Source organism: Spermophilus citellus, assembly GCF_964194105.1.
Source record: "Spermophilus citellus genome assembly, chromosome: 11".
NCBI classification, from domain to species: Eukaryota; Metazoa; Chordata; class Mammalia; order Rodentia; family Sciuridae; genus Spermophilus; species Spermophilus citellus.
In genome coordinates, this window is record NC_138192.1 from 108,703,396 (window position 1) to 108,815,638 (window position 112,243).

The 112,243-nt window shown below is 40.1% G+C and overlaps 4 protein-coding genes across 6 annotated transcripts; all 4 read right to left on the reverse strand.

Annotated features, from left to right (window-relative positions):
- Positions 1 to 9,964: 9,964 nt before the first annotated feature.
- LOC308630864 (gamma-crystallin E-like) lies at positions 9,965 to 12,425 on the reverse strand (the record flags this gene model as incomplete). Its single annotated transcript, XM_081261661.1, is given in 4 exon segments — positions 9,965 to 10,237; positions 11,955 to 12,197; positions 12,298 to 12,368; positions 12,371 to 12,425. Coding segments are annotated over 4 exon segments (642 nt in total).
- A 5,996-nt stretch (positions 12,426 to 18,421) lies between these two features.
- LOC308630863 (gamma-crystallin D-like) lies at positions 18,422 to 20,138 on the reverse strand (the record flags this gene model as incomplete). The annotated part of the gene is given in 4 exon segments (XM_081261660.1): positions 18,422 to 18,694; positions 19,668 to 19,910; positions 20,011 to 20,081; positions 20,084 to 20,138. Coding segments are annotated over 4 exon segments (642 nt in total).
- A 6,761-nt stretch (positions 20,139 to 26,899) lies between these two features.
- LOC308630934 (gamma-crystallin C-like) lies at positions 26,900 to 28,551 on the reverse strand (the record flags this gene model as incomplete). Its single annotated transcript, XM_081261742.1, is given in 4 exon segments — positions 26,900 to 27,172; positions 28,192 to 28,392; positions 28,397 to 28,435; positions 28,543 to 28,551. Coding segments are annotated over 4 exon segments (522 nt in total).
- A 6,424-nt stretch (positions 28,552 to 34,975) lies between these two features.
- LOC308630862 (uncharacterized protein) lies at positions 34,976 to 81,030 on the reverse strand (the record flags this gene model as incomplete). 3 transcript variants are annotated; one of them, XM_081261657.1, is made up of 12 exons in its annotated part: positions 34,976 to 35,125; positions 36,475 to 36,717; positions 40,190 to 40,342; positions 49,025 to 49,227; positions 51,827 to 52,069; positions 57,575 to 57,696; positions 57,998 to 58,085; positions 73,456 to 73,527; positions 73,915 to 74,002; positions 75,188 to 75,270; positions 77,048 to 77,129; positions 78,977 to 79,017. In XM_081261657.1, the coding sequence occupies 12 exons, from the start codon at positions 79,015 to 79,017 to the stop codon at positions 35,104 to 35,106; spliced, it is 1,440 nt and encodes a 479-aa protein (XP_081117783.1). In that variant the 3' UTR covers positions 34,976 to 35,103. The 3 variants fall into 3 exon arrangements, with proteins under 3 accessions (XP_081117783.1, XP_081117784.1, XP_081117785.1); XM_081261658.1 differs by lacking the exons at positions 77,048 to 77,129; positions 78,977 to 79,017 and adding an exon at positions 80,888 to 81,030; XM_081261659.1 differs by lacking the exon at positions 77,048 to 77,129 and having other exon boundaries at positions 78,977 to 79,055.
- Positions 81,031 to 112,243: the final 31,213 nt, after the last annotated feature.

The window sequence follows — 112,243 nt, forward strand, 5'->3', positions numbered from 1 at the left end:
ACAGTGCCAACCAGCCAGAAATAGATATATGGAAATGGATGCTTAAAGAATTTTAGTATGTCCTGTGCAGTAAAACCTCAGGGGAGAATCATCTAAACACTGTAGGTTAGGCTTTATCTCTAAAGCGATCACAATGTGTATTGCACTACATGGGGGGGGGGGCACGGGGAGATTTTTTGTTGCTTGAGTTAATAGATGTATTACCATCAATAGCTCCAGTGAGGAAAGGGATAGGGAAGAAGCCCCTTCTCTCTAGCTCATGATAGTTTAAAGCTCCCTGTAGGGCAGCAGTTACAATCAATCCTCATCAGCCCTGGACAAGCTGAGCTAGAACAATTTAAGTTGTTTCAGCTTTCATCATTAGGAGCATCATCAAGTGGGCTCTTGTGTCCCCTTTGTCCCCCTCAACCTCACCTCACCTCACCTCCCCTTTCCTTCCTTCCTTCCTTCCTTCCTTCCTTCCTTCCTTCCTTCCTTCCTTCCTTCCTTCCTTCCTTCCTTCCTTCCTTCCTTCCTGTTTTCTAAGCATTTCCTTACTTTCTGGCACCATAAGGCTCCCCAGACCCATAGTGTATTTTCTCTGCTCCAGTCCTGGGATGAACCATTCTAGGAATCTTGTTTTCCTTTTATCAAAACAAACAAATAGGGCTGGGGATGTGGCTCAAGCGGTAGCGCGCTCGCCTGGCATGCGTGCGGCCCGGGTTCGATCCTCAGCACCACGTACAAACAAAGATGTTGTGTCAGCCGAGAACTAAAAAATAAATATTAAAAAAAAAAAAATTCTCTCTCTCTCTCTCTCCTCTCTCACTCTCTCTTTAAAAAAAAAAAAAAAAAAAAAAACAAACAAATAACCTAATCAATAAATGGGCCAAGGACCTGAACAGACACTTCTCAGAAGATAATATACAATCAATCAATAAATATATGAAAAAATGCTCATCCTCTCTAGCAATTAGAGAAATGCAAATCAAAATTATTCTAAGATTTCATCTCATTCCAGTCAGAATGGCAGCTATTATGCAAGCAAACAACAATAAGTGTTGGCAAGGATATAGGGAAAAGGGTACACTCACACATTGCTGGTAGGACTGAAGATTGGTGCAGCCAATATGGAAAGCAGTATGGAGGTTTTTTGGAAAATTGGGAATGGAACTACCATTTGTCCTAGCTATCCCACTCTGGTTTATACCCAAAGGACTTAAAAACAGCATACTACAGGGACACAGCCACATCAATGTTTATAGCATCACAATTCACAATAGCAAAACTGTGGAGCCAACCTAGATGCCCTTCAATAGATGAATGAATAAAAAAATGTGGCATATATGTACACAATGGAATATTACTCAGCAATAAAAGAGAATAAAATCGGGGCTGGGGATGTGGCTCGAGTGGTAGCGCATGCACCTGGTATGTGTGGGGTGCTGGGTTTGATCCTCAGCACCACATAAAAATAAAATAAAAAGATATTGTGTCCACCGAAAACTAAAAAATAAATATTAAAAAAAAAGAGAGAATAAAATCATGGCATTTGCAGGTAAATGGATGGGGTTAGAGAAGATAATGCTAAGTGAAGTTAGCCAATCCCAAAAAACCAAATGCCAAATGTTTTCTCTGATATAAGGAGGCTGACTCATAGTGGGCTAGGGAGGGGGAACATGGGAGGAATAGATGAACTCTAGATAGGGGAGAGAGGTGGGAAAGGAAGGGAGGGGGCATGGGGTTAGCAATGATGGTGGAATATGATGGACATTATTATCCAAAGTACATGTATGAAGACGCGAATTGGTGTGAATATACTTTGAATACACTCAGAGATATGAAAAATTGTGCTGTGTATGTGTAATAAGAATTGCAAAATGTTCCGCTGCCATATATAAATAAAAATTAATTTAAAAAATTTAAAAAATAAAATTGGAGACCAAGATCTAGGAATGTTCTTATTGCCTTGAATATCAGTGTTTTTAGACTTTCTCAGCAGATTGAACTACAAAATATGTGTATGTCTAACTCACATAAACACATATTAATATCTATCTGTCAATCAAGCCATGAGTTTGCATTGAAACCTTAGATTCTAGTCCAACACTCCAGTGTTCATTTTAACCTTCCCTTTTCCTTATTTATATCTTCCTACTCATTAACTATAATGCATTTACTTATTTGTACATGCATGTATAGCAATTCAAGATTGGTAACGCACACCCTTGTGAGAAATATTTTCACTAACTGGAAAGCAGCATGTATGTGAGGTTCTTTTAGTCTTTAACTATTAAAAGGGGATAGTTCTTAGACCCTCACAATCCTGATGTTTTCTTTAGAAAATAGAACATTCTAGGAATAATCTCTTTACAATGCATTGCCTAGACTGAGCAATTTATTTGATGAGTTTGAAGAACAGTATTTATTTATTTATTGTATTCCAGGCACTGTAGGCCTATAAATACACTTTTATTGGCATTAGTTGTAGTTAAAATGCTTTATACCTAAGACACTCTTCATTAATATTTGGACTTCATGATAACTTACAAAAATCCACAAATACAAACACTGTAGCTCAGAGAGGTTAAATGGCTTCCCAACATATCACAATGAGTTCATGGTAGTTGGAATCTCAGTTTGATTTCCAGAATTAGGTCTCTTGTTCACAAGCTATTGAGAATATAGGAGCAATACCTCCAGCAAGAAACCAGCTGGATGGGTCTGGTGAACTGTAGTTGTGACTACTAACTTATTTTAAAGGTTCTGGCAGTCATTTGTTGAATTTGTTGTTGTTACTTCTTCTTTTTAAATGCAGTATGATGTACCATGAATCCTTGAATGGAGGTTTATAATGGAAGATGAGGGAGGAATAGAAAAAGTTTAAGTGGAGCTTGATTAACAAGAAGAAAAGTACTATACAACAAGATTATTGCAAGGGAAAAAGGGAACCATGGAACGTGAAAACCATGGAGAACAATCTGAAATGTGGAGAATGGTGGGTTTCTATGGAGATCGATGCTGAGACTTAGCTAAGGGACTAATGTAATTTCACTGATGAAAAAGATGATGAATTCTGAAAGGGTTTATCTTGTTTTCCAATCCAGGACCGGAGAGTGTAAGGCAGGTGGCTACAAAATCAGAATGAAAAGGAGAGGGTAAAGCTGGAATCTGGTGGATCCGTGAAGGGCTTTGGGATCTGGTTTTTTTGGCAGGGGTCTGTGCTTGTAGGAGGGGCTTCCAGGAATGTGTAACAAAGTCCAAAGGGTGTGAGAACACCAACTAGATTTGTTAGCCATATCAATAGTTTATATGTCCTAGTAGAAGCCGGAAAGAGAAGGGCTCAGGCAGGAAGACAAACATCTCGGAGCAGCCTAGAGATGCCTTGCTTGGTGTTTTTTTTTCTTTTTTTTTTTCTTTTTTTTTATTTTTTTTATTTTTTTTTTTTACATTTTTTTTATTGGTTGTTCACAACATTACAAAGCTCTTGACATATTATATTTCATACATTAGATTGACATGGGTTATGAACTCCCAATTTTACCCCAAATGCAGATTGCAGAATCACGTCAGTTACACATCCACAATTTTACATAATGCCTATGGCTTTCAAATGTAAGGAGGGCAGCAGAGGAACAACATTGCCATTATCTCTGAATATAATTAGATTTATTTAAGATGTTTTAAGATGAGTGGTATGATTGCATCCTTATATATCTATAGATATTGAGAGAGGGATAGAGGATCAGAAGCCAGTCAACAAGATTTAGAATAGATATCTTTTCTTTTTTCCTTTTCTAAAGGAGATTAATCAAGAGTTGCATGAAAAAGTATTCATATACAATGATAAGGAAAAAAAATACAGTGCATATCGAAAAGTTGTTTAAGAGAAATCATAAATAAATAAGGATTGGGTTTGAAGGTAAAATGGAGGAAATATTTGGACAAGGATGTGAGATCTACTTTACTCATGAACTCAAAGTTCCATAAACCAGATGCAGATCAGTGGGACATTGAGATCTAGGGATGAGGGGAGTGGGGGGCAGCACTGAGCTCTATTAAAATATGCAGTAGACATGACGAATTACCCATTTAAAAGGCCTCCACCTCCTCTGGGGAACTCAAGGTCGATGGTCTTGCCACTCATGAAATGCTTATGAGATGTCAAAAATCTATGCTGGACATTGAACCCAGGGCAGGCCTCACACATGCAAACAACACTTCTTTTTTAAATAAGATTGATATTTGCTTAATGAACTCTGGCCAGATTATAAATTTACTCTGCACACACTGCATAGCAAAGTATATTCAAAGGTACAAAATGATTGAAAAAAGTCTTTAAACCACACCTTCCTTCTGGTGAGCACTGGGTAGAGATCTGATCAAACTAAATAAAAGCTTTGTCTAAGTGGAAGAAAAACCAGCTATTTTAAAGAGTTGGTACTTCAGGAATTTTTATCTGTTTAATCTCTATGCAAAAGGGACTTCCAACTTTTTACTAGGGAGAAGAAGAAGGGAAGGAGAAGGGAAAGATAAAAGGGAAGAAAACACAGGGAAAAAATAAAAGAGCCATAAATCAATAATAAAGAAAGGGGTAAGAAATGGGGCACAAAGAGAAAGAGATGCATGCCACATGAATGAAAAACTGACAGTGACTTTAAGTCTAGCTGGGTTCTAAAGATTTTTCGTGTTCTAAGAATCCTGTTCTTAAGCTAAATAAATGTCTTGTTGGTCCTCAGGTGGTTCAACTGGCCTTACCAGTGAAAAGCCCTCCTTGGGATAGGTTGTGGCCCCTTTGTCACTAGGCCTCTTCCTGGCTCTCTGCTGGGCCATCTACTGTGCCTATCTCTGCCACCAGGAGGGCACCTGCAAGTGGACAGCTGCCTCTGCCTGTGTCTGGTAGTTAGGTCAATTTGTAAGGAAGTAGGGACTCCCATCTTGACCCTGCTTTCTACCCAAGCTTTATCTTTCTTAAGTGTTAGGAATATCTGGATACCTAAGGAGAGTTGGTAGAGTTTAAATCAAAAGAGAGAAGTTATTTGTAAGTTGTGTAATTGATTCAGAATTAATGCATAAGTGGGGCCCAAGTATTGACACTTAAAATAGCTTCATAGTGACTGTACAGCTAAACTTGAGAGATCCATATATTATTTATTTGGGGGGGGGGTTGGTGGTGGGGGGACACTATCACTCTAGGATATACTTGTACTCTTTAGCTGTGGGATCTCAAACTTGTGTGTATATAAGGACCAGCTGAGAAGCTCATTAAAATGCAGCAGATCTGAGGTGCATCCCAAGATTCTGCCTTTTTAGTGAGCTCAGGGCATGCCCTGTACTGTTGGGTGGCTGCCCTCACTTAATCTAGGGAGTTCATTATGCACCTGGTTCCTATTGCTGGGCTTATTAGAACTTCAAAGTCTCAATCTCTCTTTTAACCAAATATGAGTACATGGACATTATGGTATTTTTCTTTAGTTCTTAAATTTTCCTTAATGAGTCAGTAGGTAGTACTTTCTAATACAATGGAGGGGGGGAATAAAAAGTGATACAAAACAATTTTATTCCACTTCTGTGATTATACTACATTGTTCCTGCTGACTTCAATGATCCCAGACTTATCTAAATAATTAGTTAACAGTCATTATCATTTTCAAAAATTATTTTTAGAAGTTAACTTACTTTAAAGTTAACTTTTAAGTTAACTTACTTTTTTTTCTTTTTATTTATTTATTTATTTATTTAGGCTTTGTTACAGCAGGTAGCCTTCCTGACCCATTCATTCTTTTTATTTTTTTATTTTTTTAATATTTATTTTTTGGTTGTAACTGTACACAATATCTTTATTTTATTTATTTATTTTTATGTGGTGCTGAGGATCAAACCCAGGGCCTCCCATGTGCTAGGCGAGCACTCTACTGCTGAGCCACAACCCCAGCCCCGTCCCCCATTTATTCTTCTTTGCCTTGCCCTTATAGCTGGGTTGCCCCAGGGCCTTCTCATACAGGTACACACATACCACCCTGGGTACCTTATCCAAATTTATGACTTTAAATCCCATCTCCTCATTAATAATTTGCAAACATTTATACCCAGTCCACACACTTCTCCCTCCTTTTCTCCCTCCCTCCCTCCCTCCCTCCCTCCCTCCCTCCCTTCCTTCCTTCCTCCCTTTCTTACTTTCTACTTGGGATTGAATCAAGAGGCGCTTTGCCACTAAGCTACATTCCTTGTCCGTTTATTTTTTGAGACAGAGTCTCACTAAATTGCCAGGACTCAAACTTGCAATCCTCCTGCCTCAGCCTCTTGAGTCACTGGGACACAGAGCCTGGCCCACACCTCTTACTTGAACTCCAGTCTAATGTAATTAGTTGCCTGGTTAACAACTTCTCTCGGATGATCTTCTTATCCCAAATAGGACACTTTCCTCCCCAACTCTTCCTTCCCCTGCAGCCCTTCCTATTTGGGTTGAATGCAGTTCCATCCTTTTAATTAGTTGCTTGGACCAAATCTCTTTTGTGCCCCATTTAACCCATCAGGAGTTTCTGTTGGTTTTACTTTCAGTATATATTAGAAGTCTGACCACTTTGCACCTTTACCAGTGCCAATACCCTGCCTCAAGCCACCCTCTCCTCTTGCCTGAATGACAGCAGCAATTTGCCAGCTGGCCACTATTTTCTTCCTCACCTCTTCCTCTCTTAAAATAAAAGTTTCTTTAAATAAACTTAGCAGACAATAGAACTAAAATAACCCATATTATAAAACATTGTTGTGTTAGTCAGCTTTTCATCACTGTGGCCAAAATATCTGACAATAACTACTTAAAGGAGGAAAAGTTTATTTTGGGCTTAAGGTTTCAGAGGATTCAGTCCCTGGCTGGTCAGCTCCATTACTCTGGGTCTGAGGTGAGGCAGAACATCATGGCAGAAGAGAATGGCAACTGGGAAGCAAAAAGACAGGAAGGGGACAAGACAATATGTAGTCCCCAGTCATGCCCCACTTGCCTCCAATTACATCTAGGAGTCCATTGAGCTGTCAATGAATTAACCCAGCAAATGGATTAATCCACTGATTCGATCAGAGCAGTAATCACTGCTTAAAAGCCCCACCTCTGAACCTTGCTGGGGATCATGTTTCAACACATGAGCATTTGGGGGGACACTTTATATGTAAACAACAACAACCGTATACAATATTCCAATTTTTCTTTTTAGAGGAAAAATTGTTTTACAAAAGCTGGAAGGTCTGGATATAGGTAACTAAGTTAAGAAGTCATTAAAATAGTTCAGATGGAGGGAAATGAGAGGAGCAGAAGGAAAATGGAAGCATTTTAAATAGCTTTCGTTAATTCTTGTACAACAACCTCTTCAGATTCAGAGTCCACATGCCCCACATGCTGCAGCTTTGGGAGGAGAATATGGTGGCCTTGCTTGGAGTGGAAGGAGCAGGGCCAATGTTTTATACTGATGCTTCTCTTGAATGTTTTTCTGCTTCTATGAATTTGAAATGGTTTTGCTTGTTCCATCATTTTCCTGGTCTCCTTTGCTTTGGAGCTCAGGTTCCAGACACCCATTGTTAGCCCTCTAATGACATCATTCTGTCTCAGTTTAAGCTGATCAGTAATGCCACTTCCCTTCCAGATTTTGGCACCAGAAGAGGAATTCCTGGAGAGGGGTTCCTCAACTCAGGACACCTGAGGTCCTTGATATAGATGGTGGGAAAAAATTTCAGCACATGTCAGTCAGAGACTGAGATTTATTTAGAAAAGCAGATACACATTCAAGGGAGAATATGGGCCATCTTAAGAGGAGAATGCACTTTTGGAATCCCCACCTTTTTAAAAAAAAAAAAAAAAAAAGAAACTTGGTGATGCGTGGGCATGGGAAGGTATGTGGGGATGGCATCAGTCTGATTTATGGTAGTCTGGTTGTTCTTGGGTTCTTTAAGCTGACATGGTCTCCATTATTTGATGAACAGATAATACTGGAAATCCCCCTAAATCATAGATTTTTAAAAATATTATACCTCAATTTGCCTAATATTTTTATTGTACAGGCTAGTTAGCAGTGCACAAGGTAATTATCATAAGTGAGTAAACTTATGGCAACTCTAAGATTTACAGATTTCCTCGTGTCAGGCCTGGAACCGAGACTGGCTTGGAGAATGACAGGCGTGGAAAGACACGAAGAAATTTAAATTAAAAGTATATCTCCTTGTGCTTCTTTTTGTCTCCTTTGTAACTTTTTTGTTGTTGTTGTTTGTTTGTTTTACTTCTATCCTGCATCGATGTTGCCTCAATTGCCTGACTACTTTCTCTCTAACCTTTCTACTCTGGTTCCCTCATGTCTCTGCCAACTTGAATTTACTCAGTGTTTCCCTGGTATGTGTCATGCCTTCTTTCTATGGTTCTACAGGACAAAATCAGTTCACAACATTTCTATTACCCAAATCTTCAAAACCTAATAGTAATAATAGCAGACACTTGATGAGAAGTGCATATGGTCATTATGTCATTTTAAGTGTATATGGTCATTATGTCATTTTAAGCCCATACCTTACAAAGTAGACCCTTCATTCCTACTGCTTTGATCTGCCCAGATCCCCACAGGACCTCTTTAGCAGCTCTCAGTGCTCAGACTGGCTTCTGTAGGCTTTGCTGCTGAAACTTGCCCTGCAATCCTCCTTTTCCATGACAGAAGAGGCTGATGTGGGATTCAAGTATCTGGAACCTTTGCGATTCTGTCCCAGGGCTCTCCCAAGATCAGGCCCAGCCAGCTTCTTCCCAAAGTTTGTCTTGCTTCCCAATTCCCTCATCTTTTCCCCTGGAAGCACTTCCCTAGTAATAAATCACCTCCCCCTGAGTCACTGGTTCATGATCTGTGTCTGGGGAAACCCCACTTGAGATTCTTGTTTGTAATACAAGGTACAGTTCAGAGTCAAGCCCTACCACTCAGATTTCAATCACATTTCAGAGTTCCAATCCCTTAATGGTATTGCCTGTCATGTCAGCGTAATGACTGTTTCAATTTCTTTTTCTAGAAAATGTTAGACATTTTACCAATCAATTTTGGAGCCGCATCCTTGATACTTATTCGCAGTGATCTGCATGGTTTTGGGAACATTCAAAGTTGATCCTAGCTGTGGTTGCACTTGGAGCACTTCAGAAGACTGCCTAGTGTCTTGGGTTCCTGAACTCATGCTCCCACCACTCTTTAGACCCACGTGCTGCTAGTCTGTTACTGGGATAATTATTGTACAAATTCTATAGGATCTTCAGCTCTCCCATTATGAGCTCTCAGGTGTGTCATTCTGATCATTGTTGTTTCCCAATGAAAAGTGCAGTATGTAAATGGGGATGTGCATGTTTTTGGATGTAATTCTGTATTACAAACATGTGATTTAGAACTGTGGTTCTCAAATGTCATCTGCATAATAATTACCTGGGATGGGGGTCTAGAAATTTGAACTTTAACAAGCATGGGTGTTGGGGGGAAGATTCTGATGCAGATGATCTTTAACCCACTATTGATACTTTGTGAAAAACACTAATATACAATCCAAATAATAATAAGCAAGGTTATAAATCCTTATTGTACAGTAATTACTTTGTGGCATCATTGTAAGAGAATTACTATTAGTAGCTCTTTTCATCTACCTTTAAGCCTCATGAGGTGAAAAGTATATTACCCCCACATTTTTACAAACTAGGAAACTGAGGCACAGAAATGCTAAATTACTTGCCCTACACCGGTAGCTAGTAAGTGGGACCCAGGCACCCTGGCTCCAGAGGCTGTGCTCTTAATGCTACTCTATACCACCTTTTATTTATTTATTTATTTTGAGAAGAAAATCCCCATTATTCCTGGTTACATTTTTGTTGAGCCTTTCCAAGGAGGCTGAAAGGAACAGAGGGGTCCATTATTGCATGAAACACTCAGGAAATACTTTATTAACTTCCAGATGGAGAAAAAGGAAGAGTAAAAACATTTCAATAGAAATCTATAACCCTCCGCAAAGAGCCCACTCGGGCACTCAGGGCGCCCCAGTCGAGGTAGCGCCTGTACTCCCCCGGCCTCAGCAGGTACTGTCGCCCCCGGTAGTTGGGCAGCTCATAGAGGACCCAGTAGCCCTCTAGCACGTGGAAAGAGTGGATGTCACTGAAGTGGAAGCGGTCCTGAAGAGAGGAGCAGTCCTCGGTGATCTCTACCATCTGGCCCCTGTAGTCCTCTCGCTCATAGATCCTGATCCTGTGAGAGCTGGACTGTGGGTCCAGCAAGAGCAGACGAGGGGACATCAGAAAACCTGACCGCATTTTAGCAACCTATCGCACCCGCCCCTGCGTATGGGCACTTCTTTACTTTTTCATAACAAGGTGACCAAATTAAGAGACTGCCCAAACCAGCACCTCTACAAATGTGAAACTCAAGAGGGCGCCATCCACCATTCCTTTGACTTCAAGGATGCTCCTTAGTGTTTTCTGGTACCACAAGCTGCAGGAACCATATGAGTGGCCCTGCTCAGGACCATTTTGAAGTAATTATTGTTTGTGTATTTGTTTTGTTATTTCTTTCTTAGATTTGTGGTGGTCTAACTAAGGCTTTACTTGGATGACATACAAAATAATTAGACATTAGAGTAAAAAGACAAATATACCTCTGGCAAAAGGCATTATTTTGAATCTCAGTAGCATTAAGGGAAGCTAGAGAGAAAGTCGGGTTGTTTTTCCTGCAAGAGGTACAGACTGGCTGCAACTCAGGAAGAAAGCTCAGCCTAAGCAGCCTTGCTGTCCCTTTCCGTTTCAGAAAAAAACAGAGCAACTTAATATTGGGCTTGGGTTCCTGGCTCTGATGAACAAAAATATAAATTCAAGCTCATAAAGAAGGCCTGAACAGGGTCAAGAGTATAAAACTTAAAAAAAAAAAAAATGGAGGTGAGAAAGTCTGTACAGAGCAAATCCTCTCTGGTATGTTGAGCTCCTTCTCTTCCTGCATCTGCTAGTTCCTTCCCAGCAGGCCCCTGGTGTCTCAGTAACTTTCTTCTTCCCCCATCAAACCCTCTGGAGGAAGGATTCTCATAAACAACTCAGTTTGAGGTATAAACGATTGCTCCTAATGTATCTTCCCTCGGATCAGTGTTTCACAGCTTGCAAAGGACTCACATGTGTGCAGCCAAATTTGATCTGCAGGACTGTCTGGCCCACGTGAGACTACCATTATAAGCCCTTCCTTCTTTTATGAGAAAATGAAGCCCAGAGCTTGCAGCCTGGAATTAGAAGTAACAGGACTAGGAAGTGAAAACCCAGGATTTTAGGCTCCTAATTGCATTCTGGGCCTTACCAAGGTATTCACCCCGCCCCCCCCCCAGGGGTTCAAACTTCACAGAAGTGGTTCATTTTCCATATTAGAGAAGCCACACTGAAATTCTGTGGGCTTCCTTTGGGTAACAGAGGGCTCTGCAGGAGCTTTTGGAATCTTATTATTGGTTCCTTGTTTTGCCTCATCAAAAGGCCAGAGACCCTTAATGTTCATAATAATAGTTAATACTTTGGGAGGGGCAGCTCTCCAAGTGCCAGGTGACCTCCTTTTATCCTTATCACAACTCTGTTAGTGAGTTCCTCTTATTAGCTCCATTTTACAAGGTAAAGAAAGTGAGAAACCAGCCCACGGACTTCTATTGGAAGGAGTTATCCATTGCCCATTTATCCCCTGTGGCCAATACGTTCTGAATTAAACCTTGCACTACGCATTCCCAGCAGAGCTGAATTTGATTTAGCAAAGTAAAAATAAACTGTCCAGTTAAAAGCTTTGCACCATATACTTTTCAGTGGAAGGAAACCTTGGAGATGTTAATAAACGAAGAGAGACCATAGTTAGGGCAAGAAAGAAGGCAACAGCCATCCCACCCTTAGTCCAAGGTGTGGACAACACGTCTGGATCACTGGATCACAGGGCAGGAAGGGACCCGGGAACCGGACTCACGTGGGGGATGAGGCGACAGGAGCGGACCGAGTCGCTGAGGCCCATCCACTGCTGGTAGTCAGGGTAGTCGCCCCGCCGCAGGAAGTACTGGCCGCCCAAGTAGTTGGGCTGCTCATAGAGCATCCAGCAGCCGCTGTCCACGCGCACCGAGTTGCAGCGGCTGAAGTAGGGCTGCAGGTTGGAGTGGTCGCTGCTGCACTCATAGTGGCGGCCCTGGAAGCCCCTGTCCTCATAGAAGGTGATCTGCAAGGCAAGGCCAGGCGCGGGCTCAGAGGCCTGAGGCGGCGTCGGGTCCCCGGGTGCCAGCGCCCCTCCCCGGGCCCCGGGCGCCCTCCGGGCTCACCTTCCCCATGGCTGGTGGAGGCGGACGGTGCGAGCTCAGTGTGTGGGGCCGCGGCGGGCGGTCTATATAGTGGAGGGCTGCTGCGTTGGCAGAACAGCACAAAAGGGGCCCGCGGGGGGCAGGGGCATGTCTCTCTCTTTTCTATAGAATGACCGTGGGGGTGGGAGGGGGGGTTGTTGTATGTTTTCTCTTAGAATCTCCAGAGCTTTCGAATTGATGACCTGGTTAGCAGTGTCACTTGATGCCGCTTGGGCCTTTAAATGAAGCCTGTTTAGGAAATTGAAATTAAGCAGAGATGCTTAATGAGTTAGCCATTGTTTTAAATGCTTGATTACTTTAAAAAAAAAAAAAACTTTAGGGTGTCTTTTGGATCAAGGGTAGGTAGTGTTGAGTCTGAGGTTAGAATGGGCCATAGCAAGGGGCATTTAGATTAGAGAGCGTTTTCTTCTTGTGAAAATGTGGAATCTGAGGATGAATTTATCTTCTCCACAAGGTGTTTAAAGGAGGATGGGGTTTCCTCCAAGTGAAGCTTGCTGTGATCCTGTGTGCTGATAAGCAGAGAATCAGATAACTGATGGGGGGTGGGGTGAGTGACAGGAGGTTCCCCTGGAGGAAGACCTGATTAAACCCTGGCCTCAACGCTGCTCCCTGGGCCTCAGCACTGTGCCTGCCACTTCACAGTCATCGAAACCTTCAATTTTGGGATTCCCGGGGTGACCCACGGTGATTGTTATACTAGTAACTTTCTGTTTAACTCGTATATTTGTTAATTAAGGATTCGGCTTAGTTGGTTCTAACTGCCTACGAATATACCTTTAACTCACAAATGTAACACTTTTCAAATCCCCAAATCTTGCAAAGATTCTACCTTCTTTTTTTACAGTTAAGTAAAAATAACTTTATTTTTATTTGTTATTTTCAGATATATGTGACCGTGGCGTGTATTTTGACATATACATACATGGAGTATAACCTATTCAAATTAGGATTTCATTTTTACAGTTGTACATGATGTGGAGTTTCATTGATGGTATATTTATATATGATCATAGGAAAGTTATGTCCAATTCATTCTACTGTCTTTCCTATTGCCATCTCTCCTCCCTTCCCTTCATTCCCCTTGTCTACTCCAATGAACTTCTATTCTCCTCCCCCTCCCATTATACCTTCTTCACCCTGTGGCAAAAACCTGGTTGGTTTCTAACTGCAGGTTCTGGATCTAAAATCTAGAGACTCCATATGTGTACCCAAAATAGCAACTCTGGATGCTCCACTCTCTCAAAGAGTGTTTCTCAACCTTGGCACTATTTTGATATTTGTGGTCAAAAAATTCTGTTACAAGAGGTTGTCTTGTGCATTACAGGATATGTGGCAGCATCTTGGCCTCAACCAATTGAGTACCAGTAGTGCCACTCTCCAGTTGTGACAACCAAAACTATGTCTAGCATTGCCAAATGTCCCCTGGAGAACAAAGTCCCCTTCCTTCTACTTTGAGAATCATTGGTTTAGAAGACTCTAGTCCTCTGATGGATATAACCTTGCCAAACTCTCATTTCTTAGTAGGGATTCTTGCTACCTAAGTCTAATACTAAAAACAATTTTCCCTCTACAAATTTCATTTGGGTTGCAAAAGCTTAATAAGCCTAGTCACATCTTTTTCTTTTGAAAATTATAACTTTGATGGAAAATTTGGAAACTATAGAGGTGTAAAAAGGAGAAGAAATTTAAATCCTAGTCTTGTATAATAATAAGCACAGTTGATGTATATTAAAAATTTAATTTTCACTCCTTTGGCCATCTCCAGGAATTTGTCCAACAGAAGTAAATACTTATAAAGATTAATTAATCAAAACACTGTTCATAATATAGAAAATTAGATACTAATAGAATGTCCAAAATGGCCCATTCAATAAGTTTTGTATGTAACATCTATTTGATAAGATGCTATGGAGCTACCAAAACCCACATCCTTCAAAAATTTATTTAAAGATATGGAAATACTCACCAGGTATTAACTTAAAACAAACAAACAAAAAAAGCCACATATAAGATACACTGGAAACTACAAAATATGGCTGAAAGAAATTAAAGAGAAATAAATGGAGAGAAATCTTATGTTCATGGATTGGGTGATTTAATATTGTTAATTTGGTAGAACTACCCCAAACAAGCTACATAGTCAATGCAATCTTCTGCCCAAACTCCAATATTTTATGCAGAAACAGAAAAATTTATCCTAAAGTTCTTTAGGAATCTCAAGGGACCCAAATAGCCAAAACAGTTTTCAAAAAGAACAAATTTGGAGGACTCATGCTTCCTGATTTCCAAACTTACTATAAAGCTATAATAATCAAAACAATGTGGTATTGGCATAAATCTAGACATATAAACCAATAGAACAGCGAGTCCAGAAAAAAGATCCTCATGCATTGCTAAATTATTTTTGACAAGAGTGTCAGGATCACCCACTGGGGAAAAGACATTATGCTAAGTAAAATAAACCAGACACAGAAAGACAAATATGCTGTTCCCATTAATTTGAGGTACCTAGAAGATTTTGATGCAAAGAGAGCGAGAGAGAAAATGGAAGCCTGGTTATCATGGCCTGGGGTGGTGGTGGTAATAAGGAGTTGTGTGTGTGTATGTGTGTGGTGTGTGTGTATGTGCGCGCACCTGTGTGCATGGTACTGGAAATTAAACTCAGGGACACTATCACTGAGCTACACCAGAACCCCTTTTTGAGGCAGTGTCTCCCTAAGTTGCTGAGACTGGCTTTGAACTTGTAATTCTCCTGCCTCAGCCTCCCAAGTTGCTGGGATTACAGGAGTGCACCACTGCACTTCATGAGTTATTATTTAATGGATATAGAGTTTCAGTTGAGGATGATGAAATAGTTCTAGAGAAGGATAGTGGTGATGTCACATTTTAAATATTATTAACTAGTTAAGAAAAATATATGCATTAAAAATATCGCATGAACTAAAAATTTTAACAGTGTTTATTCTGTTCTTATTTTTATTTCTATAGAGTGGGGTAATTTTTATTATTGCCTCAATAATTTTTCCTTATGTCTCAATATTTTGGGGGACAAAAATGTTTTACTTCCAAGTCAGAATAAAGAGAGTAATAGGTGCATTGTTTTTAAGCAACTATTAAAATTCTGTTGTATTTCAGCAAGAAAATGTAGCACCTACCAGGAAAACATACAAATATAATACATACAAATATAATTTTGAGTTTATCGATTTCAGTGAATGTTACATCAAATGGCTTTTCAGGTTACCACTTCATAAATAATTATTTGAAAAACACTGAAGTATTCATTAAGTATAAGTGCCACTGTTGATTATTCCTTTACTGCTGGAAAAGTCGGCAATTTCCACTTGTTTTATTATGTAACTATTACTTGAATGATTCGTTTGTGCACAACATTTTTTCCATGTTTAGAATTTGTATCTTAGGACAGTTTCCTAGAAATGAACTCACTGGGTCAAAAGTTTATGTTTCTTCCTCTGCTGCTCTTAAGGACATTCATTATCACACAAGCATAAGAGACTATAAAAGTTTTTCAATAGTAGGTACTATTAAACTGCCCCCCCAAAATGTGATCAATTCCAGGGATTATAAGAGAATTAAAAGTATCTAAAACACTTTATCTTAGATTTTTGTGGTCATCTTACTTTATAATGACAAATAATATAATTAACACCTTAATTTTTTTTCCTATTACTACCTTTCTCTTTCTGGAATTCCTCCCTTTATCTCCCTTTACTCACTCCATGTCTTTATTCCACCAAAAATACATTCAAGAACCTGATAATATGAAAGATCCTCTTGAATCCTGGGAATTTGTGGTCTGGGCATAATTGTATTACATAGGTCAACTTTGCTCTTGACATTTTCCTTCATCAACCTTTCTTGTATATTGCCTCAGTTGCAACTTACAGTTATCCCATGGTTACCAGGAATACCAGCTTCAGGATAATGCTAAGTATGGTGGGAAACAGACAAAAACCTGGGGCCCAGATGATAGCGTTGAGCTGCTGAATCAACCATCCCTAAATCCTGTGCTATCTCAGGACTTCCTGCCATCTGAGCTAATAGGTTTCTGTATTGCTTACCTCTTGCATATGCATGGCGTTGCTGCTACTTTCACTCTAAAGCATCCTAACTGGCTCAGATGCAGTTTGGGATGGGGGATTAAAGACAAATTTTGACCTTGCTTTGAAGGAAAAGCAGAACACCAGAAGGCAGGGACAAGTAATCCAAGTCAAGAAAAGATGTGAACAAGGACAAAGAGATGTGGCCGTTTTTGGTGTGCATGGAGGATTCAGCGAGACGGATGCAGAGAACTACAGGGGCCAGGTAATAGGTAATGAAGTGGGCAAGTTGGGGCCAGGTTCTTGAAGGAATTTAATTTTTTCCTCTGTGTAATAGAGAAACAGCAAAGATTTTTAATCAGGAAAATGATTCTAGTCACTTAGTCATTCCTCCTTTCTAAAATTCTAGCAGTGAGAGCACAAGTAAGATAGAACAGGGTGGGAAATGTAGCTCAATGGTAGGGTACTTGCCTAGCATCCACAAGGTCCTGGATTCCATCTCAAGTACACAAAGGAAAAAAAAAGGAAAGGAGAAGCAAGGGGTGGGGACAGAGCGTGTATAAGTAAATACAATGTTCTATTTCCCTGTGTTCTTACAGATATTATACTAACACACATACTATGCATGTATAAAGCTAGATAAAAATATGTAACTGCATGTATGTGGATGTGTGCATGCCTGCACAGGGAGAAATGTCATTCTGGATTATCCAAAGTATTTAATTCAATTTCTGATTGGTTGTTTGCAAAGATTTCCTGGTAAGAATCCGTAAGCCAGTGCTGTCATTACTTTGACAAAAATCTTCCTGATTCCATAATGGGAAATCAGTAATTTTCTGAGCTGTGATTCTGGATTCTGATGCCACATTATTATAACTGACCATGTGACAATAGAATTGGACTTCAGTTTACCTTGTATAAAATGAATTTTCTAGGTTAGCTGGTCCACAGGTCTAAGTTATGAAAACATGACTACATTATTCCATAATGTCTACTTTCTCCTTCTCCTCCCTCTCTTTTTTTTCCTCCCTCCCTTTTCTTTTCTTTTTAATTTTTCATTTTCAAACAGGGAACTCTGAGATTCTGAATAAGGTTTAAACAAGAAAATTCACCTGTAGTTCATCTGGAAATCTGGGTTGAACTGCAGATAACACCCAGTTAACACTGAGCTTAAACACATATGGGTTTGTTTTACTTCCTTTCTTGGAAATCTCAAGGAAAAGGGGTCTTGGCATTGCTTCAGAACCTCCACTACATCAGGACAACATCTCCGCAATTCTCCTGACCTTTCTCTCACACTTGTCACTTCTTGTGTGTAAATTGACAGAAATGAGGGAATTGTGGCACCAGGAACATCTGCTCCCTCTCTTTGGAAAGAAAGACATTTTTCCAGAACCATCTCTTCTATCTCCCTATTAACATTTCTCCAATTATGTTTCAATGACCAGGAGAGTGTTACATGGTCACCTCAGCAGGAAGGGAATCTGACAGATTCATGAACTCAACTATTGTCTACAAGTTTAGGGGATTCAGAACCTTCCAAAATCGTTTATGGTAACCAGGTTTAGAATCTCTGATCTCAAAAGTAGGTCACACTGTCTGAGTCTTGACTTTAAGAGTCTCAGTCTTCAAAGAAAACTAAAAACTGAATAGATTTCTAAAAATCTCGTTTGAAGCAGTAAAATTGTTTAAATGTCTAGAGTACACGGAGATATTATGAAAGTATTTTGTAAACCGTAAAGTTCTCTTAATATGAAGGTGTACTTCTATTTGTATTGTGAGAATTTCCTTTCTTACCTGTGGATCACACATCTGGCTTGCCATTTGCACTGTGGTGTGTGTGTGTGTGTATGTGTGTGTGTGTGTCTGTGCACGCGCACACATGTGCCCGCACAGATGTGTGCAAATAAAATTATTATTAGGAGGTAGGAGAGAAGAAAACAACACAAGCAAATAGATGCCAGGAACACAAAGAAAATATTTTATTAGTTTCCAGATTGAAAAACAATGGAGGAGGACACATTTCAATAGAAATCCATGACCCTCCGCAAAGAGCCCACTCGGGCGTTCACAGCGCCCCAGTCGAGGTGACGCCTGTATTCCCCCGGCCTCAGCAGGTACTGCCGTCCGCGGTAGTTGGGCAGCTCATAGAGGACCCAGCTGCCCTCCAGCACGTTCAGGGAGTAGATCTCACTCAAGTGGAAGCGGTCCTGAACAGAGGGGCAGTCCTCAGTGATCTCTACCATCTGGCCTCTGTATTCTTCCCTCTCATACAGTCTGATCCTGTGGGAGCCAGCCTGACAGACCCAGAAACAGGAAGGGGAGAAAAGCAAAAAAGAAATAACGTTAACACATTAGTGCAGGCCAGTTTGGAGAGAACTGGTTGGAGTCATTTTGAAGTAGATTAAAAAAAAATCCCTAATTTTTAGGACTTTCTCCTTACTGAGGGCAGAGGTTTAGTATCTTTCCAAGATAAAGTTTGACTGAATGACCAAGAAAGATATACTGCTCCTGAATACATTAAGATATTACCCCTGTACTACAGAGAAACCCAAACCTTTAACAGCTGATCTCTCTCTCTCTCTCTCTCTCCCCCCATTTTAAGGAAATGTTTTATATTAAAACAGAAATAAAATATAAAATGTAAAACACTAAACATCTTAGGTCTCAGACAATCCATACTCAATTTTTGAATAGAATATGGAAAATCAGGAAGTTCAAGGACTAAATTTTCACAAATTTTAGTGTTTTAAAACACACAGAAATATATGTGGCACATAGGCAAATTCTTTGTTGCTCTCCATTGAAAAAAGTACTTCGAGGTGAACTAAAATATTCACATTGGGAGCAAAGAAGGGAAAGAGTCTTTAAAAAAAAAAATCACTTATGCTCAATAACTACCATACCATCAGGCACATAATCACTCTTCTATTAGGTATTAGTGATTTTTCTACATTGCCATTCTAAATGATTCCAGGTCAGGACTTGAATCATATACATCCCTTTCCCAGGGCTGCTAACACAGTTCTAGGTAATAAATATTGATTGATTAGTGGGTATCTGAGTAATGCTTTGCTTTTGTGTCTCTGTGTGTGGGAGGGTGGGTGAGGGGACTGGACTGAAGGAATCCACTACAGTTTTTGTGGATCTTCTTCCCAAACAGGTTGTTTTTCATTCTGAATGATCACCTGTACTTCAAATGATTAACCTTTGCCGGAAACTATGCAGTCAGGGTCCTCAGGGCCTCGTCCTGGGATGAACTGGACTCACGTGGGGGATGAGGCGACAGGAGCGGACCGAGTCGCTGAGGCCCATCCACTGCTGGTAGTCAGGGTAGTCGCCCCGCCGCAGAAAGTACTGGCCGCCCAAGTAGTTGGGCTGCTCATAGAGCATCCAGCAGCCGCTGTCCACGCGCACCGAGTTGCAGCGGCTGAAGTAGGGCTGCAGGTTGGAGTGGTCGCTGCTGCACTCATAGTGGCGGCCCTGGAAGCCCCTGTCCTCATAGAAGGTGATCTGCAAGGCAAGGCCAGGCGCGGGCTCAGAGGCCTGAGGCGGCGTCGGGTCCCCGGGTGCCAGCGCCCCTCCCCGGGCCCCGGGCGCCCTCCGGGCTCACCTTCCCCATGGCTGGTGGAGGCGGACGGTGCGAGCTCAGTGTGTGGGGCCGCGGCGGGCGGTCTATATAGTGGAGGGCTGCTGCGTTGGCAGAACAGCACAAAAGGGGCCCGCGGGGGGCAGGGGCATGTCTCTCTCTTTTCTCTTTGCTGTCATAGTCCACGGGACTCATTGTGGTTCCATTCTCTCTGGAGGATTCGGGTTGGTATCACTGGCTGATGCTACTGAGATGGTTTGGGAAAAAAAAAAAAAAACTAATTTGGGACATTGTCTATTTAATAATAGAAATAGAGCTTCAGCCATTTCATATATAGTCCACACTTTTATTCATACAGGTTGGGAAAAAACAAAAGAAGTCTAAGTGGGGGAGTAAGAAAAGCAAAGTCTTAAAATGATAAATATAGGTTAATCTGTTAAGAACTTCCATGATGTCTATGTGCACCCATCTAGAATACTGGCTATGAAAAAGGATGGAAATGGATCCAAACGAATGTTGAAAATTTCAAGTTAGTCCCTTGGAAGAACTTCAGGATTAGAAGATGGAAGAAATTGGAGTGTTTTCCCCTGGGGGTTCATAGAGTTTCAGATTTTCCATATGGTAGAAAACACGGCAGACATGGATCTTCATGGTTCTGCTTTTGTTGCAGAGGCATGGGCAAGAAGTCTGAGAATTAGACCTTTCTCTGAGCTAATTGTGGTTCTGTGATTCCAAAGGGAAAATTGTTTTAAGATACTCAGAAGAAGTAAAAGAAGATGTCTAAGGAAATAAGAAAACCGAATACATTTAAAACACCAAAACAGATTACCTCTTAGCTTATTATAAGATAAAAACAAATTCCTAAGAAACACATTTCTAGTAGGATCAAAGACAGGCCTTTGTTCTCTGGTGAACAAGAGTAAACAGAGCCCTTTGACTCAGAGGAAATTAATTGTACAAACACAAAAAGGAGCTATGGCTGGAATGGTGTAGGGAGAGGAAGGAATAAATGTCTAGAAGCTGGGACACTAGGAAGACTTTAGAAAATATTTATTGGTCTGGAAAACAGTTTGATGGACTGGAAAGAGCACTGGAGTGGAAGATAGCCTATGTGTCTAGCCTTTTTCATGTTCAAAGAATGAGTCACAGCCCTCTGTCAACCCATGGAAGTCTTTGAGTCATAAATCTTTGTAAGTTGGTATTTGTGAATAAATGGCGACTATGTGCAATATGCTTTTGATTCTTATTTTCTGGTTTCTTGTTAGCCACTATGTAAAGATGTATGTTGAAAGTTACTTATGTTTAAGTAGTGGAAAATAAGTAGCCAGAACATAACACATAAAAAATAACCTTATAATTAAACATTAAAGTAATAAAGAATAAATTGAAACCATGTTTTTCTCAGTGCTGTTTCTGAGTCCAGGATTCTGTGGGGAGAAGGTTGATGGATGCAAGCAGTAAAATATGAGAAAGAACTAGAGCCAGGTGTGATGGTGCATGCCTGTAATCCCTGCAGTTCTGGAGGCTGAGACAGGAGGATGGCTAGTTCAAAGCCAGCTTCAGCAACTTATTGAGGCCCTAGGCAACTTAGGGAGACCCTGTCTATAAATAAAAAGGGCTGGGGATGTGGTTCAGTGGTTAAGTACCCCTGGGTTCAATCTCTTGTACTTTTTTTAAGTAAAAAACAAAACAAACAAAAAAACTAGAATTCAGAATCCCAGAGAGTATGCACAGTGTGGTTCAGGAAGTAAATAAATAAGGCAAAAAAAAAAAAAAAAAAAAAACACTCAAAAAGCATAGTGGGGACACTTGTGTGGACCACTGCCCTTGTTGACAGGAAATTATAGCTGAAATATAGGATGCATATGGAAAATCCAATCAGGGGGATTTGAACTTGGATTTTTCTTTGATTAGGAAGAGAGAAGATTGTATATCAGCCTGGCATTAAAGAAACAAGAAAGCACCCCAGACTTCTCATAGAGCTTAAAAGCTAATGACTCAGGCCAAAATGTAGCTTGATTAAATATTCTACAGAAAGTTCCAGGAGTGACAAATGTATGTAAGACTTAAGTTCTAGTTGTACGTAGTGTGCTAGGTAAACATGAGGCCCGAGAATCCTTACAGTGGTGGCACAAACGCTATGGCAGAGAGCTCTTCACAATTTGCCTAGGATAACTAATTGGGACTGTCATTGGAGGGGGAAGCAATGATGAAGGATAGGCACTATGGTCTTGAGCTCTGTCTAGTCCAGTAACATTGCCTACATTTTTGGGTGGTTTCAAACAAAAGTGATGGTGAAAGAGACTTGCTCAGGTTAGGGATTTGCTGTATGCAGGGTCAATCATTTGTATAGTTAATGTAAATAATAGTCTATAAAATGAAGCACATAAAAATACCATTCTTCTTATTTTCTAGAACTCAAAATATTTTATGAAGCTAAGTCTCATTCCATTAGGATGGAAAGAAAATTTAATGTTCGTTATTGTTATTGTCAGAGTTTCTTTTCTCACATCCACAAGCTCCATAGGAAGATTGTGTGTGTGTGTGTGTGTGTGTGTGTGTGTGTGTGTGTGTGTGTACACATAGTGCCACAGCATTTCCTGGTGGGGAGAGAAGATGCATGGGGAATTACTACAGTGTCCATGGTTAGATATTTTGTTCGGCTGGTGCAGTGTGTAGATGGTTTTTATAATGCTTTGTATTGGTTCACACTGTTCACAGTTCAACATACTCCACAGCATTTCTGTTGTCTTAATGGAAGTGTTTCACTTATTGACACTATCTCCCTGGCACCCAAAGGCATTGATTTGCAACCCCAAACAAGAGTTTTCAAATTTGCTCAACTTTGGCCAGTTTTTTACCAATTGAGAAACCTATACATCGTGTCAAAGTTTCCAAGAATTCTTTCCTGGACTGCAGTGTATGTTACAAGAAACTTTTGTAATTTGGGGGTCTAAAATGCCCTCTTACAACTGTCTTTTATAAAATGATGTAAGAACAGATGGTACTTAGTTTTTAATTTCTTCTTTTGTTTTTATGTTTTAAATGTCTTTGCCCATCAAAATACAAGTTGGCAATATTATGTACCCATTTGAAGAAAATTGGCCTGGGAAATCTAAAATGTTGAGAACTGCTTGATTGAAATTATGTGAAAAATAAGGTAAGAATTTGGGGTGGTGGATCTTCTTGGTACAATGTTTTCAAATCATTATAAATTCTGAAGATTCTAGGATAAATTCTATCCTAGAATTATTTCAGAAATGATTCCTCCATAGAACTCCCCATATTAGAACAAACATGGACTTAGGGACATTAGACAAATTGAGTTGCAGTCTTATCCTTACTTCTGACTAGCTATGAGAAGCCAGGTGTGTTATTTAGTGTAACAGAACATCTGTTTCTTCATAAGTATTGTAATAATAGGCTTCTTGTTCAGAATAGAAGCTGCCTATGTGATTGAGCTATTTTTTAAAAACTTCAAGATAATGTTCTTTATTAACAGCTTCTATTATAAAACTGTCATCCTCTTTTTGTCACATGACATTTCACATTGAATGAAGTGGTATTACCCAGGCACCTTCATCCCTATCTGCCACCTAAATTGTTAACTATCATTAATATTTATTGTTCTTTAAAACCCTTCACTAAGATGTATGATTCACCAAGAAAGGCACAAACCTGACTATAAAAGTGATGGGAAACTGGTTCCTTAGTATTTCTCTTTTGAAAGTTTCAAGAAAAAAGAGGCTATTTTCATGTTGGGTGGCAAACTCACTTTAATTTTGTGGGAGAGAAAGAAAAAAAAATAAATTGTTTACAAAATATTTGGATTCTTTTTAGGATTTTCGTTCCTTAGAAGATTTACAAGTGGACCTTAGATAATTTTAGCACAAGGAGCTGGCAGCACTGGATCTTGTTGAAATTCCTCCCTTCCTATAGAATGGGGGGGGGGTATTGGAGGATTCACTTTGCTTGTACCCCAAGACCTGTGTACTGGAGAAGTGAATGAAAGGGAATAAAGGTAGGAGATGGAGGTGGGATGGGAGGAGGATCAGCTGGAGGTGGCAGAGGGAGAGAACCTGGGACAAGCTCCTTCTTGGCCTCCTATTCCCCAGCCAAAGAATCAAAGGCAGGAAGTGGTTGTTCCTACAATGCAGCTCTTCCGCTGTTACCCAACCATCGTGGCGAGGACAGTGTTTCCTACTCACTAGAAACTTTTTCCATTGGAGATATTATTCTATAGCAGGTAAAAAAAAGGAAGAAGAAGAAATATAGAAAGGTAAGATGCATAAGGAAGTATTAAATATGTATGTCATGTCAGGAAAACATTTTCCCAACCCAAATGTTAACAAATATAAGCACATAACAGGAGAAATATATAAATAAATATTACTCCATTTAATTTTCCATAAAAATTTGTCATGAAATGATTTTAAAATATTTAGTGAAAGTATTCAATTAATAAGTGATTAATCTGTATTATTTTGCACTTGGTATGCGCTTGACTTAAATAATGATTAGATATTAATAGCTAGATTTAATACTTACACTTTCTTCTATACAGAACTCTGTGGCAATAAAGATAATGCCATTTGTTCATTTAGGTGGTTATTTTCACCCTGAGTGCCATGTATACCTAGTCCATAATAGATGCTCAAATAAAAAGATCCTATCTCAGAGAAGTAAGGATCCCTAGTATCTAATAATTAGGCGGTCTTTTAAAAGAAAAAATAAACTTGCACAATGAGCAGGAAGTGTCACTTCTAGGTTTGTATTCTATTGAAATTATGCCATGTCAAGATAAGAGAACATGTATAATGATATTGTTTGCAGCATTATATATAAAAGCAACAATGGAAAATCCCTATGGTGATGGAGAAAGGGTACAATAATTTAGGGGTCCTCTGGAATGTGATGTCATTCTGCCATGAAACAGAATGAGATTGATTCTAACCTAGGTACATGTCCATGTTATATTCCACTTTACAAGTAAGTTGCAGATTAATATGTATGGCATGATTTCATTTTCATAAAGAAAAGAAGCACATGTTTCACAAGGTATCTATATAAACAAGGGAAGATTTCTAGAAGAGTGCCCCCAAGTGGAAACTGGGGTTAGCAATGAAGAGTATCAGAAAGAGCCTTCTACTTCTTTCTTTATGGAATTTTTAAAGTAGTAAGATTATAGACAGCTTTTACTTTGAAGGGAAAATTCAAGTTAAAACAAATTAATTTTTATAATGCTAAAGAGATTTCGGTTTTTTAATTTTCAGGACTTTGCTTATAATCAAGCAGATTACAGTTTCATATAAAATTATGACATTAAGAGAAATTATAATTATTATATATTTATATATAATTTATTTCATATAAAAATTATATGAAATTGATAGAAATTATGGCTTTCTCTAACATGCCTTTAAATTGAGCCTATTTTTTGGAGTTAAAGATCTTTTTGTTTGTGGCATATACTTGCATTGGCTGGGTGCCATGTTTTGTCCATTCAGTTTCTGCATGTTTGGCCCAAGGCCAGTACTGGCCAGGAGTCACACTCAGGGGAACTGTTTTTGAAGAAGGTGGAGGGCCTGTAACTTTGTACAAAAGCACAACAATGATCATTGGCAGCCCTGGCCTTAGTTACATAGTATAGTATTTGAAAGTGCATAAAATTACAATTCCTTATATAGTCTAGTTAGGCTTTTTGCCAAGTTGAATTTGCCCTCACAACTTGTCTGGTTCTGTCTTTTGGGGTTTCCAACTACTTCTTGGGTCAGAAAGAAACTTCTAGAATATTGTTCTTCAAGGCCCTTAGCTGAATGCTTCTTTTCCCAGCAATTGCTCTCTCCCATGTCTCTAGCTTTTTACAAAATTTTATTGGTGCCATATAATTATACATAATAGTAGGATTCATTATTACACATTTGTACTTGCACACAATATAACAATATAATTTGGTCAGTTTCATTTCCCAATACCTCTTCTTTCCTTATTCCTTCCCCCGTAATTGCCTTTCTCTACTGGTCTCCCTTCTATTTTCATGAGACCTCACCTTCCCGCCCCAACCTGTCTTTTTTTCTTTTTTCTATCTTCCTCATATGAGAGACAACATTTGACCCTTGACTTTATGAGTTTGGCTTATTTTGTTTACATAATGCTCTCAAGTTCTATCCACTTTCTGGCAAATGACACAATTTAGTTCTTCTTTTTGGCTGAGTAAAGTCCACTGTGTATGTATATATGTGGTATATATGTGTGTATGTGTGTGTGTGTGTGTGTGTGTGTGTGTGTGTATCACATTTCTTTTTTTTTTTTTTTAAAGAGAGAGAGAGAATTTTTTTTTTAATATTTATTTTTTTTAGTTCTCGGCGGACACAACATCTTTGTTGGTATGTGGTGCTGAGGATCGAACCCGGGCCGCACGCATGCCAGGTGAGCGCGCTACCGCTTGAGCCACATCCCCAGCCCCACATTTCTTATATTCACTCCATTCACCAGTTGCCATGTCTCTGGCTCTGACACCCCCCCCTTCCAACTTATAGGACTTGTTCAAACTCACAAGTTCTTGAATAGGTCCCTTCCCCATTCTTTTTCTTTCTTTCTTTCTTTTTTTTCCTTCCTTATATTGGAGATTGAACTCAGGGCAAATGCTCTATCATTGAGCTATATTTCCTCTTTTAAACATTTTGAGACAGGGTCTCACAAAGTTGCCCAGGCTTCAAACTTGAGATCCTCCTGCCTCAGCTTCCCAAATAGCTAGAATTACAGGAGTGCCCCATATCTCTTAAACTTTAACATTTACAGGTGGCTTGATTTGCATACAATTAAAGAAAAACAGAAGTCAAGCAGTTGCCGACAATACAGACTAAATACTTTATTAGGTTTCAAAATGAGAAAATGGAGATGTTAACCTATTTTAGTATAAATCCACCACCCTTCTCAAAGAGCCTGCCTTAGTGTCCACGGCTCCCCAGTCCTGGTAGTGCCTGTACTCTTGGGGCCGCAGTAGATACTGCCGTCCCCTGTAGTTGGGCATCTCATAGAGGACCCAGCAGCCCTCCAGCACGTGGAGGGAGGGAACCTCATTGAAGTGGAAAGGGTCCTGTATGCAGGAGCAGTCCTGGGTTAGCTCCACCATGAGGCCCTTGTGGTCTTCCCTCTCATATAGCTGTATCCTGTGGGAGCCTGCCTGTTCCATCCACAAAAAGAAGAATGGGAAAAAGCAAGTGAGTCTCTTCCACAATTCATCCAAACACCACATGAATCTGGAGGCCGGGATGTTGTGGTTGTGAATATAGAATCTGAGACTCCAAAACTGCTGCGAGGGCTGTACATGGAAGTTTTCTGCTATCATTTAGCAAATATCCCTTCCCTTCCCTTCCCTTCCCTTCCCTTCCCTTCCCTTCCCTTCCCTTCCCTTCCCTTCCCTTCCCTTCCCTTCCCTCTTCCCCTTCCCCTTCCCCTTCCCCTTCCCCTTCCCCTTCCCCTTCCCCTTCCCCTTCCTTCCTTCCTTCCTTCCTTCCTTTCCTAGGAGATGGGATTTTAAAGAGGTGCAGACTCTGAGAATTGATTACAAACTCAAATATCTTGATTACTAACTCCCTGTGTTAGCCTAAACCTGTATTTTGGGTAAAAACAAATAGTCTATTTTGACCAGTATTCTCCTAATAAGAATAATATCTTCCAATTAATACACATATAAACTTAACAGCAGATTTAAGATTTTAAAAATGTAATTCAATGAAACTTTGGTTTAAATAGTCACTTCCAAATTAAAAGACTTTTCCAAACTTGGATACTACCTTTCCATAACCTATCTTGATAAACTGAGTTTTCATTGTTTTCTAGTCTATAGTACAACGTGTTTAATTCATTTATTAGAAATTCCTTTCATCTAGATAAAAATATATTTGCTAGAAACAGTGCCATCTTATGCCCAGCCAGCTTTCCATCTGCAAGTTTTGTTGTGTATCTCATTATGATATTACATTTGTCACAAACAACTTTGACCTAATGGTGACAGAAATTAAAAATAAAACTGGCACTTCTAAGTAGGTTCTTTTTTTCTTTGTTTTCATGCCTGTACACATCTAGGCCCAGGCAGGTGTCTAAAGCCCACTTAACTTTTAAAGGGAAGATTCCTTCCTTCCCTCAAACCCACATCAATAAAACATCCCCCAATTGAGTCCCTTAGGCAGCAGGACTCACTTGGGGGATGAAGCGGCAGGAGCTGATGGAGTCATTGAAGCCCAACCACTGCGGGTAGTCGGGGTATTCCCCCTGCCGCAGTAAGTACTGGTTGCCCTGGTAGTTGGGGCGCTCATAGAGCATCCAGCTGCCGCCGCTGTCCACGCGGATGGAGTTGCAGCGGCTGAAGTAGGTCTGCAGGTTGGGGCAATCGCTGCTGCACATAGCAGCGGCCCTGGAAGCTCCTGACCTCGTAGAAACTGATCTGCAAAGGAAAAGTAATTTGAATGAAATCATTTGTGCCTAGTAGGCTTGCACAAAGGCTTTGTTTCCTCTTTTTTAAAATTTTTCTTTAACTTGTGTTCTGCTTACCTTCCCCATGGCCGGTTGACACAGACCTTGTGAGCTCAGTACATTGGAAGCGGCCAGCCCCAGCAGGTCTATATAGCAGGAGGCCTGCTGCGTTGGCAGGAAAACACAAAAGGGGCCGGGGAGGGTGATAAGAGGATTTTATGGATCCCTTTTACACGCTGCATTCAGGGGCAGTGATTAAAGATTTGCCCTCGTTCTCTGGTGTATTCTAACGCTGTCCTGTATGTGCTGCTCTGCGTCGCTTTTATTTGGATTCTTACTGTTTTCTAAATTTATCAGCTCACCAGTCTGAACTTTTGACCTAAAATTCATGTCTCCGCACTATGATTCCATTATACCTCGTGAGTCTCCTGGGAAAAATCTGTGCCTTTGTGGAAGTATCTCCAGAATTCTGGGAGGTTTGAATTCTGAGAGAGAATTTTCCTGATATTTTTAGATAACAGAGGCTGGCCTATTTTAGTTTTTTTTTCTTCTTCTTCTTTACATAAGTTGCCAGTTCAATGCAGAACAAAATCTAGATTCAGATCTCTTGACTGTTTCTGATTGTATTGACCTTATGCTTTAAAACATAGTTATTAATGCCTAGTTTGGTGGGTGTACCCTATATAACTCTATTAACTTGTTATAAGAAACAGAGCAAAGGTTTCTGTGGTCGTGGGGCCCGAGACTGAGAGGCGCATGACTTTATGGATGGCTTCCCCTTTTCCAAGGGCAGAGGAAGCTCTTCCCAGACAAGAGTGGGACCTTTGGACTTGGCCATGGCAAAGCACAAACTTCTCAAAGCACACATTACTTGGGAGAGAGAATATGAAGAATGAGGAAGAAAGCAAAAGAGGAGCAGCCTGACATTTAGAAGCTGCAGCTAAGCCATGCTTACTCTTCTATTAGACATGAACAATCCCATGAAGTGCCAACTTCTGGCAAGATTGCTCTGAGACATGATAAAATGAGATGAAATAAGGCCACTTCACCATTTTGTCTAAACTCAAGCATAAATAAAGTTGATGTGTCACCCACAAAATAACAAACACCCCCTTCTCAGCCAAAATAATTAACTGCTACTTGTTTGTCAATTATAATTATCCTCATTCTAGCCTCCTCTTCCCAAGGGCAAGATTTGTAGAGATAACCAATCATAAAGTTAATCCTGCTTTATGATAATATCTAATCAAGAGTGAACCCCCACTTTTTAGACCCTTCCCCAAATCACACAACCAAAGTACAAGTCCTAGAATAGGTTCCTTTCAACCTCTTCTCACGGAAAACATTCCAGTCTTCCCCATCATGTGAGTTCTCCCAGAACACAACCAGTCATAAGCCTAACTTGTTTAAAGGCAGGCATATTCCTGGTGGTTTTTAGCTAAAGGACTTTGGCATGAGTAAATGGGATTATGTGTATAATGTATGTGGCACATACCGGGCACAAATGAGCTTTAGTAATCCTAGTGACATCCATACTGGTAATGAAGTGAGTGATATCATCAAGGATAACTTCAGCCTATTTATCTCTCTTAAAAATAAGGAATCTCAAGGATTCCTGAGACAATTATTCTCTACAAAGTCTTTTTTTTTGGGGGGGGGGGTTAAAAAACAAAGGTTTGGAAGGAATTTTAGTTTTTAAAAACTCTGTTATGCCTAAGAATCACCTTGTGCCAGGCACCATGGTGCATGCCTATAATCCTAGCTACTGGGAGGCTGAGACAGGAGGACTGCAAGTTCAAAGCCAGCCTCAGCAAAAAGCCAGGTGCTAAACAACTAGACCCTGTTTCTAAATAAAATACAAAAATTTGGGCTGGGGATGTGGCTCAGTGGTAGAGTGCCCTGAGTTCAATCCCCAGTACCCATTCTCCCAAAAAGAATCACCTTGCTTGTTAAAAATGCAAATTACTACAAAGAAAAGAAAATGCAAATTACCAGTCCCAAGATTTGACATCATTAGATCAGAACAAGACCCCTGTATTTTTAACCCATACCAATTAGTTCTTGGACCAAATTTAAAAATACACTTCTGTGATTTATTCCTTCATTTTTTGAGAAGGACATCATGTGTTTTAGCCATCCCCAGGTAAGGCCTTATTAACATCTCTGCTAAGATTCTCTTTAAACCTGTAGACAGAAACATACTCTGCTTTGTAGCACTATTTCTTGTTCTACAAAATTTGGAGAACCAAAGCAAGGTTACCAGAACTTAAATCACACCCTGGTAAAACAGGCAAATAACATCTCAAAATCATTTTGAAATTTGTCCCGACAAATTTGTATTCATGAATACTTTGAAAATGTCTTGGGAATTCCAAAGGTCCCCATACCACACTATGAGATCTACATTACCAACAGTCTGGCTTGGATGCTGTCCAGCATCTCAAGCCCAGGAAACGCAGTGGGATGCTAGGATAGTTCTGCATTATGCTTTACCCTACTCAAATTGCTCTCCCCAAGGGAGCAAGGGATTTAATGGTGAAGAAGAAAGAAGGGTATTTAGGGTCCATATTCTATCTTGGTGATTTTTATCAGTCTCCAGATTCTGTCTAGTCTTGCCTCCTCTCTATGATGCACTCTGCTAAGATGCTGGGATGATGGGAATAGAAACACATCAAGTTACATGCTCATCTGTTCCAAACGCTCCCTGACTCCCGTTGTCTTCATGATCAAGTCCTGATTTCTTAGCACCAGGCATGACCTCCTCTGTCTCTTGCCACACTGTCTGATCACGCTGAACCACTTGTCATTTCCTAAACACATGATGTTATTTTCACACTGCTCTTGGTTTTCAATATAATGATCTTTCTCATGGAGACACCAATTCTCTACCTTTCACCCAGAGGAATGTTACCCTTTCTTCGAAGCTCAGCTCATGCATCAATTCCACTGTAAAGATTTTCTAGAACCTTTTCTAATCTTCTGGGTTGAATTTAATATGGTTCCCTTGGTCCCCAAGTATTGTGTTCATACCACTGTAACAGTAACCTTCACTTATTTGATTATTTTGTTTAGAGATCACGCCCTCAAAATAGATATGGGGAGTCCCAGGAGGGCAGGGACTATCTTTGTTTTAATATTCTCACTAATTGACAAAATGAATTGACACATAAAGTTTACTCTGTAAATGCTTAGGGTGGTGGTGGGGGAATGAATGAATGTTTTCCTCTAGTCTGAAAGTCATTGTCATAATAGTGCCTGGGACTGATTTCCAATGCTCAGCTCACAGGAGCTCATATGGTATCATTCATATCTAAGTTCAGCATTGGCAACCTTCCGTGTGTAGAATGACACACTCCATGCTTCATCTATCTAATGGGCTTTTATAATGGTGGAGAAGAGTAAGCAAAAGGAAGAAAACAAGAATGTTGTGTGGTCTCCAGAGCCCTCGACTCTGCAGTCACTTTAACTGTTTAATTTTTTTGTCTTGTGAAATGACCAATTAGTGTTGCAACAGCAGCAGCAATTCTCAGAGTTTTGCTGGTGTCTGAGGCCCAGATAGCAGTTGATGTTATCGTCTACCTTTTTGCTTCTTAGCAATTAATGTGGTGTTTGTATTAAATACATGCTTGGTTAAATAATCATAGATCATTTGGGTGGTGACCATGTAGATCAAAGTGTCCCAAACAAAGAGACTGGACAAGAGACCGGCCTCTGGTTCTCTTTCTCAGTTTATCTCTGATGACCATACAACCAGTGGCAAGAAGAGAGGAGTAATCGCTGACCTGCCTTTGCTAGACTCCTATAGGATACCCCTTGGAACAAATTGACGATATATTTCTTCTTGTGGTTGTCATTGTCACTTTTGCTCTGACAAACTCACAAAGAAGAAAATTTGAACTCCCAAGTTCCAAAGGGAAGAGAAAAAGAACACATACTAACGTCAGGACCTCACCCCATAACAGCAGGGTGGGAAGATTAGGGAAAAAGCTCATGGGGACATAACTCAGTATGGCAATATTTGGCACTCATTTATGTAGTAGCTTCCACTCTGGTTTCATTGTTTGGTGGACATTTTAGTAAGATTAAATGGGCAAGAAGATATTGCAGATTCAAAGGGCGAAAAGAGAGGGAAAAAAAGAAGAGAAAGTTTTAAGTCTGGACTTGGAAATACCTGTGTGTGTATGGGGGGCGGGCAGTATCTAGAGTGTACAGCATGTAGGTTGAACTGGGGTTGTCTCAAATTCTTGGTTCATTTTAGTTCCTCCTCCCATTCAACTCTCTGAGGTCCCAGCATTTGCACTAGAGAGAGGAGGGAGAGAAAGGAGTAAAGGGTAGAATTAGGAGTGGGTTTGGGCATATCTCTTCCCCAGGTCATTCCCCAGGTGACTTTCTCTTCATGTTGGGATTAAGGGGAGAGCAACTTTCTCTTTGCCTAGATACTAGGAATAGGAACAACCAATTTTAAAGAATAATTTTTAAGAATAATGATTTGATTAAAGAAATTCAAGAATTCTAATTTTTATGTACTTCCAGTTCAGGTGTATAATTTCCATTTCTAAAGTCTATGATTTTATGTCTTCTAAGCAAATACTATGAAATAAATAATAAATAAATAAATAAATAAATAAATAAAACCAAATAAACTTTTGGTTTCCTAATTCATGTTCCCTATATCACTGTTAGCAAATAGAGGACTCTGATTAATGTCTCCAGGAAACCAACACTACCTTTGGGAGTTTAAAGGTTATAAAAGCTGGGCTTTAGGAATAGTTAATACAAAATAATCTGAGAATTGAACTACTTTTTTTCTCCTCCTCCTCCTCCTCCTCCTCCTCCTCCTCCTCCTCCTCCTCCTCCTCTTCTTCTTCTTCTTCTTCTTCTTCTTCTTCTTCTTCTTATGCTGGGGATTGAATCCAGGGCTTCATTCATGCCAAGCAAGTGCTATACCATCAACCCATATCCCCAGCCCCAAATCAAACTATTTTCCAGGGAAAGAACCTTCACATGTAATATATGTATACAATAGGCTATCCATGAGTCCTGGTTTTCCCAGAACAATCTTAGTTTGTGCTTCTTGTCCCAGTGTGATTATTAATAATAGGTCAGAAGTGACCCAGTTTAAGACAAAGATTACATATTCACTCTGTTTATATGCCATGTGAGGTGGGATTTGGGTCAATTCATTAGAACCTCAAAGGATGGGATACTTTCATAGAATTTTGACCTGAAGTCATCTGTTTCCTTGATGAACTTCACAAGAAACAGCCCCAAGAACCTTATTTATTCACACAGGATGTTTTTAGGGATGTTGTTTACTCAATATCCTCTTTACCAGGACTTACAAGAAAACTTCCTTTTAGGTGTTGGTACTGAGGATAATGAAGCTTGTACTGATTAATTTATTTGTCTTCTAAACTCTGTGAGTTATGAAACTGATCTTGTTTCCTTCTCTGCCTTGGCTGCTTGAGCAAAATCTGTATCTATCTTCGGTTAACTTAGCATGTTCCAGTTCATAACTTGAGTTTGAACTTCACTCTGGGTTCCATCTCATCTCTTCCATTTTTGTTTTTCCTCTCACCCAATTTCCTCATCCACTTATTTTTAAATTTATTATTATGAGTTTTACTACCCACTTTAATTCACTTTGAAAAACTAAGGGGAACAAATACGCAGTCACACAGTCTTCTCCAGAAAATTTAGATTGCTTATTTTCTATTCAGCAATATTTTCTATGTATTACTCATAGTACATTATTTCCTATTAAAATGATATGAGACTGAGTTTCTCTATGGGTATGTGTTTTTGGAAAATGCCATTAAATCTTCTACAGAGTTCATAAGGTAAAGAGGCAGTGAATTATATTTGGATTGCAAAACTCATGGAGGAAAGAGGGGAAATGGATTTGGGACAGAAGGGATGGTGGCTGTTAGCAGGATAAGGGCAATGGGTAAGACAAGCTTGTTTATTTACAAAGCTAAAATAAGAGTCTAGCTGCTGCAAATGACTCCTAATCAGGGATAGCAATGGGGCCAACCTGAAGGGATAACTTGAGGTGTTTCAATAAGTACTTACTTATTTATTATTGTAGCCGCAGATATATCCTTATGAAACAACCACAGATTGCTTTAGCCCAGTTGAATGGAACTTTTCTTTGAGCCTGTATATTTTAGTCATCAGAACATGCCAGAAATACTGTTCTCCACATTATTCCCTTTATAAGCAGTTGCTTCCCATCTTGAAAACATGCTATTATGTTTGGCCTAGTGCCGTTACTCCTCATGAATGCTTAATAGACTGAAAGAAAGACAGGACTCTATTAGTGCCAGAATCACAAGCTACATTCTTTATTAGATTCTAAAGGAGAAAAGTGGAGAATGTTAATACTTCAATAAAAATCCATGACTCGTCTTAAAGACCCAGCTTTGGCATTTGCAGCTCCCCAGTCAAGATATCTCCTGTATTCCCCTGGCTGTAGCAGGTACTGCCGTCCCCTGTAACTGGGCATCTCATAGAGGACCCAGCAGCCCTCCAGCACATTGAGGGAGTGGATTTCATTGAGTTGGAAGCGGTCCTGAAGAGAGAGACAATCGTCTGTGACCTCTGACATTTGTCCTCTAAAGTTATCTCTCTCATAGATCTTCATTCTGTAAGTGCCAGAGTGCTGGGAGGGCAGACAGGAAAGAAAAGGCAAATCAACACAAACAGAGAAACTAAAGTTCCAAGCCCCATGCTTCCTTGGGTACACCTGTCCAGAAATGCTCTGGATCCAAGTTTGCTTCCAGAATAATCATATTGCAGTATTCAGAACTCAGGAGCCACCTATAGCTCACTGCTAATGAACCTAGTGATCCATGGGCAAAGCAAGGATGCAGCTTGGCAGCTTTTCAGCCTCCACCCACCAGCCCCCATCCTCAGGTATTAAGATATGCTTAAAATAAAATTTACCACTTCATTTTAGTGCTTGGTTTTTTGAGATAGTGCTTCTCAAAGGAGAAAAGTGAGAGTCATTGGGAGGGAAGGTATCATTTGATATATTACTGTTGTTAAAATTATATCAGCATTTGCTTGGAATAATATCAACATTTAGCTATTTTCTCCAAGACTGATATACTGATTTTCATGTATTTTATGGAGCATAGGATTATTAAGCTCTTGTGACAGAGAAGATGCCATGTTTCCCTCATCCCTGTTTTTCATATCTGCAGTTTGGGTTCAAATCTCAAACCAAATGACTCCTCAGCTCCCTCCCTGGCCTCTTATCCTCAACTTAGCCATTTCCCTGGGCAGCTAGAATAGCCTGAATGAGTTCTGACTTGATGGCATTATATCTCATACCTCCCACAGTCCCCTTTTCTAAATACTCTGCAATCACTTTCCAGAAAATACTGAATCTCAAACGTTGGTTTGGGATTGTCTTTTCCTCTGATTTATATCTATAAGTGAGATAATTAGTTACTGATCACTACATTGGAATAGAAACCAGAAGATAAGAGGAATCATCAAGGAGAAAAGTAAGGCCAAACAAATCAGAGAATTTTTAGTCAAGCAAACAGCTCCAGATTGTACTCATAAATTTTGATTCATTTGATTTCTAACTTTATATGGCTTGGGATGAACACTTTAGGCAATTATATCTTGAACAAATAGTAAATTCCATCTCCCCAATATCCTAATTTTTCTGATTTGATTTTTGTTTTCTTAATTTTTGATTGCACGTAAGATGTAAAATCTGGGAACATGACTTTTTAAAAAATCCCACCACCGAGTTCATGAAGAAAGGTATCTGTATACACCGGCCTGCGCTCGCTAAGCATTTCCACTTCCTGTCCTCTAGTTGGAACTATTATGTTTAAGATAAGGTTTTGTTTGTTTTTGGTGCTGGAGATGAAACTCAAGCCTACTGAGCTTGTGCTCTACCACTGAACGCACACCCCCAGTCCCTACCTAAGATAATGCCTTTACGTGGTTTTTATTTCCAGAAGCCAATGGCACAGACAGAACCACACTCACTTGGGGAATGAGGAGGCAGGAGCTGATGGAGTCGCTGAGGCCCATCCACTGCTGGTAGTCAGGGTAGTCCCCGCGCCGCAGTAAGTACTGGTAGCCCTGGTAGTTGGGTTGCTCATAGAGCATCCAGCAGCCGCTGTCCACGCGGATGGAGTTACAGCGGCTGAAGTAGGTCTGCAGGTTGGGGCAGTCGCTGCTGCACTCGTAGCAGCGGCCCTGGAAGCTCCGGTCCTCGTAGAAAGTGATCTGCAAAGGAAGAGTGGAAACATGGAAGCATGAGCGATTTGCCTCCACTGAGGATGCTATACCAGGGCCAAGATGGAGCGTTAGGTCCCCACCCAGGACTCACCTTTCCCATGCTGGAGGGGCAAACAGGGACGTTCTCTCGGTACTGTGGATCTCTGGATAGCTGTATATATAGCAGCCCTGACTGCTGCCTCCACAGGAAATCACACAAAAGGGCCCATTGCGGGAGTGAGGGGATTTGCAAGCTCCGCGCTCTCCCTCCCCCTGCCCACTGGGGTTGGCTGAATGGTTTACTCTCATTCTTTCTGGTAGGTTCGAGTTGCTCTAATTCACTAAAGCTGTTGTGCCACCAAAGTGAAAAGAGTCTTTACTCTTTTAGTTGAGCAAAAGGGAGAGCGAAACTCTATCCCTATGATTTTATTTTATAGTTTACTGTGCTTAATTGACTTCTCAAAGGTGATCATATTTAGCACTCAGGGACCGGTGTTTTGTTTTTTAACTTTTTTAAAAACTTGAATTTAAGTAATAAGGAAGAGGGAATCTTAAGGAAGAGGGAATCAAGAGAAGTAATCTGTAATCTGTGTGCTTTTATGAAAAGCATAAAGCTTACTTAGAATTCAAGATTCCATGATCATCACTGTTATTTGGGGAATCACCTTGAATAGAATTATTACTAGACTGGAATTCATAGGCTCCTGGAGGCAGGGGAGTCTCTCTTGTTCATTTAGCCTTGAGCCCTAGAACAGAGGTTTGGCACACTCCTTGGCACACACATTTAGTGGGCCTGCAATACTGGAAGGAAAGTAGATAATTGTGATCTTCCTCCATTCCTCTCATCTCCCTAAGGTCCTAAATGCTTCTTTCTGCTGTGGCTGCCCAAATTCTGCTTCCTCTTTGCCATTCCACCTCTTCTTCAAATATCTTAAGATCTTTCTTCTTAAAAAATCATTAAAACCCTTGCTTTCTTGACAAGGGCAGTTTGAGCAGTGTAAGAAGTTCTGCAGAAGTTTTTCCCATCCAGGTCCTTGGACTTAGATGCTGGACAGCATCCAGGCTAGCCTGTCTGGCTTCTTGAAAATGTGGATCTCACAGTATGGTGAACCCTTTGGGTCCCTGAGACAATTTCAAACTGTTCATACCACCAAGACAGTTTTCAAAATAATACTAAGATATCATTTGCCTTTTATTCACTCTCTTTCCTTCATGAATGGGCAGCGTTGTTTTTCCAGAGGCTACATGGCAATTAAAGAGATTTTGCAAAAATGTAAAAATGATGCTACATTTTTCAATACTTATTCTTTGAAAATTTGGTTGTTAATCATAAGCATGTATTATTTATGTAGCATGCAGTAGGTTTAGTGGCTAAGACCCTTCAGGGCAAGAAAGGTAAACCCATACCTGGGGTATGCATTGATTCCTATCAGGGTAAGTCATTATCCCTTCCAAGGGGAAAGGGAATCCAGGTATTCAGCTCATCATCAAGTGGCTGATTGGTCTCTTCAAGGTATGGGCCACATTGAGGCACAGTTGGTCCTTCTTGCTGGCAGATTGGACATTGTACAGAGACAGTAGCTGATTTTGCCTTGGCCATGTGGGAGCTAAGGCCTAACCTTCACCTCTGCCACCATGAACACTTTGCTCTGCCCAGGAGGTCATTGTGTCAGCACTAGGGTAGCTGATGGCAGAGAATGATTGATAGCCAATGACCAAATCATTTTTTTTCTTTTATTTGTGGAGGGAAGCGGTATTGGGTTTCAACCCAGGGGTGATTTACCACTGAGCTACATTCCTATTCCCTTTTAAAATGTTTAAATTTTGAGACAGGGACTCATTAAGTTCCGGAGGCTGGCCTTGAATTTGCCATCCTCCTGTCTCAGCCTCAGAACACTGAGATTATAAGCATGTGCCACCATGCCTGCTCCTAAATCATTCTTTCTGCTTTGTTGTTTAGTGTGCCTTCCATGGTGGATGCCCTGAATAGGCATTAATATGGGGATACAATCATCTTCATATTTTGTACCCACTCCTATGTTTGCATACACATTTCTACCCCAGATCTGCTTGTCCTTAACCTTTCTCCTTCCTGGCCCTGGACCAACCAGCCATCGTCACTCATCACTGCTCAGTATTCTCTATATATCCTAACCTGTCTATTTTTCTTTCTACACAAAGTGGATGGGCAGGGACACTTCCTCAAGGTTGTCCCTGGGAGCATTTCCTTCTCTACTATTTTTGGGGCCACTCTTGAGGGAGCCGTGATCATGCAGGAGCCCTCCATTTGGGGCTTGTACACACACACCAAGGCAACCATGAGAGAACCAAGCTCACCCAGCCTTTTTCCTCTTCCATCAGATTGAGAGAAGATGCCTGCAGTTTGATTGTAAGCGTGAGCTGGGAGGGAGCAGGGCAATAGCAGAGCCTCAGCCAGTCCCACAGGGAACTCTCCAGCTAGAGTCCTTGAGGATGAGGTAAGGGGACCAGGACTGTGTCCCCGCATTGCCCAGTCATCTGATGTGAGCTGTGGCTATGGAGGGGCCTGAGCTTGGACGAGACAGCACCGTTCAGCGGAGGGAAATTCCTTGAGACAAACTCAGCTTTCAGCTGTCAGTATCTGGGAGAAAGAGTGACTGACCCTGAGTGGGAGTCTGGGCAGCGCACCAGTGTCCTCTGTACTAGAAAGTAAGTATTGTTGATGGTCTCACTGTCTGAGACAACCACAGTGAACCTTTTGGTATTTATCTATGTATAAAACTCATGTATGGTTGTATTACTTACACAGTGTGGCATGCTCTTGTGTTCTTCTAGGTAGTTTTTTAAATAAAGGGATTAATAAAACTGATTAAGGTGATTGTATTTAGCCTTTTTTAACACAAAGGTGTTCTGTTTTGGTGAAGCAAGACTTTTAATGAGAAGTCATTCTGGACCCTCTACCATACCCATACTTAAGGCCTGGTCAGTGTTCAAGAGAGGATTCTGTTCAGCTGAGGGAGTCACTAAAAGATATATACAGGGTCATTTTCCTGTGTTGAAAGTTTGAACCCTTAAGGAGACAAAATTCACAACCCATTTTATGTAAGAGACTGAATATATTCAGTGCCATTCATAGGTGAGGATTTGAGGATGATAATGAAATATCATGGAGTAAAAATTAATCTGACTTAAAATTACCCTGATTTTTATTTGTAGTATAATGTTTAAATAATTTACGACCCTGGAGAAATGTGCTTTTAGTCACATAGATACACTCCATCTTTGGTTCTGATGCAGAGACACCAGTAATCTTAGGAAAGAAAGTAAATTATCAGGAACACAGGTCAGGATGTGATCAATTCTAATAGAAGAAATGTAAGGATTAAATATGTCTCAGCATCGATTGTAACTACTCATAGAGGGCCTACTTGGGCATTTGTCCCCACTGGTATGTGCTTTTCTTTTGAGCCTTGGGAGCTATTGCCTCCTGGATGATGGGTACCTAAAAAAGGTCCAGGGTCTTTTGTGGGTCTGGAGTTTGAAGGAAGACATCCTTGAAAGGAGATGATCCTGGATGTGGAAATAGTCTTCAGGGAGCTCCCACATGTGGGCTGTGTTGCTATCTGTATAGCCTTGTCTTCTGGGAGCTGGTGAGCTGTGACATGAAACAGAAGAAGAAAGAAATTAACACAAGCTTTAGTCACCCTGGATTTATAGGACTTGTTAAAATTTTTAAAAGCTTAACTAAAAATAATGTTTTATTTTAGTGCTTAGATAACACAGAACAGAGAGCCAGCCTTTGTTCTGGCACATTCAGTCACATTGTAATCCCAGGCTATGATCAATTGCCTGTAGTGAACCTGGGCTTTCTCCTTGGTGTGTACAATGAGGTAGCTACTTTCTCTCCACTTCTCATGCGACTCCAGGTTTACTCTCCTGGCAGGGGCAAGGACCCTAATACCTGATAGGCCCCAAGAATCTCATCCACTCTATAGCTTCCAGATGCCAGGCAGCTGGTATTTCTAGAGAACTCCTGTAAATAGCTGATAACCACCGCCTCCCAAGCCTCAACTAAGCAGCTTGTATATCCCCCCAGTGACTCATGATAGACTATTATAAAAAGTGAACTCCCTAGTGGATAGGTGTCCCTAGAACAGAACTCCCACAGTATCCACACTCCGCCTCTGACCTGGCTCTCTGTGGGATAGAAAAGCATGGGAGGAGGTGGTAATAGGCTGGCTATGGCCCATTCCTAGCCTGTATGGTGTGACATTGTAGAATTTGCCCCAACCTCACACAACCAGTAGCAGTCTTAAAGGAGCCCTGGGGTAAACAATTAAGTCATACCGAGCATCACATAAAAATACCTAGAAATAAAATATTGGCTCAAGAATTTCAAGCGTTAGCTTCAGCAAATAAATGTAAAATCGTGAGAATGTCCAGGCTTCAACCAGAGGCCTACACTCAAGTCCTCTCAGTCTTGCAGTCAGCTTCTTATGTTGGAGCATGAGGGACTTGAGCTGGGTAGAGTAGGGGGTGTGAATGATGCTTTGGAGGCCTGCATAATTGGCTTGGTGGGGCACCTAGCACTTGCAAATGACACCAACTGGAATGACCTACCCTGACTGACTGCCCCATGGCTTTGCTTTCACACTCCTTCCTCCAGAGCTTTTTAAGTGTTTTCATTGCAATACTAACAATACTGTGAAATTGTTGAATAGGCATTATTTGTTGATCGATGTCTACACACATCCATGCACACTTATGCAGTTTCTGTTATTGCTCATATAATCTTTGGAAAGACAAAGATTAACTTCCTTAAGCCTCAGTTTCCCCATTTATAGAATAAGAGTGACAATGAAAAATCAAACAAAATGTTGGATTTGGAAGCACATAGTAAATTGTGAAATAATACTGATGACCAAAAAATGGAATCAGATATATTGATAAAGAAAAAAATCATTCACAACATTTGCCAAAGATGGTAAGGCAGACTTTGGAGATAGGTATAGAGACCATGGAAATGGGGTTTTGCAGTGGAGAAGAGAAATTGCTTTTGGTTTCATCTCCAGCGTGGCCATGTGGAGATTTGTAACCAAGAAACATGGTGGAGGTCAGTGGACGGAAAATCACTAAGAGGAAACATTAAGAAATTGGATATCTAGAAATAAGATGTTGGTTCAAGAGTTTGGGGAGAAGTTGGCTTCATGTGACTAAGTCCAAAATCATCAGAATATCTGGATTTCTGGCTAAACTGACTTGACAGTATTATTACTGAAGGTAGGCCAAGGTGGGCAGTTACCAGGGATGGGAGATGGTCAGTAAACTAACTTAGCAGGATTCTTGCTCCAACCAAATTCTACCAGGATAGAGAGGAAAGTCCAAGTTTAGATCTAGTCAGGTTGAGGACTCAGAGAAGACTGACTGAAATATTGGTCAAAGAGAGTCTTTGTTAATATTTTAGTAAATGCTACAGGTGAGTATTCACACCTTTGAACATCAATTAATAATATGTTTGCATTTCTGACCTTTGGTGTCATGGTGTCTATACTTTTGCCTGTGGTATGGAGACTAAATGTGATCAAGGGATAATTTCACACACAGTATTAAGAAACTTTGATTTAACTGATTTAATTTTCTGTTTGGTAATTTTGATATCTCCATCAAACGATGACTCTGTGTTTGTGTGTGATCTTGAGTCGGGTGCAAAGGGAGGTATAACATCTCTGTGCATTTAGAGAGGATGGAGTCATTGAAGTCTACCTGCCCCTGGTGGTCAATGTACCTGCCTCATCACAGAGCATCCAGCTCTGGCAGTCCACCTGTGTGACCACATTGCTGCAGGACTGCAGGTTGGAGTGGTGTGGCTGCTATACTCACAGGAGTTAGTGCAATGGAACATGCCAATAGTCAGGAAAATCCTCCAATGAACACATAACCCTGAGTTCATGGCCAGCCCTGTCCTAAAATCACCTCACTGTGGCTGGCGGACTACGGTGCAGAAGCCAGTTTTATTCATCAGCTGTAATGGAGGTTTAGATGTGTGCTTGGTGTGCGTGCGTGTGTGTGTGTGTGTGTGTGTGCATGTGTGTGTGTGTGTGATTTTATCAGGTCTATCAGGTGATTTGACCTGGTTTGCCTAGCAGCAGAACTTCTCCCTTTTTTTCATACTACTAATGCAGTTTTCTCCTCCTCCTCCTCCTTCTTCTCTCCTTCTCCCTCTCTTCCTCTTCCTTTTTTTCTGTTTTGCTATTCATTACCTGTAGCTGTGATACTTTTATTAAAATGCTTCATGGTAGCACATGCCTGCAATGCCAGCAGCTCAGGAAATTGAGGCAGGAGGATTACAAGTTCAAAGCCAGCCTCTGCAACTCAGTGAGGCCCTGAGCAACTTAGCAAGACCTCGTCTCAAAACAAAAGTGGGGGGGCCAGGTATATGGCTCAGGTATTAAGTGCCCCTGATTAATCCCTGATACCCAACCCACTCCAAATGCTTTGAGATCTTTGAAACAATTTGGAAAAGGACAAGTCAGGAAACATGTCCTTCCACTTACCATTTAATTGAATGTTTATGGCTAAGTAGAGAAATAGTGGACATAGACAAAATTCACCTGAAAACTATATTTGTTTTAAATTTTTGCAGCCCAGAAGGGCTCACAAGGGAGATTTATCCCCCCGCCCCCCAGAGCATCTGTGATGATCTGGGCATATGGAAGGTTGTTGTTCCCAAAGACTAGAACATCTTCACTGTCCCTGAAGTTGAACTCCTCCTTCCCAGTCTTCACAGCAGTCCAGGACCCACTTCCTAGGAAATATCTTCCCCAAACTGACTCTTCCTCCTCTCTCCCTTCCATTCCATGTCTCCATCATTTCATTACCGTCCAACAGCCCTTAAGCATTGTCTTTCTTGTAAGGTGTCTCCTTTCCCAGGTTCAGTCTCTTCATCAGGTTTATGAGCCCAGGATAAGCACCATGCCACACTTCTCCATTCCCTATAACTACTTACTAATTAATAGGATATGTGAATGGAGCCCCGGACACATGAATGACAGTTAAACCAATAATGATTGCTGTCCCATTCTGGAAAAAAAACGACTCCCCCACATGAGGTCATTCATGTGGGTGTCCAAAGACCAGACATTACACTCATGTCCCAACGCGTGCTTTCTCCTGCTCACCCACTACCACACTGCTGGTTCTGTCCTGTCATTGGGGACCTGGGAAGACTGGCCAGCTGTGTAGACAGAGTGGAGTCTTCCCTGGGGAAGTGGAGGGCATTGAAATGGCCAGAGCATAATCAGGCATGTTGTGTTAAGGTCTCAGAAATTAATAGACAGGAGAGATGGGCTGAGAGAGTGAAAATAGACAGAAAAAAAAGGAAGCAAAAAGAGTTCAGTAGAATTTTTCTGAAGGGAAATGAGAGGAATTATCAGTTTCTTGTATTTTAGAAGATGAAGGGGTCAAGACCAAAAGACAGGCTTTGTTATAACTCTTTGTATTGTCAGCGACCTCCACCCCCACTGTCCTAGAGCATGAGGTAGATTAGGAGACTGAAGATTATTTGAGTCCTTTTTATCACAAATAGTTGAATACTGAATATAACACTAAAGTTATATATATATATAGTTTCCTTTAAAAATAAGTACAGAACTCAGCCTTAAAAAGATAGGCCTTTTTATAAATCAGAAAAAAAATAAAGTCATTTAAGATCCTTTAGGAACTCATAGTTAAAATAAGAAATTTGCACATCAAAACATTTGAATCAATCTAATACAACCCTGGCTTCAGCCATGCACAGTAGCTTAGCACATGCCCAGAATCCCAGCAGCTGGTCAGGGAGGTGAGTGATGAGGCAGAAGGACTGCAGTTTTGAGGCCAGACTAAGCAGCAAAGATCCTGTCTCAAACTAAAATTTGCAATGGCTGGGAGTGTAGCTGAGTGATAGGTGGAGCATCTGTCTGGCATGGGCAAGATCCTGGGTTCCATCCTCAGCACTGCAAAAACAAACAAACAGATATAACCCTGGGTTCTTCTAAACCTAAAATCATTTAGGACTTATCAAATTTACCTGAGGCCTTTTAGAAACCTTAGTGGTTTATTTCCCTCCCTCCTCAACTCATGTGCAAATGTTTTAGTTTAAAATCTGCATTCTCCTGTAGCATTTTCAGAACCCTCCTCTCCCTCCATGGATTACACTTTTCTTTCCAATCCTCACAAATCTGAGCTCCATCCACATCCCATACTCCCAATAGCTGCCCCTTGGCTACAAGTGTCCTCAGCAGGAGAGTCCTGATGAAGACTCCCTCTGAAGTCTTGGGAGTGAGGTTCAGTCTAAATGAAGGCAATTCTGGAGCTCCCAGTATAAGGAGTATGGTTTTGGAGGAGAGATGTGGACACAGCTCCTGGCTATGGGTAAGAGTTCAGCTGGAGGAGGCCAGAATGAAGCTCTCTGAAGTACCCAATCCAGGCCAGGGGCCATGACTGACCAAGCCTAACTGCAGTATGATCACCATGGAGAGACGAATCCATAAAAATATGTGTAGATAATGAATGGAGGATGCAAGAATTGAACTCATGCCTATGTGCCCCAAGGCCTGAATTAATTATCTTTCCATATACCAGTGACTTGTTTTAGATGTTATACTTTCAACTGTGCCTATCTTATATCTTCTTAAATTATACACTTCTCATATCAGGTCCAATGCCATGTTTTGTTTTGTTGTTTTAATTTCCACAAGCCCAAGCACACCAATAGCCTATCTATCATGAGAATCTTTGGTCCGTACAGGAGTTCCAGTAAATTTCAGCATTTTGACCAACTGATTGATTTTTTCAGGCTCACTGTAAGATCTCAGCATTTAACCAGTTGTAAAGGGCTCTGTAATTCTTCGTTCATCCATTTGTGTGTAGACTGATAAGACAGCAGTAATAGGTAACTGTCAAAAGGACACTGAGAATTTCAAATCCCTTTAAAGTAGAGAAATATTCTGGAAAAAGACTCATTTACTCTGATGTTTGTCCTTACAACATCTGTGTATCCAGCATGTCCATGTACATAGCACAACTTTAGCAAAACCAATGGAGTTATAACTCCAACATACTAAGCCTCCACTGCATGCTAGCATTTACAGGGGTATTTCATTTACTCCTCATGGGAAGATGAAAGTAGGAAAACTGGGGCTAGGGAGGATAAATAACTTGCTCAAGTCCATACATCCTCTAGGTGGTCAAGCCCAAAACCAAGTTTGTGGGCTTCAAAGCCCACCTTGAACCACTGGCATAACTCCCCTCAAAACTGAATGGAGTCTGAAGTGTTGGAGCTGGAAGGAAAACTAGAACTTATCTTGTCCAAACCCCTCCTTTTATAGAGGAGGAGACATGTGGCCTACTGAGTTTTATCAGATAAAATGCAGTTTTCTAAATCTTTCATTCAGCCAGATTAAAACAAAACTTGAAGTTAATCAAATTATTTTCAGTGAAACATGGTACCTAGGTTTTCTTTTTTGTTAAAATAGAGTTCAGGAACCATTAATCTACCTGTTATCTCTGTAGATCTGCTTGCCCTGAGTATTTCCTATGAATGGAGGATGCAAGAATTGCATAATATACGGTCTTACATTATGGTCTTATATTATGGTCTTATATTATTATGCATAATATATGGTCTTGCTTCTTAAACTCAACATAATGTTTTCCAGGTCCCTTTATATTGTAGCATATGTTAGTGCTACATTCCTTTTTATGGCCAAATAATATTTCATTTTATATATTCATCACATTTTGTTTATATAAAAATCCATTGATATTTGGATATTTGTGTTGTTGCCATCTTTTGGTTATTGCGAATTGTGCCACTATGAGGACTTATGCCATAAATTTTTGTTTGAATATCTATTTTCAATTCCTTTGGTTACATACCAGGGTAGAATTGCTGAATCATAAGATAACTGTAAGTTTAACTTTTTGAGAAACTTCCAAATCATTTTCCACGGAGACTGTACCATTTTACATTCCCACATTTATGATTTATGAAGTTTCCAATTTTTCCACATTATCACCAATACTAGGTATTTTCTGTTTTGAAGATTTAAAAAGATCATTATAGACACCCTGATAGACATTAAGTAGTATCCCATTGTAGTTTTGATTAGCTTTTTCCCTAATAACTAATGATTTTGAGCATTTTTTCATTTGTTTGTTGGCTATTTATATATCTTCTTCGGGAAAATGTATATTCAAAGAGTTGGCCCGTTTTTTAAATTGGGTCATTCTAGTTTTGTTGTTGAGTTGTAAAAGTTCTTCATATATTCTCAACTTTAGAATCTGATCAGATATATGACTTGGAAATATTTTCTCATATTCTGTGTGCTATCTTTTTAGCTTCTTTATTTTTAAAATTTTTTTAATTTGTTTTAATTAGTTTCACATGACAGTAGAATGTGTTTATGCACTTTAATATATCATACATAAATGGGATATAATTTCTCATTTTTCTGAGTGGACATGTTGTAGAATCATTTTGGTCATGCAATCACATATATACATACAGAAATAATGTTTGTTTCGTTCTACTATCCTTCCTGTTCCCACATCCCCTCCCTTGCCTGCACTTCCCTCTACCTAATTTACTTTCTTGATAGTGTCTTTTGGTGCATAAAATTTTAAAATTTTGATTAAGTTCAAGTTTTTTCTTTCATTGCAAATTGTTTTAGTGTCATATTTAAGAAATCAATGTTTAATAAAAGGTCACAAAGATTTATGCATATGTTTTCTTCTAAGAATTTTATAGTTTGAGTTCTAACCCTTAAAGTCTTACTCCCTTTGGAGTTCATTTTTAGTAAGATATCCAGATTCATTTGTTTTTGCATGTGAGACGTAGAGTTGTCCAAGCACCACTTGTGGAAAAAACTCTTCCTTCTCCATGAATGGTCTTCACATTTTGGCAAAACTCAGTTGGACGCGGGTTTAATTCTGGACTCTCAATTCTTTCCATTTATCTATAGTGTGTCCTTATGCTAGCACCTCACGCTTTTATTACCATTGTTTTGTGGTAAGTTTTGAAACTGGGAAATGTGAATACTTCCTTTTTTTTTTTTTTAATTTTGTCCTTTCTCAAGATTGTTTTGGCTATTCTGGATCACTTACAATTCTATATGGATTTTAGAATCAGAACTTATCAATTTCTACAAAGAAGTCAATAGGGATGGAGCATTAATTTTGCTTATATAAATTTGCAAAATTTATATATTCTCAACTTTAGAATCTGATCAGATATATGATTTGGAAATATTCCAGGAGAGCTGCTTTACTGAGTGAGAAGAAATTCCATGACAGGCACAGTAGCACATATTTAAACCTTATGCTATACAACTGAGTCTTTGATAATTGCATCTCAATACAAATTCACAGTGGCATGCAAACTAATGATAACCATATGGTGCTGTTGAATTTGAGGGAACACTAAGGACATATGGATTCCTTACATTTGCACTGATATGATAATTTAAATTGTATTCACAATCTTTTCCCATTTTGGGATTTAGTGAAGTGGGCATTTATTATCAGTTGTTATTTTACATAAGGTGAAATTAGACACAAAGCGGATAAGAAGCGACTTGCTCAAAGGGATAAGCTAGAAAGTAGGGTAACTAATCACAGTGGTCTCCCTGAAACTGAAGGTCCAAAGACCTTTGACGCTTAAACTGGGAGAGTCCCAGGGAAACTGGGCTGAGTTGGTCACTCTACTAATTAGTAGTAGAGACTGCATAAGAAACTAGGCTGTTTAATTCTTGTTTAGCACTTTTCTTAGTATGATGATCTAATCAAATAGTCTTGCCCTTCTCTGCTTTGGAAAATTCTACTTAAAACCCTCTCTTTATGCATCTTTTCTTGACTAGTCTTGTCTGAGACATCAGCCACCCTTGGCCTCCAGCAATCTCTTGTGTTTGGTGTGCCAGCCACAGTAGATTATGTATTTTCTTCTCTCTGTGGGTTCTAATAGTTGTTCATTATATTAATCTTTCTTCTCTCCTTCAGACTGTAGGAAGGTGGGAACAACCTGCCTTCTCCCCAGACAGGAATGTATGCCTGACCAACAGGAATTAAGTGGATATTCAAAACACCTTTCAGGGTCAGGTAAGTTGTCTAGGAGTCACCGAGTATTTACAATTCAATTATTACTTAATGATAAGCAAGAGCTACTTAGTGCCAGAAAAAAAGTTTATTTATTTATTGCATCTCTATGTGGATCATAAAGAAAAGCACTGCTTCATACAAATGGATGTCCCGTTGCAGAGAACCGACTTTGGCGTCCATTGTGCCCCAGTCGTAGTAGTACCTGTAGTCTCCTGGCCTGAGCAGGTACTGCTGCCCCCTGTAGTTGGGCATCTTGTAGAGGACCCAGCAGCCCTCCAACACATGGACGGAGTAGATCTTGTTGAGATGGTAGCGACTGTGGATACAGGAGCAGTCTTCTGTGAGCTCAGACACCAGGCCTCTGTAGTCACTTCTCTCATACAACCTTATCCTGTGCAAGCTGGTCTGTTGTGATAATCAACAAAAGAACAAAAATGAACGGCACATATGTGTGGTACAAACAATACTGACAGGGTCAGCCTTTTATTTTCATGAAATGAGCTTTTCCGACAATCCTCTAAAAAGTTTCTTCCTAATCCTACTCCTTGTGCTGAGGGCCATTACCAAGTAGAAATGACGCATCAAAATTTCCTTGCTAGCGTACCCCATGTTAATGATTTCGCTGTTGACATTGCATGTAAGGTGACCTTGCTCAAAGACCAAGGCGGATCCGGGTTTAGAGCTGATCAGGTTTGAGGAAGTATCCCGGTCCTTGGGTTAAGGGCGTTCCCAGTTTAAGACCTTGGATTTTAGGGAAGTTCGATGTTGAGGATTATTGCTGCTGGAATTAGGGCGTTCCTGCTGCCTGAGCTCCCGTTGAGTTCTCGTGAGATTCAGAGAGGATTTTGGGAAGAAAGCCTCGTGGAGTAGGTGAATTGGGTGGCAGCAGAACTGGGATTGCCCCAGAACGTGTGTGGAGGCCGGTGTGAGTTCGGGAATAAAGAATTGCTGTTTGAATCTACAAAGCTGTGTGGTGGCTCGTGATTCTGTGCCCAGCCAAGACTGCGGCACCTTGTGTTATTGTTCTAACAAATTAGGAAGAGTATTAAAATAAAGCTGACCTGACCAGTAAACTGGAGATCTTGCAGAAGAAACTAGCATTGAGGGCTGAGGATTTAGCTCAGTTTAGGCATGCACTAAACCCCTGTGTTCAATCCCCAGCACCACAAAATAAAACAAAACAAAAACTAGCATTGAAACACAGGGAATAGTAGTGTTTTTCCCTTGTAAGTAGCCACTCTCCTAAGTTGCCACTCTCCACAGCCCTGATCAATGTGTCTGCAGATAGAATTTTAACTCCCATTTGCATTTCAGCCCCATAGAACTGGGACCTATCCAGCTTGTTTTAAGGTTCCATTTTGCACGTATGATATACAGTGATTCCTATTTACTCTGGTCCTCACGTCTCTTCAAAGGATATTTGGCCAAGTGATTTGTACAATTTGGGTTTCTGCTTATTTTTATCTCTTTGTGCATCTGAAAAATTTTCTAGCTTAAATTTTATTTATTTATTTGTTCTTTTGTTTGTTTGTTTGTTTATTGGCAGCACTGGGAATTGAACCCAGGGCCTCTTTCTATTCTTGAATCTCTTTGCCATGCCACATGATTTGGTGACATCACAAAGTATAAATATGTTTCATGTGACTAAGAAACATGAAGCAGCACTTTGGTGAGAACCAAGACCCATGAAATCCTAATCAATTATCTGTCTCTTTCATTTTAAGAAACTACTTGATGATGATCACTTGAAAGCCACAGGTGCCGAAACACAGTGTTCTAGGTTCTGGATCAGTGTGTCATGGAGGGTAGTGAAGAGAACCAGTGGTACAATCAGAGATGTTCTACATACATTGCTCTCACATGGGTGGTTTACTTTTTATCATTAAAAAAGAATTACCTGTGTGGGCTCTTTTCTTGACTGAGCAAGATGATTTTTTTTTTTTAAATTAGAGATTGCCTAGATGCTTTGAACTTTAAATTTATTTTTAAAGTTTATTTATTTTTGAATTGACAGGTAAATTTGTAATATTTATCATGCACGACGTGATGCTTTTAAGCGTATACTGTATACATTGTGGAGTGGTTAAAGCTAGCTAATACATATGGGTATCGACACATGGTTATCATTTTTGTGGTGAAAGCACTTAACATCCACTGTCTTAGCACTTAAGAAGACAATATATAGTTGGGCATGATGGCGCATGCCTGTAATCCCGGCAACATGGGAGGCGGAGGCAGGAGGATTGCAAGTTCGATTCCCTAAGCAACTTAGGGAGACCCTGCCTCAAAATAAAAAAAATAGAAGGGCTGTGGATGTAGTTCAGTGGTAAAGCGCTCCTGGGTTCAATCCCTAGTGAAAAAAAAAAGAATGCAATATATAATCATTAACTGTAATCATCAAGTGTACAATAGATTTCTGGACTTATTCTTCCTACCTGTGATTATTATGATTATACATCCTTGGAACAACATGTCCCCAAAACTTCCCTCCTTACCAACTGCCCTAGCTTCTAGTACCACCATTCTCCTTTCTATGAGATCAACGTTTTAAGATTTCACTTCAGAGTGAGATTACAGGCATTTGTTTTTCTGTGTCTGGTTTATTTCACTTAACATAAGGTCCTCTAGGTTTATCCATGTCTTTACACATGACAGAAATTCCTTCTTTTTATGGATGGGTGTCCTATATCTCTATTCAGGGAATTTTATTTTTAAAGGTCATAATTTCTTATGCTCCAAAGTAATGTTGAGGTCCTTAAGGAAGAAAAATATAGATTACAGGATGGATATATATATATATATATGTATATATATATACATATATATATATATATATACATACATACATATTTGGGGAGATCAATTATATATATATATATTTTTTTTTTTTTTTTTTTTGAAGGTAGGATCTTGCTGTCTTTACAGTGAGCTCTAGTACACTATTGGGAACAAACAACTGACAGGAGCTGACCTCTCACATCAATCAGGTGGAAGCAAGACTCACATAAGGAATCACGCGGCAGGAGCGGATGGAGTCATTAAAGCCCATCCACTGCTGGTAGGAGGGGTATTCCCCCCGCCGCAGGAAGTACTGGTAGCCCTGGTAGTTGGGTTGCTCATAGAGCATCCAGCAGCCGCTGTCCACGCGGATGGAGTTGCAGCGGCTGAAGTAGGTCTGCAGGTTGGGGCAGTCGCTGCTGCACTCGTAGCAGCGGCCCTGGAAGCCCCGGTCCTCGTAGAATATGATCTGCGGTGGGAACAAGGTGACAGCACATGGTCAGCCTGAAGGAACATCCCCCACAGAGTAGACACTTGATAGACACGTATGGCACTTGGATTGGCTCACCTTCCCCATAGTTGTGGAGAGCGAATGATCAGCGTCCAGTGTGATGGGGACAAGTGTGGTAGCTGATATATATATAGCAGGATGGCTGCTGTGTTGGCAAGAACAACACAAAAGCGACGTGGGGGTAAAGCGTAAGGGGATTTCTGTGTTCTCTCTGTTTTTCATTTGGGATCATGGGGCAGGGGGCTCTCATTCTCTCTGGCATTTTCGAGTCGTCCTCACTAGCTCCAGTGAAAGGAATTAAAGTCAGCAGAGCCATTATGACCTTGGAGACAAAGGGCGCACTTCTCATCTATGCAGCTCTCTAGAAATACATTACATGCCCAGCATTTTGCAGTTTGCCTATAGAAACTGCTGAGATGAGGGTCGGTGGTTCCATCCGAGGGAGCTCACCGGAAATCATATGAACTCCAGAAGGACTTGAAGTGCAAAGGGGAAACAAAAGATCTTAAAATATCCGTTAATCAAAAGACAATTGCATTTCTTCATCAGCATAATATGGTTTTGATTTTTAAAAACTTTAGCATGTTTAGGATAAAAAGATTAGAACTGTGTATATACTAAGATGTCAATCATGGTTATCGATGAATGGAAAGATTATAGGTCTTAGTTTTATGTTTTTATTTCTTTTGCTGCTTTCTATTTCCTTAGTTTCTATCATAAACATATATTGCAATTTCATGTGATAAAAATAGTCACATTAATTTTTAAATGTATGAATTTGAGTTAATGGTGAAAAGCACTTTTGGAAATAGATATGTTTTGTCATGAGAATAAACACTTCTCAAGCTAAAAATAAAGCTATCTCCCAAGAGTCTGAGACACTCAAAGAGCAGGACAATACTCATGATCCTTTCACTCCCCTTCTGTCACCACCCTTCTTCTAGGGTTGCTTGTTGTTTTTAAAATTCATGTTTTGATTTGCTTGTGTTACTTTTTCATTGAGTCCAGGTGACTGCCTGAAGAGCTTTCTCCATTGCTGCCAATTGACATGTTTGGAAGCACTCCTCAGATATGCAGGGATTGAGGATGCTCCAAACCTCAGGTGGTCCTTTGTCATCCCATCCCCTGTGTATGTGGTGTGATGAAATCAAACACCTTTGTGCTTCAGACCAATGGCTAGCAGCACATTCACAATGCTATTTGCAAAAACCCTCAGGCAACACTTACAGCCAGTATGCAGATGGCAAAAGGAGAGACAGAAATAGCCACAAAGAAAAGATCTTTTCTCATAACTAGCAGAGCTAGATTAAAAAAACCAAATCTGTACAAAGTCCTAGGCTAGTCCCCTGACAGTGTCTACAGTGACCACAGGTTGCCAATTCCCACTCCTTTCTCCCTCCTAATGTTGCAAGTCTCCTGGTAAATCTCAAAAACAACTACAATCAGATCCAGTGTGCAAAGGCTGGTTTGGACGCCCCAGCCACAAGCCCACAAGGAAACATCACCATTTTCAGTCAAAAAACCCCACACGTGCTTTTGCACATGTTAAGGAAACTATTCTTCAGAAAGTTGGCATACCCAAACCTTGAGAAAGGTATGATCTGTACTAATATTCATTTGATCCAACTGTCATTACAAATCTTGACAGGCTAAACCATGTGCCTAGTCGGCATTTTGAAAAAGTACTGAAAGAACAGAACATTTTATTTTCCTAGTAGTTCTTATATTCTACTGAGAGAAAACTTGCATCCATTTTTCTTTTAAAACTATATTGATGAGAAGCTGAATGTGATGGCGCATGCTTGTAATCCTAGTGACTCTGGAAGCTGAAGCAGGAGGATTGCAAGTTTGAGGCCAGTCTCAGCAACTTAGCCAGACCCTAAGTGTGTTAGTGAGACCCTGTTTCAAAATTTAAAAAAAAAAAAATCAAAATGCAAAGATGCAGCTCAGAGATAAAGTGGTCCTGGGTTCAATCCCCAATACCAAAACAAACAGACAAACAAAAAACTATATTGATGTAATTTTAAATATTTTTCATTTTAGGACATAGCTAAGTCAATCAAGGATAGATTAATTTTATTTTGCATTAAAACTTAGGGAAACTGCCTCCTACTGTACTACTGTGCAATACTCAATACTACATATTTGTAAAATGTGCTACAAAGCCAGCCTGACATAGATATATTAGGAACTCTGAATTGTCCAAGTCTTTTAGTCATAATGAAGTAGCATAAGATACACACATTTTTGTCTTTAACCAAAATGTAGCTGTGCAATATGCTTCTAAGAGAAGAAACTCAATCTCAATAATAACTTTCAGCACAGTCTGAGTCAAAAGCCAACTGTAAAGAAAAATGTGCCAGCAAGAGATGCAATTTTAAGATGATGTTCCTTGTTTGCTCCCAGAGGCTCTATTATGAAGTTCAAGTTTCTAAGTGACCTGCAGAATAAAAGGATGATTTTGGTATAAAGCACATCAATAGAACATGCACACAAATAACACCAATCTATAGCAAGTTCAAGTCAAATATCAGATATTAATTTACTGACAAAGATGCAGTAGCTACATGTAGGTATAAAAGAATTTCCAGGGAACTGTTCTCATAGATTTGGAAATTAGTTACATTTCTCAAAATACAATATGTGATCTCACACTGGATCCTGTGCAGAATGAAAAACATGCTTAAAAAAAGATTATTAGGTCTGTCAACAAAATTTCTATATAGATTAAAAGTATCAGTGTTAGATATTCTGAAATTGATCATGGTTGTGTAAGAGATAGATTTTGTTCTTAGGATATACAAACTGATATATTCTGGGGCAAAGTGATAGGCTATGTATAACTTCTAAGGGCTAAGGAAAGATTATACATTTGTAACTATATACATATAGAGGTAAGAGACAGAAAATGGCAAAGCAAATGAAATAAAGTATTAACAATTGATGAATCTGGGTAAAAGGTATGTATGGGTTCCTTGAGTTATGCTTGCAACTTTTCTGTAAGCTTGAAATTATTTCAAAGTATAAATAAATAAAGAAAGAAAGTTGTACTTCTTTTAACAAACCCTACCCACAGCAAATCATTTTTAGTTTCTTAGCAGTTTTTATGTATTGTGCTTGGAGTATATTATTTTCAACTTTGCGTCTATTGCTTTGAATTTAAACTTAAGTGTTCCCTCTCTGTCTGTGTCATTCATGACCATCTCTCTGAAGATGGCTCACATTCTCCCTCCAATGTGTATTTCTTACTTCACCCCAAAAGATGTCTTTCTTTTTAGATAACCACATTCTCCCTTGAATGCATATCTCCTTTCCTAAGCAAATCTTTGTCTCTGACTGGCATGTTCTGAAATTCTTTTCTGTCATGTATGCCAAGCACCTGCTTATTCCTAGTCAAGGTCCCTCTCTCTGAAAATTCCTAAGGTGGCAGTTGTAGAAGAAAATGTATGGAATGAAACTATATTTTCAAAATAACATGAGCCTGACATGGTGGTGCATGTCTGTAATCCCAGGGACTAGGGAGGATGAGGTGAAGGATCACAAGTTCAAGGCCAGCCTCAACAACTTAGTGAGACCTTAAAGGGCTGGGGATGTGGCTCAGTGGTTAAGCACCACTGGTCTGATCTCCAGTACCAAATCAAACAAAACACCACTGAATTAATCTTCAGAATTACATTCTCATTACACAGGATCCATATGTGATCCAAACAAGTATATGAATCCCTGTTTTAGGATCTGTTTTTTTTTTTTTTTAATTTTTTCATTTGTTTTAATTAGTTACACATGACAGTACAAACTTAGTCTGGATTATCAGTCTATGATTTTGTTCATGCAGGGTGTTTGTGTGTGCTATTTCTGGAGTTCTCACTGGTTTTTGTTTCTTGCCTTGTTTTGCTTTCTTCAGCTTGCTGTCTCCGAAATCATGTAAGAAAATGACCTCATTTGATTTTAAAAATTTCTTCAGAAGCAAAGATATGGTTCTAGAAAACCTAGACTCTCAAATCTCATCCTAGCAAATACCTTCAGAACAAAACTCAATATGGTGATGATTTTTCCATAGTGCAATTATTCTATTTTTAGAATAATGTTTATTAAAGTCCTAATGTGGCTAAAGAATCCAGGCAGTTCCTAAAGCAATTTCTATGATGAAGTTAAATTTCTAATCAATCAATAGTTTGCCTCCAGAATCTAAAGAAATACTGAGCCCCATGTGGCTCAGTTGATTAAGAGAGTCACATTTTAAAATTCTTTTTAAACAAGTTCACTTTTTGAACTTGTATTCACTGTGCATATTATATTTTTGAAATTCTCATTTCAGCAACTGAACTAAATAAAAATGCATATGAAGTTTAAACTTATGCTTCTTTTTTTTTTCTTAAACCTTTTTATTGTTGTTATTGGTGGACCTTTATTTTTTATATGCAGTGCTGAGGATTGAACCCAGTGCCTCACACATGCTAGGCAAGTGCTTTACCACTGAGGCATGACCCCAGCCCTAAACTTATGCTTCTTAATCAAACCCATTCATATCTCAATGTACAATTTTCAAAATTCCCTTCTCTCTTTTCTACCTTAGAGCCCTAAAATATCCCAGCCTTTCTCACTTGTCTGATTCTCTCCCCTATTGTCTTTTATTATGTTGGCCACCTTGATCTCTCTGACTTCTTTTTGAACTTGTGTTCACTGTGCACATTATAATTGAGAACTCAGAACAGGAAGAAAAAGAACGGCTTTTTTCTATTCCCTCCAGCCCTGTACATGACCATTCTGATTCTGCAACATAAAAATGGGAAATTAGATGGACAGGGCAAGAGCAGGGGAGATGCCAAGCAGGAAGAGATAAAATTCTCATAAGGAATAAAATAAACCTCTTTCATATACTTATTTGATTTAAGAATAATGGCCAATTAACTTGCAAATAATATTTTTTTCTTTTCTTTTGGCACTAGGATTGGACCTAGGGGCGCTCAACCACTGAGTCACGTCTCCAGCCTTTTTAAAATTTTTGTTTTGAGACAGGGTCTTGCTGAGTTGCTGAGGCTGGCTTTGAATTTGCAATCCTCCTGGCTCAGCCCCCACAAGTTGCTGGGATTACAGGAGTACAACCCTGTGCCTGGTGCAAATAGTATTTTTCAAATGCTGAAAAAAATAATTATGGCTAGTATTTATTTAGAGTTAACTGCCAAACACTCTTCTAATCTTTTAGTATCTAGAATCTTCAGTTAGTCATCTCAACAACTTTAAAGAGATAGATACCATTATTCTTCCCGTTTTGCAGAGGAAGAAGCTAGTGCACAGAGAGGTTAAGTACTTTTCTGAAGTCACACAGCTGGTAAGCAGCAGGTTCTAGATTCAAATCCAGAGCATCTGACTCCAAAGGTTCAACATTTAATCACAATATAAGCAGAGTTCTCCCCAAACACTTGGTCTCAGCTTGGTCCAATTCATTGTTTTTAGACCTACTGTGTTCTTTGGTGATGTGCACGAAAAACACTTTGATGACTTCCACTTTGTGGCATTTGCTTCCTCTGTAGAGCTGCTGGTGGTGGCATTCTTATTCATTGCTCCCCTTCTTAACTTGACACCTGCAGGCACGGAGAGTAACCGCATCTGTATATAAAACCTAAAAAAAATAATGTGTCCCCCACAGTTTCAGATCTTCCCCTTCTGGACCACTTCGCTCCCACCACCAAAGGGTCTGACAGATAAGACCTTGTGATTTGGGTCACAGGAGTGGGGTTATGTGGGAATCAAGTCCTTCAAGTTCCCCGTTCTTTTTAATTCAATTAGAAACTGAGTTACCATGTCAATTTTAATCTTTGTTTGTGAGCCCACATCCTATTTTATTTAAAATTTCTCGAAACAGATGGAAATAAACAAGCTTACTCTGTTTGCGGGCATACTCTGCTGCTTTGGGTGCTGTTAACATGGCAAAAGGGTGCAAAGAGAGGCGGAAGAGTGGAGCTCGGGGAACCTGCAAGGAAACAGTGCTGCTTTAACGAGCTGCAGGAGCTTCATTTGGTTGACACGGTTAGTCGTAGCTCTTAACTGCACTCTGTTTCACCCACGCGGGGGACTTAGATGTTAATAACATCCACCACCGAGGCACACAAAACACAGGGAGCATGAACTTCACACACAGCCTTTGCTCCTGTACTTGGTTCCCACTGCCCAGAATGCCCCTCAAACCCTGGCACTCTTCACAGTTTCCTTTTCCTGAATAGCCCTTTCTTCTTTTTCTCCCTGGAGGCTCCCACTTTTTCTTTGAGAAAAACCCCCTTTTCTGAGAAACTTGCCCCAAAGTCCCCTTACCCCCATTGCTGAGTGATCTGCTCCCTCATCTGTGAACTTAAAGCATGGAGTCCCATAGAACAAGGCCAGTGGATGGAAGTTGGTCATGACCTTGGGGGCTGCACTACCCTGGAAGCGTCTTCAAGGCTGGGACTGGCCCTGCAGGCAACATGTGTGCTGTGGGCACCTGCCATGGGCCAGGTGTGCTGTAGGAGCTGTGGTGTTTGTAAGGCAGACAGGACTCCTGCCCTTCTGGAGCTGCGGGAGGCAAGTGAGGAGAAACAATAAGCTAGTGGACAACAGGGGAGTGACACGTGGAGAGGAGCTCAGTAAATGCACTAAACGAGATGAGAAGACAGGGAGTTACAGGGCAGCCTCCACTGCAAACAGAATGGACAGAGGAGCCTCTAGAAGGAAGTGGGGTTTCAGCCGAGGCTCACAGGATGGACAGCAGCCTGGTGAGGAGGAGCTGGAGAGAGCCATTGTAGGCAAAGCAAAAGGGAAGTTCTTGAGATAAGCTCAAGCTTTCCAGACACAGGAGGGAAGACAGTGGGGTGGGAAACCGAGTGAGGGAGCACCAGATCATGTAGGTCTCCCTCAGTCAGGTGCAGGGCTGGATGTTGCTATCGACTCCAGCATGCAGTGGGAAGCCATCGAAGTCATTTTAAGCAGTAGTGTGACAAGATCTGATTTAGGATTTTAAAAAGATCACTCTGGGCTGGGCACAGTGGTACACCCCTGTCGTCCCAGCAAATTAGGAGGCTGAGGCAGCAAGATTGTAAGTTTGAGACCAGCCTCAGAAACTGAAAAACTTGCCCCAATGTGCCCCTATCCCCAGTGCTGAGTGATCTGTGAACCTCATCTGCTTCCTCATCTTAATGAGACCGTGTCTCAAAATTAAAAATAAAATAAAAAAGGGCTGGGGATATAGCTCAGTGGTAAGGTGACCTTGGGTTCCATCCCCTGTATGACAAACAAAAAGAAAACCCAGGGGTCACGCTGGGGCTGCAGGCATAGCTCAGTGGTAGAGCACTTGCCCAGCACGTGCCACAAAAGAAACAAAATTAAATCAAAGACCTCTGTGGCTGCTATGTGGGGAAGAGACTGGAGGGTGGGAGAAAGCAGGCCACTGAGCTCACCCAGTGCCTTAGAAAGAGCCCACCCTATACTGGACCCTCAAATATCATTGACTAATACTAGTCAAGGGACTGGTAGTTAACACCAGGGATTTGGGTGCCCAGATGGCTGTGTTTGGAAACAAGCTGCACCTTGGCAGCCGCTTAACTTCTCTGTGCCTGCTTATTGATGTGATATTAATAATACTGGCCTTATAGCGTTGTGGCAAGGATTAGAGTTAGCATATATAAAATGCTTAGAAAAGTGTCTAGCACATAGTACAGCACTGTATTTTAGCTTTGACGTTGTTGATGATAATTATTATTTACATTTCTCATCATTACCATCTTTTCCCAGCCCGGTCATTGTATGTAAGAGCCCGTGGCAGCTCCTGGGCTGCCATTTCCTCTACAAGATCCTACCTCATCTACCAGACAAAGGTTGAGAGAATTGCTGACGTTTAACTAATCAGAGCCAGGAAGCCTAAACTTAGAGTCCCTCTTCTTGCAGAATCAGCAACTTTCTGCCTTCTCATCAATAGAGATTAGGTTTTTTATTTATAGGAAGGGCTCTTATTTCTAAGAAGTACAAGATGATTACACAATTCTCTTTGTGTATGCATCTCAGGAAATGTGCCATTTTATTAATAAGACACCCTTTATATATTTGATTGAGGCAAACATTAAGAGAAAATGATAAGAAATAAATGCTCATTTTTAGTTTTCCAGGCTAGTGGTTTTTCTACTCGATCACTCCAAACTTTCAATGATCACCTTGGTAATGGTCAAGTACCCATTTAACTGGTATCCCTTATTTCCATAGAATATTAGCTACAGATACTTTGTGTGGTTTATGTAGATTTTTTGGAGGGATTTTTTTCTTTTAATGAAAGGGACTATATTCTTATACTATTTTGCAATTTGTAAACGAATATCAGGGCTCTTTTTTCCTGGCATTAGATGCTGATGTGACTCGGTTTTTTAATGCATGTACTATATACTCCACATTACAAAAGTACACAATGCATGTGACTGTTTTTCAAATCAATGCACTTTGAGGTTTTGTTCAATTTGTTTTATTACAAATAAATTGCAGCAAACAACTTCCCCCGCCCCCAACCTCATATCTAAGTACAAACTAAATTTCTACATGGAGAATTGCTAGATTTAACGGCTATGCACTTTCGTTAAATTCTGATGAAATAAATGGATATATCATAAATATATAGCTCAATGGATTTTCATTAACAGAACAACCTACACAGTCAAAACCCCGGTCACAAGCACCCTTAGAGCTCCTTAATTATTCCTTGACACCACTGTCTTTCTCCTAAGGAAAAATGTTATCCTTATTTCTAATAACTTAGATTAATTTTTTTCTGTTTTTGTATTTAATCTCAATGGAATCATATAATATTTACCTTCTTAACCCCTCCCTCCCCAACTGGCTTTGCAGTCAGCCTTGATACCTGCTGTGTCTCCTAGTTTTGCTTTCCTTTTTCAAGATCACTTTGGTTGTTTTTGGCTCTTTGTGTTTCCTAATGAATTTTATAATCAGCTTGGCAATGTCCGACAAAAGAAGGAAGGGAAAAAGGAAAAAGGGAATGAGATCAAGTTTCCGGGATGTTGCTTGGGGTTGAGTTGCATCTCTGGATTGTTTTGGGGTAACTGAGATTTAAATAATAACACACCTTCTAACCCATGAACATGCTGTATCTCTTCATTCATTTGGGCCTTCTTTAGTATCAGTAACATTTGCAAGTGTATCAATCCTTGTGCATGTTTTATTAATTTTATTCCTAAGTATTTTTGTGACTATAGTCTATGGGATAAATTCTACATTTTGCTTTCTCTTTACTCCTGGCATATAGAAATAAAACTAATTTTCATATTGACCTTGTATCCAGCAACTTTACTAAATTCACTTATTAATATATTAACTTATTGATTCTGTGTGTGTGTGTGTGTGTGTGTGTGTGTGTGTGTGGTGCTGGGGATTGAATCCAGGGCCTTGTGTATGCAAGGCAAGCACCTGACCAATTGAGCTATATCCCCAGCCCTAGTTTACTGATTCTTTTGGAATTTCAAAGTATCCATTATGTCATGTTTGAAGAACATGTTTGAAGACTCCTCTCTTCTCTCCCCTCCTGTTCTGTCCTTTCCTCTTCTCTCCTTTCTTTTTTTAAATCTTTTTCTAGTACTGGTGATTGAACTCAAGGGCCCTCTACCACTGAGCTACATCTACCACCCTTTTTATTTTGAAAGAGGACTTGCTAATTGCCTGGGTTATCTTTGAACTTGCAAACCTCCTGCCTCAGCCTCCTGAGTAGCTGGGATCACAGGTGTGCACTACCCCATTCAGAGATACTTTTCTTTATTTCTATTATCCTTTAATTTTGTTTATTTTTTCTTATTTTACCCACAGGTTAAGATCTTCAATGCAATATTAAAGAGGACAGATGCCTGGTGTGGTGGCACATGCCTATAATCTCAGGGAGGCATGAACAGAGTGATGTTTAGAAGTATATGCTATATACATTATGGGATGGTTAAGACTAGCTAATTAATATATGTATTGCTTCACATTATCATTTTTGTGGTAAAAGCACTTAGTACTCACTGTGTGAGCTTTTAAGAATACAATGTATAGCCAGACGAGGTGGCGCACACCTGTAAACCCGGCAACATAGGAGACTGAGACAAGAGGATCTCGAGTTTGAGGCCAATCTCAGCAACTCAGTGAGGACCTGTCTCAAAATCAAGAACAAAAAGGCCTGGGAAGTGGCTTAGTGGTAAAGCCCTGGGTTCAATTCTTAGTACCAAAAAGAAAAGAAAAAGAGGAATGGCGATAGCAAGTATCTGCTCTATTCCTCATCTCAGGGAGAATATTATCATTAAGTATGATGTTTGCTGTAGTTTTTTTTTTAATTAATTAACTTTTAAATTATTTTTAAAAAATAATTTATCAAATTAAGGAAATTCTTTTGTCTTCTTGGTTTGCTAGGTTTTAAAAATTGTGATAAGATGCACATAACATAAAATTTAATCACCTTTGCCATTTAAATTTTTCAAAAATTAATAGCCTTTATTATTAAGAGCAATCTTAGGTTCACAGAAAAACTGAAGGGACAGTAAATTCTGATTTACCCCTTGTCCCCATACATAAAAAAATACTTGCCTGCTATCACTTCCTGCTCCTTGGTGGTCCATTACAAGCATGAACCTACATGGACACCTTACCATCCAGAGTTCAAACTTGTTACTTTCTAAAAAATATGAATTGGCACTGAATTTTGTCAAAAATTTTTTCAGAATAATATATATATATATATAAAATTCTGAAAAAATAATATATATATATATATTTTTTTTCCTGAAAACACTGATTGATTCTTTAGTGTTAATCTTCCCTGGTATATTTGGAATAAAATCCCTTTAATGGCTGAATTGACTTGCTAATATATTGTTGAAGATTTTTACATTTATGTTCAGAAGAAATTAATCTATGATTTTTCTTTTTTGTTTGTTTGTTTGTTGGTGTTTTTAGCAGGCTCTGAAATAAAGGCTATGCTGGTCTCATATCATGACAACGTAATCTCTGGAACAATTTGCGTAAGATGGACCAATTTTTTTTTTTTCCTCCCCTGTTATCTTCCAAGTTGAGATGTGGTGGTTTTTGGATAGTAACATTCCTGCATGCGAGACAAAATCTGGCTACTCTTGGCACTAGCTAATGGATCACTTTAAAGGGTTGAAATCCCTTCAATCTATTGGGAGAAGAATTAGAAAAACAAAATTTTTGTTCACAGCAAATTGACTTAATCTTATGGCTGGTGTGGCCTAGATCATGTGCCAGAGGTTGCTAGCTGCCTCCCAAGAGCCATCTTTCTCCTTCTGATTTTTAGTTAGATGTCCTCTTTTCAGCTAAGGTCTATATCCTAAATTCTCTCTTCTAGCTATTGACCATACAACTAGGTGCTAATCAATGGTACATAGGATCAAGTGTTCTCTGAGATTCGTGACACATTTCCTTAGAAGAAGAAGGGGTCAATTCTTCATCTTCTCTTGCCTAAAACATAATGTGATGGCTGGAGCATATTAGATAATGAGGTTGACGGCCACACTGTAAAAATGACTCAATGGAGACCTGAAAGGAACCTGTGTTCCTCACAATTTGGTGAAACTGTGGTACTAACTGGTTGCCCACTTCCCAATTCCTTTCATGTAAGTAAACTTCTGTACTTTAGTATCACTCTGGGGTTTCTGTTATATCATATAGGAAACAAAGTGAAGTTGTGTTCTTTTTTGTTGACAAAACAGCTTATAACACCCCTTAGCAGGGGCACTGCTAAACTTCACCTTCACTTTTTATTGACAAATAATATGACAAAAATATTTTGGGGAGTTACTTCACAGTGAGAACTGTAACGAATTAACCATAAGCATCAAGTATGACCTCCAACCTTAAGAAGCAAATAATCTATTAAAAAAGATGACCCTAAAACACAATTAAAAAGGAGGCTATATAGCAATATAGGGCTATTATGGCTGTGATTATAGCCCTACAGGATAATGTGTGTCAGGTATAAGGAAAAAGAAAGTGGTTAATTATATATATATCTCCGAGCAACTGGGATTACAGGCAAGCGCCACTGTGCCCAGCATAAGTCACTATATTTTTTTGAGACAAGGTCTCACTATGTTGTCCAGGTTGGTCTTGAACAAATAGACCTACATGGTCCTCATGCCTCTACCTCCCAGGAGCTGGGATGACAGACGTGCACTACCATGCCCAGCTTTCGTTAAGTTGTTCTTCTACAGTTCTTCACTAAGTAGATGTAAGATTGATGTTTTGCATGCTCTAGTTTCCCCACCCACAGGGGAAACTGAGGATTTTAAAGGACATTTCCAGCTCAAATGGTCTATGAATCTTTCTAGTCCTGATAACCTCATGACTCATGTGAGCCATAAATTAGCTTTCAGTACTTTAGGATGAAATTTAGATTATAATCTAGAGTTAATCACATTCTCTTTTTTAACTCTAAATCTGTTGACTGATATCTTCATTATCTCAGTATAAAAGACGTATTATTTCTCAATTCATGTGCTGACTGAATGCCAAAGCACATTCAACAGAAATTTCTTCTATCTGTAAGGCTGAGAGGAGAAGATGAGGATGTTTACAGGGATATAGGAACTTTTCCAATGGAGGGGTACATAATTAGGAATGAAGGGCATAGATAGTAATCATCACCTGCCTCTCAGCCTGGACCAGTAACTTTCAAAACATCATTATGATCATCTCCACGATGGAAAGTAGAGAGTTTCTGACCTTCAGTGTCAGAGCAATTGGACATGTGCTTATATCAATCAGATTTGCCAAAATAAAAGTGGACTCATAATCTGCAAAGATAGCTTGTATACTTCTAAGAAGTTTTGCAAATGTGATTCAGGTGTTGCAAAATTATACTTACTAAATATTTTAATGCTTAGGAAAACAAAGGGTAAATTTCAAATGTTGTAAGTATTGGCAAATCTATGACTTGGCTGATTCTATCCTGTAGTAGTTTCTCCAAAAATTGAGACTGTATTGAAAAAGAGAGAGAAAGACAAGTAACTCCACAGAAAGATGGACAAAATTTTTAACAGGCACTTCACAGAAGAGGAAACATACAAACAGTTGTCCATTAGAGATCAGGAGCACAGCAAAACACCATCATGTATTTAACAGATTTAAAAGTCTGAAAGTACCAGTGTGGGTAACCAGTATTGGTGATAGCATGGGCATGATCATTTTGGAAAAACATTTTGATTTTTTGAAAAGTGTTGAAGATGTTCATACCTTACAGTTTAGCAATTTCTCAGACATACACCACACAGACATTTTCCACACAACAGAGAAATATATAAAAGAAATAATCCAAATGTATAAGACTGAAAAAATGTGCAAGTATATTGACATATTCCTAAGGTAAAATGCAATATGCAGTAATAATATACTATGGTTACATTAATGACATAGGTAAATTTATTGAATGTAATGTGGGGTAAAAAAAGAAAGCCACAGAGTGACACATTTGCCATTATTTTATTTATATAAAATTAAAATGCTGTGCAAAATTAAACAATATATTGCTTAGAAATTCATCTCTGACAAAACTACAAAGACGTGAAAGTAAATAATAATTCTCTTGATTCTGTTCCGTTTCATATACTTGGTGGGTTGGTTTGTTTGCTTGGTCTTTGTACTTTAAACATGTATGATAAGTATTATTTGGACATGGTTAATATTAATGATCTTCAGACTGTACTACCCATAATTAATATTGAAAACATATTTTTAATCCTTATTAATATTTATTGATATTGAATTTTTGTTGAAGACATAGGTCCCTCTCCTTGTCATGAATTCTCTTTCTCTTTTTTGCATGATTCAGTCTGAGCATTCTTCAGGAGGAGAAGACACTTGGCAGCTACTGGAAGAAGTGTGAGAGGGTCGAAGACAGACAGGTCTACAGCAGGCAGGACTAGCCTCCGTCAAGAGGAAGGAAATGGCCATGCTGCGTGGGGTCAGACTTGGAAATCTTAGCACTGATAGGAAAAGCTCCCCATGCCACCATCATGTATGTACTTGGTCATTGATCATGACACCATGTACATCATGGTCTCAATTCTCAGGAGCACCTGGTGTGGCTGGGAGTCAGCCTGTCTACTCAGGTGTGCCTGTTTAAAACTAGGGAATTGGGGCCAGGTGTGGTGGTGCACACTTGTAATCCCAGCAATTCAGAAGGCTGAGGCAGGAGGATTATAAGTTTGAGGGCAGCCTCAGCAATTTAGTGAGACCCTAAGCAACTAAGCAAGACAATGTCTCAAAAAAATAAAAAAGGCTGGGGGTGTGGCTCAGTGGTAAGCACCCCTGGGTTCAATCCCTGTTACCAAAAGAGAGGAAGGGAGGGAGCGTGGGCTGGGGGGGGGGGGAGAGAATATGAATTAGGGATCAGAGGTGTTAAATAATTATTTATCAGAGGCCATGCAGACATTTGGATATGGCTTCAGGAAGAGAAGAAAGCAGAGGTGCTGGTGTGGTCTCTATTCCGTGCTCTGATGTACTCACTCTAACTCTCTCTGCTTTCCTTTCTTACTGCTGCCCCTTCTCCATCAAATGGAGCTGAAGAATATTTTTATTACTTGCTCTGTTTTTTGAAAGAGGATTCATGCTTTTCCTACAGTTTAAATCGAGTAAAGCAGTTTCTGTTTATCAGAAGGTAGCTGTAAAAATCCCTGACTTACATAAAGGCCCTTAGTTGAACTTTTGCCCAGTCCAAAGTCCTCAAAAGAAAAAAGTTGTGTATCAGCAAAACACAGCTTCCTCTGAGGAAGAGGGAAGGGTATTGGGCTGTGATCCCTGTCTGTCACCAGGTGGCAGCAAAGAGCCCTGGAGAAAGCACTCAAGCCTGAGCACAGTACCCTGTTGTATAATAAGAGGCCCATTTATTTCAGTTGCCGGAAATTCTACATAATCTGATTAGTATTCAACCGGGTTTTAAACTTTAGCTTGGGAAGGTTTTTAGCTGTTGCTAAGGAGATGTTTTGTCTAAAGGAATCAAAGGTCGTTTAGACATATGAAGGGTTTTTTTTTCTTCTTTAAAACAACTCTATCTCCTAGTTAAAACGATTAAAGAAAAATTATGTTGAATCCCAAAGATCTGTTTTAAAACACTCTTACAGTCTCATTTTGTAAATGCTACATTTCCTTTGAGAGGCCCTGCTAATTCCTTACTCACAATGTGAAAAATGCCCCTAAGTGGAGCAAATGTGAAGCCACAAGAAAAAGGGCTGAGGTGGCATTTTGGATGTGGGGAGGAGCTTGTGAGGCTCAGAGGGATAGGTCCTCAGATTCGTGTATTGGTTCCTCAGATCATACCCTTTGTTATAATTAGTTGTCCAAAACAGGCAAAGTTTACATCGTGTTAATAATACACATAGATGCTTGATTAGCTATACTTTTTGGATAGAGTGGTGGGTCTAAACAAGATGTAATTTCATCTCTTAGGGGACATAGGCACCTGGAAACTTTTTTTTTTTTTTTTTTTTTTTTGTATTGTCAAACTGGAGACAATCAACTTTCATTCAGTAGCTAGAGGCCAGAGATGCTGTTAAACATCCTACAATGCACGTAACAGTCCCTAACTCCAACTTCCTATGCACACAGTGGAGAATAATGTTGTGTTAATAAGAAGAATGTTAAGAAATCCTGATATAGAAGGACACCAGAGAGATCAGATACCCAACCCATGAGTACCAGAACCTTAATCACAGCTATTATTTAAAGGTTTCCATATGCCAAACACTGGGCTTCATTGGTACTAACTCACTTAGTGCCCACACAAACCCATCTTCTTTTTCCTGCTTCTACAAATGAAATTGAAGCTGATAGGGGTTAGAAAACGTGCCCAGGATTATTCTGCTTGTAACTGGCCTAGTTGAGGTTCAGACTCAGACAGCTGAGGATTTAGAATCCTAGTGTTTAACATGGTACCAATTGCCTTTCACATATAAATCAATAAATGATCCTATCTCATAGCAATAAGCAAGTACTGACCTTAAAACAAGAAGTCTCCCACTAGGGAGAAGCAGTCTGCTTCTGTTCTAAGCTGGTTCTTTTGTAGCCAATGCATACATCTGGGCTTTTCAGTGTTGGTCACTGATTATGAGGATGGAGAGTATGTATTCCTGTACAGAGGCTCTTTAATGAATGAATGAGTGATGGGGCAGATGAGGAATATTGGCTGGCTCACCTCTAGATAGCATGTCTTCCTCTTCTACCCCCCTGCATGAACATGAGTCCCCCAAACTACTCAAACACTCACATTTGCAAACCTTGATTGATGGCCCAGCCAAGACAAGGGTACATAGTGACATCACCACCAGAATGAGACTTTGCATATTTGTCCTCTGGTCATGTGAGTTGGGACCAACCGGTCAAATGTATCTGATGCCTGCCCTAGACCTCCCTAAGCCCAGAAGATGAGGGGAGAAAGAAGAATCAATTAAAAAATTTCAAAATGAAGGAATCAATAAAAAAAAAATTAAAAGTTCAATGGAACGCATCACCAATAGTCTAGACCACTTGGAAGACAGAGTTTCAGGCAATGAAGAAAAAATATATAATCTTGAAAATAAAGATCATGGAGAAAAATGTTAAGAGACCACAAACAGAATTTTCAAGAAATATGGGATGTGGGAAGCCACCCCTGGGCTATTTGAGCGCCTTCACTTGGCCTTGTGCCAAGGAGACTTAGGTTTGGCATTGCAATCTGTTTTGTGGCTCCTCCTACTCTATGGATTACACAATGCACTGACCTCTGTCTTTGCTTGTCTAGGGATTTGGGCGTAACCTTTTGGAAATTGGACAGCCCACCTCCTACTTTATTTGGCGAAGAACATTCTATGGAAAACCTTTGAAGTTTTTTCCATATAATGAAGCAAACACGGGCTCTAGTTCTCTCTCTTTCCAGTGTGGGAGCTCAACCCCTAAGGTGGAAGAGCTGTCCCGCCCTCGCTTTCTAAAATTACTTCCCTTGTTGTGTGTTTTTTTTTCACTATTTTCTTTTTTTAACTTTATTTTACAGCCAGCCCGATTCACACAGAGGAACCCCAAATTCCACCAGCTGTGTAGGACGTGGGTGAGAATGGGATAACATTAAAAGGCCAAATCTAATATTCCTAGGGGTAGATGAAGGCTCTGAAGTACAAACCAATGCAATGCACATTGAAGGCTCTGAAGTACAAACCAATGCAATGCACAATTTCAATGACATAATAACAGAAAATTTCCAAATGTTAAGACAGAAATGAAAAGTCAAAGAAAAATGCAAATTACTAAAGCCTGTTGTGAAAATATCACCACAAACACTATTGAAATATGATAATAGGAAGTTATTTTGAAAACCTATACTCCAATAAGCTAGAAAATCTTGAAGACATCAATAAATTCCTAAAGACATATGACCTGAAATTGAACTGGATGATATAGAAAATTTAAACAGGTCAATTTTAAGTAATGAGATTGAAGAAGTCACCAAAAGCCTACCACAAAGAAAAGCCCAGGGCCAGATGGATTCTCAGCTGAATTCTATCAAACCTTTAAAGAAGGACTAATATCAATTCTCCTCAAATTATTTCACGAAAAGGGGGAACCCTTCCAAACTCATTCTATGAAGCTAGTATCACCCTGATACCAAAACTAGATAAAGACACTTCAAGGAAAGAAAACTTCAGACCAACATCTCTGATGAATATACATGCAAAAATTCTCAATAAAATACTGGCAAATCACATACAAAAAGACATTAAAAAGATAGTGCACCATGATCAAGTGGGGTTCATTCTAGGGATACAAGGTTGGTTCAACACATGGAAATCAATAAATGTAATTCATCACACCAATAGACTAAAGGACAAGAATCACATGATTATCTCAATAGATGCAGAAAAGGCATTTGACAAAATAAAATATCTTTCTTGCTTAAAACACTAGAAAAAAATAGAGATAAAAGGATCATACCTCAACGTTGTAAAAGCTATATGCGACAAGCTCAAGCCCATCATTATAAATGGGGAGAAACTGAAAGTATTTCCTCTAAAAACAGGAACTAGACAGGGATATCCACTTTCACCACTTATATTAATGTAGTCCTCGAATCTCTAGACAGAGCAATTAGGCAAAAGAATGAAATAAAAGGGATACAAATAAGAAAAGAAGAGTTAAAACTAGCTCTCTTTACCAAGTGCATGAGTCTATTCAGAAGACTCAAAAAAAGAAAAAAGAAAAGGAAAGAAACTCCACCAGAAAACTTCTAGAACTCACCAATGAATTCAACAATGTAGCAGGATACAAAATTAACACTTATAAATTAATTGTTCCTCTACTCCAATGACAAATTCACTGAAAGAGAAATTAGGAAAACCATCCCATTCACAATAGTGTCAAAAAATAAAATACATGGGAATCAATGTAACAAAACAAGTGAAAGACTTCTACAATGAAAATTACAAAAAAAAAAAAAATTAAAGAAAGAAATTGAGGAAAACCTTAGAAGATGGAAAGACCTTCCACATTCTTGGACAGTGAGAATTAATATCATCAAAATGGCCATACTACCCAAAGCACTAAACAGATTCAATGCAATTCCCATCAAAATTCCAATGATGTTCTTCATGGAAATAGGAAAAGCAGTCATGAAATTCATTTGGAAAAACAAGAGGCCCAGAATAGCCAAAGCAATCCTTATTGAGAAAAGTGAAGCAGGAGGCATCATAATACCAGACCTAAAATTATACTATAGAGCTATAGTAACAAAAACATCATGGTATTGGCACCAAAACAGACATGAAAACCAATGGAACAGAAACAAACAGGAACAAACCCAGGAACAAACCCACATAAATACAGTTACCTAATATTAGGCAAAGGTACCAATTATATAAGCAATAACATACATTGGAGAAAAGATAGCCTCTTCAACAAATGGTGCTAAGAAAACTGGAAATCCATGTGTAGTAGACTGAAATTTAGCCTCTATCTCTAACCCTGCACAAAAGTCAGCTCCAAGTGGATCAAGGACCTAGGAATTAAACCAGAAACCCTGCATATACTAGAAGAAAAGTTAGGCCCAACACTATAACATAACAGCATAGGAACTGAATTCCTTAATACGACCCCTAAAGTGCAAGAAGAAAAATCAATAATAAATAAAGGGGATGGCATTAAACTAAAAAGCTTCTCCACAGTAAAGGAAACAATCAAGATCATAAATAGAGAGCCTACAGAATGGGAGAAAATAATTGCCACCTGCACCTGAGATAAAGCATTAATTTCCAGGATATATAAAGAACTCAAAAAACCTAACACCAAAATAATAATAGCAATAACAACAACAACACAACCAAATAAATAAATGGGCAAAGGAACTGAACAGACATTTTACAGAATAAGAAATATGAATGGTCAACAAATATATTTTAAAAGTTCAACATTTCTAGCAATTAGAGAAATGCAAATTAAAACTACATTGAAATTCCATCTCACTCTAGTCAGAATGGCAATTATCAAGAATACAAGTACCAATAAATGTTGGCAAGAATGTGGGGGGAAAGCTACATCCATACATTGCTGTGGGGCTGCAAATTGGGGCAATCACTCAGTGTGAATACTGAATCATACTGAATCAGTATGGAGAGTCCTCAAAAAACTAAGAATAGAACTACCACTTGACCCAGCTATCCCACTCCTTAGTATATACTCAAATGACTTAAAATCAGCATACTACAGTAATGCAGCCACATCAATGTGTGTAGCAGCTCAATTCACAATAGCTAAGCTAAGGAACCAATCTAAGGGCTCTTCAATAGATGAATAGATAAAGAAAATGTGGTATGTATATGCAATGGAGTATTACTCAGCCACAAAGAAGAATGATTTTATGGTATTTGCCAGTCAATAAATGAATCTGAGACTATTATGCTAAGTGAAGTAAGCCGATTCCAAAAAACCTAAAGTCGAATGTTTTCTCTGATAGATTGAAGCTTGCCCAAAGTAAAGTGGGGTAGTGAGGGGAAGAATAGAAGTTCACTAGATTAGACAATGGGGAATGGAGGGAAGAGATGGGGGATAAGTGAAGGAAAGACAATGGAATGAATTTGACATAATTTTCCCAAGTACATATGAAAACAACACAGTGAATCCCCTCACCATGTACATCCATAAGAATGGGACTCTTTTAATAAAAAAAAAAAAGTTGGTTCTTCTTAGTTATTCATGACAGCAGAATCCATTTTTATATCATTATACAAGCATGGAATATATTTTATTGTAATTAGATTAGGACCCCCGTCTTGTGGATGTACATGATGGTGAGATTCACTATGGTGTATTCATAAATGTACAAAAGAAAGTTATGTCAGATTCATTCCACGGTCTTTCCATTTCCTATCCTTCCCTCCTGCTTCCTTCCCTCCTGCTACAGGCCCCTCAATGACATTCTTCCATTTCCTCTTCCTTCCTCCAGAGGTATTTAGAGCTAAAGCAATTCTAGGTCACCTCTAACAGCAGTCAGTACTTAAATTCAAACTGAATAGTCATACATCCATAACTGGCAAACACCGAACTGGCCTAAGGATCATTCAGAATACTCTCTCTCTTTTTATTTTTATTTTGAATTTTTAATATTTATTTATTTTTTTAGTTCTCAGCGGACACAACATCCTTGTTTGTATGTGGTGCTGAGGATCGAACCCGGGCCGCACGCATGCCAGGCGAGCACGCTACCGCTTGAGCCACTTCCCCAGCCCTCTCTCTCTCTCTCTCTTTTTAAAGCTCAGTATATGGAGACCCAAGGAGGGAAAGGGGCCTGTTCAGCTCTGTAGTGGTAGAGTCAGAGCTCAGACCTGGTCTCTGGATTCCCTGTCCTTCCCTCGTGCTTGCATTACTGGTGACTTCCGAGGAATCTCAGGAGTCTTGTGGGAAAGGGACAGGTGGTGGCAGTAAATGAGCTCCTGTGTCTGGGGAATGTGCCTTGAAGATGGAGTCCTAGCTCCAGCTGACATAGTTCATCACAGAGAACGTGGCTTAGCAGATGTATGTTACAAAAGGCAAGAGGGGAAAATCAGGCAGAAACGAAGCAGAATCTGGAGTCCAGGTCTGGTGCTCTACTTGTTGCCCTTCCAGGCCTTATGCAAAATAAACTTGTTATAACTGTGTAAACCTATGTTTAAAAGCATTTTACAAACATGTTCCTCAAAAAATGTGGTTTTGTGCATTTAGATATAAAACAGTTATTTCATTACTGCTGCCTGAAAATACATCATTATAAATGTATTAGCTAAGTAATCTCTCTTTCAATCTCCCCTCTATTGATAGTCCCAAATTACCCTTACCTTGGTAGTACCAGAATTGGCAGAAGAATCAGCCCCATAAATTTTAAAGACTTCCTCAATTGGGATACTGTTCTGTTAAATAAAAACAGCAATATCAAGGTGTTGTCATATCTTGGCTTTTATTTTATTACAAAACAAAGCTATCAGAGCTTGTTTGTCTAGTACCATATGTGGTGTCATAGTCACTAAATAACTAACTTTCGAATAAATGAATAAGTCAGTCTTCCCGATACCAATTAGTTATGTCTCTCATTCTTATTTTTTTGTTGTTGTTTCTTAAATAAATGTTCTTGCAGTACAGTATAGAAGTCAACATCTTTTTTATGATGTCATTAAAAAGGAAACATTTGCTATTAGTAGATGCTAAACATTTATCAAAAAATAACATATATGCACAATAACATATAAATTTGCATAGTGGATATAAGATACTAATACATGCAGTGTTATTTTCCTTACCATTAAGATTCCAGCATAAGATGATAAAATCATTGCTTCTCTTTCTCTGTGGTTTGGATATCTGGGTCGATCATGAAGAGGCATTTTCCTAAGAAGGAATATAAATAAATAAGAGTTGAAGATTTATTTGTATTCCTCATGACACTCGCTAAGTCTGTGATAATAATCCATAAGTAATCTGCATTGGCTATGTGCTACCCACTTATTGATAAAAAAAATCAATGTGATTAATCCTCTGTCAGTAATACCACTTTGAATTTTTAATCTTCCAATGTTGATGATGAATTTGTCCTCTTTATTCATGTCTTCATAGCTATCAAACACTGGCAGACTGGCCATTGTGGCAGATGTTGCTGGCTTCAGTATCCTTTTTCCTGATTGTGGTAATTTGCTTGTGGTGAACTGCCTAACCCCACTGCAAGCTTATGTGCCTCTAGGAAGACCAACCACTCCCCTAGAATCCAAGAATGGAAAGAGCACTGTGGACTAAGCTAGTCAGTATATCCCCTGCCCTGTCCACCCAGAGCAAATGGGGCAAGAGGCAGGTCCCAGGGACATCAACTGAGTTTTGTATGAAACTATGCCAAGCACAGACTTGTCTACAGATCTCTGACAGAGGCAACTTGTTTTTTCTCTCTTAAGTTTGTTCAAACTGAATTTTCTGATTATTACAACCAAATCGAGCTGCTACATTCCATCCAGATGTATAGTCCAAGGCCTAGGGACAGAAAAAAATAACTGGTTTCTGGAATAGACTACTTCATCCTGACCTTGTTAGTTCCCTCTCTTATCAACCAAGTGCCTGTCTGACACTACATGTGGAAGAAAATGCTAATAATCCTGGAAAGGAAATTATTTCATGATTCAAGCAGCTTGGCTCAGGTACCTATCTGTTTAAACTCTCCAGAGATTGGGTTTGACAGTCCTTAGGAAAAGATTGCAGTTTTCACCCACCAAATTGATCATTTTGAAAATCACAGCTTGTACACAAAAACGCATGGGTCATGTTTTTCGGTGGGATGTTTATGCAAGAAAATTTTTTTAATCCGATAGAAACCAATTGGTAGAAATGCAAAATATGTAAACACATCTCTGACTTTATTAAGTTGACAAAGATGTTTTTTTTTCAGGTTTCTAGTTGAAGGGGGATAGTTACCCTGGAGTATCCTCAAATCAGAGTGCCTATGGGTGTAAGATGCCAGATAGAGCTGGAACTCCCTGCACCATTAATCCAAGTCAGATGTTAAACAACAACAAATGTACTACAACTTACACTTCTTCCCACTTCAGCCAAGTTAAATCTTCGGAGTGATCCAGCCATTGCAAAGCAACGCTGATGGCCAAGTCATAGTGTGCCTGGAAGAGGGAGCACAGACAGCAAAGGAGAAGGCTGAGACACTGACCACGGGACTCCCTGGGCCCAGCGACAATGGCACTGCTAAGCCTGCTCTATTTTGTCATGTCCAAAAGGGGAAGGATTATTAGCTAAGCCTCATAACCCGATGCTCAGCCAGAAATACTTCAGGATCTTCAGACAGTAAATTTATCTTCCACTAGAGCAATAATTTGATTCGTGTGGTTCCAAAAAGAAAGACTAGATTAGTGGAAAGAATATCAACCCATGAATCAGGGAATCTGAGTTCAAATCTGGGTATTGCCAACAACTCATAGTCTATCCTTGGAGTGAGTGACTGATGCTCTCTGGGCCTCAATTTCCTTAAGTTTTAAAATAGAAAAAGGTAAGAGTAGGGGAAGAGGCCACAGAGAACTTCTGATTCTGGGTGACATCAGAAATGTGCTTCCAGGGTATAGGGGAAGTGCTGTGGGAACTTGGAGGCAGAGACTCTTGTGTCTACCTGGGCAGGTGGTGCAGGTAGATGGTTTCAGAGAGGGAGCTTTCTCAAAAAGAGCTTGAAGGATGAGGACAGTTTCCCAGAGGGACATCCCAGTGGAGGGACCAACATGAGCAAAGGATTGGCGGTGGACCTGATCAAGGGACACGCAGAGTCACACATACTGCTTAAAGCTGAGGGACAATTTGAATGCTCATTTATATTCTAACAATGGCTTTTCCCTGGTAATTTCTAAGAGTTTTTGTTTAGTGAGTATACCATTTATCTCTCCTTCTCATCCCAAAAGAAAAGGGAAAGTTGATTTTGATTTTGTTTATTTTAAATGGGCTCTAAGGTTCTAACATTCTCCAAACAATAGAATTATTTCTTCCAGGCACTGAACCAAACTGAAATGTGAATCTAAATAAATAAAGAGGGAAAATTGGATAGTGCTCAGTTTTGCAACCTAACCCAGGGTCGGAAACCTGGATCAGCAGCATTGGCTTGTTTATATGCTCATTAGAGATGTAAATTCTCAGACTGGCCCAGGCGTCCCAAATCAAAACAACATGGCAACAATAAGACCTCATTAAAGTTTGAGAAGCACAGTTCTAATCTATGTAATTTCTCTGTTCAATATGTGTCCAGAGAGAATCAGACTAAACTCTGCTCCAAGGAGTATTTGAAAAGTCAGTGAACATTGCTTTAATCAGAGTTGGAGGAAGAGGGGCAGGGAAAAGAGATTCTTTCTTCTTTCTTAGTGTAAAGGTAGCAAATGAGCAGAGGAAAAGCTGGGGGAATATGAATTTCTCTTGGATTAGAACTTTCTACTAATTTCTCTTGGATTAAATCTTTCTAATTTCTGTGTCATGAACTTTGAGAACCTAACTTGGATCTGGGTTTCAATTTGAATAACACAAGGGATTTTAGGATTATACATTGATTTGGTTTGTCCCCCACCCCCTTATCATGCAGATGATGAGGAAATGAGTCTTTTTGAGAACTACATCGTAGCTAATTTTGTCAAGAACTTTTTAATATCTTGAATGCAACATTTTACCTTGCACTCACTTGCTTTTTCATCTTTTCTCCCCTAATAGGACTTTTATTTTCTCATCCTGTTTTTGCTTTCAGTTTAGTGGGTCAAAATGATCGTACGGACAATGTTAGGATGAGGAAAATGAGGAAGAGGATGTGTGTGTGTGCGCGCGCCCCATTCACTCCATAACCTCAATCCTGGTTCTGCCCTCTTAATACACATAGAACACAAATGTGAGCCGCGTCAGCATGCCTTTCTTTACCATATCATCTAGAAAGGTGGGTTGCCTTCTTCCTTTTGGGTCAAATTCATTTTCCCGAAGTCTGATGCCAATATAATCTCCCCTTAAAAGCAAGAGAGCAGCATTGAACCATTGTGGGTGACTCAGGATTCAGTCTGCCAACAGAGACTTTCTTCCCAAATCTTCCCTCCCAGACTGAGATACAGCAGAAGTGGCCGATGACCTGGTAGCTGCCTTAATATTCATTTTCAATTTACACAGTAGTCTTGCCATGCTGCAGGTTTAAAAGGCCTAACCATAATTAACTTCAATCACATTTATCTGAAATTAAACTCATGGGAACAGGATTTACAACAAAGCACAAGCATACCAAATACCCACACACAAAGTTTCTTGCAAAAGTAGAGTTGAGACCCACTATTTCATGTGAAGATTCCTTTTCAGTTCACGCTAAATTCAGGCAGAACATCCAAAGCTGGTAAATTCCAGATATATAAAGTGCTAAAAGAATGTATTCTTTTATGCTAATCTTTCTGCAGTGGAATTCAATTGCCCTTAGAAGGAATTATGCGTGAAAACTTTTTAGTAATTCCATGTTAGTGTATTCTTGTTAGATTCTTTTCTAACCATAACTTAATAAAAGGAGGGTAGACTAAGCACCATGGGAAAAGAAAAGAAATGGGTTCTATTGTGGGAAAGTCGGAGAGAGGAACTGGATTCAGGAAAAACACTCTGGTGGCTTCAAGATTGATATCCAAAAACCTTACCTTTTTATATAAGGTCAGTTCTGGTTGTCTATTTACCATACTGGGATATTTGGACCCTCCACTGTGTGGAGGGTAAGTTTGTTTCTTGCTTTTAAAGCTTTCTTCTGAGTCCTTAACTTTTCTAGATTGATAATATTCTTGAATTTTTGCTGTAATATTCCAAGTTACCTTCCAAGAAGTCTAAATCTATTCTTTGAATCTAAAATTATGTCAATTTTGAAATTCCATTATTCAGATATATGTAGAGGAGTCAGCATCCTTTGTTTTTAATTTTTTTTTAGTTGTAGATGAACTTTTATTTTATGTATTTATATGTGGTTCTGAGGATTGAACCCAGGGCTTCAAACGCTACATCACTGAACCACTCAGTATCCCAGCCCCGAGAGTCAGCATTCTTGATTGTGGCTTATTTATTATTGTATTAGCCTCCAAACACATAAAAGTAAATGTATGAAAATTCACACATGGCATGTTCCAGCATTTCTGAAGGATGTAGTAAAAGATAGTTAACTTAGTAGGCAGAGAAAGGACATTTGATGGGGTCTGGGATAACATCTGATGAAAAGGGATTTTTATTGTTGTGCCTATAATACATATGAAATAGAATATAATCTTTTCCTAGCTTCTTACATGGTCTGTGATTTTTCCACCAACATTTGTTAAGTACCAAGTCAAAGAAAATCTACAGAAGAGGGAAAAAAAATTTCATGCTGACTTGATGTTTTCGGTCCCCCCCCCCACCTTTTTTTTTTTAAATCAGTTGTCAAGATAAAGGAAATAAATTATTTGGTCGATAAGGCTGACAATAAATGCTGCAGAGGCTGCAGTTTAAATGCTGGATCCTTAGATACATTTTTCAGGAATCTCTCCTATATCTTTTACCAGCAGGGCCAGCCCCTTTCGTTGGTGCATACTGTGCCCTGCTTTGCTCCCAGGCTGTAGAATGGGGACACCTCCAATCTGCATGTTGCCAGCAGAAACATCCTCCTGAGAGATTCAGCATCCCGCTTTGCACTACATTTGAGATCTCTCTGGCAGGAGACAGGCCAGATCATCTCTGGCTTTCTCCTGTAGTGCAGGAATAGAGTCTTCCTTAGCTTTTTACCCGCCTGCCAACATCCAACCTTCTGTGACAGCCCACCAAATGCCAAGTGTCATAAAAGTTATTCTCAGTCATACTTACAGGAGCTTTTTCATTTCCTTTTTTACAAGCCTTCTTTCCATGATTAAAGGCTTATCCAGCTGAGCCAGTACCTGCAGCTTACACTGCACCTGATGTCTTTTGGGAAGATCCGCCTCTCAGAGCCTAGAAACTACAGCAGCAAATCAGAGAGAATTTGAATTAGGGATGCTGTCTCTCCAAATACCAGTCATGGAGTCCCAGATTCTGGAATGGATTGAGAATGTGCCTCTTGTCCAGCAGGCTGGGTCAGAAAGCTGTCTGAAGGCAAGTGCACTGTACCTTGTATTTATCTGACAACATGCATTCCTTCCAAGTTTTCCTTACACTTATCATGTACTTATCCTTACAATAAGCCAGCAAGTAATTGACTATTTTGCCAGAATCACGCAAACCTTGATGGCTTGTGATCTGAATCTGTTGGAGGTTTTCTGTGTGTGTCAACATTAGTGACTTCAGGGTGCTCACCCTAGCATGATGGCTCCTAATGGAGTTTTCTTGAAACCTGTCCATAACCTATGGCCAGGAGGTCCTTGAAAAACCATGTGATTGTGGCTAAGGTGTTTTCAATTCCCAGCCTGACTGAACCAGAAATGAAAGATCAGGAGATTGGGTCAAAAGTAGCCTAAAGTCACTAAAAGGAGTTTATACAATCTCATCACTATTGAATGGGTACCAAGGGAGAATTATAAATGGGAATCAAGTTTATCACTAAAGTTGAATCCAAAATCTTTAAAATGATTTGAAGTACATTGTGGTGGTTCATTTTATGTGTCAACCTGTTTGGGCTACTCTGCCCAAATATTTGATCACACATTATTCTAGATGTTTCAGTGAAAGTGGTTATTTTTGGGGGGTTGGGTGAGATTGACATTTAAATAGGTGGGCTTTGAGAAAAGCATTATCCTTCATAAGGGGAGTGGGCCTGACCTCCCTCATTAAGTGAAGGACTTGAAAGTCTAAAAGAATAAGATTTACACCCCACCCCCCTCAGCAGGAAGGAATTCTGCTAGCAGGTGGTCTTTGCATTCTAACTGCAGCTCTTCCCAAGTTTCCAGCAGGCTCATCTCCCCCATCAGATTGTGAATGTGAACTGACCCAGCCTCCACCATCTGGTGAGTCAATCCCTGCATGCTGCCAGCAGCAAATATAAATATATTTATATGTGTGTGTGTGTGTGTGTTCATAGGATATTTGTTCATAGGATATTATTTGTCCTATCTCAATTCCTTCACAGGAAGTGGGCTTAATTAACTTTAAAGCTTAAAAAGTAAAAGATTTAACATTTGAATTTCAGAGTTATAAATTATAAAATTTGCATCTCTGAGTTACTGTTAGAACCTCTCCCTCTATTCAAGGTGGCATAATATAAAAAGGCTTAAGTATTAAAATTATGAGCATCTCCCACTCCCAAACTACTAGGCTGGAGGTCAGGAGAAACTATGAGGCCACCAACTAGCTGTGTCACCGTGAACAGATGAATTTGCCTCTCTGTGTTTTCATATTTCTTCCTCTGCAAAACATTGAACGATGGGAAGTTTCCTTCTAACTATAGAATATAGTAACTTAATGCATTTAGCAGCCAAGCCTAGTTGAGAGAGGGACATTTGTAAAGATTATTCAGTTAGATTTGGATTTTGCCCACCACCCCTCTTTTTTGTCTGTGGAACTTCAAAGAAAACAAGACCAAGGGCTGCAAACACACGCAAAAGAGGTACTGGAAAGATGTCAGCTGCCTCAGGCTTTCGTTCTTTCATAGGCACAACCCCCCCCAGAAGTCACAGCCCCCATATTCTGTAGGGCTACCAAGGAATGTATGTACATGCCAGCCCTCCCTCCGCTGTGATACGCCTCTCCTGCTGTGTTCTATCAGGTGCCTGGATCTTAACAAAGTCCCCTTCAAGAATCTCTCACCCACTGGAGCGGACTGCAGTGCTTTTGTTCTTTCTCTGCTTTGGAGGCAAACGTGAGCATCAGCAGCAGGCGTGGGCTGGTGCCCACAGACATCGGGAAAACAGATGATTTTTCCTGGTTGCTAGGAAACTATGACTGAATGAAACTAATGGCTTTAAAACTCCCCCCCCACCACCACACACACACCCTGAAAGTGGGGGAGGCGCTCATAGACTGGAGACAGGATTGTGATCCTGACCTGAAGTTCAAGTATCTTTTTACCTGAGTAGGCTTATGTGTCATCTAAATGATTAATATGAAAAGCAAGTCAATGCCAGAAGATTCGAGGAGTCCACTCCCCCCAGGGTTTTTTATAGCATCTGGCTGCAGACATAGAAGTCTGCAATCCAAGCAAGGATTACTGGAGAGGCCAGTGAAACATGGGCTTCTTCGTACATACAGGGCTCTAAGGAAGCACCCCCAAAGAAGGGTGATTCTAGTCAGTGACTCCAGATGCAGAGCAGTGACAGTCCTAGGAGCCGTCACGTGGGTCTAGCCATCACCTCCCCTCTTGCTGGGTGGACCCACACTTTCCTCTTTATCTTAAACCTTTGCCCCTTGCATAGAGTCTGCAGAGGGTTTCCCATTCCTTTTAGAACAAAAATCCTAATTCCTGACCTTGGTTTGTAAGTGTCTCTTCTACACTGCTGGACAGAGGCTGAGCTTGCTGCTGTGCCTAACCTAGGGCTGGGTGTCTGATATCAGTACTGCTTAATCCTCATTTTTACTTCTCTCCACTGACTCTCTTGGTTATGTAGGAGAGGAAAAATATCTTTTCCTCTGCCATCGCTGGGTTCATGGCTGAAAGCTCTCTAACAATACACAGACTAACAAAAGGAAACATTCAAATTGATTTACTATAAGTTTTACATGACATGGGAGCCTGAAGAATGAAATGAAGACCTGAAGAAACTTATCTTGTGTACTTTTTTTTATCTTTAGTTTTGATAAAGGTAGACTATCATTGTGTATTATGAGCCCCAGGGGGTATGATCTCATGATAATCAAATGGGAAACTTAAAAAGCCTGTTTGTTCAGATGCTTCTCTGTGTCTCTGTGTCTTTGGCTCCTTTCCTCCAGATCAGGGGGGTTACCTCTCACATGAGTGTCTGAGGATCTGCTGCAGGGGAAGTTTAGAAAATCCTGCTAGGTCTCATGGCCTGTGCGTGGAGAGAGAAGAAAGAGGAAAGGTCAGAGTGAAGATCTTATTTCTATTGCTGTCTCAATGCTTATGAAAGCTCCTATGTCATGTAAAACTTGAATTTAAAAAAAATCTGCATGCCTTTCTCTCTCTACCTTTTGCTTGAAGGGCTTCAGCCATGGATCCAAGATTGGTGCAGAAAAGACAGTCTCCTCCCTATAGCCAGATGATAGTAATTTGGGTATTTGTATTTGGTAAGGGATGGGCTGCATGCACAGACTGTGTAAAGTAAAGTAACCCATGTGGGCATAGTATTTTTGGCATTAAAAAAAAAAACAACACACAGACGTGATTTAGTAAAACTTCTCTGTGAACACAAGAGATTAGTCATTCTAGGGTAACAAGGTTAAGACTGTGTTCACCCTTGGATTTAGGCATGTCTGGGCACACCTGGGCAAGTCTGGAGGACCCAGAGCTGTGAGATTATCAAGATCATATTTGTATCAGTGAGGAACTTTAAAAAGTCCCAAGAACAGTAAGCTAAGACTCTCTGAGGGTAAGTGTGGGAAGCCAAACTAGGACATGACTGTTGTCTGACTCCCCTGCTGACTGGTGTGGCATCTGGATAGCCTGGTCTTCTAGGGTTCCAGCGACTGTGTCTTCATGCCTTCCCACATCCCCAGGGATTCAGTTACCTCCCCTGTCCTTGTAACCCTACCCCCCTTGACCTTCATTGGATGGGAATTCCTAAGAATTTAGAGTCCCTTCTAATAAAAGTCCACAAAGCATGCTCCCTCTCCCATTTGGAGAGCTTGAGGCCGAGGGCAGAGGACCTGTCCCGGAGCTTGGTTTAAAGGTAAATTGTGTGTCTGTGTTTTATTATTAATACCTTGGGAATTTTCCCTGAATGACCTTAGTTAGTCGTCTGTGCTGGATGCAGGTGGCAGGGAAGGCTGAACTACCCTATTCTTTAAGAAATTTCTCCATGGGCCCTGGTATACAAATCAGGTTGATGTGACAATCAGGGATATCCTAGGTGATGCTTCATTATTGCAGTTGCTCTAATCTTTAGCTTGGGAGCAAGTTTTCTTCACTTATTTATAAAGGCATAAGAAAGAGATGGACCACTCTTTCTCCCATCATTATTATACTAGATAGGACACCCAGCAATTGAGAGCCAACTTAGTGCCAGTCAGAGGATGAAGCTACTGTGTGGATGAGGGCGGAGTCAAAGTGTTACAGAGTGCTATTACAGACCACCCACACATATTGAGCCAAACTGAAAGAGGAAAAAGGTCCTGTAATGAGCATGCTAGGCAAGCAGTTGGGAGCAGGCTAGCACCTCAAATCCCAGAACCTGAATTTTAGACGGAGTTTATAAAGGCAAAACCACAGGACACTTGAGGCACCTGTAGGTATGTACATGCCAGCCCTCCCTCCGCTGTGATACGCAGAAAAGACCTTGTTGAGACATATTTTGATTACATGAGAGACTTGTTTTAATTACATATTTTTGTTGTACTTCAGGGTCATAATCAGGTCAAGATCCTTCTGTACTTCAACATAGATACAGCTGTCGGGAAGCTGAAAGGAAAACATGTTAAACAAGCATAAAATGGAGTCAGGTCAGAACAAAATGGCATTGCTTTGGTTCTTTTCCATTTCAAAAGAACTTCCAGGTATGTGTTTTTATGTTTAAACTTCTTTTGTTTTATTTTTATTTTTTTTGTCTGTATAAATTTTTTTTATTGGTTGTTCAAAACATTACATAGTTCTTGATATATCATATTTCACCCTTTGATTCAAGTGGGTTATGAACTCCCATTTTTACCCCGTATACAGATTGCAGAATCACATCAGTTACACTTCCACTGATTTACATATTGACATACTCATGTCTGTTGTATTCTGCTGCCTTTCCTATCCTCTACTATCCCCCCTCCCCTCCCCTCCCCTCCCCTCCCCTCCCCTCTTCTCTCTCTACCCCCTCTACTGTAATTCATTTCTCCCCCTTGTATTATTTTCCCCTTTCCCCTCACTTCCTCTTGTATGTAATTTTGTATAACCCTGAGGGTCTCCTTCCATTTGCAAGCAATTTCCCTTCTCTCTCCCTTTCCCTCCCACCTCTCATCCCTGTTTAATGTTAGTCATCTTCTCATGCTCTTCTTCCCTACTCTGTTCTTAGTTACTCTCCTTATATCAAAGAAGACATTTGGCATTTGTTTTCTAGGGATTGGCTAGCTTCACTTAGCATAATCTGCTCTAATGCCATCCATTTCCCTCCAAATTCTATAATTTTGTCATTTTTTAATGCAGAGTAATACTCCATTGTGTATAAATGCCACATTTTTTTTATCCATTCGTCTATTGAAGGGCATCTAGGTTGCTTCCACAGTCTTGCTATTGTGAATTGTGCTGCTATGAACATCGATGTAGCAGTGTCCCTGTAGCATGCTCTTTTTAGGTCTTTAGGGAATAGACCGAGAAGGGGAATACCTGGGTCAAATGGTGGTTCCATTCCCAGCTTTCCAAGAAATCTCCATACTGCTTTCCAAATTGGCTGCACCAATTTGCAGTCCCACCAACAATGTACAAGTGTACCCTTTTCCCCATATCCTCGCCAGCACTTGTTGTTGTTTGACTTCATAATGGCTGCCAATCTTACTGGAGTGAGATGATATCTTAGGGTGGTTTTGATTTGCATTTCTCTGACTGCTAGCGATGGTGAGCATTTTTTCATGTACTTGTTGATTGATTGTATGTCCTCCTCTGAGAAGTGTCTGTTTAGGTCCTTGGCCCATTTGTTGATTGGGTTATTTGTTATCTTATTGTCTAATTTTTTGAGTTCTTTATATACTCTGGATATTAGGGCTCTATCTGAAGTGTGAGGAGTAAAGATTTGTTCCCATGATGTAGGCTCCCTATTTACCTCTCTTATTGTTTCTCTTGCTGAGAAAAAACTTTTTAGTTTGAGCAAGTCCCATTTGTTGATTCTAGATATTAATTCTTGTGCTATGGGTGTTATCCTGATTGGTTTACCCCTAAATGTAATCTGCTTCCTTTCTCTTGTAGCTTTTAAAATTCTCTCCTTATTCTGTATGTTGGGCATCTTCATTATAATGTGTCTAGGTGTGGGTCTCTTATGATTTTGCACATTCGGCGTCCTGTAGGCTTCTAGGATTTGGGATTCTGTCTCGTTCTTCAAGTCTGGGAAGTTTTCTCGAATTATTTCATTGAATAGATTGCTCATTCCTTTGGTTTGGACCTCTATACCTTCCTGTATCCCAATGACTCTTAAGTTTGGTCTCTTTATGTTATCCCATATTTCTTGGATGTTCTGCTCATGGTTTCTTAACAGTCTTGCTGAGCTGTCTATGTTCTTTTCAAGTTGAAATACTTTGTCTTCATTGTCTGATGTTCTATCTTCTAAGTGTTCTACTCTGCTGGTAGTATTCTCAATTGAGTTTTTAAGTTGGTTTATTGCTTCCTGCATTTCTAGGATTTCTATTTGTTTGTTTTTTATAACCTCTATCTCCTTGTATAGTTGATCTTTTGCTTCCTGGATTTGTTTATGTAATTCATTGTTGAAGAGATCTTTCATTGTCTGATTTTGCTGTCTAATGTCTTCCTTGAGACTCCAGATCATATGAAGCATGTATCTCCTGAATTCTTTATCTGACATTCCATCTGCTGCAGATATTTATTACCTCTTCTAACGTTGAGTTGACCTGCATTGCTTGTGGTCCTTTCTTTCCTTGTCTCTTCATACTGTTCGCGTTTCTTTCTGCTTACTGAAACTGTTGTGTTATTGAATTTTCCCCCTATATATTTGTATTACTCTTGTATAGTTGCAAAGTCTCCCGCGCAGGCGCGGGCAGGGGCTCTGCTCCTCCTCCAATTGGGGCAATGTGCCTACCACATCGGCAGGCCGCTGGGCCTGTTCTGCTGGTTGGTAGCAGGTGCGCCTACCTTGTAGGCGCGGGCGGCGGCTCTGCCCCTCTGCGGGCCGCTAGGCCTGTCCTGTCGGTGGTCGCAGTTCCGCCTCCTTTGCATTTGCGGGCAGCGGCTCTGCGCCTCTGAAGGCCACTGGGCCTGTTCTGCCGGTGGGTCGCAGGTCCACCTACCTTGCAGGCGCGGGCGGCGGCTCTGCCCCTCTGCGGGTCGCTGGGCCTCTTCTGTCAGTGGTCACAGTTCCGCCTACCTTGCAGGCACAGAGGGGGGAAGCAGCTCTGCCCCTCTGCAGGCCGCTCGGCCTGTTCTGCTGGTGGGTCACAGGTCCGCCTACCTTGCACGCGCGGGAGGCAGCTCTGCCCTTCTGCAGGCCACTGGGACTGTTCTGTTGGTGGGTCGCAGGTCCGCCTACCTTGCAGGCAAGTGGGGTGGCTCTGCCCCTCTGTGGGTTCCTGGGCCTATTCTGCCGGTGGGTCGCAGGTCCGCCTACCTTGCAGGCGTGGTTGGCAGCTCTGCCCCTCCGTGGGCCACTGGGCCTGTTCTGTTGATGGTCACAGTTCCGCCTACCTTGCTGGCGCGGGGGGAGGGGGCAGCTCTGCTCCTCAGCAGGCCGCTGGGCCTGCTCTGCTGGTGGGTCGCAGATCCGCCTACCTTGCAGGCGTGGGGGGAGGGCGCGGCTCTGTCCCTCAGCAGGCCGCTGGGCCTGATCTGCTGGTGGGTCGCAGGTCCGCCTACCTTGCAGGCGCATGGGGTGGCTCTGTCCCTCCGCAGGTTGCTGGGCCTACTCTGCTGGTGGGTCGCAGGTCCGCCTACTTTGCAGGCGTTGTTGGCAGCTCTGCCCCTCCGCAGGCTACTGAGCCTGTTCTGTTGGTGGTCACAGTTCTGCCTACCTTGCTGGCGCGGGGGGAGGGGGTAGCTCTGCCCCTCAGCAGGCCGCTGGGCCTGATCTGCTGGTGGGTCGCAGGTCCGCCTACCTTGCAGGCGCGTGGGGCTACTCTGCCCCTCCGCGGGTTGCTGGGCCTATTCTGCTGGTGGGTCGCAGGTCCGCCTGCTTTACAGGCGTGGTTGGCAGCTCTGCCCCTCCGCAGGCCACTGAGTCTGTTCTGTTGGTGGTCACAGTTCCACCTACCTTGCTGGCGCGGGGGAAGGGGGCAGCTCTGCCCCTCCACAGGCCGCTGGGCTTGGTCTGCTGGTGGGTCGCAGGTCCGCCTACCTTGCAGGCGCGTGGGGCGGCTCTGCCACTCCCAGGTTGCTGGGCCTGACCTGCTGGTGGGTTGCAGGTCCGCCTACCTTGCAGGCACGGGGGGAGGGCGCACACCTATTTGCATTTAGACAGTTACGCGAAATGGAGGACATAATGCTTGGGATGAAAGTTGGGGGGAAGGGGAAGGTAGGTGCTCTTAAAAAGAAAGAAGGAGAGGGAGATAGATAGCATAGAGGAGAATGGAAAGAGCAGTAAAACTTGGAAGGGGAGAGAGAGAGGGAAAAGGGGGAGAAAAAAATAAAATGAAATAGGAAATAAAATTAGGTCTTAGAGATCCATTTTCTTCTCTTCCCGTAGGCAAAGCTGTGCCCTCCGGGCTGAGTTTTGCCCTCAATGTGTCAACAGCAATCCCTGTAAGGCGGCTCCTGGGAGTCTCTCAATCCTTTTGGTCCAGAGCCATTTCACTTCTACGGCCCCTCCTCCCCTTCCTCCTGCCAGCCAGCCAGGTCCTGCTCACTGGAAGCAGTTCCCCAAGGATTTGGTTACACTTTCAGCCCCACCGAGTGCTCTGTTTCCCTAACTACTGAGCACTCTCTCTGTCATTCATCTAAGCCCCAGTGCTGTGGAGCTGTGGTCTGGGAGTCAATTGTTTAATTTTTCTGGACCCCTTTGGTGGGCACACCTTCGGAATCTGGCAGCTAAGACCATTGGTGTCGCTGCTGGTGGTAATAGGAGTTGGGGGTCGAGGATCCCCTCTACTTCCCTCAGCCCCTACAGTCACAACCACTCTGCTGGCGGTAGGAGGAGTTGGGGGTCTGGAGTGTCCTCTGTTTCCCTCCGCCCCTACCGTCACACCCTCTCAGTTCGCGGTTGGGGGAGTTGGGGGTGGGGAGTCTTCTCTGCTTCCCTCTGCCCCTACAGTCACGCCCTCATCACTGGCAGTAGGGGGAGTTGGGGGTCGAGCGTCCTTTGGCCCTTACGGTCACGCCCACGGAGAGATTTTGAAGTTTCCCGGTTGTTTGTATCTGGTCTGGGTGGGAGTCACACACCTGCTAAAGTAGATTCCGCTGGGAAGGAATCTCTTTGGCCGAACTTTGGTGACTTCCACTCTCTGCTATGGCGGGCCCCTGGCTCCTTGTCGGAGTGTCCGAAGGGAGGGGTGGAACTGGCTTGTCTCTGGTCTGACACAATCTCTGGTTTTAGTTCCCAGTTCGCTATTTCGTAAAGGGTTGGTTAGATTCCCTTCACGCTGTCTGGGGGGGGGGGGCATTTGCCGGGTGGGCGGGGCTGTTAGTAGAGCCGGGAGGGCACGGGCTGTCTGCTGGGCCAGGCTGGGACACTTCTCGCTGCGCCGGGTCACCGGGGGTTGCCTGTAGAGCCGGGCAGCTGCGGCCGCGTGGCTAAGATCCGGGTGGGCGGGGTGGCCGTTCGCTGAGCGAGAGCAGGGCCTCCTGGGAGAGCCGGGATGGCGGATGCCATCTGCCGGTTCGGGCTGGCCGCGCCGCTCCGGGCCGCTGGCCGCTTGCAGAAGCAGCTGGTGGCGGCGGGATTGGACTTCTGCACCTGCCGGGGGGCCGCCTGTAGAGCCGGGCAGCTGCAGCCGCGTGGCTAAGAGCCTGGCAGGCGGGGTGGCCGTTTGCAGAGCGAGAGCAGGGCCTCCTGGGAGAGCCGGGACGGCGGGATGGCGGGTGCCGTCTGCGGGTTCGGGCAGGCCAAGCCGCTCTGGGCCCCCGACCGCTTGCAGAAGCGGCTGGTGGCTGCGGGACTGGACCTCTGTGCCTGCGTGGCCGGCCAAGATCCACTTGTCTGGGACAAACTGACATTTCTAATAAACCTACCAATTCCCGGCAGGTCCCCTCTTAACGGAATTTTGCTAGAAGTTCCTCAGTAGGTAGACTGCAGCTGTTCCAATGGGTCTTTCTGATCCTGTTAATGTGGAGACATTGGAATCGCTGCCTCCTCGCCGGCGGCCATGTTGGATTCCTTCTTTTGTTTTAAAAAGAACTTATTTTTAAAGCCAACTTTAGTTGGAGATTGACAGAAATTTTAGCCAAAGCTATCCTAAGTAACACCTTCCTCCAATCCAACCTTGAAATTCACGCCAGGGTCCTCAGTAGAAGGACAGGAATAAAACAAAATAGTGAATAAAAACAAAGTGTATTTTCCCTGTGATTGTAAAATCAAAACTCTTGAGATAGAGTGTTCTCTGAAATAGTTTATTGAGTCCTTATAGATGCTAGTGAGGAAAGGGCCACGTTCTGGAAAAGTGCCCACAAATTCCAGCAGCAAAACTAAGTAATAGTTGGAAGATGTCCACCAGACCTGTTAGTCAAGAACATTTTTATAATGAAAATTTGGGGAAGGAAGGCGGAAGTTTTTGCACTGAGCCTGCATTGGCTAAGAGGGGCAGGTACACTAGCCAGCAAAGCGTGGGGATAGGAGGACAGTCTTTATGGGGAAGGACTTGTTGCTTTTGGGTTGGTCGGAGCTGTAAGCCTGCTGCCCCGGTACCTGTGGCTCAGATGCCTGTGGTTTTTCAAGTCAAGGTTTAAAAACACACCCAGGTATGTGGCATTGTTTTGCTGTAGTTGCTGTTGTTGGTTGAGCCTGAAGCTGTTAAATGATTAACTTTCCTTATCTTTTCTCCTCCCTGTACTCCTGAAGGACAAATTGGCAGCAAAAATGGCACCACAGCTTTTGCCACGATGGGAGGCAACGTCACCAGCTATGGCAGTATAAGAAGAAGGCACCCTTAACTTTAAACATCAGCAGCTTGGTGTCAGCATCACCAGCAGGAGGGGTATAGACTGGGAGAGGTGCCCATGAGAGCTACGGAGGGGTTCTCTTTGGTGGGCACCAGCTGTGCTCTTCCCTTGGGACAGATCCACCATTTTAGGCTGAGAGAGCAACAAGAGACATCATTTTCGGACACAAGGCTGCAGGTAACAGAAACCTCGCCTGAGCTAACTTACACAGAGAGTTTATTGAAAGGAGATTAAGAAATCTCATGGACTTCCAGGGCAGGGACACAGCTGGCTGGGCATGAGAACTGAAGCTGGGTGTGTAGTATTTGGTGGATCCAGAAGTCCTAATTCCTCTTTGCTCATCTCTGGGAGTCTACTCCCCTCCTCCTGCTCTTGGTCTCTGTGTGGAGTTCTCCATTTTCCCAGCCTCCAAGCCAGAAAATGTTTGCTTGACAGCTCCCAGGTTTGCATGATCCACCTAGACACACAGACAGGCTGCTCCCTCTTTCTCACTCCTTGGCTCTATTCCAGTTCTGAAAGTTCTTCAGATGATACTGTGTGGATTGCTTTGGGCTTGCTGCCAGCCCCATCAATTGCTGGGGAATAGGATGTTCTTTTGGGAATACTGAAGCCCACTGCAGTCATGTAGAGAAAAACAGGAAGGTCCCTCCTACACAAGGTGCTCTGGTTAAGTACACCCCAACAGCACCCTGCCAAGAAGCTGATACTGGAAAGAAAACTGGTAACCCGTGTGCAGTAACCTAGAGATTGAATTTACAGATCATAATGTGACATCTGCTAGCAACGCCCAAAACTACATGAAAGGAGTTTGAAGCATTCTAAAGCTGCTATGAGACTTACACTATAAGAGCCTGCGAAATATGAATGTGGACTGATCCACCTACTTAATTCTTATGCACTCATCAGTGTGCCCAGGAAATACGTGCCACAGCAAGAAGCATCTGTCAGATTCCACCCACTATCCTTAACACCAATTAGAAGCAACTCCTTTCACCCCTCACCTTGAGAGCCTGTGGTAGAGTAGGGTATAGCAACTGACTACCACAGTCAGCACACAATCAGCACACTTTCCTCTAACATTGGGCTCTTCAGACCATTTGGTCACACTCAGGGAACACTTGAGAGGCAGCATATCTGGTGCCCCATATATTCATCATTATTTTTTGAAAAAAAATTATTATGAAGTGATTTTAGAGTTATAGAAAAAATGCAACAGAGAGTTCCCATTTACCCCTCAGCCCAACTTAACCTCTTAAGTGGCTACAATAAAACTATCAAAATCAGGAAATTAACACTGGGACAACACTATTAATTCAACTACGGACTGTGTCTCAATTTCAATGGATTTTCCACCAATAACATTTTTCTCTTCAGAATCCTGTTCAGGATTCCACATTGCATTTAGTTTTTTCTCCTTAAACTACAATCTGTAAAAAGCCTCTGCCCTCCTCCTCCAATTTTATTTTGGCAAGCTGGCTCTTTTGAAGAGCAGATATTTTGCAGACTGTGCCTCAATTTTGATTTGTCGGATCAAACCCATGATTTTGCCAAGAATATAACTGAGATGTTGTGCACCGGACAGTGGGGTTCATGGTGTTCCTAGGTCTTTTGTTGGTGACATTAACGGGACCTGGTAAAGGCAGTGCCTCTTGGGATTGTCTTCTACTGTAAAGTCATTTTTCAGAGAACATAGTAATGTTGTGGTCAATAAATCGATTGGGAGTGATACTCTCAAAGAATGCAAATCTTGTTCTTTCTCAGACTTTTGCCCTCTGTACCTTTAACATTCATTAGCAGATCCAGAGCAGCAATCATTATTATAGCATTTAAATAACGGTGAATCTCTATTTCCCTCTTCTCCTTTATATTTTTCAATTGGAATTCTACTGTAAGGAAGAACTGTCTTGTTCTGTTTCCCTTATTTGTTTATTAATTGATTATTTATATCAGTATGGATTCATGAATTTTGATCTTTCTATGGGTTACAAACTTATACTATTGTTATTTTTAAATTAAAAAAATTTAACTCACATTGTTACAGTTTGACCTTTAGGAACTCCTTTGGGAAGGTTTCTGAACCAGGAAAAAAGCTTCCTTTGGGCTGGGGGTACAGCTCAGTGGTAGAGCACTTGCCTAGCATGAACAAGGCCCTGGGTTCAGTTCCTAGCACTGCAAAATAAATGATCTTGTTTTGCATTGAAGCCTTATCATTTGCTGGTTGTGTGGCATTAAGCAACACACTAAACGTTTCTATGATAATCATCTGCAGGTTGTTTGTAATAACAGGTATGTGAAGGGTGAGGATCAACTTAGTCAATGAGCATAGTGTTTGCAACAGAATCTTCTCTTAACTGTCTTGATCCAGCCAATCCAATAAACATCCATGTGTGAAACATGTTTCCTCTAATGAAAGAGCTCTCAGAACAAAGCATGCATCTTGAGGACAACGGTAAAATCTGTGACTTCCTGAGGCATTCTGAGGTAAAACTTGCAGTATTTGTACTTAGAAGACTCTATCTTTCTGCTAAGTGCTGGGAAGCAGGCTGTCTGAAATATCCGAGTTAGGGGTGTCCCCAACCCCAACACTTATACTAAGTTCTTGAAAGTGGAATTCTCCTTTTATTTTTATAGTAAAACTTGTTCTGAGACAAGAAAGCAAGAGTAACTTTTAAAGCTCAGTCTTTCATTCCATCCAATAAGATTAGTAAATTATTTTATAAGTCATTTTGTTGCTGTTGTTTTATGGAAGATATTTGCAAGGGTAAAACATTTCAGGGTGACTTGTCCCTCTTAAGTTTGTTGGGAAATAAGAGTCTGGATAAGTCCAAGCCACTACCAAGCCAAAGCATGGCTTGGAAATAAACAAATAAACATGTGCTTTCTACAGGCAGAATCCTTGTCTTATGGATTTTTATTTCTTTCTTTCCTGCAGGGCTGGTGATCAAACCCAGGGCCTCACACATGCTCAGCAAGTGCTCTACCATGAGCTACACCCCAGCCCACCTTATCAGTTTCTGTATCCTTTATGAGGACACTGAATAGATCCTCTCAATATCTCTCAGACTGAAGCTGAGAATTTCTACCTTTACAGACTTGTGATATAATAAGAAAAATGAAAGAAAAAAAGTCAAAATTTATTTATAAAAATTGTAGTTATTTTAAATGTTGAAATTAAATACTGAAAATATTTGAACTTCTAGCTGGGTAGGGTGGTACATAACTGTAATCCCAGCAGCTCAGGAGGCTGAGGCAGGAGGATCACAAGTTCAAAGCCAGCCTCAGCAACTTAGTGAGTCCCCGAGCAACTGTTTCAAAATAAAATAGAAAAACATACAAATCTATGATGATCTATAAATAAAATATACATGTAAAGTATACCAGTGAAGATTTTTTGTTTGTCGTTTTCAACTTTAAGTGTAGATAGAATAAGAAGTGATATCAAAATGGGCTGAGTGGGGTGTGGCCAAATGGACCCCACCCTGTTCCTTCAGTCCCATCTCCAATTAAAGATAGGCCTAACTTGTTGGATACACACACTATTAAAACACTTAAGATCGAAATTGTATGTTATAGAAATTGTGTGCTTCAAATATTGCCTATTAGGTATAAACATGAGTATCTATCTTGTCAATACAACGTGGAAAACTACACTGATCTTATCACTACAATTTAAAATTGTGGCTTTTCTTTGTACTGTCTGCTTTGGCTGTTGGGGGAACCTACCGACAGAGGAGGATTTGGGCACAGTATCTTGAATTAGAATTGTGGAATCATAGGCTACAAGAATCAGAAGCCCTTCAATAGATGAATGGATAAAAAAATGTGTCATTTATACACCATGGAGTATTACGCAGCACTAAAAAATGACAAAATCATGGAATTTGCGGGGAAATAGATGGCACTAGAGCAGATTATGCTTAGTGAAGCTAGCCAATCCCTAAAAAACAAATACCAAATGTCTTCTTTGATATAATGAGAGCAACTAAGAACAGAGCAGGGAGGAAGAGCAGGAAGAAAAGATTAACATTAAACAGAGACATGAGGTGGGAGGGAAAGGGAGAGAAAAGGGAAATTGCATGGAAATGGAGGGAGACCCTCAGTGTTATACAAAATTACATATAAGAGGTTGTGAGGGGAATGGGATAATAAACAAGGAGGGAAATGAATTACAGTAGATGGGGTAGAGAGAGAAGATGTGAGGGAAGGGGAGGGGGGATAGTAGGGGATAGGAAAGGTAGCAGAATACAACAGTTACTAGTATGGCATTATGTAAAATTGTGGATGTGTAACCGATGTGATTCTGCAATCTGTATTTGGGGTAAAAATGGGAGTTCATAACCCACTTGAATCTAATGTATGAAATATGATATGTCAAGAGCTTTGTAATGTTTTGAACAACTAATAAAAATAAATAAAAATAAACACAAAACAAAACAAAACAAAAAACAAAAACAAACAAACAAAAAAAGGGATTTGGATTTATTTGGTAAACTTTCCTCTGGCTCAGGAGATAAAAACAAAATGTCCTTAAGGCCACTGATAAGCCAAAACCAGAAGCCAGGCCTCCTGAGGGCCCAAGAGGCTTTGTTTTTACAAACATGCTTAACATGAAGCAGATGCCCCAGATTATTCAAGCATGCATCTCCCTTCTTCTCAGAATAAATTTTAGCTAGCTTTGCCATTTGTCCTGGATATCTGATACCATGATAAGCCATGCATTGTGACTCTAAAGTGAAGAGAAGTGAAATGTCTGTGTTAATCCTGTGAAACGTTTCATTCTATACTCCTAAATTTTCAAAAGCAAATATACCCCCCAAAACTACTATGTAAGCTATACTTACGTCAGGATGAATCCCATTAACACAGTGGATGGAGAGAGTCACAGCACATAGAACACGTAGGACCTGATTCATATATATAACGTGCAAAAAAGTAAAAGTGACTTTGGCTGGTAGAAGTCAAGGTTCTGGTTACCAGTCTTTGTGGCCAGGGTAGTAAATGGAAGGGGACACAAAGGGGAGCTGCCAGAGTCTTGCTCTCAGGCAGCAGCTAAGTGTTACGTAGAGTTTATAAAGGTCTATGCTTATAGCATATGTTCTTTTGTAATCTGATGAACAGTTTCACAAGAGAAGGGAGGTAGTAATGGGTCCATTGTAATGTGCTTGGGATGAGCAACATTCAGAAACACAGATATTTTTTTTTTATTGGTTGCTCATGACAATCATATCATACATTGGATTCAAATGGGGTATGAATTCTCATTTTTCCATGTGTACAAGGCTGCAGGATCACATTGGTTATACGACCACGTATATACATACAGCAATACTAGTGTCTATTGTATTCTGCTGCCCTTCCTATCCCCCCTCCCCTTCCCTCCCCTCCCATCACCTCACTCTACCCAATCTACTGTGACACATTTCCACAGCTATTATCCTGTTGTTCTATAGACCTCATCTCTAGAGTCACATCTAGAAGCATGAAATCTACTTTCTACTGGACTTTTTTGTTACTGCAACAATAAAATGGCTCATTTAAAAAAATTTATTTGGTGCTACCTCAGAAAGAGAACTTTCTATATTGTAGTTGGAGAGAAGAAATTTCCATTGTTCTTGCTGCCACCCCTCTCCCCACCCCCACAAATGTGTTGGTTTGTGAGTTATGAAAATTTGTGTTATCAGCTGTTACAAGGTCTGCAAAAGGGGGACATATGAGAGGAAATGGAGAAATAGTGGTTGATAAATGACCTGTGGAATCTCTGCAGTGAATTCTCATATGTCTACTTCACCTGGGACAGAAGGTTCCTAACTGATCCATTCCTTTTTTTTTTTTTTTTTTTTTGTAATACTTATTTTTTAGTTATAGTTGGGCACAATACCTTTATTTATTTTTATGTGGTGCTGAAGATAGAACCCAGTGCCTCATGCATACCAAGCAAGTGCTCCATCGCTCACCGCTGAGCCACAACCCCAGCCCCCTGATCCATTCTTTTTTTTTTTTAAGAGAGAGAGAGAATTTTTTTAATATTTATTTTTTAGTTTTCGGCAAACACAACATCTTTGTTGGTATGTGGTGCTGAGGATCGAACCCGGGCCGCACGCATGCCAGGCAAGCGCACTACCGCTTGAGCCACATCCCCAGCCCCCGGATCCATTCTTAATGACAACTGTCAGAGAACTATTTAAGCATCTGGTTTGAGTCACAGTTTAATTTAAGCTCATTTTTTTCCTTTCGAAAACTGATTACCACTCAAAACCATATTCTTGAGATATATTACTATTCTTGGATTATAACACAACATAATTACAATTTCTCTAATTTATTGCATCTATTTAATGTATGCATCCAAGGCATCCACTTACCGATTCTCATGGACATCTTTCTACACCTATGTGTGAATATTGGGAGAACCCATCCCCCACTAGACTACCTGACTGGTAAATTTAGTACCTCCTGTGGCTCCTCCATGACAGGTACAGGCCCCACTGGGGAGGACTGTGGTACACAGCAATGCTGTGACTGAGTGGTGAGTAGGCCTCAGGAAGAATGAAGTATTAGCATGTCCTTGTGGCTGGAAATGCAAGCCATTCCTTTTATATCAGTTTTATCAGTGATCAAACTGATATTTTCTCTGCCTGGTTTCTATGTTGTCTAATATGGTTCAAAATTTGGGCAGAGAGGAAAAAGTGGATTTTTTTTTATTAGGTTTATGAGCTGCATCTTTCTGTGCCTCATTTTCTCATTGAGAAAAGAAAATCTTAATGATATCAACTTCACAAAGCTGTTAAAAGAACTAAATGGGTTCATTCACCTGTACAACCTAAAATAGGACCTGGCCCATAGAAAATATTCATTAAATGTTGGATATGATTTATATTATTTTAATTTACTTATCATGCTATTCTGCAACCTCTCGTACCTTTGTTTCAGTCAAACACACAGCAGGAGTGTCTTTCCCTATGCATAAATGCATTTCTACAGGCTTGTGACTAGTGGCTCCTCAGATTTCACTGGATAAAGGTTCTACAACTGGTCTACCAATCCCGCACTATCCCCTCTTTAAACACATAGCTTGAAATTTTTAGGAAAAATGTGGAATAAATTTGACCTAATAGACCTTTTCCAAATATTAACAAAAATGAGCTAAAAAGATAAAAATAAAAAGAGAAGTTTTCATTAGCCCTAAAACCAGGAAATGGTTCCAATGTCATTTCATAAATGTTGAATGTTTCCCAGATACAGAACAGCTTGACCCAGATGAAAGAAAATATCTATAATCAACTTCAGCATACTGTTCTGAGTACTTGACAATAATTAACAAAGGTTATCCAAAGATCTGAGCAATAAAATAAGCAAGGTTGAGCTTCGTATTCTCACAATTTTTAGATCATCCCCCATTCCAGTAAATTCAACCACCCCATCTTCCTGAAATATTCATTTTCTGAAAACAAGGTTTTTACAATATTCCTCAAGCAGTTAAAATATAACATGGAACGTGCTTTTGTCAAACAACACACTTCAGCTCTCTCCCCCTGCTGCTACTTTCTCCTTACCTTTTACCTTCAGTTGAAAATCACCAATTTGATTAATAGTTGTATATTGAACTCTGAAAGCAGAGGGTACACCTCCTTCTCCAGCTCCATGAAACATTTAATGAAATTATGGAGTCAAGAAAGGAAAGAATTTGAATTTTCTTCTTTATTTTGGTTACATTCCCCAGTCGTTGGTCCCTTCCCTCTCCCCTTCCTGCTCAGGATCTAGTTTCAGTGTTAGCTAAATGGATTGAAGATTTCAGAAATCCACTAAGACTTCTATGATGGGCTTGGTTTTTAAATGTAACTTGGGTTTCCATGGGCATATCAAGCTAAGGGCAGAGTTTACAGCATAATAAGCAATATTAATATTCTGATTCTTTTCATTTGTATTATAAAACTGTTAAATTCTTTGATCACCCATAAAGTTACTTCCATCATGAGTGGTGATTTCTTCGTATGAGCTCTCTAGAGACCTCTGGATTCATCTAATGTAGAAAGGTCTCAGGGGTGATAGAGAAAGTTCATTGTTTAGCCTGTAATCCCAGCAGCTCAGGAGGCTGAGGCAGAAGGATTGCATGTTCAAAGCCAAAACCAACCTCATCATTTTAGAAAAGGCCCTAAGCTACTTAGTAAGACCCTGTCTCAAAATTTAAAATCAAAAGGCTGGGAGTGTGGCTCAGTGGTTAAGCACCCCTGGGTTCAATCTCTACTATCAAAGAAGAAGGAGAAGGAGAAGGAGAAAGAAAAGAAAAAGAAAGTTCATTGTTTATGTTGGTGTTAAAACTATTGACCTATTACTTATTCTTGGCATATTTTGCATATACTCTTGCACAAACATAAGCATAAAATTTATGTGCTGTTCAAATTATTAAAACATACAGCATTTTTCTCCACACAACTCCCAGTTTCAGATGTTTTTTTTGCCTTAGTGGAATTTCATTTTATTTAATTTATCGATGTATTTCCCCCCATTTCTATTGAGGTATGATTAACAAATAAAAAATTTATGTATATAAGGGATATGCAATATATTCTGATACACATATGCACTATGAGATGACCACAATCGAGCTGATTAACATATCCATCACCTTATAAAGGTAACTTTGTATGCGTAAGAATATTTAAGATCTCTTAGCAAAGAGATATGCCCAATACCATATTATTAACTATAGTCACTGTGTGGTACATCGACTCTCCAGAATGTATTCATCTTGTGTAACTGAAACTATGTGCCCTTTAAGCAAGGCTTTCCTACTGCCCCCAGCTCCTGGTAACCACCCTTCTACTCTCTGCATATGTGAGTTCAACTCTACAAGATTCCACATATGAGATCATGAAGTAATTGTCTTTCTGTGCCTGGCTTATTTTCCTTAGCATAATGTCTTCTGTGTTCATCTATGTTGTTACAAATGACAGGGTTTCCTTCTTTTAAAGGTTGAATAAATTATATACATCTATATTATATATAGGTATATGTCATATGTGTGTGTGTTCACATTTTTTTTTATCCATTCATCCATTGACAGTCACTCAGGTTGTTCCCATACTTTGGCTATTGTGAACAATGTTGCAATGAACATGGAGTATAGATATCTCTTCAACATACTGATTTTAATTTTTTGGATTGCCGAGTAGTGGAATTGCACATGATAGTTCTGTTTTTAATTATTTCAGGAAACTCCACAGTTTTCCATAATTATTCTGTCAATTAACATTCCCACCAATAGTGTGCAAGGATTCCTTTTACTCTTCTTTCTCTCCAACACTTATCTTTTGTCTTTTTGATAATTGCTATTCCAAAATTTCCTTGATATTGATACTGAACATTTTTTCATATACCTGTTGGTCATTTGTATGTCTTCTTTTGAGAAAAGTCCTTTGCCATTTCTCAATGTGTTATGTGTTTTCTTGCTATTGGGTTGAGTTCCTTATATATTTTGGATATAGACCTTATTTGATATCTGATTTGAAAATACTTTCTCCCTGGATTTTCTCTTCACTCTGTTGATTGTACCCTTTGCTGTGCAAAAGCTGTTTAGTTGGATGCAATCCTATTTGTCTATTTTTTCATTCATTGACTGTGCTTTTGGAATCATATCTAAAAAATCATCACCCAGACCAAGATTGAGAACATTTTTTCTATGCTTTCTTCTAGAAGTTTTACATTTTGGTCTTATATTCAGATCTTTAATACATTTTGATTTGTTTCACATTTTTTAATATGGTGTGAGTTAAGTTTCCATCCGATTTTATTGTTTTGTGATTGAAATCTAGTTTTATGTAGCTATCCAGTTTTCAAAACCATTTCTTGAAGATAAGGTTCTTTCTTCACTGAGTATTCTTGGTGCCTATATAAAAGATCCCCTTTGCTATAAATAAGTAGATGAGTTTCTGGGTTCTGTATTTGTTGTCATATAACTATTCAGAGTAGCCTTTTAAGATCCTTCACATTTCCGTGGTGCTTGTTGTAAAGTCTTCTTTCATCTACAAGTTTATTTATTTGAGTCTTTATTTTTTCCTTAGATGTTTTATTAGTCTTTTCAAAAAACCAGCTGTTAGTTTCCTTGATCTTTTCTATTTTTTTTCTTTAGTCTTTATTTATAGTTCTATTGGACTACATGTCTGTCCTTATTTTCCTACCACCATACTGTTTTTTAAAAAATTAATGTAGCTTTGTAGCCTATTTGAAATCAGGTAATGCGAATTCCAGCTTTCTTCTTTTTGCTCAAGATTGCTTGGCTATTTTGGAGGTCTTCTGTGATAACATATAAATTTTAGTATTATTTTTGTATTTATGTGTATTTATGTATTATTGTGATTTTATTAGGAATTACACTTTTATCCTTTGTTCTGTTAATGTGGTGTACTATATGGGTTGATTTTCATGTATTGAATCATCTTGCATCCCAGGGGTTAATATTCCTGGATCATGGTATGGTGCATGATCTTCCTTAGTGTGCTGTCAAATTCAGTCTACTAGTATTTTGTTGAGGATTTTTGACAATATGTTCATGAAGAATATTTTTTTTATTATTGTTGGTTGTTCAAAACATTACATAGTTCTTGACATATCATATTTCACATTTTGATTCAAGTGGGTTATGAACTCCCATTTTTACCCCGTATACAGATTGCAGAATCACATCAGTTACACTTCCACTGATTTACATAATGACATACTCATGTCTGTTGTATTCTGCTGCCTTTCCTATCCTCTACTATCCCCCCTCCCCTCCCCTTCCCTCCCCTCTTCTCTCTCTACCCCCTCTACTGTAATTCATTTCTCCCCCTTGTATTATTTTTCCCTTTCCCCTCACTTCCTCTTGTATGTAATTTTGTATAACCCTGAGGGTCTCCTTCCATTTGCAAGCAATTTCCCTTCTCTCTCCCTTTCCCTCCCACCTCTCATCCCTGTTTAATGTTAGTCATCTTCTCATGCTCTTCTTCCCTACTCTGTTCTTAGTTACTCTCCTTATATCAAAGAAGACATTTGGCATTTGTTTTTTAGGGATTGGCTAGCTTCACTTAGCATAATCTGCTCTAATGCCATCCATTTCCCTCCAAATTCTATAATTTTGTCATTTTTTAATGCAGAGTAATACTCCATTGTGTATAAATGCCACATTTTTTTTATCCATTCGTGTATTGAAGGGCATCTAGGTTGCTTCCACAGTCTTGCTATTGTGAATTGTGCTGCTATGAACATCGATGTAGCAGTGTCCCTGTAGCATGCTGTTTTTAGGTCTTTAGGGAATAGACCCAGAAGGGGAATAGCTGGGTCAAATGGTGGTTCCATTCCCAGCTTTCCAAGAAATCTCCATACTGCTTTCCAAATTGGCTGCACCAATTTTCAGTCCCACCAACAATGAGCAAGTGTACCCTTTTCCCCACATCCTCGCCAGCACTTGTTGTTTGACTTCATAATGGCTGCCAATCTTACTGGAGTGAGATGGTACATGAAGAATATTGACCCATAATTTTCTTGCTTATACAGAGTCCCTGTCTGGTTTTGGTATCAGGGTGATACTGTTCTCATAGAAGAAGTTTGGAAGTGTTCATTCCTTCTCAATTTTTAGGAAATGTTTGAAAAGAATTGGTGTTTTAATAAGCTTTCTTCACTGCTATGACTAAAGAACCCAACCAAAACAATTGTAGAGGAGGAAAGTCTACTTAAGGGCTCATGGTTTCAGAGCTCTTAGTCCATAGAAGGCTGGCTCCATTCCTCGGGGGCTCAAGGTGAGGCAGAACATTGCTTGGCTCAAGAGTGTGGCAGAGGGAAGCAGCTCACCTGATGATCAGAAAGCAGAGAGAGACAGGTCTCCACTTGCTGGATACAAATATATATGCCAAAACCACACCCCTAATTCTCAACTCCTCCAGCCATATCCTACCACTTCGGTTACCACTCAGTTAATCCCTATCAGGAGATTAATTCACCGATTGGGTTAAGACAATCACAACCCAGTAATTTCTCCTCTGACCTGTCTTGCATTGTCTCATATGTGAGCTTTTGAGGGATACCTCATATCCAAAACCATAACAATTGGCATTAATTTATCTTTAAATATTTGATAGAATTAAAAAATGAAGCATCAGATCCTGGGATTTCTTTGTTGAGAGATTTTTGATTACTGATTCAACCTCCTTATTCATTTTGAATTCTATTTCTTCATGATACAGTCTTGGTAGGTTGTATATTTGAAGGAATTTATCCATTTCTGCCAGGTAATTTAATTTGTTGGCATATAACTATTCAGAGTAGCCTTTTAAGATCCTTCACATTCCTGTGGTGCTTGTTGTAAAGTCTTCTTTCATCTACAAATTTATTTATTTGAGTCTTTCTTTTTTCCTTAGCTGGTTTAGCTAAAAGTTTGTCAGTTTTATTTGTCTTTTCAAAAAACCAGCTCTTAGTTTCCTTGATCTTTTCTGTTGTTTTTTTAGTCTTTATTTCTCCTATTTCTTCTCTTATTTCCTTCCTTCTGTTAACTTTGGGTTTATTCTTCTCTCTGTAGTTTCTTGAGATATAAAATTAGGTTGCTTATTTGAGATCATTCTTTTTCCTTAATGCAGGTTTTATCACTATAAATATCCCTCTTAGAACTGCTTTTGGTGCAGACTCTAAGTTTTGGTATTACACTCCAGTTCTTAATACAGAGTTGAGTAAGGCTTTTTTTCCACAAAGCCCTCCCCAGAAGCTCAGAAAGTTCCATGTGGTCCTCCCAGCCATCTTGATAGTTTTGCTCTCCTAGCTGCCCTCATGCTCCCAATCCCTGCACCCATCACTGCCAAGAATTCCACCCCCACCACCATCAATCCGTGTGGCTTGGGACTCGGGCCACTCTCAGCTTCTTGGGACCACTTCTTAACATCAACCCCATCTCATGACCCAGTCTTGTGCAGTCACCGCTCTTAGGTGTGGAGGACCCTCTCTCACACACCCAGATTCATTCCTCTGTACAGCTTATAATGCGCTGTGGTTGCTGCCCTTGGTGAATCACTGATTTTAAGGATTTAGGTTTTGTTTGTTGGCTTGTGTTTCAAACAGCCTTCTTTCTCTCTCACGCCTTGACTGCACTGTTCTCACCAATCACTCCCCTCTCCTTTGTTGACTCTGCAGTGTCCTTGAACCAAGCAAGCTTAAGCGGGTTTTACTTGTCCCACAGGGTAAATTCTTTCTGTGATTCTCCTCCATTCTTGAAGGAGCTAGATTCTAGAATGCTGAGCAAATATGCTTAGGAAAAGCTACACATCTGAATTTGCATCAGGCACAATTTGAATTTTCTTTCTGAAATCCCTGTTTTTTTAAAAAAAATTTATTTATTTACTCTAATTTGTTATACATGACAGTAGAATGCATTTTAATTCATAGTACACATATAGAGCACAATTTTTCTTGTCTCTGGTTAATCGCAAGGTATTTTCACACCATTTGTGCCTTAGGGTACTTAGGGTAATGATGTCTATCTCATTCCACCATCTTTCTTATCTCCATGTCCATCTCTTTTCCTCCCTCCCCTTTGCCCTATCTAAAGCTCCTCCATTCCTCCCATGCTTCTCCCCGCCCCATCCTCATTATGTATGGATCAGCATCCACATATCAGAGAAAACATTCAGCCTTTGGTTTTTTTGGGATTGGCTTACTTCACTTCAGATAATATTCTCCAACTCCATCCATTTGCCTGCAAATGGCATGATTTTATTCTCTTTTAATACTGTGTAATAGTCGACTGTGTATAGATACAACAATTTGAAATTCCTGTTTTATAAAGGAGGGCTTTGTAGATAAGCAAACAAGATGTAAGGAGAATATTCAAAGTAGTTATATTTTTTCCTTTTTACATTTATTTTTAAAAGTAATTAATGAAATGATACAAATAATGCCCAAATACATGCTTTTTAAAAACTCAACATTTTGGTGTACTGAGTAATATTATAGTCTCTCTATTCCCCAGCAAACATCCTGCTCAAGTTAGAAGTAGTATTAGCATTAAGTATTTATCACTAGAACATGACACTAAACTTTTATATACATACATGTGTATATAAAAAGCTCAGGAAGTTGTTTTTTTTTTTTTTTCAGTGCTGGGGGTTAAAACCAGGCCTCCTGCATGCTAAGCAAGTGCTCTACCACTGAACTACATCCCAACTATTTTAATGTAATAGGATTATAGTAATGCTCTGTGCAGTTCTCCTGTCCTTAAAAATGTCTTATCAAGTTCTCTTTATTGTAACATAAATCTACCTCATTCTTTTTAACTTCGGTGAATATTTCTTAGTATGAGCATACCATAATATATTTTAACTGTTTCTTTATCAAGAGATATTAAAGTTGTTTATAGTCATTTGCTACAATAAACAATTCTACAGTGACAATTTTGCATAAATGCATATTTGCTTTGTGCAGAAATCAAAGATGTTCTTAAGGTTGATTTCTTGTAGCAGAATTGCTGAATCAAGGGAAGAATGCATTTAAATATTTGTACAAGCTTTTGAGAGAGGCTGTATTGATATCTCTTTCCCAACAGTGCAGTTGTTAGAGGCTATGAAGTCATTCTCCCTGTGCAACTGGGGTCTCACCAGGATGTGCATGAGCAGCCAAGGAATGGTTTCAGCCTAATTTATTTTTAGAGTACATACACTGGACCCTTCTGCAATTGAAAACAGACCTTTGATTCCTGAGTTGCAGATTCTGACCCAGAAGGAGAATGATATGCACTCCTTGTGCATTGTGGTTCCTGAGGTAAACATTTTCTTTTACACTGTGGGGTGTCTTTCATAATTCTGTATTATTAATAATAATTATTGGTTTGTAGCAATACTGTGGATTGAACTCAGAGCTTTGTGCATGCTATGCAAGCTATCTACCCCAGATCTACAATCCCAGCCTTTTAAATTTTATTTTGAGACTTACTAAATTGACTAGACTGGCCTTGAACTTGCAATCTTCCTGCCTCAGCTTCCCAAGCAGCTGGGATTACAGGTGTGTGCCACTGAGACTTGCTATTAATAACACTTTCAAGGCATATTTTCTAGCCTCATCAGGAGTTTGTGTGTGATTATAGTGTGGCGACAGCTGGTAGTTCAGCCAAAACTATCTGACCTGTATGGTACTGGGAAAACCTTTTTTCTCCTCATTAAAGACTAAGGAGAAACTTAAACCATTTTGTAAAAACCTCAAAATCATTCTCTTTGGCTTTATCAAAGGAAATGACATAGGGAAAGAGACTTGTTTAAACTTTTAACTTATCTCCAGTGAATAACTTCATTATTATTCAGTTTTTAAAGAATAAATCTATAGTTCATATTCTGTTGCTGCTAAATGGTCTGATTATACTATCCTCTCTTGTTGCTAGTATAACCACAACTCTCAACTTTGCAGGACTCTTCTCCATGGCTTTTTTGAACTGGGGAATTAAAATGCCATAGTCTTTAGGACATGTTTAGATAATTTGTAATAATAAACTATGTTAAGTGGGAGCAAGCTGTGAAAATGAACATTTGGTCTCTATATTATGCACAGTTGAATAGTACCTTGATCTGAATGTTTGTCTCTCCAAATTCATTCGTAAAAACCTAGTCACCAATGTGATGGGGGTAGGAGGTGGAACCTTTGGAAGATGATTAGGCCACAAGCGCAGAGACTTTCTAAAAGAGGCCCCAGAAAGTGTTTCCCCCCTCCAATAATGTGAGGATACAGGTAGCAGGTGCCATCTTGCTGACACCTTGATTTTGGACTTCCAAGTCTAGAAGTGTAAGAAATCAATTTCTGTTGTCTGTTAGCTGCACAGTTTGTGGTATTTTGTTATAACAGCTTAAAAAGACTAAGACAAGTGGTAATATGGATGGAGGAGGAGGCTAAAAAACATATTTGGAGTTTTAGATATATTTTAGATTTAGAAGCCAAGGGTGAAGCAGCAAACATACCAACAATTTAAGAGAATTAACTAGAAGACATCATCTTGGTGAGCTCTTGTTAGATGCCTTATGTATATATTACTTCTAATCCCCATGACAACCTATGCAGGAATACTATTTCTTCATTTTAAGATGTGGAGAGTGAGACTCAAAAAGTCTATATTGCATACCCAGACCCTTATGACTAGTAAGTAAGGTTTCAAACCTGTTTGTCTTTTTAAATAAAAATTGTATTCGTTCTTTGTAGATCTACAAGACAGTAGAGTGTATTTTGACACATAAAACCTGTTTGTCTTGTTTCAAAATCTTTGCTGTTCTCACCATGGACTACTTTGTGCCAGTGAAATTTGAATTTCACATGAACAACAATTCAGTTTTTTAAAGTGTTAAGTGTAAACACTTAACATGTAAACCCACATATTCCAGGGGTATGTAATTGCACTAAAAAAAATATTGATCATTTCTCAGAAATTCAAATTTTACTGGATGCCCTGTATTTTTGTTTGTTAAATCTGGCAAACCAAGACTCCCTAGTGTGTTAGAATCAAGAGTAGGCTTGAGGCAGGAGAAGGACTAGAAATCGCCCTCCTTGATCTCCATTGTTCTTTTCTTTCTCTCAGTGCTTCCTTTACATCTCTTCCCTTCAGTGAGCATCACCCATAGCTGGTGATATTTTCACCTACACCTGGGGTGTTTTTTGAGTGTGTGTGATGCTGGGGATCCAACCCAGGGCCTCATTCATGTTAGGCAAGCACTCCACCCCGACCTCACCCCAAACCCTATACCCTAGATTTTGGTAACAGTGTTTAGAGAGAATGTTACTGTTCTCAGAAACCTGTTCCCTAAATCAAGCGGCCTAGTGAAGGCTCATTGAATCCATGGTTATTTTCATTTAAACGCCCAAGTTAAAGATTTCCAATCTCTGTTTTAGGTAATACAAAAGAGATGTCACTCAGGATCAAGTTGTCAGATTTTTAGCTTAGAAGATACCAAAGCTATCCTGAGGAGAAGATAAGTGGAGGAGAGCAGTTGTGCCCAATCATGATTTGATCCAGAGCTGTTCTGCCAGGATTGCAAATCCACCAGTTCCTGTGACCACCTCTGTCTGGTCCTCTGCAGGATTCAAAGATAATGTCCTGCTCTTGAGACATTTATAACATAAGATAAAGGTGCTAAAAGATAGAGAAACGTGTGGAAATGGTGCCTTTATGAAGTTTGAGGACATTTGTGGACACCAAGACTGGGACATCTTTATATTGCAGCTCTGGATGTATAAGAAATGATGAACCCATATATAAGTCCAAAAATATAATACAGTTGTCAAAGTCATGAAGCCATTTCTGTTTGGCATTAACCTCAGGATTAAAGAGACACCTTTGTGATTACCTGGCCAGCTCGTCTTCTGGCTGTTCTTAGCCTTGGAGCAGTCAAGGCCTACAAGGTTCCAGGAACTGTGTATCTACTTACTGTGCCTTTGCGGTAATGAAGGGTGTTGCTGTAACTGTGGCACAGTGGACTAAGGGACTTGGTGTCCAGCCAGTACTTAGGGCCAATCTTTAGAAAACTTGTGAAACAGGAAGTTGTTCTTTAACATTGTCTTTTTCTCATGCCTGTCCTCTTTCTCTCTCTCCAAGGGCTCAGAATAGCTGTAACGTCTCTCTCTACTTCCTTCTAGATACCCAGCTAAGTGAGAGCTTGTCACAGAAGGCAATGGCATTCTATCCTCTAACAGGGGACTTTTAGAAGACTAAAAGTTTTTACAAACCACACAGAGGCCTCTTCAATGGTGGAATTTTCAATCCCACGATGCCAATATTGGCAACCTGTGTGCCATCCTCTGAGTCACTTTTGCTGATATCAAACACAGCGATAGAAGTCCTAGGTGCCAAGAATGCAGCTATGTTCCACAAAGACATTTTGTCCTCCTTTCAGTATTCCTGCCAGAGCTGGTGATAACATAGCCAGCAATGTCAATGGTATTAAAATCTGCAGTGACATCCTTTGGATGTGCTTAAAGAGTTCCAAAAGTCTTGAGAAGGTGAATAACTCTAATAAGTTTACCTCTTTAGTTTTTTGAGTCTGTACATCTTTGCTGCCTGAAAATCAATCAGTAGACGCAATACTTCCTGAGTTATGATACAAGTGGTGAATTCACAACTGGTGAATGCATTTTGGCATATGGGATGCTTATTAAAGAAGTCTGGAAATGACATGAAAAATGATTTGACAATCTTGTGTAATTGATTGATAATAGCAAGATATTTGGGGTTTTCTAGCTTTAATTTATGTTCCAGTGATGGAATTAATGCATATTCACTAGAACATAGAAATTACAAAACCTTTGTTTGGAAGCATAGAACAACCATCCAAATGCCTTTCATATCTGTATACTCAACCTAGTTAACATTCTAGAACAAATAAAAAAGAAAATAATACGTGTGATGGAATAATCTTCTAAATAAAAAGAGAGTTTGGTTTCCTTTTTTTTAATGATGTGAGTAAATTTTCATCAATAAAACACTCTTATCATTTGAATAGAGGAGAATGTTAGATTTGAATCTCAACATCTGGAAAAATGAAATTTAGAAGTTATGATTGGCATATGATGTAACTTTGATCACTGCCCTCCTAAGACAATTGTTTCCCTCAAATTAACAATCTTGGCGCTAGTAATAACCTCATCACTGGTAAACCTGGAAGTACTAGTTCAGGAAATAAAGATGCTACTGAATTTCAAATGATTTCAGTCATCACTTTGAAAATGCCATGCCAAACAATAGCTAAAGAAGCCTACATCTCTAGAGGGAATAGCCAGGCCACCAAAGGTTTTTTCCTCCCTGTCCTTCAAATTGCCCTTGTATTTTCCATCTGACAGTGTCACATACAGTGAGCATTTTCTGGTTTTGCTAAATTCTCAATGAATGAATGGGTGGGTGTTAAACCAACACCATCTTCCTATTTTGCTTCTGCCAGGTGCCTTTTTGGCTTTTAGTACTGCTCCAAGACAGATGGGATTCCTGGAGAGCCACAGCAAACGCAGTGATCAGGATGAGGAGTCCAAAGAATGTGGCCAGAGGAAAAAAAAAAACCTGGGCTGGAGAAAGGCTCTGGGTGTGCTACTGTCCCCAGATAGGAGAAGGTCCCAGAAAAATTATTTGAAATTAAATGCTTCATTATGATAAGCAAAATAAGCCAAACTCAGAAAAGTCAAGGGTTGTATGTTTTCTCTCATATGTGGAAGCTGAAGAGAAAAAAGGAAGGTGTGTGTGGGGTGGGGTGGAGGAATCTCATGAAACTAGGAGACCACCAGGAGGGAGGCAGGAAGGAGAGAGAAGGTACAGGGGAATGAAACTGACCAAATTATATCGTTATGTTGTGTGCAGGTACAAATACGTAACAACCAATTCTACTATTATGTATTATCATTATGCACAAACACAAAATTCCAAAAATAAATAAATAAATGAGAAAATGCCATGCCAGTCCCATCAACAGATCCCAAAGGAAATTATATGATTTACCTAAATATGTGTGCAACAATGGCAGCATTAAAAATAATGCTTATTCATAATTTCTCTAGATGATTATTTGAATAACTTACTACAATGTACTCCTTCAGATTTTTTTGTTGTTTTATTCACTGTATTAATCAGTTTTGCACCACTATAACCAAACAAACACCCCACACAGAAAAATTAAAAAGAAAAAGAGGTTTAGTTAGCTCATAGTTTTGGAGGTTTAAAGTCCAGGATTGGGTGGGGAGGAGCCAATGGTTTAGACCCTTCCTGGTGAGGGTTGTGCCCAGCATAGCAGCACAGCATGGTGTGTGTATGTGTGTGTGTGTGTGTGTGTGTGTGTGTGTGTGTGTGTGTATAAGTCAGAGAGAGAGAGAGGTACCTGAGTTCCACAGTGTCCTCTGAGGACATGCCCCAAAGACCTAAAAACCTCCCACTAGCCACCCACCCTGCCCCAAGTTTCTACCTCCTTTCAACAATGCCATCCTGGGACCAAGACTCGAATCATGATGGACTCTGGGGGTTCCCTAAGATCACACTCAAATCATAACAATCACATTGCTTAATTTTCTACATAAACTTACTTTATTTCATTTTTAAATTATTTTTCTGATTAAAACATGCAGCCAATTTGGAAAGCAATATGGAGATTCCTTGGAAAACTGGGAATGGAACCACAATTTGACTCAGTTATTCCTCTCCTCAGACTATACCCAAAGGACTTAAAAATAGCATACTACAGGGACACAGCCACATCAATGTTTATAGCAGCACAATTCACAATAGCTAAACTGTGGAGTCAACTTAGATGTCCTTCAGTGGATGAATGGATTAAAAAATGTGGCATATATACACAATGGAATTTTACTCAGCATTAAAAAAGAACAAAACCACGGCATTTGCAGGAAAACTGATGGCGTTGGAGAAGATAATGTTAAGTGAAGTCAGCCAACCCCCAAAAAACAAATACCAAATGTTTTCTCTGATATAAGGAGGTTGACTCATAGTGGGATTGGGAGGGAGAGCATGGGAGGAATAGATGAATTCTAGATAGGGAAGAGGGGTGGGAGGGAAAGGGAGGGGGTAGGGGATTAGCAAAGATGGTGGGATGTGATGGACATCATTATACATTATACAAAGTACATGTATGAAGACATGAATTGGGTGTCAACATACTTTATATACAAACAGAGATACAAAAATTGTGGTATATATGTGTAGTAAGAATTGTAATGCAAAAAAAAAAAAAAAGGATAGCGTTACCTTAGATTAGGTAGAGGGAAGTGAAAGGAGGGGAAGGCAGGGAATGTGGGGATAAGAAAGATAGTAGAATGAAACAGACATTATGACTTTATATATGTATGTGACTGTATGACCAATGTGATTCTACAATATGTATAATCAGAAAAAATGAGAAATTATATCCCATCTATGCATGATATGTCAAAGTATATAAGTGCATTCTACTGTCATGTATAACTAATTAAAACAAATAAAAAATTTAAAAAAAACATGCAGGACATTCTATCTGATCAAATGCCATTTCCTGGAATATACTGCTGTGGCCCCTTGGCTTTTTGCTGAGCCCCCTTGGGGCTCTCCTGAGCACCTGATCTGAAAGAGCCACCACAGGCTTTCCCTGCATCCTTGTGACCAACTGATTTTTGTCATCAGTATCTGGGTCTTTTGCTGGAATATATGCCCATGAACAGGGGGACCCTATTGCTCTTGTTCGGTGCTATTTCTGTGAGACCTAGAACAAAGCCTGACACATGCTAAATTCTCAATGAATGAATTTCTGTTTTACACCAGTACCTCATTGTTTGTTGAACATTTAGCCACTGCTAGTTCTTCTTCTTCCACCAAATCTTCTTGACCATTCTTGCATGGTTTTCTTTTCCAAAACAGATTTTAACTGTTTTTCGAATCCCCCTCCACCAATCCCATTTGGATTCTGACTGAAAATGCATTACACTTTTAAATTTGCGACCACTTGGCACAGTTTTAATAAGTGGCTCCAATTCTGCGTACTCTACTACCATATCTTTCCATTCATTAAAAAAAATTTTTTTTTCCTTACGACTCTGAGCTAAAAAAAATTTCCTAATTTGTTATTGTAAAATGAATGGCACTAAAATGACTTGAGTAATTTTAATCTATATGAGACTAATACATTCAGGATTGGAAGTCTGGACTCTTAGGTACTGCTTCCAATTGAACTGCAGCTTGTGTGGCTTTAGGATGCTCTCCAAGGGTGATCAGGGACCAGACTGCCTAGTTCATTACCAGGGGTTAGGAAGGCGGGATAGCAGAAGTGGAAGAAGTTGTGTCTACAATATTTGTTCCAAGTGACCATTATCTTCTCCAAGAACAGATGAAATAGTACCATCAGGTCTACAATTCTTCTTCAGCAGTTTTAAAATCTGAAAAGTTCTAAAGGTGGAAATTATTTCTTTTTCTTTAAAACCTGATCTACACTGACACAAGGCTATAGTCCTTATGTGTCCCATTCAGTGAGAAGATTCATTTTTGACTGTGAAAATATCCATGTATTTGAATACAGGGAAATGTTCCTGCTCCAGATCCTTCTGAAAGGGTTTGTAATATGTAGAAAAGATTCATTTTTTCCTTTCACCCATCTGAAATCTGACTCAGATTTCAGTTAAAGATTGTGGAACCCATGCATTACTAGATTGTTGTGTCTTAAACATCTAGGATTTTGTTTTTTAAAAGCACAATTTCTAGGAATGGCTATGCTTGGCTGTGAAATGAAAGATTTTATTAAATG